Source organism: Xiphias gladius, chromosome 20, assembly GCF_016859285.1.
Source record: "Xiphias gladius isolate SHS-SW01 ecotype Sanya breed wild chromosome 20, ASM1685928v1, whole genome shotgun sequence".
In the NCBI taxonomy this organism is placed as follows: domain Eukaryota; kingdom Metazoa; phylum Chordata; class Actinopteri; order Istiophoriformes; family Xiphiidae; genus Xiphias; species Xiphias gladius.
This window is the reverse complement of record NC_053419.1, coordinates 12,494,030-12,595,205: the sequence shown is the minus strand read 5'-3', so window position 1 is coordinate 12,595,205 and position 101,176 is coordinate 12,494,030. Positions and strand designations below refer to the sequence as shown.

Here is a 101,176-nt window from a genome sequence, read left to right as displayed (position 1 = left end):
TTCGAAGGGCCCCGTACAAAGCCCGGCTCACCCCCAGGCACATTGACCCGTATCTCCGTACGATGACTGACAGTGTTCAAGTGAAAATACAGCTCCACGCGTCCTGTGTGTGTGTGTGTGTGTGTGTGTGTGTGTGTGTGTGTGTGTGTGTGTGTGTGCGCGCGCACTGGCCCCGCGCCAACACTGAAGCCAGCAATTGTTTCACAACACCGTAACAACATTTCTGCCCCCCCCCCCTCAATCTTCGCCCGAGAAACAGAAACAGGACCAACGGTCCAGGCTGCTTTGGAGCAGTCCCGTCAGCTTTTGCCGTAGCAGCAAATAGCCAGACAATACATCTAAGGCATTCTCACCCCGACGTTCAACATGTAGGGGTGAGAATGTTCATACCTGAGGATTTCAACCTTTTTTTTTTCTGCAAAAGCAGGGTTGTTTTTTTAAAATTATTATTAATTACACCCTCAGACTTGACCCTCTTTTTGGACAAGGTCACGGTACTCTCCATATTCACTGCCTTCCTGCCCCTTTCACACGGCAGGCCGCTGTTGGTTTCCTGTGTGAAACTGATGGTCATTGCTGCTTGTTTTATCCGCGACCATTTCCTCTACCTCACCTGCATGTTTATTATTGTTACCATAACGAAGACGGTCCTCTAACCTTAAGGAAGTACCTGCTGAAACCTGGAACACAACCTTTCCTAAGCCCAACCACATTGTCTTTGTGACTAAGCCTGACCGAACCGTGACCTTCTTTATACTGTCATTTCAGACTGGACCAAAAAATCTGGATATCAACTACATACATTCATGGTCCCGAGGGGATGTGTTCTCCCTACTTTGGCGAGCACCTGATTTTTCTTGCTGCCAATCGGCTGTGGCCTTTGGCTGTGTTGGGAGTTCTCGTGACTTGCACTGCTTAATTCTTTGCCCTTGTTCAGCCTGAGAAACTGCTCTGACATTTCTAGTTGCCTCTCCCGGCATGAGATGTCTTTCCCCACATGTAGATTCCTTTTTTTTTTTTTTTTTTTTGCAGTTACCAAACATTACCTTGTTCCGTGTAGACTTGCCTCTGTCATGAGCAGGGCCTCTGATCATAGACCTCTCATGAAATGCTAAGACAAATGCGGTTTGTGTCTTGTGGGCTTTTTCTCTCTGTTAATCCTTTTTTTTTTTTTTTTTTTTTTTTTTAATTATAGGAGTCAGTTTCTAAGTTGAAATTGCAAAGATGCCCGATTAATAATTCATACAGAACTTTGCTTTGCTGTTGAACTTTTCTTTTGAACCCCTGAAATAAAACACACTTGCCAAATCCTCCCATAATGAATGCCCAGCATTGTTTTGGTGTATGCTCACATTTGTTATATTTCAAATCAACTGCCTAAAACAGATTTACATGATCCCATATAAACAGACTTTAATCAGATTTTTTTTAATGTCAGAAATTAGCACAACAGTTAAACTGATGATTTAAATACAGAGGCTCAATGAGAAAATTTGATGATGAAAAGAAAAATTACAAGACATGAGTCTCAATAGGAAAAGCTGTAAAAATGAGAACGTCCTTAAGCAGAAAACCATGACAATAGTTACTATTCTGGCCTTCAATGTGTTTATGTTATGAACAATGACTGTTGATTTACAGCAGTCACACAGATTGATGTACTTGCACACGCACCTTTACATTGTCAGTAATAGACAGTCGTTCAGAGGAATTCACCTTAAACATCACGTCAGACCTTCTCCAGCACATTATTCGCAGCAGTCTGCAGAGGAGCAGGACGTTGAATAGAGATTAAAGTGAGCGTGCGTATCTTCCACTCAGCAGTGCCGTCCATGTCTGTTTTTGTTCATGTGGACATGTGTTCCTTTCCCCGCATGAGTGTGACTCATCTCAGTCCTCCACAGTGTTGATAATGAATTGGCAGAGGGTACGTGTGCAGCGCCTGATTGGCAGACATATAAACAGCAGAGGGAGTTAAGCAGTGTGTTCACTCTAGGGCCTTTTCACAGATTATTTTGTTCTTTTTAAATGTTTCCATCCACGTAGTACTTAACTGACATTTTCATACAGTATTTCATGTTATATTCTTATTTATTTATTTATTTTTTAATTTTGTATGTTCTGCTTTATTTTTGATGACAGATTTGATCATCCTGGGCACGGATGACGCTAGTCTTTCACAGATCTGTGGAAAGATGTTCTTCTATTCTTCACAGATGATTAATTTCTGCTGGAGGGGTTTTGTCGCTCTAGCTTCTTCCTTAAAAATCCAAAGTTGTTCTCCTGGACTCATGTCAGAGGACATGCTTGGCCAGGTCATAGTTTTCACATTTTTCTTCTTTAAAGTTCCTTGTGGGATTTCTGCAGTGTGTTTGGGATCATTGTCATGTTGGAAAATTCCTCTCCTTGCCAAGCTTCTTGAGACTGGGACTTGTCTTCTCAGTATTTGGGCAGACAAACTTGCATCCAGAGTGCCATCTATAAATGTCATCTCCGCTCCATCTTTTGCAACCCACGCAGCTGGCCTAAACTGAGGAAGCTGTGGTGTTCAAAGCTTAGTTTAAAACCTTGTTCATTCGTTCAGGCTTGATTGGAAATCACAGGTTAACTGACTTTTGTTGCATAGAGTATTCGTGGGAAGGTGTGATTATAATGAATAACTGGGATTTTTTGCTAATTAATGTAATTTTTCAATGCTTTTCAGCTGATTTGAACTTTTATTACCTAATGTTTTAATAACATAATATATGCTAGACTACAGGGAACAAAGGATAAACTGATGTGTTTATGAATACATAACAAATTAGTGTTTATAACAGGTGTCATGTCAGACACCTTTTGTTGTTGCATCTTTCTACTTTGCCTTGTGAAGCACCTTGTTATGAAAACTTTGATTTACTTGTCATAACCAAAGAGTTGGTTAAACTCTCACTTTTTCATTCACAGCTACCAAATCTGAACCCATAGTTTTGAGGACAAGGTAAACTGTGAAATGCCGTAATGATTTGTCACTCAAAGTTTTTAATTAAGGTGTTAGAAATCTGACATTTTCTTCTTCCTTTTGTTCTTGGGCAGATGTGACTCTCTGTGTGTGATGTCACAAGCACATGTCATAGCATAACTCAGTTTCAGTTTGACTTATTAATATAGTAAATACGTAGTATAAATAAGATTATCAGAGAGCAAATAGTAATCCTCGGGAATGTTTAGTTGACTTTTGCACACACCTGCAGGTTTGTGCGGGAAAGCCGGTCGACCAGGAGTTTAAATATTTGGTTGCATTCCTGGCAGATCGCTCCCGTCTGGGCGGCCTATAAAGTCACAAACTGAATCAAAATCAACACCTGAAATTTGTTTTATGATTTACACATACTTTCGTTTATGGCTGCGTCAGTGTTACTAAAATCAAAGTGGAAACATTAGAAACAAAACCAAAACGCAAGTCGCTGATGTGTGTCACTTTAAATTTCAGTGGCGAAAAGGAACTAAGTACATTAACTCAAGTACTGCACTTATGTACAGTTTTGAGGTAATTGTACTTTATTTGAGTATTTTACATCCCCATCTCTGCCTCTCTTTCAAAGAGGATGGTAATATTTATTGTTTACAAAGTGTCATAATCATAATCAATTCTTCTCTCTCAACGTAGAAATACTTCACATTGTTTATTTTATGTGTTTTAATTCTCATTAGTCCACAAGGACCCATTCCACTCACAAGTAAATATCACATCTGGAGTATTTTTGTTGTGTACTATATTAACCAGGACACCAACACCAGCTCCCAGACAATTGTATCTCAAGACAATGAGTGAATTAGGCTTGTGATACTTCCTAAATACTCCTAAGTTACTTACTGTATACCCACACTGAAGGTACCTTCTACCATTCTAACATAAATGATGTGTCGAAGACATCTTTCTACAACAACAGTACTTCAACCATAAACAAAGCATGTCACTGTTTATAATGTGTAGATATCCAAACGATCGTACCTCCTGTCTTGAAGTGCAACACGGAACATAGATTAGTGTGTATTAGGTTTTCTTTTTTTTTTTTTTTTTCCTAAATGAGAACATAAGCTGCTGTAAATATTTGTCCAAATTGACTTGTTACAGCCGTAAAACGACCAGCTTAATAAATCAGATAATCAGTTATAGCTGCTGCAGGTACAAAGATAAACTGGCCCATGGTTGAATCCAAATGCTGACCCCTTCTGTACTGCATCTGCAAATAGTCCTAGTAGGAAAAAGCTTCATCATATGACTTTTCTTTTCACGCACTCCTAACGTCCTTAATCTGAGCCTTATGCTTTCATTGCTGTTTTTATTTAGCTTTGTGTTTCATTTAACATCTTTGATTCTGTGGAAAACAAAAGTGCCGCACTAGTCAAAAGGCATCGGAATCAAACAAAACCATGTGCTTTCACCACATGGGCCAGGCAGGGTTTTACACTGTGAAACATTTTGCTCCTGACAGTCTATCAAAGACTTTTCATTTTTTTGTAAGTTGAAAGTTATGGTATTTTTCCATATTTAACTTTGTGCTTGACTGTGTAATGCTTTTGGCTGTGTTAGGAGTACATGTCCTGACCTAAGTCATCATACAGCTCAGATAGATTCCTATACTTTCAACTCTCTTTTCTTGTCCACCCTTCAGTTCCTTTGAAGCTGCGTTTTTCAGGTGTTTACCTCCTTACTTAAAATTTTCTTTCTTTGCCATCCTTCATGTCAAACTTAATTCTTTTTGCTTGATCCGCCTCAGGCACTGCTTTGGCATTTTCCAGCCTCTCCCTGTTCGTGATGACTTTGTTCCATCTGTCGCTTCCTTTTTTCGCGTTACCACACATTACTTTGTTCAGTGTAGTTATGCAGCTGTCATGAGCTGGGCCTCCACAACCCTGCTGCACGTTACTGTGCTGAAGACACTGGTATTGCCTGTTATGTCATAGAACCGTGATGGCTTCTGTTTTCTAAACATATCCTATTTGACAACTTCTCCTCTTTATGTTGAGTTACTAATAGCTCACATTAAGAACACTGAGGTCATCTCCTCTGTATTTTGGGAAATGTGGAATTCTTGTAACCTGGTAGTATGAATGATGTTCGGGAACTGCCCCCAGCCACTGGTTTAGGTATGTGGATGACACCTGGGGCAAAATCAAAACCCACGAAATTGAATCGTTCACTGAACACATCAATGCAGTAGACAGCAACATCAAGTACTCTCGTGAGAATGTCAGTGGAAATAGCCTAGCCTTCTTGGATTGTGCGTTGCACATTGAGAATGACAGAAGCCTCAACACTGAAGTGTGCCAGAAATCTGCACACACAGATCAGTACCTACTGTATGACTCTCACCACCTACTGGAGCACAAACTGGGGATCATCAGAACCCTACACCATCGGGCTCAGAATGTTCCCACAAGGTCAGAGGGGACAGAGAAGGAGCACATCAAGGAAGCACTTAGAATTTGTGGCTATCCCAACTGGGTCTTCGTCAAAACCACAAAAAGAGGCAGAACAGACAGAGAAGAAAACTGCAATAAACGGAACAACATCGTCATTCCCTACGTTGCTGGGTTGTCCGAAAAACTCAGGAGGATCTTCCACAAACATAACACCCTTGTGCATTTCAAGCCCAGTAACACTGGGGCAAAAACTTGTCCACCCTAAGGACAAAATACCCATGCACAAGAAGATCAATGTAGTTTACACAGTCCAAAGCAGCAAGGAATGCACAGACCTGTACACTGGGCCAACTAAACAACCGCTACATAACTTCCTCAGGTCAGGACTGATGCAGTCCACCTTCATCTTGAGGACAAAGGACACTCTCTTCAGGACAGTGACACAGACATTTTGGCCACAGAAGACCAATGGTTTGAAAGAGGAGTGAAAGAAGCCATTTTTGTCAATCTGGATCAACTGTCACTAAACGGAGGAGGTGGTCTGAGACACCACCTGTCAGCCACCTACAATGCAGTTTTAAGTTCACTCCCCAGACAGCTGAGCACCCATCCACACCAGGACTCATGTCACCACACACTTGATGGCAGGGTCAGCTAATGTTACGGAAATTCTCTGCTGGTGGTGACGAATGAAATAAAGACTTCTGCTGGCCGACAAGGTTTTTTATTTTTTTATTTTTTATTATTTCACTATTATGCAAGTTTTGTTTTTTTTATTTTCTTTTGTTCAGTAACTTTGGACATTTTATTAAAATATTTTGATTATACAAAATTGGTTAATTTGCTTTTATTTCTGATAATATGCTAAATTCTGTACTTGCCAATAATTTTAAACCAGGACTGTATATTTTTCTGATATGTAACAACATGGATCCTTTCTCTGATGTCACTCGAGTTAAGCCTTACATTTATTGCTGCCTCCATTTTTCATTCATGCAGCGGTATTTCTGTGCACAATGAGCAGTGCAGCCCCAGAGGATCTGAGAGTTATGATATATCTGCTTTCTAAATATTTTTCCGAGAACGCCGGCTGAAAAAGCAACCGATTTGACTGTTATCAGGCTATTGAATAGGCATTATCATCACGAACGTGTCCCAGATATGTACGCTACATTTAAAAAAAAAAAAAAACAGACTCAGTCTGACTTCCTGAATAATGCTGGCAACTGTGTATTGCATTATTGCCCAAATATAACTCTTATCTTTATGACTAGTAGATTATGGTAAAGTAAGTGTGTCATTCCAGTAATTCTCAGCACTAAACACTCAGCATTGTATTTTCTTTTGAACATATAGTGCGGTGAATAGCCTCTAGGACACTATAAGGGGAAATAAAAACAGACTCAAGAAGTGCTGACAGAGACTAATAATAGAAATCATTAGCACTGTATCTGAGTGCTGTTGGGTGATCCAAATACCTGGTGTAACAATAGTCAGAGGGAATAGGTGAGATTCCATGACATGTTGCAAAATGTTCTTCCATTCTCAATTTCCTCCTTCTCATTTTTCAAGTTTATACTTTTTCTTTCCAATAGCCTATCATCTGAACTCACTTTGGCATTCTGCACATAGCTGCTTACTCCAGACTCAGAATTTGCGACTCAATTTGCAAGTTTAAGAACAGGCTCAAGCAGAATTATGGGCTTTTCTTTGCCAAATGTAATTCCACCTGCAACAAGGAGATGCAGAAGCCCTTTTGTCTGTGCACTGTCTGTTCTGTGTGTCTGTGATGTTTGAATGCATGTTGGAGAGCGGGAGTCCAGATGTTAAAAGGGTCAGGGGTAAAATTCAACCTCACTGAAACCAGTAGCACATAAAGTTTAGTCTGAGTTGTAGAAAACGTGGCCATGCTTACTGGAGTATTTTTCATAATTCCTGGCAATATTTAATTGTTAAAAGGCTTCGGTAATAATTTTTCTTTCTTTTAAACATGAACAATATTTATAGAAATGATAAAAAGTATGGAAGTAGTGCATTAATACAAAAATAAGGGAAAAGCCAGCCTCACTCCCCACCGAAACAAAATCTAATGTTTTGACCCACTAATGATGCACACTTGCAGACTGATTCGCAAACATGTGTCGTATGTCCAATAATACTACTTCTCCATTAAATTCTAATAAAAAAGCTTTCTCAAATATGTACGTAAATATTGAAGCCATCTTGAAATTGCATGCAGACACTAGATACCGTGTTTTGTCATGTCCAAGTCTAATAAGTGAGATGTCCTTGAAAAATTGTCTTGATACTTCAGCAGATTTTGTGTGTAGATAGAGTAACTAAGAGCCTTTACTGTTTAAATAGCGTGTACAGTAATTTCAGTGTTTTGCTGAATTGCTATATCATCAGGAAACAAAAATACAATAATCCATTGTGTTACTCTGCTGGTCAAGGTTGAAATCTTCCTAAAACTTACTCAGTTCGAAAAGGGAAAAGAGAAGAAAATCCCAGTGACTTCACACTGGAGCTTGGCTTTGTCACACAGACAAATGCCGGGTGATGGCAAGAACATATCTGTATTTATATGTAACAACAATGGTTACCAGTCTCTCAAACCAGGGGTGTAACCAGGAACTAGGGGAACACAGTGGGGAGGTCGGACTGGAGGAAATTTAAATTGAGATGTGTTCCTCTTTGTTATTATAATTTAGTAATTTTATGACAAATTTGTAATTTAATAAGTGTAAATGCTGCCCATACAGTATGTCTCCAGATTAGGCTTCCGCTTTGAAATTAATTTTGTCTTCGTGTGAAAAAAGGAAATATACATTGAAAAAAAAACAAGATCTGACCTTGTGTTCCTCAAATTGGTTTTTAGTTTAGCAAGATGGTAAAATAGCAAGTGACACAGCTGCTTTTTTCCCTCCCTTTTTTACTGTTCAGTCTGCCTAGTTTCTTTCGTCCATTGACACCTGCTGCAGAACTGGTGTTTTTTAGTGCTAGTTTGTATTTATTAGCATTGTGCAATTTGCATCTTCGTTCATAAAGCCCTCGGTCTTGAAATGGATAGACACATAAGCTCCTGTGCTTGTTGTCTGTCTTTTTATATGCACGCATACAGTGGGGTTTAATTAAAATTATTTTGAAAACTGCATGAAACTGCTCAGTAATAGGATAAGCTAAAATTTCCTGTGTGTTGTAAACTCCTTTTATCATAATCATACTCAGGGAAGAAGCCTTGATTTATTGTCTTCCTTATCATGTTTCTTATTATGTTCACAGAAGAGGCCAAGTCTGCTTTATTCAGCTTTGCAAACTAAGTCATTGTTATTATAGCTAGCATAAATCAATCACTGATCCAAAAAAAACTCTATTTCCTGGACTTGGGGAATTACAATGCTCCATAACAGAAGTATGATTGTAAAACCAGAATTTCCCAACAGCACGCACTCGCCGAATACACAAGAAACTGGCAGCTCTCTAACCAACCCACTGGTGAAATGTGTTTTCTTGCTAAACCCTGAGGTTGACTAACAATGTTTCAGCCATTGGTGTTTATTTCTCCTTTTTGTTTTTTTGTACAACTTCCTTGAAAGAGGGAACTGGACAGATCTAGTGCAACTCTCCTGTGGATGTGGCAAAGATGTGCTGACAGAAAATTGACCTTTTACATTCACAGCAAGGGTTAGGGTTAGTCTTTCTTCTGCATGAAAACTATTGTTAATTCTAAAGATCCTTTACATGAAGGAACCAAAGAATCCCGCACACTGTCAGCTACTTGTGCTAACTTTATTGTTATTACAGAGTTTTTGACGCCACACACCTGCCCATAAGACTCAGTCCTGTGCAAGAACTTTGTTTAATTTCCATATTTTGTAAAGCTGTTGTTATTTTTGCTTAAACATAAGGATGCATCCTTTAAAGCAAGCACATAGGATGGAAATATAAATGGGACCTTTCTTAATTTCTAAGTTTCTTATTGTGTCTTCTCTTGAGAATGAAGCTGCACTAAATAACAGTTTTGTTTTAAATAATTGTTAGATTCTATCTATCCCCAGTTGGGTTCAGGTGCAGGACAAAAACAGCGTACAAATAAAAAAGAAGAGGTTGTCTGCGCGCTAAAATTTGAAATAAATTGTTTGGGATCTTGCAGGTATATTAACACCTTTCCCTTTTTCTTTCGATAATTTTCACGTCTCACTTGGTTGAAATAATGGTCAAGGAATTTTGTCAGTTGGTCAGTGGGATAATGGATCACTCTGCAGGGGGTTTAACAACAGAAACCTGAATTCAATGCTTTAGTCTATAACAATAATCTGTCTCTATGTGATGCCGGTTTTTTTCATAGACATTCAGGATTTTTAAGGTTTTCCACTGTGTTTTGGGCCTAAATAGTAAGGTGAAGTAATACTGTCTCAAACACTTTATCAGTTGAATGGGCACATTGACTTCTCCCTAACCTCTTTTCCTTGTGTTATCATTAACAATTTTGCATCACAGCTATTAAGACATCTTTGTATATAGCGCAGCCACAGGGCTCTTAACCCAAACACACACAACCAGTTTCAAGGTAACCTTTTACTAGACTGTATATTTGTCTTTTCTTTTTCCTCATTGCACAGTCATGTCTCACATGTACAACCTATTCCTTATTTACCTACCAAAAGGGAGGTTTGGGGTGATTTATCGTTTATTCAGAGGCTAAAGATAGATAAACTCATTAATTTTTGTGTTTTATAACATTTGGATTCCTTATCATTAGAAAAGAGTCTGAGTTGCTTCCTCTTTTCAAAAGAGTTTCTCAAGTTTATCAGCTTCTGTGTTGCAATTTTATAGACCTTCAGCCACAGCATGGCAACATCATTAAACTAGTAAAACGAAGAAAAACACAAAGAAACTGTCCAAGCCCTATTTATAACAATTAAATTAATGAGGCAACATTAACATCTCTCCAAAGACTATTTCTCCTTGAGAAAAGTAGGAGAACCAGTTATGTTAAATATAATGAGTCCAAAAGTTGTTTATAAAAACAAAATAAAAAAGTGCAAAAAGCCAAGGCGAAGGGGATCCCCGGTGGCCAGGGGGTTATGTTGGCTAACTTGCACCACTACGGTACCTGCGTCCAGGTGGGTGCTTTTTTTGGCCTGTCATTCCTCGTCTCTTTCTCTCCTCATTTTACTTTCATCTCTCGACAGTTGGATATCAGTAATGGAATAAAATGCCCCCCAGATGAAAAGACTAGACTAGATCTAGTTATGTCAAATTAGGTCATGAAAAGGGACAGTGTGTACGATTTACAAGAAGATAAGGCATGTAGAATAACGTAGCCAAAGCCAAATAATTTCTAAATTTTGTCTGAAATGCTTAAACACATTGATATTAAAATGATAATAATGAATAAGAAAACAGTTTAATCAAATAGTTTACTAATAAAATAATAAAAACCCAAGTACAAGTGCTCATGATGCAGAAATATATCGACCGTTCCTGTTATCATGAGATCGGTATCACCATTGCCAAAAGTAACACTTGTCATGGTGCTAATAATTCAAATTCACATCATCCGTCTTATCAGTTGACCAGAAACGGCGACCGATGAGTGTGAAGCATTTCTTTCGGCACAGACGGGAGGAAGAAGGAACTGCATTTTAGTGACAGTAGCTTCACCTTGACAACCCAGGGGCGAGGCCGTACTGAATATAAAGGACACAAGGTTAGACACAGCATTGCTCCACTGACAACTCCAGATCTCAGAGTGTCTGAAATCTTCAAAGGCATCTTCAGAGACACAGGTAATGATATTATTAGGAGGGGGGGGTTAAATATTTTTGTCTTACATGGTGCTTAAGAAACAGTTTCTTATTGTGGTTTGATTATTTGTTTTCAGAGATGCTTTTCTCTATCCTCCTTCTGATGGGCATCTGCCTGGTGCCTGCTCACTCCAAACCAGCAGGTAGGCTCCATCCTTCACTGCAGACATGTTTCTAATTCCAATGTATGAGCCTTTTCTCTTTTTTCTTCTTTTTGTTCATATTTCAAATCGTTTTGATAAATGTGTTGTGTGCTGCTGATTGTTTGCAGGAGAATATCTCGGCAGTCCTTTCCTTCGACACTCTTTTGAGGAGGCAAAGAAAATCGTGGATGATGCGTACCTGTACTCCAGAAGAGAGTGAGTCCATTTTCTGGCTTATTTCATCTCACAGAGTAAAACAGTGGATTATCTTCTAAATGAACACAGCACAAATGTACAATGAAGGGCTGTTTCTTTGGCACGCAAGCCATTCATCACTGCTTATATGAAGCTCAGTAATTGTAGGAAAAATTACAGAACCTCCAAAAAAAAGACCAGAGCTTGGACTTTACTGTTCAACTGTGTGGCTTTTTCTCCTCCAGGAGTCTGAGGCGAGTCCGCCGGGAGGTGGTGAGTCCTCACGATGCTCTTCGCCTCCTCAAGCAGCCTCGAGGTGACACACGCTCAGCTGTGAGATCTGCGGACTACATGGCACAAACCCTTCGTCTGCTGCACGATAGGGTGCATCGTGTGCACAAACGCTCGCTCAACGCAACAGGTCAGACATGCAGCTCCCACACAAAGACAACACACACAGCGCTCACAGTTTTAGTGACAGTTTTCCCTGGTTTTCCTGGTTTTTGGGTCAAAGATTTCCTGTTTCATAATGTGGGCATAGCGGAGCACTTCAAAGCTGTAATTAAGAACTAGACATATGAAGTTGACAAGACGCTTGAAATGTGTCTTTCACATTTTCCAGATTTGCTGAGTAAAGAAGACCTTCAAAGGCTTTCCCAAATAACTGGATGTGAGGCTCGAGTCCACCTTCCAAGTTGCGCCTCCACACCAAACCTTAACAGGTATCGCACAGCCACCAGCGTCTGCAACAACCTGTAAGTAACTTTAAGCAAGATTTCCTCATATTGCTTGTATTTTGACTTCTGTACCACAATCTGTTTCAGGGAATGTAAACATAAGATACACTTTTACATGCAGTTGTTTTTTTTGTTTTTTTTTTAAATATACTATGAAACCTCCAATTCAAGACCTTTTCTCAAAAAACTTGTTAAGCAAACACATTTTAACATGACACAAATTTCTGCAGCATGAACTCTGGTTACCTATTTTCACTTCTTGCTTAGAATAACAGTGTGCACTAATAACTCTAGTGCATATGTGGGGGGGGGGGGTGCATTTTCCATTTGTGTTGAATTAATGGAAACCCGGCAGGAATCAGTCGATTTTGTGACAGGGTTTTGCGAGATCAAGTGGTGCTTACACTCAGAGGGGCATGCTTGCGAAATGCCCCTAAACATCTCAGGAGGTGCACCACAGACGATGTGCACACTTCCGCTGGGTTTCTCAAGCCCTGTTTTCTGAACTTGGACGTCTCTTGTTTGCCTTCAGAAAAAACCCTCGCCTCGGAGCCTCCAACACCCCCTTCGCCCGCTGGCTGCCCGCCGAGTACGACGACTGCATCTCCCAACCAAAAGGCTGGAACAACCGAACAATCAACGCCTTCCTGCTCCCCCTGGTGCGACCCTGAGACCCCAGACAACCCCTCACCTTGATCGAGACACCTCAGTTCAGATTTCAAATGAAAAACAGCTCTCGACTAAACACAATCCCCCTCCACCCTCAGGTGCGACAGGTGTCCAACAACATCCTGAGCACAACAGATATGGGCGTGGTGGACGACAGGCAGTTCACCCACATGGTGACCTTGTTCGGCCAGTGGAACGACCACGACGTCACCTTCACGCCCTTCTCCCCCAGCATCCGGTCCTTCAGCAACGGGGTGAACTGTGACGAGAGCTGCGAGCGAACGGAGCCATGCATCCCCATCCCGGTCGGTGTCCAGGCCCAACCCCGCACACCGGCGCGCCGTTTGCACTAATCGATTCCGCCCTCATGACCTGTGGGCCTCTCTCTCTCTCTCTCTCTGCCCCCCCCCCGCAAACAGATTCCTCCCGGCGACCCTCGCCTGCCCTCCCGCCCGGACAGCTGCATCCCCGCCTTCAGGTCCGCCCCCGCCTGCGGAACGGGATACTCGGCCTACAATTTCGGCGGCGTGCCCAACAAGAGAGAGCAGATCAACTCCCTGACCGCCTTCCTGGACCTCGGCCAGGTGTACGGCTCCGAGGAGAAGCTCGCCCTCTCCCTCCGCGACCTCACCAACGACGGCGGCCTGATGCGCGTGAACGCGCGGTTCAGGGACAACGGGCGCGAGCTGCTGCCCTTCAGCACCCAGGAGGTCAACATGTGTGCCACCCGCAGGAGAGTCACCAACGACGCGAACGCCACGGAGGTGCCCTGTTTCGTTGCAGGTCAGCCGTGTTGCAGTGTAGCTTATAGGCTGGGAACATCGGCTCCATGGCTGGTTATTCGATGATGTGTCAGCCGGTAGGTCGGTAACAAGCCAGGGAGGAAGTCGCACTACGAATTTTGGGTCGCCAGGTTGTGAAAAGCGGTTTTCTAGCCTCTCACCTGCCGTCCCTCTGTCCGTCTAAATCACCTGGTAACGCTTTATTTTAAAACCTCCCCATTTAGCGTTCGTATACAGTGTGCAAGCACTTAACACATGGCTCACATCCCACCATAATGTAGCTGTAAGCAGTTGGGAGGTCTTAATCATGTATCTGTCAAGAACCATAACTCCCTTTCAGCATCCATAACTGGATTCTGGTGTATAAACAGATGATGATTGCACTATAATAAAACACAGTTATGATAATGTAAAATACGTCTTCAAAGCGTTAGTTATAGATGTTGATAAATACTGATACTCTTAGAAATGTATTCGTACAAACATATTTTGTGAGCACATCCATCCCTAAGACTGTGGCCCAACATCCCACTCTGCCTCACTGCTACGGGAAGATGTAAACATGAGTCATTATGAGCATTCAAACAAATGGACCACTGTTTGGGGGGTTTGCTTTGGTGAAAATAGTCAGGACATGAAAAGGGAAGAAACTAAGCCGGTTATCCAGCATTAATAAATGGTTTACTAGCTTTTACTGAAGCCATCGTTTTCATCTCCTGAACTCGTGACAGAGAGCCGTACCACGCGTATGACTCTGGAGATGAAATGAACGCCTGTACATTTGCTGCGGTTCTGTCTTGAAGGTGACGTCCGTGTGGACGAGAACGTAGCTCTGACGACCATTCACACGCTGTTTGTGCGCGAGCACAACCGCCTAGCCCGTGCGCTGAGAAGACTGAACCCGCAATGGGACGGTGAGACCCTCTACCAAGAGGCCCGCAAGATCATGGGCGCCTACACGCAGGTAGTCAGCCAGCATCTCAGCATTTCGACATTCCCATCTCCGCAGCGTGTGCCGTGCACTCAAAAATCCATCTCTCTGTCCCTTCTCAGGTGATTGTGTTCAGGGACTATCTGCCACACATCGTGGGTGACGTTGCGATGCGTCGACAGCTCGGCCGCTACCCCGGCTACAATCCCAACGTCGACCCCTCGATCGCCAACGTCTTTGCGACAGCAGCTTACCGTTTCGCCCACTTGGCCATCCAGCCAGTCCTGTCCCGTCTGAATGCAGACTACAGGGAGCATGCTCAGTTCCGCAGTGTGCCCTTGTTCAAGGCCTTCTTCACCCCTTGGAGAATCATCTTTGAGGGTGAGAAGCACAGAGAAAACTGTAGCCACCTTTCTATGATTGTGCCTCAAACCATCACCCTAATTTTGATTTCTATCTCTCCAGGTGGTATTGAACCTCTGCTGCGTGGTTTGATCGCCCGTCCCGCTAAACTGAACACTCAGGATCACATGATGGTGGATGCTTTGAGGGAGAGGTTGTTCCAGTTTGTGCAGCATCTGGCTTTGGACCTGGGCTCTCTCAACATGGTGAGGGGACGTGACCATGGCTTGCCTGGTACGTTGCCCACTCTGATTTTCCTCACATTTGAACTTTCTTCCTAACGCTTCATCTCTTTCTGAGTGGCCCTTCTTTACTTACTTGTTGTTTACTCCTATAGGCTACAATGCCTGGCGCAAGTTCTGTGGCCTGTCTCAGCCCAGGAACGAGGCAGAGCTCGGTCGGTGTCTGAACAACACCAGTCTGGCCCGAAGGCTGCTGCAGCTCTACGGTACACCCAGCAACATCGACGTCTGGATGGGAGGTGTGGCAGAACCGTTCGTCCGGGGCGGCCGTGTAGGGCCGCTGTTCGCCTGCCTCATCGCAAACCAGTTCAAGAAGGTCCGCCAGGGTGACAGGTCAGTATGTTAGTGGATACGTGCAGTACTGTATGTGGGACTTTGATGACAAAAGTTTATTACAGAAATGAGACAATCCCACCCAAAAAAGGTGCAGTCTGTGTGCCTTTCAGACCAGTCAAATGTTGAGCATTACATTAAAACATGTTTTGCATAAATAAACGAATGCATGTAATTTATGCTCTTCATCTAAATTCAATTTTATTCAAGTCAGATTTAGACTCTTAAAACACAAAAAGGCGGCGTGGAGACTTTAATTGTAGATTTCTTCACTTATCCAACCAGAAAACCAGAAAAATGTTCAAAAAGAGTGAATTTGCACTTAGTTGTACCACTTGCTCTAGTGAGTATTACACATGATAACATCCTACACTATTTCAGCCAAATATCTAAATATTTGCTGCAAGCAGCAGCAACTCTGGTGCTCCACAAAAAACTCTGAAATGCTTTTGTCTTTGATTTTTAGAACTGCTTTGAAATTGTACTGCCCGTCTGCGTGGCAATGAAAGATGTATTTATTCATCTCTGCAACCTAGTGCAAATAATTGCATATTTAAGAAGTCTTTAAATATTAGCTGGGTTGTGGTCCTCAGTAACCAGAGATTTTCATACTAGTTTTGCAGCATTGATTTACACCTGCAACATGAGGTGATTGCATTCGACCACAGATGATTGCCGCCCTCCAGTCCTGACATATTTTAGGTTATGATTTATATCAAATGTCAGCCGCAGACTGAGGACACTATCACAAAACTAAATGCATTTCAAATAAAGTCTCTGCTGACACTCTTCTTCTCTCCTCTTATTTGAAATTCTCAGGCTGTGGTACGAGAAACCAGGCGTCTTCACCGTGAGACAGAGAAATGCTCTGTCCAAAATCAGCTTGTCCAAGATCCTCTGTGACAACACCGGCATCCAAACTATCCCCAGTAACGTTTTCCTCATCCCCTCAAGGAGAAACGCGTTTGTCCGCTGCAGAGACGTCCGAGGCTTGGACCTGTCAGCCTGGAGGGATAGATCCTGCTCCGAGAACTCAGGTGAAACAGCACGGGGTCAAACTTTTTGACCGTGGGGAAGACTCTCAAATTCACAGTCGTTTGTCACTCGCTGTATTTTTCATTCTGAGTTTAATCTGCTGTATTTATTTCTTCTCTAATCACTTAAATAAAATACGTTCTTCATATGTGGTGTTTGATGTTGCAGGTCCGGGTGATAGCTGCAACGAAGTCGATGAAACAGAGGTCGGTTTTAAACACTAACAAGTGGTAGTCACATTTAAAGAGCACAACTAAGCCACACCTCCCTAAAAAGTGCACATTCAAACCACACAACACTCGTTCTTAACTTTGTCATCTTGGTGAAGGTGGTCCTTTCTCCAAAAGAAACAATTTGCTGGAGACTGATAAAAGCACATTTTGAAAAATTCCTTAAATTATGAGGCTGAATATGTTTAATTTCTACATCTTCTTGATGTACAGGATGCGAGCCAGCCAGACCCCCTGGACAGCCAGAGCCTCCAGGACAACGAGGTAATCTATATAGTTATCCTATGCACCGTCTGTTCATCCTTTTCTGCATTGTGTATAGTGCTGAACATCTTTTAAGTAACTCAGAATGTTTAATTAATATCAAATGCAAGCACATACTGACAAACTATTTATCAAGTGGTTTTACAAAGAATGTGATAATGGTGCTAAATTGTAATAATACTTCATTCTGAATGCATTATTTAGAAGGGTAACACAGCACTTTACATTCAGCACAAAAACAGCCAGACTTTACGAACCTATTTAGCCTAATCAGCTCAGATTTGTAGATGGTTTTACAGCTGGGCCCAAGACACATGAGCTTTAACAAATGTTTTCAAATATTAGAAATACAAAAGTAGTTGGCAACCAGCTGAACTATGGGTACAATGTTCCAGAGGTGTTTACAGACGTGGAGTTTTTTTAGCAAGAATGTGGCAGCATGATTCGGGATCAGTGCAAAACTCTCGTACATGTTGTTATGCCAACAGCATTAAGGAAAGCAAAGCAAGGCAAGGGTATTTGTATAGCATGTTTCAGCAGCAAGGCAATTCAAAGTGTGTAAAAAGGCATTTTGGCAAGATATAAAAAGAAACACAAGGTAATAAGAAAGACACATAAATAGGATTTTAAAAGCAAATATATTGCATATAAGTTTCAGTTTTTACCCTGAAGACACTAAGCAAACTTGTCCCAGGTGATCTGTAAGGTTCATATTTAGCAGCAGATCAGAAATGTATTCTGATCTGATCTTGGAGATTCAAAGCTGAAAATGTGGACAATTACACACCGGTGATATACTGTACGTTTGGAGAGCATTTTGAAGTAATCTGTTCTTTTTTTTTCTCTGCAGGTCCAGTAGGACCTCCAGGCCCAAGAGGCCTTCCTGGACCACCAGCATTAAAAATCAATGCCACACAGCCACATTCTGCCTTCTCCGTCATCCTGGGCGAGTGCAACCCATCTTCAGAGAAAATCATTCGTTTCCGTCAGGTCGTCTACAACGAGCAGAACAACTATAGCGTGCAGACGGGCCTGATCACACGCGTCATCAGTTCAGCTTTCTGTGGACGTCCTTCGTTGGTGCAGGAAGCGGGGACCTGTGGCATAACAATGGGCTGGTGCTGCAGAGTTTCAAAGTTTATCAGGGAGGTCAGCATTTTTCTTCAGGGGACACGGTGCTCCCCTGAAATGGGAGACAAAGTGTGGTTGGAAGCAAGCGACGGGACCACCGGCCGAAGCACCGAAAACTTCTTCTCAGGACACCCACTCCTCACTGTGTGACACAAACACTTCTTCTCCAGGCTGAAATGCCACGCTTTAATACACCAGTGGTCTGTCTGCTTTAGGATCTGTTGTCAATACTCAGCTTCTCTGCACTGAACTTTTCTTTCCATTAATCAGGTCATACCAGCTGTCTGTTACTACTACTCAACTGTTTTTTTCGTTTTTCTTTCTCGTCTTCTCCGCCATTTGACCGGGCTGGGGCACATCATACAACTGTACACGTTTTATATTTTACTGAAAAATGAACAAATGCTCGATAGTTTTAGCGAGTTGCTTAATGAACGTGAGATGTGATTGTAGCAAATCTGTTTAATTCTATTAGAGCATGCAAGTCTATTGGAAGTCTATTGAATCAGTAGCAAGCTTTTGAAGGTGGGATTTACCAGTATAATGATGAATATTTTATCCACTGATAAGATTCAAGTGTGCCCTGACAATGTTGTGTGTTGTACTTTGTCTTTGAGGCTTGTTTTATTGTAGCTCTCATCTGTTGAATTTTGTATTCAATAAAAACTAAAGAAGCGGAACTGCAGCAAATATTGTGTTTGTGTGTTCTTAATTACGAGACATCAGGCATTTTTTCGTGGACGTACTATGTGAATCACAAACAGAGAGAAGATTATCCAAAAATGAATTTCAATGCCATGAAATTGGGCTTATTTAGTATCTGAAGGTGGTATGAAAGTAAAGAATGAAAGTACAGGACAAACGTACACAGCCTCGTAGCCTGAGCTCCATTAGTGCAAAAAAGACACTAATGGAGCTTAGGTCTTAAAATTGGAAATATTTCAAAATATAAAAATTGTATGTTTGTCTAAAAGACCCTGCAGGATGTGTGAAAATGACATGACTGATCCAGTAAAACAGAACATAGTTTCCTGCAACTGCAGGAAAACTTTCTCATGTGAGCCTGCAAAGTGTGCCTTTGTGTTTCTACTGCTGCTCCTTATGTGTTTTCTATTATCATTATTATTGTTATTATTATTAGTTAGTGCTTAATTAAATTAATTATTTTTTTCTTTGAAGCACTTATATTAAACTACAGTTCATCTTGAGAAAACAGCTCAGATAGTTTCACTTCAACACTTGGTTTCAAGAATCTAAAGGGAACAATAAAGATCAAAGTGCAATCATCTTTAAAAATCATTTTTAAAGTACTGTATGTCTCCTGTAGATGGGGCCATTGCTCTTTTATTAAACATAACGGGTTCATTTTGACAACAACGCCTTGAAAGCACTGCATCTGAAGAGACAGCTTTTTCATGAAAATCACAGTTGTAGGAAATCACTGCGCTGATTTTACATTTTCGCTGAAATCCTCCTTTGAGCTTGACTCATTGTGTGGACTAAAAGTCCATTTGCTGCAATTTATTTTGACCATTCTGTCCTTAATCTGTCTCTGCAAGTCCCCCAACTTCATGCAATTGTAAGTTTCAAACTACATCAAGAAACAACATTTGTTTTTTTTGTTTTTGTTTTCTGTGTCTATCTCTGTTGCAGGGTTGAAAAACTTACCTATTGTACATCTTTAGAATGTTAAATTTTATACATAGGATGTGGGGGGAAAGCGGCCCACTTTACTTTCCAACAAACATTCACTCCTTCATTTATTGTCCTTATCATTATAATCATGTCGAAGTTATTGGGAGGTTGGAACCTACCCACCATGAACTGGATGAAAGTGGGAAGGACAGACAAACTAACACACTAACATTTACAGCTGTGGTTAACTTGGTGTCTATTCTCCAGCCCACCTGGGCTGCATGTATCCGCACTGCAGAAGGAGAATAGTGTCCAGAGGAAACGGAGGTGAACGTGGGAGGAAACTTGCTAACTTTATAAAGCGGTGAGATTCAAAATGAGTTCTTTCTTGCGGAGAGCTGAACGTGTTAAGCACTGAACCCGTGTCTATAAAATTCTACAGTACATTTTGTAGGGATTTGAAGGGTTAGATTTCTCATTTATCTGATGCTTTAACTTTAATGCTTTACTTTAATTCAAACATAAAGTATTAGGCAACCTGCACACCTTTAAGGTTTTCCAAAACTCCTTGAAAGCTCAATAAATCCGTCCATGAACCAAGCTTATTCTTTTCATTCAGATATGTAGAGGCTCAAAGCTACACTCAAGATAATTCTCCAGAAAAACAGTATGTGGTGTGATAGGACACTGATGTACCGCAGTCAACAGCTGGTTGGCCAATTTTGAACTTAAAGCAGCTGTAGTCAATATGTTTGTATTAACAGTGGATCATATGACTTCTTGTGTATGAAAGGTGTCACTCATAGTGATGAACCAACACTGAAGTTTCCCTCAGCTCTGCAGAGCTTTATGGTCTTTTGGCACATTGTTTTGGTTTTCCGCCCCACAGCTTTACTGTTTCTTTGTTTCCCGCTCACTGCTCTCATAGTGTGGATTTCAGCTGCACCAGGCAGCTCTTTTTAGCAAAAACCCTGAAAACTCACTGTGCACTACCTGCTCAGCGCCAAACAGCAGACAGACAAGTTAGCGACTAGCTAGTGAAACACAGAGGAGCATTTAGCAGCTAACAAGTCAGATATTTCCCTCAGGAGTTTTTAGAGACCAAAAACAGAGCTCAAAGCAAAGGGGAATACTGGACTGGCATTTGCCACGTGGCCAGAAACACAACTCCAAAAGAATGATAATGTTGTACAGTAACTGCTGGATGTGTAAATAAGCAACTGTTTGCTAACAAGTTTGTCATAGCAACTTACAAGGTGATGATTTGTTAGTGTTTTGTTAACAGCTTGTTTCCACTGACCCCGAGTGACCCAAAAATCATTGCAGGTTTAAACTTAACAGAAAATACAAAATGTAACTTATACATTTCTTCCATAAGCACAGTGTCAACGTTCCAGTTCAAGTCAGAACATGGGAATTACCAAAAGTGGAGTTTCAAGGCTTTCAATAAACACCACTGACTTGTAGTGTGATTTATGCCTTTGGTCACCCGCACAGTTTATTCTGTTATTGTCATGATAAATAGATGGATACATAGGCTAAATAGCCAATAGACTAAACACCACTCCAATAACATAAGTCAGAGAAGAGTAAATAAATCTCTTTATCACTGGATTTACTGCACTCTCTCCCTGCAAGAGATGCTGGGAGTGAAAAACAAAAAGTATATCTGCATGAGTCACCACACAATGTAAAGGTTTCTGGATTGTGTCTAGATAAAGCGCTCCACCTCCTGGTTGCAGAGGCTACAGTGCATGTGCAGAGTGCCACGTAGTCCACCAGACTGTGTGTGCGTGTAATGAGTGAAAGTGTGTGTGTGTGTGTGTGTGTGTGTGTGTGTGTGTGTGGTGCAAGCCCCAACTTGGTGCTCCAAGAGTAATGGAAACCCAGTATTTATGAAAGAGGAGAAAATATTTGAATTGTCTGTTTCTGTCGTCGAATTTTGAGCTGAGCTGAATTTGGGATTATTTGTAGCCAGAGTTCTGCAGAAGGGTGGAGTGAAAATCTACTACCAGAGGGAAATGTAAGAGTGTAAATCTAAGCGTGCAAAAAGCTGAAAAGGAGATTAACAGAGGCTGAGATGTTATGGGACAGAACTTTTGGGGTTTAAGTAGAAGGATGTGATATGAGAGTGCTGGGTGTAGATTAGAGAAAATAGCCCCTTACTATGGGTGTTTTGAGAGATGTGTGTGGTCCTGCTTCACTGAGATGAGCTCATAATGATGACATGAAAATGAATAATTAAATGCAAATGGGAACAGAAATCAGAACTGGAGAAAATAATACTTATTTTCGAACTGATACTTCTGCAGCTGGATTTTTAAAAGGTTTTCATGGACTCATTTGAGAAAACGAAGCTGCCAAAGTTGCAGCAAAGTGGATTTTGGATCAGTGATTGATTTAATGCTTATAAAAGTATATTTGATCAATTATCTATATTGCCTTAAATCTAAACATTGGCTGCCTGAATATAGGCCTCATGTCTCAAGCGAAGTGGCAAGTGTCTGCCGAATGTTGACTCAGTGATGGCACAGAAAAATCGGTGTTGGTTTTATGGTAAATTTAGCATCATGAAAGGATTGAGATCTTCCCCCCCTTTTACACAATGACGTGTCTTATGCAGGAGACCTTGTCACTATTTTCCCTCCTTATTCTGCAGCTCAGACGTGGATTTATTCAAATTCTTTTAGCTCAATCGAGCGCCCAAAACTCAGGAATGGGGGTGAATTCCAGCAACGTGGACAAAAGAACTTGGCTAATGCCTTGCAGATGTGTCTCTGAGCTGTGCGAGGGAACACTGTGCTGCCCTCACTGGAGAGAAATAGGGCTCTGCATGGAGAAAGTTCAGCGAATTATGAGTGAAAAACACTGGTGACCAAGTACAGCTGGTTCTGGCTGTCTGTGTGGTGTTCCAGGGAAGAGAAAGGAGACAACACAGGAACACATGCACACAGTTTTCCCCCTCTGGAGGAACTGTTGGTATGCAGAATCACAGACGTGTACATTAGTCACCCTCTTAGCAAAAACACAGTCACATAAATTCCAAAAGAAGTGGATCCATAGCTGTTTTATACTGGAAAAAAAAATCTTACATAGTTTAAAGAAAATAGTGCTCTAGGCATCTCTGAAGACAAAACAAGAAACATTTACAAAGGAGCCAGTCATATTCATTCCTGTTATTCAATTTAGAAGGATCTTTGTATGAGTCCAAAAACTTTTACTCATTGGTTTTCAGCTTTTAAGCCTCGCGAACTGATCACTGTGAAACCAAGTCTGGGTTTCACAAGTCCATCTTGTAGTTCATCTAGAACAGTGAGCCACTGGCACCCTCACCCAATGTCTGTATTAAACATTTTTTCTGTACTCCTTGAACAACTCAAATAAGTCTGCAGGGAGGACACATTTTCAGGAGCTCATGTAACTCCACTTGGCGCTTATTCGCCTCCACAGCTTACACAAGCCGAAATGTAGCCTCACGTGACTGAGAGATGATGTGTGCCCTCTATTATCCAAGAACAATACTTCTAAAGCTTAACTGTAATTTACAGCATGATTTAATCAGTTTACTCTATCATTAAAACACAATTAGAACCCATTCTCAGATGATAAAGGTTTGGGGTTTTTTTTTTTTTTGTCTGCCTTTCTTTGTCGTTACGTCTTTCTCAGCTACTGTTTAGGCAGAATACATTTTCACTGGAATCACAGATCCATGTTAATTCACAAAAAAAACCCATACTATGTTTTTAAAGCTCCTAAATTCATTTCATCTGAAGTATTTCTCTTTAACATTTTTTCATAACAAATTTTCATAAGAAGATATGCAACGATCAAAGTTAAAGGTGCCCTGTGGAGTTTTTGACCATTAGTAGCGCTATGCAGCACCTGAGTATAAAGACTGACGCAATACAGTCCTGTCAGTGATTTCACAGTATACCAGTGATCAACAGGTGGAGATACAGTGCCAATAAACTCAGCAATGCACCAGTGAAGGGAGGGAAGACAAAGATTGTTAGCACGTTAATATGGATGTTAAAAAAAAAATGCAGGTTTTGAAAGTTTTAAAAAAAATGATTTTGCAAATGTTTTACAAGGATGCTCAATACATTGGTTTGGCCTCAAGGATACACACAATCCATTTTATGTGCACCTGTAAATGTCGGGGGGGGGGGGCATCCTCGCTTAATATTTATTAAGAAACTTCATTATCTGCATCATCAGGACTGTGTGGGCATTGTTGACCGATATGTCCCGGAAACATAAAGTAAACAGTGCAACAGTTGTCATCGTGGTTTGAGAGAGGTTTGCCCACTTCAAACCAGAGAGAGGAGCAATGAAAAAACAGCACAAACAGAAAATCCCCCATGTGAAACAACCAAAACTATTCCAACTTTGGCAGAATATTCTGTGTTCGTGTAAAACCTCATCAGTGGTAGTAAAAAGCTGATTGAGAAAACATATTTTTGAGCTTTTAAATGGGGCAGTGGTGGCCTAAAGTCAAGGGTATGCCAAGATAAGCCAGGCTAGTTGGCTGTAGCCTTACAGTGTAATTAACAGGCAGAAGTGAGGGTGTCAAGTCTTCTCATCCAACTCTCTGCCAAAAAGCGAATTAGCACATTTCCCAAAATGTCAAACTATTCTTTTAAAGGTTAGAGAAGCTGCCTTGTGAAATGACCGTCGCCAGCTCAGTCATAGAACTGGTGTGACTGGATCAATCTGAGCAGTGAAAGGGAAGGAGCAACGCTTGCCCCTCCCTCATTGCAACCTCTCAGGTGCCCTTGAGCTAAGCCCTCAACCCCCACCTGCTCATGTGGAGCTGCTCAGTGGCAAACAGGTCGGATTGTGTGTCATGCACTGGGCAGCTTCCAGGTGTGAATGCGGGCAACTCTGTGATTGAACAAAGCATTCCTGGAAAAGAAAGCATTACTCTCGACAGTGTTACTCTGGATAAATAAAGGTTAGAAAAACTGATGAGAGCTCCATATGATTTGTACTGTGTCTCTGAGGCGCAACCAGCAACTATTTTTGGTTTTAACACTATTTGTGCTTTTCCAGTATTTGGTTCTAAACATTACTTGATCACAGACAAAAAAAAAAAAAAAAAAAAGAAGAAATAACCAAGAGTGGAGTTTGTTTAAGACCATAACCACTCATTCCCTAAATGACTCCTTCAGGTACTGATAAGAAAATGGCAAGCAGCAGTCCAATATTACTTGCAGTCATCTGCCCCCTAGTGTCAGGATACAGGACACTGTAACTGATCTGTTAATAGGTCACACAGTATCTTCACTTTACTTGGTGCTACATCTACTGCCATGCATCTGTGCCATGAAGTTGGGGTCTTGTAGGGAGTCAGTAGCTCTCATAAATCTTTGTGATTTGAGGAACTGTAAAATCCTTTCGACCGTTTGCTGTGGTTTAGCAGCAGCCATCCTGCTGTCCATTGTGTAGACGCTAGAGAGAATTCCCTGCTTTGCTAGACAGCGCAAAATGAATACCTTGGATGAAGTTTCCTAAGCTATGCATCTTACCTCTGGCGTTAATAGCAGGGCAGTGATTTGAGTGGGCTGCAGCAAATGACTTAGATTTATCAAGGGAGGAGCGTGGGGTCACCAGTCTGCCACCAGATGCAGTAATAGAGATATCAAGTATCACCGCGGCCTCATTTTGTTTATTGCACGGAACAGACTAATTATGACCTTATAGAAAATTACCGTGAGATGCATGTGATGAGTCTTTCACGTTTTCAGCAAAGCTCCAGCAGACTGGACTGAGGCGTGGCTGTGTGTGTGTGTGTGTGTGTGTGTGTGTGTGTGTGTGTGTGTAGTGGGGTGGTTGAGGGAGTTTGTTCCCCAGAAAAAACTGAAAATGTTGCAAGAAGATCTAAGAGAGATGTTTAGGTTTCTGCGTTCCTCCTATGAGAAAGTGCATGAGTGCAGAGGGTTTTGCTGGAGTGTGTTGCAATTTGGTTGGGAGTTCATCCAACAGTCAGGGAAAAAAGCTATTTATCATGACATGTTGCTGGTCTGGCAGAGAAAGTAAATGACTACACTAGTTTATAGGAAATGGGTCATCATAGCCATATGCTAGCATAACTCAGCAGGATGGATTTCACACGAAAATTTGCGTCTGTTTCTGTGGCTCACTGTTTTTCATAAAACTCTATGTACATCTGTGGTGGATGGAGAAGACGTTTTTGATTGCCTGCTACGAACACACAGTGTTCAGGGTCAGACGGAACAGTTATCAAACACACTTGGCTGATCATGATCAGACATCACGTATCCAATGGTTATATGAGCAGCAGCACCAGACTTGTATAACAGATTCAGAAACTCCAAATGCTGAACTCCTCCTCCTCCTCCTCCTCACCATCATCTCACTGGGCGCATCTGCAGGCTGCAGGAGCAGAGCGATATGAGTTCATACGGATACACTGAAACTTAGCTTTGCTTCTCTGCTCACTGGATATCCCTCAAATGGAGATGAAGGATATTTAAGTGAAAGACGAGTGGCAACCCCGGCTCATTTGAAATATTTGCTTTGTCAAATAGAATCTCCTTTACTTGCGGTCATAATGGGATTACGCATGTTTGGCACGCCGTTTTACGCATATGCGTGCGTCTATTTATTTGTTTTCGTCCCGCAAGGTGCCCAGTGTCAGAGAAATCCGGGGACACATCAAGGAAATAACCAAAGAGCGGCTCTGCGGAATACACTACAGTGGTCACACAACGGCAAGATTTTTAGCATTTTAAGCCAGGGCTCGGAGTATCAGCCACCGAGGCGCAGGGGCGCACCTCAGGAGCAAGTGCAGGCGCGACCTGTCACCATCATCCGAGATGCGGGCGTGAGACATCCGGACACCCAGAGCCAGCCGGCGGCCCAACAGCAGCAGCAGCCTCCAAGGCCGGCGTCTAACCCGCACGGCCCCCGTGGCCTGGTGCCTCCGCTCCAGAGGCTCGTGAGAGGGCACGAGCACCGCCAGCATCACCACGAGCGGCCCGGTGAGCGCCCGGGGACGCAGAGGAGCAACAAAGCCAATGAGACCCAGGAGAAGGTCACCGTCAGTCCACCTCTGCCCAGGAGGGAAGATATGATGGTCGCCGACGACCCCTACGACCCCTACAAGTCCATTGATAGCGATAATCCATATTACAATTATTATGACGTTTACGAGAGACCGAGGCCGAGATCGAGACCCGGATATGGCACAAGGTATCATCAGTACGGTAAGAGTGGGGGAAGTGCTCTCAAAACAGCATTCAAGTCATTAATGGGATCGATATTGCCTCTTAAGGTGATGTTTCTGATGCTAAAATGCTTCAAAACAATCAATCAATCAATCAGTCAGACAATCAATCAATCAATCAACCAATCAATCAATCAATCAGTTAATCAAGTAATCAGTTCGCGTGTCTATCTGGTGTCTCTTTGTCTTCAAGTTTCTGTATTTAATATCTATTTGCCATCTGTTAAAGTGTTTGTTGATTGGTTATTGGTTGACTCATGTTTACTACACCCCTTCTATTTGCTTGTCTTGTGCAGCTATTATCATGTTGTTGTTGTCGTTACGTTGCTGTAGGTCTTCCTGATCTTGTACCTGATCCGTACTACATTCAAGCCTCTGCTTATGCCCAGAGAGTCCCGATGTATAACCTGAGATGTGCAGCCGAGGAAAACTGTTTGTCAAGGTATAGACTTCTGTCAGGACTAATCCCCAAGGAGAGAGAGAGAGAGAGAAAAAAAAAAAAAACTGGGTTTGCAGCCTAGTCTGGTGTGATTCAGACAGCTTTGAGCCATAACAACCACCTGAAGTGTTTTGTGGGTGAGGGCTGCTCGGTGTAAGCGTGAGATGAAGTAAAATTAACCGAAGCCTGCCACTGATGGTGGAGAGGGGTGGAGTGGTGGATTTCTGTAAAAGCTTAATCATAGTTTGCTTTAGAAGGGAAAGCCTGAATGGTAAACACATTATCAAAAACTAACCCTAACAACCACGTGCCCCAAAACCTTTTTTTTTTCCAACCATTTATTTACACAGACTGCGTTCACTCAGACGCCGAAAGTCGGCTCCACTCAGGGGAGGGGATGTAGCATGAAAAACAATCTTTGTGATGTCATGGTTTCCATATATGACCGGTGCTTTTTGCTTTTTTTCTGCACACATATCCGCTTTCTCTGGTCTGATTCTGCAGCTCAGCCTACAGGGCCAGTGTTAGAGACTACGACACCCGTATGCTGCTGAGGTTCCCTCAGAGAGTCAAGAACCAGGGGACAGCGGACTTCCTCCCCAGCAGGCCACGCTACTCCTGGGAGTGGCACAGCTGTCACCAGTGAGTGTACTGTCGTGTCAGTGCTGTGTCCACCTCACAGTCACACATGGAAGCATCATTTTTTTGTTCTCACTGGCCAATGTGCTGGTCTTAAACCTTTTGAGTCCAGGTGGAATTTGGTTGACTTTTGCCAACTCTCCCAATTCTTTTTTTTTTGTTGTGGTCTTTAACACCTTTTAAACTGTCCTTGCTCCACATGCACGGTATCCTTTTTCAGCACAGGCTCAGCTATAACTCTGACTTCAATTTAACAAGGTATAAAGCTGCCAGGAAACCAAATACAGGAGAATTACACAGGTGCCTATAAAATTGTATAAATGCAGTTGTTTTGTTCCTCAAAACAACTACAAACCAGTGGTTTTCAAGAGATACCATCGTCCCGATTTGTCCCTCTCAGTCTGTAGTTGTGGTATGGCACCCCCTGTTGAACCACAGTTGTGCTACTTTTGGCAGCTTTATAGTTTTTGTTGGCTGTTCTATCATTTTGTAGAGATTTTGATATCAGAGCTGACATGTTAATACAAGTATTATTTTAGATTTTTAAAGATGTGATTTTCTATTTTTACAATCGCTGCATAAAGACAGTAAACCTGCTTTTGGCTTTCACAAAATGACGTGACTGAACTTCACATGACCTTTCAATTCAGTTAATTTACAACTGCAAAGACATACATTGTAATATAAAGCTGTGTGATGAGGAGAATGAGCCAAAAAGGAAAACTGCTGCTATTTTTATCCTGTTCTTGAGCTTATGGGAAAGTGCCTAGTTTTTTCTAGATCCCATAGAAACTACTTTAGTCCATAGTTATGTTTTGAAACAAGCAGGCCACTGTGCCATTCCCCGACGTGGATCACATTTGGCAGCATTTCAATAAAATGTTGATTTAAAATGTATAGCATTATTTTGTCAGTGTTTTGAAAGTCAACCGAAGTTAAAATCTAGACTGTTTTTGTCTCATTAAACAAACCGTCTTTTAGATTACGGAGTGAAACCAGATACAGATTCATTTTAGGTCTGCATAACCGGATAAATGATAAATCAAATTAACACCAGTGATTTTTTCAGTCTATTTGAATGAACACCAGGAAATGTTCAACGAGATGTATTTAAATGTTAATCAGGAATTTTATAAATGTGGCTCGGTAATAAAAACAATCCTTGGTGGGTCTCTAAACATGACAAACAGTTCCTGATTGTTTTAGTTTTCAGTTTTGTTTGAATATGTCTGGAGTTGTTGAACACTGTGCTGCTGATCCACAGGCACTTCCACAGCATGGATGAGTTCAGCCATTACGACCTGCTGGATGCCCACACTCAACAGTCGGTGGCTGAGGGCCACAAGGCCAGCTTCTGCTTGGAGGACACTTCCTGTGACTACGGATACTACAGGCGGTATGCCTGCACCTCACATACCCAGGTGTCAAAGATAACAAATGTTATCTGCAAATGTTATTCTGACTTTAAAGCTGCTCTTATCAACATTTCTTTTTCAAAAAAGGATAACATGTATACTTGTATATGAAAGGGGTCGCTCGTAGTGACAAAACCAAAGAGAATTATTATCTGACTCTGCGGTGCCCCCCAGCTCTATTCAGGGTTTTTGTTTCTTTCAGCTCATTGTTTTGGTTTTTACGGCCCACAACTTTACTGTTTTGGTTCACTCTAACCGCTCTCATCAGTGTCGTTTTCAGCTGCAGCAGTAGGCACAATAGCTCTAAAAACCAACTGTATGCTATCTGCCCGGCAAGACAGACAAAGTTAGCAACTGGCTGTTGAACACAGTGAAGCATTTAGCGACTCAAGGGGCAGATGTTTCCTTCAGGAGAAGGGACCAAAACAGAGCGAATATTGGACGTATATTTGCCAGGTGGCCAGAAAGATAGATCTAAATTAATTATAATTTTTTGCCGTGTCTACTGGATGTGTTTGTAAGCAAATGTTTGCTAACAAGTTCGCCATATCAACTTTATGAGGTTATAATATGTCATTGTTGTGTTTACAGCTTATTTCTGCTGCCCCCACGTGGCCAGAAAATCAGACCAGCTACAAAATTTAGCCAGTTAGCTCCTGTTAACTACAACGGCAACAATGTCAAATAATTCTGGATCAAGCAGCTAGCTTCTGCTGTAAATAAACACAAGATTAAGAAAAAGGAACTAACACCTAACTATCCAAAAACAAATAAATAAAAAATTTGAAGTCAAACCTTAAATATCCACACTCTCTAGAGACACCGTATTTTTACAGTTACATTTGTATACTCTTCTCTGCATTGTACCTGGACTATTTTCACAACAGGGCATTTGTTTTGAAAATGACCACAATGACCAAAACGACAAGAGTCTAATCTACACATCGTACACGCCTTCATATTCAAGTCATCTTTCATAGTACTAACTGTTCATGACAATTGTACATTGTACTAGCACCCTGTGGGCAGAACAATAGTCCTTTTTCACAGCAGGCCTTTTGACTTTGTTACTAATAACGTTAATGAGGTCTCTATTCTGCGCGCGGTGAGCCATGACAGTGTGGCAGTGAGCCAGCATGCACCACACCAGCACCCTGAAACCAAAGCAGCCGAATGGAATTCAGCCATCATTCATTTTATCAGTTACACCTGTGATTTTCCTACCATCAACAAATCTTCTATTAAAAAAAAAGGCCTATTTAAACTGTAATTTTTCCAAAATAAAAGCCAGTTCACGTCAAGAAATACAACTATAAAGATAGCCATAAACCTAGTTTCATTTGGCCACACATGCGGTCTCACCTAAATGAGGATAATGGCTTCACTGATTTGCTTTTCACTAAATGACCTGGTTGTAGGATTTGTGGTTCATAAATTTCTAAAAAAAAAAAAAAGGAGAGTGGAGCTAAGTGCTCTGCTCTTTTACTGAGGCAGCTGTCTTTTAGTGAACAGCTTTAGTATTTCCTTTTTTGCATGAGCCAGTGGTGATGGTGATTCACCGATTTCCTGTTTCTCCTGTAAAATGACCCCACCTACCTGAATATCTGTGATCAGTTGGTTTTTTCTTTTTCCATCCTGCTCTTTTTTTCTTTTATTTTGACTGGCTGATTTTTTCCTTTACTTTTTTCTTCTCTTTTTTGTTGACATTGCATCCAAAAACACTTTTAGACTAATTATTGTTCATTTTATTATAAGCTTTTTATTCCTATCATTAGACCATAGATTATAATAACATTACACAAAAAAACGTTCTTAAAGCTACAGTTACTGTTCAATATGTAAAGTAGCCTTGTATTGTTTAAACAAGAGGTTTGTTTGTTTAGACGATGTTTTATGTTGATGCTGTCCAATGTGCAGGGCCTGAGCCCAGGATGTTATGATACCTATAACGCAGACATCGACTGCCAGTGGATTGACATCACAGATGTGAAACCTGGAAACTATATCCTCAAGGTTTGTTAGAAATACCAGATGACACTTGGCCTCCTCCTGTGACACTAAAAAAACAAAAACAAACTTTAAAAGACTTACACTTCTGTGGAACCACATTGCATTCATGAACATTTGATAAAAGTCTGTGCTGTTGATACAGTTATCTTTGCTGCTGTGTTATTGATTCCCTTTGTTTTTACGTTTGTTGTGGTTGTTTTCCACAGATCAGTGTAAATCCGTACTATCAGGTCCCAGAATCGGACTACAGCAACAACAATGTGCGCTGTGATGTTCGCTACAGTGGCAACTACGCCTCTGTGTCAGGTTGTCATATGTCATCGTAAGTATCACGTCAGAGGGGACAAATATTTCTTTGATATTTTTTTGTGTTCTCTGTTAATCCGTATTGTGTTTTTATTCTTTTGTATATATTTTTCAGGTATTAAGAGATGACAGTCATTCACAGCAACTCAGCTGAGACGTTCTGTAAGTGACAATGAAGAGGACTGCATTTGAAAACATTAAAAAAAAAAAAACATAGAATAAAATTTGTAAGACTTGCATTCATTTTATAATTTAAAATACTCCCAATTCAGAAAAAGAGTAGAAATCATCTGACATTATAGTGCCAGATATTGTCAAATTCCTCTTTGCTTGTGTGGGAATGTAGTTTTTTTTCTCCTTACTGAAAAGTATATTCTTTTTTCAACTTTTCTTTGAGATTTTTACATTTTCCTTATGTATGCTTGCATTTCATACTTCTAAGATAGTTTAAGAATAAAATCCTTTCAATTTAGAAGCCTAAAATAGCTAAATACACACATAAACCAGCTTGCCCTCATTGTTAAGTCAATATCAATTATATCACAATTTTAAAATGAACCACTTGTTTAAAAATGTATTTGTTATATTTATATCCAACGGAAGAAATGTTCTTTACTCCAAAGCTTTTGATGAAACTTGAATAAAACTTTGTGATATTGTATCACTTTTTTAGACATATCAGTTTGAAGTGACCTTTTCTCTCCCTGTCTTACCTTTTTATACTCTGTTTTATTTTCTTTGCTGAAAACACACACACACACACACACGCACACACAACATGCAAAAAAAGGGGAATACAAAAGGTTATAGATGGGGCTGTAAACCGGTGATTATTTTCATTACCTTTTAATCATTTTTTTAGTCAGTAAAATGTCACAAAGAAAAGCAGAATATCCTCACAATTAAGAGGCTGGAAACAGATTTATTTATTTTTTATAATTATTTTTTTTAATCCAGTGATTGAGCAGTTCACTTTTAATAAAAAATGGGGGACTTGTGAGAGACAAGTTATAAAAACAATGGTCAAAACTGAGGCGGCAGAGTCCATTATATGGCTGGCTTTTGGATTATTACTCTTATTACTTTGCTTACAGGCAGCCTCAGTACCATTAATAAACTGATCTTGATGTGTAAAATTGATGGAATGCACCTTTAATAAATAACTTAAAAAAATAAGTTGAAATTCTTGGTAACACCTTAAGTCATTTATAAGCAGCATATAAACAATTCATTAATGACATTTAACACATTATAATTTAAATATGAGCAGATTTAACTGTTTATTAATGTATATAACAACAACTATAACTCTCTGCTGTGGGCACCCACAAGTGGAGGCTGGTATATAATCAGATAATGAATGACAATATAGTAAAACACAGATGTGGTAATATAAAATATGAATTCTTTGAAGAAGTTGTAATAGATGCCAAATACTCTTCATTAATAAAATCATTAAAATGTCCTTTTACATGCTTATAACTACATTATATTGTATTATAAACCATTTATTAATTGCTTATATACTGTTTTTAAATCTTAAACAGGGGGACTTAAAGCATTACCAGTTTTCTGTTGATTGAGTAATTAATCAAATAATGGTTTTAGCAGTAGTTAGAAGCTACTCGCACTCATTTTAGCTCAAACCAATGTAGGAAAACCATCAACGTAGCCTACTAAAACCAGCCATTGATACTCCAATGGTTAAATAAGAAAGGATCTCTGCGTGAACTCCATAAAGTTGAAAATATGTTAAAAAAAAGAAAGAAAGAAAAAAAGCCCTCCTTCGCAACATGAGCAATATCTGGACCGTTAACGTTTTGACTCTCGGCAGACAACGGGAGAATTTCCTGTGTTGCACACCACGATTGCGCAAGGCGAGAGTACGCCATCAAATCTCTCCCCGGCGCTGTCGATTGCTCCATCCTCCGCTCCGCCAGGGCGCACCACCGAGACTTCGCCCTCTCGTTTGAATTCAGGGATTTTTATCGGGCTGCCAGAGACACCGGAGTCAAACCACCAGCAGTGAGTGTGTCTTTGCGCGCGCGCGCGTGTGTGTGTGACTGAGTGAGTGAGTGAGTGAGTGAGTGTGTATATATATATCTATATGTGTGTGTGTGTGTGTGTACGCGCGCGCCCTAGGATCTAACATTTCTTACCAAATTCTACGTGTTTTTTTTTTTTTTTTTTAAATTTCCTCCAAGCCGAAATGCATCCAGTGAGAGTGGTGATTCCGTCGTTTCGCTCAGAGAACAACTCGATCGAGAGAGGATACACGGTGAGCTTGCCCACAAATGACCTCTGTCTGTCCGCACTGCTGCTGTCATCGGTTTTTAACGTCGAGTCCGATGCTGTTTCTTTACCCTCGAAATAGCAATAGCTGCGGTTCAAGCGGCGTAAATGTCGCCGTTTAATTCCAGGTCGTGGTCTGCCTGGTTACCGACTGTTCGGCTGCAGCAAATCAGCTCTGAATTCACCTTGTTGTTGTTGTTGTTGTTGTTGTTGTTGTTGGGCTACGTTGCAAACATGAAACTGTTCCGATCTGTTGATCGAAGAATCTATACAGGGAAAAAAAAAAAATAAATAAATAAATAACCCCTCCCAAAAAAAACCGACCTGGAATTTAACGTCGCGTTCACACTGACTTTTGAATTTACATGGGATTAAAGAGCCGCTGGGCATGTAGACCAACCTGCCCCGGTCACCAGATCAGAGGACCCCCAAGCTGCCAGCAATTCGCTGTGAAGGAGACCTCATATTGAAGAGGAGGTTCACAGTTTTCCAAGTCCATTTTTCAAAAAGTAGTCAGATGTCCATATATGAGCACTGAAACTAGATCATCGTGCTCCAACCAATTTTTTTTTTTTTTCCTGTCCATGGTGGCCATTGAAAGATCCCCATCCCAATGGGCTTTTAAAGTCAGCAATGGTGGACAGAAATCCTCCAGCAGTGCAAAAAAAAAAAAAAAATTACATATATTAAAAAGTTTATCTGAAGTTAACGTGGGGCTTCAGCCATCTGAGTCAGACAAACCAAGTGAGTATGTTCCAGAGTCGCAGTCCTGCAGCTCGACAGGGAAACACAAAGAGGGAATTTTATACCAAAGAGCCCGTTATTTTGTATGATATCCGCTTGATTTGACTAACCTAGACGGCTGAAACCTCTGATTAGTTTCACGCAAACTTTTCAGTATATTTTTGCACAAAGCAAGAAATGTGGATTTGGATCACTTACTTTAAAAACGCACCAGGAAGAGATCTTCTAACGGCCCAACATGAACGGGAGGAATGAAGAAAAGCCTGTTTCAGTGTTCATTGTGCACGACTGACGACTGATGTAAGACAGAAGAGAAAAATTGTGGACCTCTCTTTTTAAATGTCATTAAACCTTTTCAAATTAAGTTTAACCCCTAAAAGTTGCTGCTTAAAGAGTCAAACCAACAATTTAGGTATGAACTTCTGTAAAGCTGTTAAAGACCTATCAGAAGAAGAAATGGTCAAAATCAGAAGAAACAGAGGTGGAGATATCCTGTTTTCAATTGTGAGAAAAACATTAGCTCCTACATTTGCCATAATGCATTGAACAGCATGTTCAATGCATTAGAGCCTCCATGTCTAGTAAACCTCCACCTCCGTCGAACTCCATCCCTCCAGTTTGTACCGTAGGCTTTCTGTCACGAAGTAGTCCCAATTCTGACACCTCAGCTCAGGATGTCCGCTGACGCTGAGTACCGACTCGATCCCTGTGCCCTAATTTACCCAAAGTTAAAGGGACAGTTTGAATTTGAGCCAGGCTAGCAGCTTCCCCTAGCTAAGCTAACCGGCTGCTTGTCTCAGCTTCACATTCGAAAGCCAATAAGCATGTTTCCCTAAATGTCGAACACTTCCTTTAACCTCTTAATTCTTCACTGTATACCAAAAAATGGATTCGACAGCCTGCTGGGACTGAATGAATGCAACCAATAGTGGAAACACTGAACTGAGAAAATGTATTGTGTGTGGATTGATCATGGTCATGGCCGGCACCTGATCTGCAGAATGATGAGGTGATACCATTCTTGTGTATTGTATTAAGAGGCCCTAAAGGTGAAATTGTCCAACATATCCATCAACAACAAAGCCTGAGAAGAAAAAGCAGAAGAAGTGAACAGATTTAGACATTAGTGTGCCTCAAATTTGGTGCCAGTAGTCTGGAGTGGCCACTTTCCAAAATCATGTGGTTTCCCAAAAGAGTACTAAGCTTTTCAGTGCCTGTGATTTAGAGGGAGGTGTTCAGCAGTCACAGGTGTCCAAGTACTCCACTTTAAAGAAGTAGATTTTTTTTTTTTTTTTTTTACAAAGAACAACCACTAACTTTTTTTTATTACAAGAAGCAAAGGCTATGAACAAATGGAACAATTTCATCACTCTTGGACGTTTTTCACATTCTTTTGCCGTTTCTTTTTCCACAGTGGAGATGCCATTTTTTAGGTGTGTTGTCTCACTTAAAGCTCTTTGAGTTGTAACAGGATTTTGTTAGTAATCATTACTTGTTGGCCATCCTTCTTGGGAGATATAGTCATATGCATTTATGAAACGAGTCCAGAATTGCATTAACAACGCTGCCGTAATTTAAGGGTGTATTTCCTCCTTGACATAATGCTGGCAAGAACAGGGACGTGCAGGCAGTGAAACTAAGACTTTTAAATACGCATGCAGCAGAGTGAGGGAAGTAGAGAAGAATCGGATTAGGGATGTTAACAGTAACTCTGACAGATCGGTATTTTTGTACTCCGGCAGCCAGAGGTTTCCTCTTGCTAAGTAGCTGACATCAACAGTAACTGACAGCTCCTCAGTCAGCTGGTCAGTCAGTCACACACTGTGTGAACTGGGAGGGGACGTTTTTGCCTGATGGACTCTGGTGATAAATCGTGATTCCTTCAACTGACTCTCAAAAAGTAGCACTAACGTTTTTTTTTTCTTTCTTTCAGGTCTTTAAAATTGACGTGCTGATGAATGGCAGACAGCACACAGTTGAGAAACGCTACAGCGAATTCCACGCTTTGCATAAAATGGTGAGATTTAGTGCATCCCCAGAGTTTATGATCATTTATAGGTGCTGAGTATTTCCAAAGTCCTCCTTTCTCATGAGTTTAAGGTCAGTGTTCAAGTCTTTAAGCTTAGCCTTTGACTACAGATGAACCGACAGCCATTTTAACAATCGATTGTCATTTTAAGTAATTTATCAAATGAAAATGTCCAGCACTTGTAGGTTCCAGCTTCTTTGACGTGAGGAACCGCAGCTTTTCTCATACAAACATTATCTGAATCCATTTGATCTTTTTGTTTGTTGTTCTGTCAGATATAGTGGTTGGAAGATAACGCCTCGGGCTCTTCGGTCCTCCATCCACAATGTCTGATATTTTAGAGAATAAACAATTAATTGTTTAATCAAAAAAATATATACATGTGGATCAATTAGTAATTAAAACAGTCACTGGTTAAAATAAACAAAAAATGTCTTTATTTCTTTAGGACATTTCATACAAGAATATGTGATATAGTGTGCTTCACAAAAAAAAAAACATTAAAACACATATTCATGAAACAGGAACATGAAAAACCTTTTTTTTTTTTTTTAACCTATTTATTAGAAGGACAAAAGGTTATGGGCATGCACAGGAAATGACATCAGCTAATAAATAATAGATGGCAGACATTTAGACACGTCACAGTAGGAGAAGCACAGCTGTAAATATAAAATGAATGACAGCTGAACTCCATTTAGCTGCTTTCCTTTCACGTTCTTGGGATTGACTATTTTAAAGGCCTATTATGAAAACAAAAAGTTAGCATGTTTACATGCCACAGTAAGATCTCTTAGCATTTAGCTCAAAGCACCTCTGTGCCCTATTTTTTTTTTTTTTTTTTACAAATGCTCCATTTTAAACCATGTGGTTTGTTTATACTGTGTCCCTGCCGTTGCCAGGACCACGTACTAAACATTGTCTTGTTTCGTACGTTGTCCTGTAGTTGGCTCTAGACTCTTACTCTTGTTTTTCCTCTTACCTGATCTGCCATGTACAGTTTTTTGTTTTTTTTCTTTTAACGATGTTTTAAAATCCCTACAGCTAAAGAAGAGCATAAAGCCACCTGAGATCCCTTCAAAACATGTTAGAAACTGGGTTCCAAAAGTCCTGGAGCAGAGGAGGCAAGGCCTGGAGCTCTACCTGCAGGTACTCTGATACACCTTCACTCCACCTGCTGGGAGTGTCTCTCCTAAAGATGAACTAAAAACTATAATGCATGCCATCTTTCTGCTTTTTACCGAATACAAATTTTGTCCAACCCAAAGTAAATATATAAACTGCAGTACAAATGTAGAAAAGTTCAACAAATTCAAACTAACAAAAAAAAGTCATGCAGGTCACTTCAGTTCTGTGCTGCTGCTTCATGCGCACACTGCAATTTGCTTTTGTTTTGTCTGTTTTGTCAGACTATAATTATGGAAAATGAGGTTCTTCCAAAGATATTCCTGGATTTCCTGAATATCCGCCACTTTCCTTCAGTGCCAAAAACAGAAAGCTGTGGGTGAGTTGAAACCGCGGGTTTTCATAAAGTAAAAGAGCAATTTGTTAGTTTTTTTTTTTTTTTTTACCTGTGGGAAAGTTTGTTTCCAGGCTGCTGGAAAGCTATATGTCTTAACCTTTATTTTTCTATTTTAAGGTCATTCGATACAGAATCAGAAGAATCAAGGTGAGTCATTTTGTTTTCTGTTTCAGTTAATATCTTAAAAACTTTTGTATGAAACAGCAGGGCCGTTACTCATTTTGCACTTTAACCAGCAAAAACTTCAGTCCTTATTTGCTCTGCACTCGGACTTCACTCAGCATGTCAGTGACACCACCCGTGTCTTCATACTCTTAATTTATATGCCGCACGAAGCCGCCCACAAACCCCCTTGACTTCTCCTTTTCTGACTCTTTTCAGTAAACTTTCACACCAGCCCGTCATGCTGTTTCTGAGAGACCCCTACCTGCTGCCATCTGCACATGGTGAGTTCAGGTTTCTTATGCATGATATGACAAACTTCCAATTTGTCATTTACTTTAAAAAAAACCTAATCATTCTAACAGCATAGTTGAAAATATTAATTATTTTATGGTAAATTAACTATAAAACTAATGCACAAATTAGCAAAAAGCAGGCATGAACTTCTTATTCATCTTACCTTTTTTAAATTTAAAAACTTTCTTTTCTTCTTCACTTTCAGATGCATGTTCTAATGTTGTGATTGAAGGTGTGATACATGGAGTTTTCTACCCAGATCTTCAACCAAGGTAGAGCTGCAGAGCCGAAACTGAGCAAATACCTCTACAAAAACGGATGCTTCATATTTTCACGCCATTTTAGGTGTGCATCAGCAAGGACATAACATGTAAAGATACACTGAGCCTGATTTATATTTCTCAAAGCATATAACAAAAATCCAGGCATTTAAAAAAAGGTTGCCTAATCTTTCAATAAATCGCTGGCACCACATTTTAAAGCATAAAAAACATAAACTATTGACCTTAAACCCAGTAACTTTTACAAATTACCATCAGTTGTTATTAAGAGGCACAGTATTGAACCGTGTTTCAGTGAATTTGCCTGATTCTCCTTAGAAAATATTTTAAGTTAACAATTTTCTTCAGCTGCATAATTAACCTATATGTGAACCAGTTAGGCAGGTTAACTTAGATGTTTTGAGACATTACATTCAAAATAGTTAGGAAAAGATAGCATAATCTGGAATCTTATTTTCAGGAATTATAGAGTTTAAAGCATTGTAATAAATGAACTTATATTTTCCTTCTTTCTTAAGGAAGCAATGAGTGAAAAAAACATTTAGGATAAAAACTGGGACTATATGATGATTAAAGTAGAGGAGACCTGGAGTGTCTTTTTTTTTTTTTGAGAGTTTAGTTAGTAAATAGCATAGCTTTTTTTAATGGCACTGCAGGGCTGGGGAACCAGAAGGCATTGCTAATGTCTGTCAGGTTTGCCAGAGACAGAGAAGAGTTTTTGGTCTGTAAGGACAAAGCACAGGGCTGGAGAGTGGAGCTGGAACGTGGCCGGCGAACAGGGAGGTGCCACCACATCGCTACCATTGATTTAGTTTTTGAATCCGTTTTGAGCTGCCACATGGAGCCAGCTGAGGGAGTGTAGCGGGACAACGTGGATGAATTTTTAAAGTTGGTGGAGTTGACATCCATGTGCCACATGGTAGGGTGGAAATGACTTGAGCTTTTTGTAGAGGTTAGGGCCAGCTAGGAACCCCTCTCTTGAGCATGAGATGCCTGTGAATGGGTATTGTAGTGTTGACAGTGGTGTTAGTGAGCTCTGCGGGGCTACTGGGCGAGCAGCTCAGTTTGATCTGGTGATGAGCTCGAGGTTTTGGGCACAGAGGCAAATGCGGCGAAACCTGTGAGTGAGAAAAGACACATTTTGCTTGAGATCAGTGTCACTACAGTTGTTGACAGAGCAGTTATAAGAGGATTAGGGTGATTAAAACCAGCTTCAAACTCTGCACAAAACTCCCATGGTAGCTTTAGGTACAGGTAGATTTTCACATCAAGGTTTCAGTTTGTGTAATGGAAATGAGGATCATGTTGATTTGTGTGCAGGAGTAGGAAAAATACTTTTGATAACTAAAGGCCAGTATCTAACACTAATACCAGTCATATTGCATTAAGTTTTATATTTTTTGAATAATGTATAGAAAAACCATTTTTCACTTGCGGTGATTAAAGGCATAGTCACCCTTTGTGTCAAGGGATGCGTGAGGGAGGTGGTGATTTAAAACAAAACCAGTAAAATACTGTGCAATATAAAATAAAATACACAGTCTTTATGTAATTCCCTGTAAATTATTGTATGTGAAACTACAAATCATCTCCTGTTGTGAACACTGTAAATGACTTGTAGTGAATCCTTGTGTTGCATGTCACTTCATGGACAGTACTTGATGACAGAACACTTGTCTGACCTGCCTTTAGTGTTTTCTTGTGTGACTGGACCTCCACCACGGCACAGTGATAACCACACAATTAAGTTAAAAGCCTCTTGAACAATTAACCGCAACTAAACAGATCATGATTTCACGATTTAACAAAGTAAATAATTTCCTAGACATCCATCTTGTAGACTTGTATGTATTTATATTGTGTAACATTGTACTCTTCATGCTCTGATTATGTGAAAAGTATCATTAATGTGCCATAATGTCAACCTACAGTGAACACTGGAATTCTACTGTAGCACTTTAAAATGGGCGACGTAAAAATACTGACACCAATAAAATTCATTATTTCCACAAACTACCTTTGTCAAAATGAAAGTTCAAGTTGATTTTTAATTAAAAGTAACACCAGGTTAATTGACAGCATAAGCTCTTTATTAGAAAAGTGACTTTAAAAAAGGCTGTCAACTGACAAGCTAACAATTGTTTTCATTCTGTTTTGCTCACATTGTAGGGTTAGCATAAAAAGGTCAGAAGAATGGTAACAGAGTAAAACCTCCACATGTAGTTTGTATTTGTAAATCTGCAAATTGTAAATTATTTGGCAAGAATTTTCTAAATTAGAGTTGAGCAATAAAATGAAAACGTACCTACAGGGGTCGAACAACCTGATCCTGTTCCTATCCTGTCAGTATGTTCATTAAAATCTGTCCCTTTAGAGTGTACCACCATTATTCAGTCACGTTTCCACCTCTGTTCTACAACTTCATTTTCCAAACAAAGCAGCATTAATGGTTTAGTGTAGTTAAAATATGATCGTCCAGCTGATCATATAATGCAAACTTCTAGCTGTCATAGAACGCTCATTTTACAATAATGCTAAATATATTGTAAGTGTCTTGATATTTCGTTTTGGTCATATCACACTGCCACAATGCAATTCCTAAAAAAAATTAAACAAACACAAAATGTGATCTTGTATGGCAAAGCAGTGCATATCTGTTAAGCACACAGCATTCTGTTTTTTTTTTTTTTTGGAGTTGTAACAAACGTGTTCTCAGCAAAAATTCAGGTTCATAAACAAATGCTATAACAAAATACTGGGAATAATTCTGAAATGCCAAATATTTCAGAATTATAGAAATTCGGAAAATTCTTTGATTTCTGGGCAGCCATGTCCCAGTGTAGTAACAGTCCAGTAGTAATAAACCCACACATTTCTTAGGAATGTGTGATCCAGCACCTGCAGGCAATGCAGCAGAGTATCTTTGGTCCCAGCGGCGGCTTTAAAGTTCCCCGTGGCCAACTTCATCTTTGAGTCGTTCGTCCTGGTTGGCTTCAGCCTGGGGTTCTTTCATGTTTGCAAAGGCAACTTCTCTTTGCAGCTGTTCCAGAGGAGGCAGGCCCACCGCCAGGTTCCTCATAGCAATGGCTGTCATCAAGAATCTTAAAAACACGGGGACAAAGTAAATGAGATACAGTACATTCATGGATGAATTTAGTGGTTGGTTGGACATACATACAACAAAAACCTGGCGTGTTGACAACGCTCACCCCCTCCGTATCGTGTAGTACTTTTTCACAGCAAACCGATCCAGTCGCTCCAGAAGGCCGGCTTCCCTGCGTTTCTTCACCTCCTTCATGCGGCGCTGCCTTTTCAGGAACAGCCGCACAATCGGGTCGGTGGCGTTGACCTCCGCCCCTTCGTGATCGTCTGCAGCAACAAGAGGCTGAAGCTCGGGAGGAATAGTCTCGGTTTCTGTGGGATAAAAATCCAGTCAGCGTCTTGATGATTTTTGAACTCTTGAGCAAAACTTCCTTTGCATTTGGATAAAAAAAGAGGAGGAAGTCGACACACTAGGTGGGAGCTGAACGTGATTTTTATCACAGTATTCCACTATTAATTGCTAACCGTCATGGTGTTAACTGCCTACTGACATGAACATGTTTTCACCTGTCCCATTGCGAATGCGCTCCTGGAGCTCAAACAGTTTGGTGAAGTTCACTTGTAGTGCTGCCTCTGTAGTGTTGACATAGATGTACATGTAGCAAGAGGGGACTTCGGACACTGTGTACACCTTATGATAAGCGCCAGCAGGTACCTACACACACACACACACACACACACACACACACACACACACACACACACACACACACACACATACATTTAATGACATTACTGTAAAAACTTAAAGTGTGTTCAGGTTACAGTTACAGTATAATATTAATGGTAATGATGGTGTTCGGCTGTACCTTCATCTGCTCACCAGGCTCCACAGTGTAGTTCTTTTTCTCCTCTACTATCTCAATGTTCACCTTGCCCTGCAACACATGGATGCTGGTGTTGCCCAGATCTTCACTCACAAAGTTTTCTAAGTGGAGACCTAAAAGGTAGAAGAATGAGTAAGGGTACACAAAAAAAACTGCAATCATAATTATACTTTTCCATCCTAATGAAGGATAGGACAAGGGGGACAGTCCTAACCTGGGAAATCAGCGATAAAGACAATCTCAGTCTGATTGTCCAAACTGCCCTCAATATCTTGGAACTTGGTCCTCCAAGGTGAGAGATCCACCAGCAGAGGCATAAGCCATGCGTTTGGTTGGAAAGGTGACCATTCAGCCTTCACGATGTCCACACGTGGATCAAAAATCCTTGGAGAAGAGTCCAGAGCAAATTTCTAACATATCATTTCAACATGATTTATTTATTTATTTTTAAAAACATCTGAAGCAATTATTTCTCATTAATATCTTTTACTCAAACTAAAAGCACCTTTACCTTTGCTGGAAGCGTTCATTGATGGACACCCAGATGTCAAAGTATATTTCTGGATCAGTGATATTATAGCGAGGCAGAAACTGACCGAGGCACGTGGCATACTGCTTCAGCATGTCTCCGTGATCTTTCCACCGACGGCTTTGGGTGAACACCTACAGTACACAGATAATATGATTAACATTACTTATTTTTTGATCTCATATGTGTGATGTGAATGACCGATATGTTGTTAAGTCAAGCTGAATTAAAAGGTAATATAATGCTCACATCTTTGTCTGCCAGTGTTTTCCCTGAAACTCACCCCTGGGTTCAGATATCCGATTTCTCCAGTTTTTCCATCTTTGTAGGTGATCTTAACATGCTGGTGGCTGCGGGAGTGAACCATCATGTCCCACGAGTAGCCATACAAGCCATTGGTCCAGTTGTTGTAACCCTGGACAATAACAAAATATTAGGATAATTTCATGCTAATAAAAATGAATCACATCGATAAAGATTTTTAACCCTTTCACCAGTTTTTATTAAACCTGTATATAAACCAGGAATTAAGTAAATAATAAAGAGAAAAAAGACAAAGTGTTCATATCTGTCTCTTTACCAGCTTTCATCGTTCTGCTGAGAACATCAGCCTGAGCTGTTGTTTGCTGTGGACCAATGACTGTTGACTCTGATTGAGCAACGGTCAATCTGGTGACTCAGAGCGTTTAGAGGCTTTTGTTGACTTTAAAGTAGAATACTTTTAAACAGAAGCTCTCAGTGTAGAAAAGTACTGGAAAGAAATTTATTCACCAATATACTAATTGGTTTTTAAATCAAATGTAGCTGTTTTAGGCTAAAAAAAACCCAAAAAACACAAGCGGCAGATATACCTGTGTGATGAAGTGGGAGTAAGGCAGGAAGAACTGTTCAATTATATAGATAATCGTAAAAATGGCTCCCAGCTTGTGCTTAAGTCTCAGTTTGGAAGGTTTGGCAACAGGCGGTGTCTCCTGGCGTTTGGCGCTGGTGCTCTGGAGCTCACGGTAAACACAAGAGGGGCTGGACTGGGGATCCGGTGAGGTGAGTGGCAGGACCACTCTGAGGATTGCTGGGAAATGGGCAAAGAATCTTCTTGGCCAGTCAGGATAGCAGAACAGAGGACTGGTGGCCAGCATTGTGTAGGAAAACATACCTGAGGAGGATTAACATTCTCAACAAGATGAAGGTAAAATTACGCACCACAAATTAAAAGGCAGAATTTAAAGTATTCAAGGGAACAAGAAACAGGTTTTCAGTGAAGCGAGGCCACAGACTTACCAATGCTGAAGAGCTGAGAGTTCATACAGTGGAAGTAGGAGACAAAGAAAAAGGCATAAGGTCGTGTGGTGTCAAAAAACAGCAAGTAGCCGGCGGTCAGATCCAGAAAAAGACCACCTCCATGCACCACCAGCAGACTCACTAACTCCACCGGAAGAATCACTCTGAAAAATAACGTGTGGTACAGCAAGATCAGAGTGGGCGTACTGAGATACAACCGTAAGTGATTCAAAGCTAACATAACTTTGGACTGAGCTGCTTCATAATACCCACTTGAAAGGATCAAAAAGCCAGTGGTGTGCCAAGTATGACATGGAGTATCCCTCCACCCAGTCAGCATCCAACTTTTTGATTCCAGCGATGAAGTAAACTATAAATATCTTTAAGGAACAAGAAACAGACAATTGTGACTACTTCTACCCAAGCCGTGTTCGCGGACAATTCAAGTTGAAAAATATCTGTTTTTAACTGAAAACTTAAAAGTCAGTGACGTACACACCTGTGTCCTCAACAAAGTGTAATTCCATAGAGGCACATGAGCGTTTCTTATCGAAGGTCTTCGCAATCCATCGACTGACCTACAAATAGTCACAGGCTTTAAATGTCTCGCACTGTTAAGCTCATGCATATATAGACAGAACAGGAATACACAAGCACACACAAAGACAGCATGAGAAAAAAAGATCATCTCACCAGTATCTGTTGCCATCCATGAGTGTGAGCTGAAATCCAATGAGGCCATAGAGGTACGAGTGATTGTTCCAGGCCGTTTTGTCCAGAAAGAAGATGTACCAGTAGGTTGAGATAAACATAAGGCAGGAGAGACGGTAGAAACAGCCAAGCATGATGCCAAAGGCACCTTCAGTAAGAAACATAAACATACAACTAAAGTTAGGATGATAATAACAGTTGTTGATACAATGAATTAGTCTATTTATCACTACAAATTAGTTTGTCAGACAATAAAGTATCAGAAAGAATAATTTACATTGTAACATATGCAGATATATGCATTGCATATGAATATGCAATTTTTGTCTGTTTGTCTGAGATGATTATGGCCACTTCTTGTATAGATTTAGCATATTATAACATACGCAGCTAAGTTGTAAGTTGTATATGACAAATGTCATATACTAATGGAGTAAACTTGTAGAGTGATTATGTTTATGTTTTGATAATCGAAGAATTCACTGCATTTCTTGGTCTTAAATCATAGTATAATTGTATTTTTGGGGGTTTTCACCTGTTGCTCAGAAAAAACAAGGCATTTAATGACATCAGCTTTGGCTCTAGGATATTTTGATTGGTATTTTTTTTTACTGTTTTCTGATGTTTTGTAAACAAATAATGATCAATAGATAATATAAAAAATCTGTTAAATAAATCATTAACTTTAGCCCTATACTAATGTACAAATACAATGTTTTATTGATGGTTTTAGTGTTAGAAATGTCAGTAATGTAAAAAATTCATCAAAAAAAGGTAAGGACTTCTGATATCTTCCCTGTTGTGATATCAACGTGAAGCTGCTACCATTCTACCACATAAGTGTTTTTTCTAGGAGAGATAAATGTTGGCTCATTACTGCAAGTATTCAAATAGGAATAGAACATGAATTTGTACACAAACTAGTGTGTCCAACTTGTAAAGTATTTGTTTTGTGGCCTTAGTGTTTTGTTAAAATCATTATTGATTTACTTTGTCAATGTATTCTGCTTTTATGTTCACTTTTTTGCTTAAGATACAGCATTTTTGTCAAAATCTTGCGTAAGTTACTTGGCCTGGGGGAAAAATAAAACTGGAAAATTGCAGGTCTGGTATGCTGGTGTGCTTTTATCTTTACCATAGACAGCCACCCCACAGAGACTGTCTCCTGTAAAACGACTGCATCAGCCTACACAAGTGAAAAAAAGAAAAAATCTGTTGCACATAAGCTTTCAGTACAAAACAAGGAGTGTGACCCACCGAGGAACATCACCACATACACCAGGTACATCCAATCCAGCGGCAGGGGCTGTAAAAAATTGAAGAGGGGAAAGCGGCACACAGGGGCTCCATCCAGGTACTTGTAGTCCAGGTGACTGAGGCCGCGTTCCTGTGTGATGTCAATGGTCATCAGCAAACCTGCATGAGAGACACATGATGAAGAGGACACTGTTTTGAAAGTTGTGCAATCCTGCTTTGTCCACCTGAGATATTTAACCAAGATTGAGTCATTCCTTTCATCTGCAGATCAAGAAAAGGTCGTCCATGCTTTTATCTCCTCCAGACTGGACTACTGCAACCCCCTTTATTCTGGTATCAGCATCCAAAGACTACAACTGATACAAAATGTGGGTGCCAGGCTTTTAAAACGTTCTGAGAGAAGAGACCACACCACCCCAATCCTCACCGGTTACCTGTGAGTTTCAGAATTGATTTTAAGATTTTACTGCTTGTTTTTAAAGCCCTGAAAGGTCAGGCTCCTGCCTATATCTGTGATCAACTAACTCCCTATGAGCCTGATCGCTGCTCCTACTAACTGTTCCAAAATTTTGACCTGTCACTAAAGGTGACCAGGGCCTTTGCTGTCCAGGCCCCTCAACTGTGCAGCTCAGTGCCCGAGGATCTACAAAAGGCAAATTCTGTATCCTCTTTAAATCTCATCTTAAAACTCACTTTTATCTTATGGCTTTTTCTTAACTGATGGAATTTGCTGTAATTGTTTTAATTATTTATCTTGTTTTAGATTCATTTTTTGGATTTATTACATTTATTCCTTGTTTTATTTATTTATATTTTTTTTACCATAAAGCACTTTGCTACTACCTGTTGCAAAGTCCGACCCAGTGAGTAGAATGAGCAAATGGCTGCTAGCTTAACTCACCAAACAAGCAGCGGAAGATGCCGAGGGATGCAGGGTCAGTGGGACGGTTCAGGAGGGCAACCAGGCTGTGCCAGGAGGTCAAGTCCTCCTTCTTGAACCCAAAGATCTGCTCCATCATGCTTTTGGTCTGGGGTTTGTCTTTTTTAGGAGCTGCATCCTTCTTTGCAGTTTGTTCTTCTCTATCACTGCTCACAAGAGCACCTAGAAGATGAACAAGACCAGAACATGTTACAATGGAGTATGTGTTTTTTTTTTTTTTGCTAAGAGCAATATATTGTTTGCTAAACACGATGTGAACTAATTTATTGGGCTTTATGTGAAAAACCCCTCCCCAGAAAATCCGTTTATGATTTACGAAATATTCCGCCATATTTATACAGTAAACACGGCTACGGTTTAAATAGCAGCTTATCCCTGGTTAAATGCCGATCTAACTGGTTATTACACTGGCTAGACAACAACACAACCCCAGACTGGCTGTCACTGCCAACAACAACCTCACCTGCTACTGCGTCCCTCGCCTCCATGCTGCCAAATGCACTGAATGAAACGGATTTTGACTCGGGACAGGGGGGGCTCGCTGCTCTCCCTGTCCAGGGTGGAGGTGTCCTGCCTGGTCACGTCAACGAAACGGACAAAGTTACGTGTCACAGTCCACCCAGTCTCACACACACACACACACACACACGGGTTGATAAGGGTGGAAGAAGAAGAGGAGGAGGAGGAGGAGGAGGAAGGTGGGTTGGGAGGGATTGGAATGTTGTGAAAGAGGTGCTCGTGGTTTATTGGCTGATTCCTCCGATGACCACGCCCACCAGAGGGAGCACCTCTTGCGTCACATCCTGGCGCCCGTAGATACCTTGTTTTATTTATTTACTTTAACATTTAAACAAAAACGTAGGGTCATTGCATCCGTATGGGGGGTTGGAAGTTGGAAGTTGGTCACCTCTGTTGAATCCTGATTATCTGTAGAAACTGGCGGTATGTTTCTGCCATTGCAGATGTTTGTGGTCTAAACACTTTATCCAACTCGGTGGTTCTTTGCCTCCATGCAGTGAGGTCTGGGCCTTCCTAGGTGGGTAATTCAAGGTTGTGTGTGGGGGGTTTGAGGTGGTCCGATCTGGAGAAACATGAGAACTGGTTGCCTTGGCTGCAGTGACACTGTCCCACACAGACAGTGGGGGGTTATACTCCAAAGCTTTTCAATGTTTGATGTTTGGAGCACATCAGTAGTGCTTACAGTGTGTGTCTACTCTATTTACCTGTAACAGCGGGTTTACACATTTTTCATATGATATTGGGCATGCTTAGATGTTATATTTTTTGGTTACACAGGAAAAAAAGGCCATGTTTAGAAGTTCAAGTATCAAGTAAATAGATTTTTTTTTAAAAAAGCAGCCTTTAACATACAGTAAATACATTTTGAATGATTCTTCAGGGCATAAATGATTGAATGATCGCTTTCATATTTAAAATTTGAATGCAGGCATGATAAAAGTCTATATTGAGCTAAGGCTCCAGAGTTCATTTATATATATGGCTAAGGCTGTTGATTTGGCCTTTGGACTTAGGAGGAGCCAGACAAAACAGTCCAGCAGGGCTCAGCTACTGTTGCTTGGAGCCTAATGTAGGATTGTTCATCAAGTTTTCATATATATCTCACGGGATGATTAATATCTGTTTTAAAAGCTTTGAAGGTATTAAATTAGACAAAACAAAACATACAAACAGGTGGTGATAGATTTGACGGACGTTTCCCAGACGTGTAATTCGTCTGTATCACAGTAGGTGACGCCGTTGAGCGGGGCAGCCGCCTGTGACTTAGACATGTTATTGGTAACCACCGAGAGAAGAAGAACAACAAAAGCAGCCACAGACTTTAAGGGCAGTTACACATCATCTCCTACCTCTGTGTTTTCATTAGCTCCAATTTAGAAAAAATGTAACTGGAACCAAAGGGGGTTTTGCCGTCTGGAGGCTTGTGTGGAGGAGCAGCTTGTCAAAAGTAACGCTGTTCCTTTTTTCAGACGTGTATTTGTTTGTGAATTCGGCAGCTAAGCTAACTTGGACGTTAGCTCCTCCTCAGCTGGCTCGTTAACGTCTGATAGACTGTCTGACCGGGGATAATCAGCCGGTGTTCACCCTCCAAATTAACCTTACACCTTACCCTCAGCCTGCCCGGTGCTGATAATCAGGTGAGTTATCTCAGTCGTTTTTTTTTTGTATAACATGCTGTACATACGGTTTGCAGATCATGAAGGAAGGAGCCCTTGCATTAGACTCTTGTTCTGGACAAGTGTAGCTAATGAAACTTCCTTCAGTTTGTGTTTTGTTGCGTCCACAGAATCATACATACAAGTACGTTCAAGTCTCGAGTCCTCTGGGGCCACATTTGACCTTTCTTTCAGTCAGGTAGGCAGATGATACCAGCACCACAGTAACCTACAAATTTACTCTTCTGTCATCTGCTTTTTACTTTAATATTTAACTAGATAATGCCTTTCCAGTCTTTGATGAAGACTGGAAAGGCAGTATCGACAAAATGAAATATCAGTGTTTTTACCAAATACCTATATACTGTATATAAAATGATGCTCAAGCATTCTGTTCATTTCATAACAGTCAAAGAAGTTTATAAAATTACATCAAAAATTGTGATGCAGTTTTAAAAAATAAATGTACTGAAATGAATTCTCAGTTAGTCTATCAACAGATAATCATCAGCTATTCTGGTAATCAATCATTTAAGTGATATATCAAACAAAATGCGAAACGTGCTGGTTCCAGCTTCACAAATGTGTGTGTTTGCATCTTTTTTAAATATTTTTATAAACTAAACATCTTTGGATTTTGGTGCGTGAACAAAACATATAATTTAAGATGTCAACTTGGGTCTGCAAAATTGCAATGTGCACTTTTCATTATTTTTGAGATTTTATAGCCTAAGTCAGTTAATTGAAAAACAAATCAACAGATTAATCAGGAAATAAACATATTGTTGGTGGGAGCAACAGAAAATTCCAACACAAGCTATATCACAATACTGCAAAAGCCAAAGTCCTTAACAGTATATGCTCTCATGATATTGATATATTAATTTACACAGCCCTGTTGCAATGTGAAGATACAGCACAGCTGACCTGTTATTTCTGATAATTGTTTTGTTTGTTTCGTGTCTCATTGAAAAGGTAGAGATGGGAAGTCTGGGCAGCAGGTTCCAGTCCCCCTCTCAGGGGCCAGAGGATGCTGCAGAAGGCACAAGTACCAGCCGCAAACACAGTTGTGAGTGTAAGAAGAGGAAAAGAAATGCCCAGTGTGACTGTGACAGTGAACAAGAGGATGATGATGATGGTATACTAGACACACCTCGCAGGTGAGTCAAGTCAAAGAACCTGTGATCAATCCAGTGTGCAATGCAGTTAAGTCCATAAATATCTGGACAGTGACATCATTTTCCTTTGCCTCTGTACACCACCATAATGGATTTAAAACAAAGCCATCAGGATGTGATTGAAGTTTAGACTTTCAGCTTTAATTCAAGGGGTTCAACAAAAATATCCCATTAACGTTTAGGAATTGCAGCCATTTTCATACATAGTCCCTCATTTTCAGAGGCTCAAAAGTAATTGGACAATACAACATAATTATGGATTAAAGACCTTTTTTTTTTTTTTTTTTTTTTAAATTCTTTGCCAGGCCTTTACTGTAGCCACCTTCAGTTGCTGTTTGTTTGCGGGTCTATCTGCCATCAGTTTTGTCTTCAGTAAGTGAAAAGTATGCTCAGTTGGGATGAGGTCAGGTAACTGACTTGTCCATTGAAGAATATTCCATTTCTTTTCCTTGAGAAGCTCTTGGGTTGCTTTCGCAGTATGTTTTGGGTCATTATGCATCTGTTTCATGAGCACCATCCTATCAGTTTCACAGCATTTGGCTGAATCTGAGCAGGTAGTTTAGCCCTTTACACTTCAGAAGTTATCCTGCTACTTCTATCAACAGTCACATCATCAACAAACACCAGTGACCCAGTTCCATTGGCAGCGTCTTTTGATTGTAGACTTTGACATTGATACACCTACCTCATCCATAGTGTTCTTGACCTGGCTAGATGTTGTGAAGGGTTTTTGTTTTTCACCAAGGGCGGAAATCTGCAATCATGCGCTTTAGTTGTCTTCTGTGGTCTTCTAGGCCTTTTGGTGTTAGTGAGCTCACCAGTACATTCATTCTTTTTAAGAATGTACCAAATCGTTGATTTGGCCACTCTTAAAGTTTCTGCCATCTGTCAAATAGGTTCGTTTTGTTTTCAGCGTAATGATGGCCTCCTTCGTTTGCATCAACACCTCTTTGGACCGCATATTGAGATATCCCATGAACAGCTACCATATGCAAATTCAACACTTGTATTCAACTCCAGACCTTTAATCTGGTTCATATGTCATGAAATAATGAGGGAACAAGCCACACCTGGTCATGAAACTGATCAATTGTCAATTTTCCAATCAATTTTGAGCCTCTGAAAATGAGGGACTATGTATAAAATGGCAGTAATTCCTAAACGGTTAATGCAATATTTTTGTTGAACCCGTTGAATAAAAGATGAAAGTCTACACTTCAATCACATCGTTGTGCTTTTTTTCAAATCCATCGTGGTGGTGTACTGAGGCAAAATTACAAAAATTCTGTCCAAGTACTTATGGAGCTAAGTGTATCTCTCATTCATCAGTAATATGTCTTACCCTGGCTTTGGTCTCCCATCTGTTGATTGTGTTTTCCAAACTTGAGCAGGAAGAAACTGAAAAGCACATCAAGATACATTTATCAAACCCTGTTCCTGAATGGTGAAAACAGCGACATTCGTATCTGTGCTCTGGGAGAGGAGTGGAACCTCCACAAAGTGTACCTGTGCCAGGTAAAATATGACACACAAAAAACTCCAAAGACAGTCAGTGATATATTCTTTCACATGGATTATCCTTAACATGTAATACTTGTTATTCCTCTCTCTTGCATTTTGCAGTCAGGATATTTCTCCAGTATGTTCAGCGGCTCTTGGAAGGAGTCCAGCATGATGGAAATCAACTTAGAGATCCCGGACCAGAACATCGACACTGAAGGTGAGAGCACTGCAGTCAAAGAAACCAGCGGTCGACTGTGTGTGTTGATTCGTTCGTTTATATGTTTTACTGATAGCACTTTACTTTTTTATGCTTGCAGCTCTGCAGGTCGTGTTTGGATCCCTGTACCGGGACGATGTTCTTATCAAGCCCAGCAGAGTTGTCAGTATTCTTGCCGCTGCTTGTATGCTGCAACTGGTCAGTAAATTGAAAGAAGTAAGTTATTGTCTCTCAGTCATATGACGCACAACCTAATCAAGTCTCGTGGTTTGTTGTTGTCTGCAGGATGGTTTGATCCAACAGTGTGGAGAGACCATGAAGGAAAACATCGGTGCGAAGACCGTTTGTGGCTACTACGCTTGTGCCAGTATCTATGGCTTGGATTCTGTCATGAAAAAGTCAGTTTTTAATTAATCTAACTTATTTAAGATCACCATAATTAATAGGTAAATTTGTAATTTATGCTGTTTATTTGTTTGTGGATCTCTTGCTACAGGTGCCTTGAGTGGCTTCTGAACAACCTGATGACCCACCAAAATGTCGACCTGATGAAAGAACTTGGGTATGTGTACTCAGCTCGCAGTTCTTTAGTTTTTTCTAGCCTATGTCCTTTCTTGAGTTGTTATCGTAACTTTTTCTGAATGATGAATGAAACGAAAGGATCAAATCTAATTTTATGGCGCTATGAACCTCATGATTAAAATAATCTTGATTAGGTTTAGAGCTGTGACTTTTTAATGAGGACAGTGAAATGAAATGGTTTCTTTGTTTTGAATAATTATATTTGAGACCAGTGTAAAATAATTTTCCGTGACAATAGTAAAGTTTGTTTCTGCACTGCGTTTACAGGGCAGAGGTGATGGAGCAGCTCATTCAGTCCTCGGACCTTTTTGTCATGCAGGTGGAGATGGATGTATACACTGCTCTGAAAAAGGTAGAAGGAAAAGTTACCTCCTTTATAACTCCCAGAGACACTCACTGTACTATCAGACTTGTTTTAATAGCTCTCATATTTTTCTCTCTCTGTAGTGGATGTTTCTGCAGCTCAATCCATCGTGGGACGGCCCCATCAAGCAGCTTTTGGCTGACGCCGATGCCTGGCTATGCAAACGCAGGACTGGTACTGTTGAGCCACATCTTGAATGAAAAGTTTTTTTTGTTGGTAGCCACAGACAGATGTTTGACTCTGTTTTCATTTAACCTTGGTCTACAGACCTGTGTGAGAGAGAGCCCTTCTTGAACACAGATGAAGGTGCACCCTTTCGTTCAGTGTTCAAATACGTTCGTCTCCAGTACATAATCAACGATCTTGCATCTGCACGCATCCTGGAGAGAGATAACATTTTGCCCCCTGGTAAGATTTGGTCCTGCCATACATAATTTCATCATGAATGTGCTTCCTCTATGCTCTGGAAATAGAGTTCTTAAATTTCATTAGCCAATATCAAAGCAGTCAAGTGGTTTTGAATACAGCGGACGATTTAATTGAAGCGTTTTAGTGCTTAAATTTAGTTTACATGGACTTTCACATCACTTGGTTGCTAATTCTGGTACAATTATGTTGCCAGTATTCTGTGTCAATGTTTGTGTTTGTTTCAGGTGATTGAGTTTGCTCATTTCAGTGTGAGCAGCATTAAGAATAAGACAGACCTGCTTAAATTTATCTTAAATTCAACTGAAACTAGCAGACAAAGTGTAAAGCAGTGAACGATGTCAATACATTTTTAGGAACAGCGTCCTCCATGTGTTTAAGCAGTGTGAACATGTTTCTGTTCATACTTTATATTCCAGATTGGCTAACGTCCGTGTACAAAAACCAGTGGTTTGCCATGCTCCGGACAGAGTTTGACAATGACAATGGGTGAGTACCAGAGACTTAGAGTGTTGTAATGAGTCAATGGACTTACAGTAATTTTAACTACTGTGGCATCTTGATATAACCACAAAAACAGTATGTATAGAATATGATTTTAAAGTTATGTGATGACAAAGCCACATGTCCGTCATTAGTCCCCAGGAAGCTAACAAAGAGGAGTTTGAGCTGAGCAGTATGAGGTGTGGAAGGAAGCTGACAAAAGATGGAGATGTGAGTCAGGATATCTCGCTGTTACAGTAACCTTTGCTCCCATACAGTTAATGTATTTAGTTTAATCTCTAGAGAAGAAAACAATGATGCTTTCCTCTCCTCAGTACTGCTGGCGGTGGACAGGCTTTAACTTTGGTTTTGACCTGTTGGTTACCTACACAAACCGCTTCATAGTCTTCAAAAGGAATACTCTGAGTCAGCCATGTGGGGGTGCTGTGAGTCTACAACCTCGGAGGCATTTGGCATACAGGTCAGTGGTACAGTCAACCTTTGAACATTTACTGTATCTACAGCCTGCATATTAAAGGAAAACCCTGAATAAATGGGTGTAGAAACATAACAAATGGCGATGCTTCCACACTGGTGCTTTGCACGATACAAGTAAGCAATTAACAGCAGGCCCAGTTTTGTATCAAGATGAAAAGGTCCAGGTGACTTTGAAAGAGGGTTCATTGTTGGGGAAAGGATGTTGTCAGCAAGAATAGTTTGTCGATAAAATACATACAGAGGGATATTATAGTAGGGTTGCAGTGCATAGACCCCTCATTACAAATTTGAGAGCTGTGATACAAAAGTGAAAAGTGATACGGTCAGATGAGTCCTCCTTCGACAAGTGGGCGAGTGCATGTGCAGCGTACACCGTTAGAATCTTACAGGCCAACTGAACACCAATGGGAGATATTGGACTGACTTGTTAGACAGCCCTCTCCACCACCATCATCAAAACACCACATGAGGGAACATCTTTTGGATGAATGGTGTTCATCCCTCCAGCAGAGTTCCAGAGACTTGGAGAATCAATTTCAAGGCACATTGAACCTGTTACCGGTCGTCATCATATCTCATCTATATTCAATTAAAACAAAACATGTCAGAAGTGTTATCTGCAAATATTGTAAATTAGACAATAACAATTACAGATATAAACTGAAAAAGAAATTGTAACTCATCTGTAAGAAGAGTCTTGAATAAAACATGCTTCAGTGATATAGCTTTTGTTAAAGTTGCTTACATTGACAGTAGTTCAATCAAAGAACTATTATTACTGTTTTGCTGGGTACAGATTTCATCTGAATTAAAAATGACGAGTGGCTGTTATATTTCTCTAATAACTAAGTAAACGGACTCTGATTAGTATCCTAAAAATGTACCTACTATACTACTCTAATCTTAATCTTTGTACCTGAGTTAGATGTTACCCTTGGACAGAGCCAGACTAGCTGTTTCCAGTCTTTATGCCTAGCTAAGTTAGCCAGCTGCAGGTGATAGCTTCCTAATGACCTTATAGGTGTATGAGTGGTATCAGTCTTGGGCAAGAAAGTGATTCTACTAAAATGTCAAACTATTTAATTAAAAGCAGTGTGTTTTTATCAGAAGCTTTGGTCTTGGGAAAACCTTAAACTTAATATTTTCAATTTCTATTTGTCAAGGTTACGTCTTGCCTCCTTTGATAGCCGTGGAAAGCTGGTCTGCAGTCGCTCAACAGGTTACCAGCTTCTCACCCTTGAGAAAGACCAGGTCAGTGAGCACTGTTAAAATACAGATGGCTGCCGATGTAAATGCCTCAAGCGTCACACCACTATCGTGTAGACTTGCTTAATATTCCTCCTTTCCCTTCAATCACTCAGGAGTATGTGGTGATGAACCTGGACAGCCGCCTGTTATCATTCCCCCTCTACGTGTGCTGCAACTTTCTGTATACGTCGCCCCAGTCGGACAACCGTCCAGATTCCTCAGAACAAGAAAGCACTTCTCCCAGTCTGTCTTGATGCCTGTCCAACTGCTACCATTCCTCTGGCGACGCCGAGACACTGACACAAGCTTGTATGTACAAGCCGCCATTTTTAACACCATTTCCACATTGGAGATATTCTCTGCATGCTTTGTAATTTAGTGAGGTGTGATGGGAAAATGGTTTGTTTCTATGTATTCAGTGTTTTGGCACATTCTGAATTAGCTGTACATAGAGTTTACAGTATGACAGAGACACATCACAGTGGCCAGGAAGGATTAGGCCACCCTTTGCTTTCAGATCAGCTTCACTTCTCCTTGGATCTCTGTCATGAACTGTCTACACTGAGTTGTTGGGCCGTTCATCAAGATGGAAAACCTCCATTGTGTTTTTGAGACAGTGGAAATCCACTTTAGACTCTGCACTTCAGAACTTCAAATAACGGCCACATGATGTTTAGATCTGGTGTTTGTGAAGACCATGGAAGGGTTTCACCAAACACTTGTGTTAATGAAACCACTCTGAAATGAAACTAAACCTTTGAAAAGCCTCATCACCCTTCAGAGCAAACCTCAGACCTGGTGACTTCCATGAGATTAACTGGAATACAGTTATCCCTGGCAAACAGAAAGTGTTGGTCCATCGCTCAGAAGTCAGCGGAATGTTTCAGAAAACCTGAAAACTGCATCAGTAACTTTGAACTTAAAAGGTGAAGAAACTTATAATTGTCAATGTTAGAAGAGCAGTTGTTGCACTGACTGACCATATGTACATTTGCTGTGGGGTGTGGACAGAGGTGTGGGCCTTCGCTCTACTGATGGGTGCATTGGAAAACTCAACCGGCACAGTGCCGTTTTAGCCAAGTGGGCATGTTTTTCACTCCATTTCTAATTGGCCCTCAAGACGGCACCTGCCATTTCTACTGACTCCGTGTGGTAGGCAAACAAAATACCACATATACCAACAGTATCATAAGAATCTAATAAATACTAATAAATACATATCCCACTTGGCTCATTGTGGCAGAACCCAAATGGAAAAGGTACCGTACAATCGCTGCCAACACTTAAAAGCTGTAAGGAGAGTAATTTAAAGTTCTTTTTCTCTGTCACCTGTGGCTGTTTGATAAACAGCTGATAGACATTCAGTATAACTACCGTCTCATATTTTGCCTACACTTCACTTAAGCATCTTTCCCTGCCTTTGCTGCTATGTAAAAAGTTGCATGCCAGCAGAGTCGAATGGAGCGCAGCTGATGCCTACACTCAACAGGTGTCTAACTGGTAGGTACGGTAAAAGCAGGATTTTCGGCCTGTTTTCGCTTTTCAACTCTACTGTGGCCAGGGGTTAATCTCACTTTGCTAGCTCAGTCTTAAGGTGGGCTTGTCTGCATGCTATTCTACACCAGAGCAACTTCTGCCAGTGCTTTCAGATTGGAAAAATCACCACCTCTTCAGTAAATGGGAGAAAACGGCATCACCCCTTCCAGAGGACCTGGTGGACTTTTTGAAATATTAACTGCAAAATTTATATTTATAAAACTTTATATAAACAGAAAATAGCTTTCAAATGATATAAGTAAACTAGCAACGCTCAAGTAAACACGTTGATGTTACATAGCGTACCTCTAAGTGAACCAGCATCATGAGGTCAAAAAACCAGGATTAACCCAATAATTTTTCTTCATGAGACATGAGGCTCCACAAGTCTTAATGTGTTTGCCTCATTTACACAGTTCACACTTGGAATACCTGTTACTGACACAGCTCTCTGGTGTCAAACGGAGTCTCTTGCTCTTCTTACGCAGTGCAGTCGGTTCTTTTCATAATATCAACTTTGTATTGTGTTGTATAGGCTCATGTGAGCAGAATTTTTTAGACTGCTCCCCTCACCAGATTAATTACCTTTGCAGTTATGTGGTTATACTTTTTTAATTAGGTCACTATTTGTGTGGCAATTTTGGAAAATTTGTTACCTCATGTTGTTTAGAAAACTAATAAATGTGGGGATTTTCAGACTTGTAAAGAAAACACGTTCTAATTGTCAGTGTGACTCCCCTGTATAGCTGCAACTGTAAATGTCATCAAGTTAAACGTTAAAGGTGTTTTTAATTTGGCATTTATTTATTTTTTACTTAATTTGTATTTGTATGGATTTATTTTTGCAAAGGAAAATATGTACAAAATTCTCAACTGCCAATAAAACTGCCCATTCACATGGGCTGTGGTGCTATCACACAATCCTATTTTTCCAAAGTAGGTCTTTACTACATCTGCTCAGTTAATTCTGGATTTATGCTTTTGTAGGTTATGAACTTGATGAGTATTGCCCCTTTTCATCTGCTACGATTCTCTAGAAATTTTAGTGATAATGTCCTAATCCTTTATCGCATTACTCAGAGCACTCGAACTACTCCCACTGTTCATAATTATCATTTTTGTATGATGACTAATCGTGTAATGATTACTCCTTTATTGCAAACATGTATCCTCTTCTTTTATCAAATGATCCCTGAAAAACCAACAGCCCCTCCTACACAACATATTCTCTGGAGTCAGTTTGATGATCTCTGCGTCAGGAGTTTTCATTCCTAGCACATGCTAGTGTTTGTTAGGAATGAAAGGGGTTTGATGAAAACTTGCAGTACAATTTTCTTCTGCAGTCACTCAGGCTGGCCACCTCAGTGTTGCCTTTTCTCGGACAATTATTTGTATATAATTGAAAATATTCTTTTGCAGTCATTAAAATACATATAACAAAAGTATTACTGCAGTTTATGGTTACCAGAGATCATGTTGTTGATATTGTGGAAGTAATGCAGTCCAAAACCAGTTACAGCTACAGTACTTTTAATTGAGTTATATAAACACATCTGAGTGTGGGAGGTAAGACAATCACAGAACAACTCACAATAAAATGAGGGGGCTCATGGTGGCAAGGAACTTCAGAGATTAATTATGGCTGAGAAGAGCACATTCAGAACTATGCATAAAATACATGTATATCTGAATCATTGTGATTACAGGGTGTGCTGTATATTTTGAAATGATACACAGATTTGTATTGAGTGAGTTTACCAGTTTTTAAAAATGCACACTTGAAGCATTTTTGAGCTGCTACCTTATTCACAGACATCGGTGCGACACCAGATGCTTCACCGGATTTATTTCTTGTTCCACATGAACCAACATCTAACAAGCCAAAAACTTCCAGCTTCCATTTCCCAGGAAGTCGCTGTTCATAGATTACACATAGTACATAGTACAATAATAAACCTCTGAGCAGTTTTAAATCTCCACAACACCAAAATTCAGAGTCAAAGCCTTTAAAACTGGTCAAAACTCGACCCTTTGCCTCAAAGGATTTTAAACTCCACTCCCCCTGCCTTTTCATGATGTTCAGTTGTTACTGGTCAAACTGGCTGAGTCGACTGGCAGCTGGATGGACCACAGCCATCCATCCCGCTCATCACTGCTCTATAGAGTCCAAATTCTCTTTGAGTCTTCGGGTCATGCTGGGGATCAGGTTAATGTGATCGTCCACACAGCTGCCCACACAGCGTTCCATCAGCGATCGAACGGCGGGCTCCTTGGCGCCGGAGTCAAAAAGATCCTTCGCCTTATCGTTGCAGTGCATCGTGCATCTGGTCAGACGGTCCTGAGGGGGCCAAAGAAAAGACAGAAAACATGGTTTAGACTTAAAGACAGACAGAGAGAGAGAGAGAGCTCCCAATGGGAGTGTGTGAGAAAGTTGTAGGTGTAAAGCCGACTACGTATTTAGGCTAAAACTAGGCTAGAAAGTCAGACTTTTTTTATTCTGTCCTATCCCTTATACTTTAAGGCACAGTGATGTTCTGTCCTTTTTTCTGCAGTCATTTAAGGACAGGACCCAGAATTTCTCAGGAACTGGAAGATGTCTCACTTTCAGGTCCCGGTGACAGAGTTTGGAAAAGTCGCAGCCTATGAATGAATTTCATATAGGATGTGTGACAGGATGGAAAATTATTTCTCCAACTGGAGCTTGTATATTGCTTTTGGTAAATGTATAAGCAAAAGGGTGAGGCGATGATATTAATTTCCATGTGGGAGTTATGCATTTGTTCCATGTCTCAGAACTGTGTTGTTTCTTTTCTTTTCCTCTTTATATCTATGAAAACCTGTCTGTATTTCAATCAACTCCTCTTGTTTCTGTGTTTGTTACATTTCAAAATAATTGCAAGACATAAAGAATTAATACTTGAGTGCAAGTAAGAGGGAAAAGACAGGTTCCAAGTCAGAGGAATAAATTGGAAAATTATAGAATATGGAGAGAACAGTAGAATAGTACTCTTCTCTTGTTCATTGGCTGTTGATAATGAAAGGCCCTGTTTTTGTCCAGTTTCTGATGCTTATGAGGAGCTGACAACGTGTGAACTTTAGACATGATCTCATGTGTGTGTTGTTAATGCAGTTGTAACTAACTTAATGTGTGTGATATCAACCGATATCAAAATCTCAACCGTCAAAGAATAGTTTTAATACCTTCATTATTTGATCTTAAATGTGCCCCCATGATGCATATTCTGTTTTACTGCATCAATCTGTTTTGTTGGTGTACTTGAAGGTAGCAGTATATATGGATACAGAGAAATATATAGAGAAGTGGCCCGTTTTGGGTTAATGTGGCCACGATAACAGTGGTCATACCACCTCTGTTAAAAATGCCACTCTGAAATATAACATTGTCATTGAAAGGATCGCGTTACATGTGGCCTGACTGAGCAAAGACCGTAAAAAAAAAAAGACGGTTCATTTTGAAGATAGCACACACTCACATGTCGAGAGGTATGCAGTGTTTGCTCAGCGGTGACAGCGGACAGAGATCATCTCTCACCTGAAACTTCTCCAGCTCTGAAGTGACCAGTCCCTGGGCTTTGGCCAGCGGAGTGTGACACCTCTCGATGCACTGATGCACCTGGGCCATGGAGTCCGTGGAGCGATCGCAGCAGTCTGCGCTGCACTTGAACATGCGACCCTGCGGCAGGAGCGCACAGATGGGACATATGATGGATACGGAGGCTGCAGAGGGCAGGCTGGTAGAGGCGAGGCGCTGCGTGCATATGTTGTCATCTTTCCACAGTTCAGACACATACCTGCATTTTGCGGATGTGGTCTCTCTCCAGGCTTTGGACCATTTCTTCCACCACATGCTGCACGCGTGCCTGATGCGCCTCTGCCATCTCTGCTCGTCCTCCTCACTCGCAAAGTCTTCAGAAATACTTAAGCCAAGTGTAGTAGCATCTAAACTGTATGGGACTGGCGCGATGTACCCGCTGCGTCCACGGCAAAGGTGTTCGCTACGTTCCTTTACAATTTGACAATAACTAAGGTCACCTCCATTCAAGCATGGTTCAAGATGAGAGGTTATTGCGCCACTTCCGCTTTACTTCCGCACCCAGGGGAAAAAAAGAAGAAAAAAAAGCCCTCTTCCGTTTTGTGTGGTCAGACTTCAAAATGAACTTTCACGAGATTTCCGGTTTTATCCAGTAAGGATTGAAGAGTGTTCACACTCTAAATGATAAAATACAATGTCGCATACCTGCTGTCTCTCTTTTGAACTCTTCTCAATATTTATTTACTCTTTATGAGAAATGACAAAATAGAATGAACCACTTCCGCTCAGCTTCTAACTGCACAGATCAATTGTCCTTTCAAAATAAAGGATCATTTGAAAAAGTATCCTAAGTGTATTTTGCTTCTACATTTTCATCGTCTATTTAATTTCTTGACAACGGTAATTTCAACTTTTATCTTTTATAAGGTTAATTATTGTAAGATCTGCGATGGGACTCAAATCAACCTCCATCATAAAAAGTAAGATACAAGAATGTACTGTGCTCGTCCTTTATTTACAGCAAAAATTAATATTATTACGCCAACGCAGACTTATGATATACAGCTCTCTGCAAACGTTTGGGCATCCTTGGGCAAATTACATAAAGTAAATACAACTCCTGCTGCAAACAGACACTAAAAATGACAAATGTTATTGCACTGTTACATTTTATTACATAGACTTAAAAACCGAGAAAACAAAACACACAAACAAAACAGTATTTGTAGCATATGTAAAAGCTTGGGCACACAAACAAGTCAGTGCTTAGTAATACCCTCTCTTGAAGACATCACAGCTTGAAAACATTTTTTTGTGGCCAGCTAAGAGTCTTTTATATTCTTGATTTAGGAATTTTCAGTCACTCTTCCTACAGATCACCATAAATTCTGAGATATTTTTAGGCTGTCTTGCACACACAGCATGTTTAAGATCTACCCACAGATTTTCAATATAGTTCCATTCAGCGGACTGTGAGGGCTGTTCCAAAAGCTTCAGCCTGTGTTTTTTTGAAGTAGTTCATGGTAGATTTTGACACCTACTTTGGATCATTGTTGTGTTGTAAAAGAAAGCCTCTTCTCAGTTTCAGTTTTCTTGACTGACTGCAGGACATTTTCATCCAGAAGTTGCTGATATTTGATGGAATCCATTCTTCCCCCAATCCTTCAGTGTTTTCTTTGTCTGCCACTCAACCGCAAAGCAGAATATTTCCAGCTCCATGCTTGAGAGTTGGGTGGGTGGGGTTTATTAATACTGTTGTACTTATTTCATCTGCTGTTCTCAGGTCAGATCTTGATTTCAGTGAGATTACTTGATTAAGTAAAAGTAGGCTATAGGCTATAAACAGTGCTGGGAGAAGTATTCAAATCCTTTACTTAAGTAAAAGTGGAAATGCCATTGTCTAAAAATACTTAGTAAAAGTCCTTAATTCAAATATGTTACTTATGTAAAAGTACAAAAGTATAACAACAAAATGTACTTAAAGTATCAAAAGTAAAGGTATTCATTATGCAGAAACACTACTGTTATATTATTAATTATATTTTGCATTACTGGACAGCATTATTTAATGTTGTATGTAGCCAATTTTAGGTACTTAATACACTACTAGTTGGAGTAGTAGCAAAGCACTGCATCATATTTTGTAAGCTCCTCATAAAATTCTGCTTTCAACATCTCAAGCTGTAAAGTAATTGAAACTGAAGCTGAAGATAAGATTTAAAAAAAAAACCGAGGACCGCTTACCTCAGTTGGCCCTCAATTGGACTTTTTGCGGCTTTTATTGCGACACAGGAACGCGAGCGTGACCGGAAGTGTGTCTCAACACGCGGCGACGTTCATGGCGCCGCGACACGCTTCCACGGGGACACGAGTTCAGTGGGTTCAGTCCACTCCAGGTCCTGTTAGCGGCGCTTGCCAACAGCTCAGGTTTCTACTCAGGGCCACCCTGCGGGAGTTTCCGTGAGCTTTACGGTTGTAGCGACGTGTAACGGCGAAGGTAACTCCGAGAAGGCTGCTTCTGGATCAACGGCAGCCCCTCTCGCGGTGACTGCTAAAATAGTGAGTGCACGCTGGAAGCCCGAACACTTCCCTCGGTGTAAAGTCAAAAACATTAGACGCGAATGATACCGCCGGCCTCACCTGTACAAGTCGCGTACGTTACCACTTCCCTTGTTGTTCCTCGCGCGAGCCTGAAATCTTCAGTGTGTGACCTTTGACCAGGACTGACAGAAAACCTACTGACTGAGCTGACCGCGGCCGGTGTTGATTTTCTCCCGCACAGATGCGCCTTAGTGCAGAGCTCTAGGTGCCTACAATGAATCCGCAAACCCTGTCACTGAGAGCACTGTTGTTCCTGGGGCTTTGGCACGCTGGGAGGAGAGGTCTAGCCTCGGCCCCCGAGCTGCGGGACCAGCCCAAAAAGATAGGTAAGCTTAGTCTCCAGGCTGCACCCGCTTAACCGTCTGTAACTACCTCCCTCATTCACGCTGACGCTTCCATCTTCTAAAGTTGGTTTTCTCTGGAGGATAGACGAGCGTTATCCTCCCCAGGATGCTCGAGGTAGAGGGTTGATTTCATACTATATCTTTGGTGGGGGAGACCTCATTCCGACTTCACCCAGAATGCAACTGCTCTGACCAAAGTGGGCAAGTAAAATAAACAAACAAACAAATAAATAACACAATTTAAGTACATAAAACGTACCAAAGAGATTATCAGAGCGCATCATTTGCATACATTTCATTAGAGCTGCAACGATTAGTTGATTCATTGAGTAGTTGATAGCCAGAAAAATAATCTGCAGGCAGTTTTGATAATCAATTCATCGTTGAAGTAATTTTTCTTACAAAAATGGCAAAAACAAAATGCGTTTTTCAGTCTCAGATATAAAGATTTCCTGGTTTTCTCTGTTTTATATCACATTAAACTGAATATCTTTTTTTTGGGACAGTTGGTCAGACAAAACAAGACATTTAAAGATGTCACCTTGGACTTAAAGAAACTGGGATGGACATTTAACTATTTTCTGACATTTTATGGACTAAATCATTAACCAATTAATTGAGCAAATAATCGTCAGTTTAATTGATGACGAAAATAATCATCAGTTGCAGCCCTAAACAGCATATTCTTATATTTGTGCAAATTAGATCGAATATATGCGTTAGAGCTGCAACGATCAGTTGATTAATCAATCAGTCAATTGACAGAAAATTAATCAGTGAGTTATTTTGACTGTCAACTAATAGTTTAAGTCATTTTTCAAGCAAAAATGCCAAAAAATCTTTACAGTTCCCAGGTTAAATAAAATGTGGGAATTTTTTTCGACTTTCTTGGTCTTACATTTATAGTAAATTTAAAATCTTTGGGCTTTAAACTGTTGCCTCGACAAAATAAAACATTTGATGAAGTCACCTTGTTCTCGAAGAGTGTGATGGAGTTCACTTGTGTTTTATAGACTAAACCTTTAATCGAGAAAGTAATGGACAGATTAATTGTTAACAGAAACAATCGCTGCAGCCCTAATGTGAGTTCAACAGCGAGTTATCCGTTGCTATAAAATACCCCTTCAACTTGTGATTAGTTTTGCTGTAGTGTCTCCCAGAGGGACGCTTGTCAAATTCATTAATCTATTACTCAATATGAAAGATGACCAATAGTTTGATGCATTGTCTTCTCGGTTTGATCCATAATGTATCAGACAGTAGCCTGATATTTTGCCTATTATTTAACTGAGTCAGGATTTCACACTTTTAATCAACTACAGAAAATGACAAACAATTCCGATAACAGAATAATCATTTCATTAATCATTAACCATTAATCAAGTCATTTATCAAGCACAAATGCCAAACATTTAATAATCAGTTATGATGGAGCCACTTTTTCCACTCTAGATGTCCAGAAGTTTGATAATAGAAGTCCCTTCCTTCAGCCATTCCTCCTCCTTGACCCTTCTGCTCCTGGTAGGAAAGGAGGAGGGATAAAGGTTTGGCATACAGCCTCAAAGCTGCCATCCTCAAGAGATCAATTCCAGCTGAGCCTGTTGCAAAGTTGGTTTACCCTGTTGTCACTGCTCCTTTTTAAAGCTGTGGTCGGAGCGGGCATTGGAGGCACAGCAGCAGCCTATTTCCTGAGGCAGGAGTTTGGAGCCGGGGTGAAGATCGACGTGTTTGAATCTGGGACCGTTGGTGGGCGACTAGCGACAGTGAAGATCGGGGATTATGAGTATGAGACGGGAGGCTCAATGATCCATCCTCTGAACCTACACATGAAGCACTTCATTGAAAAATTAGGTGATGTCAACACGTCCGAAATTAAACAGACTCAGCACGAACACATGAATAGTTGAAACCATAATTAGCATGTGGTCCAGTGCATTTCAATATGTTTCCTATGTTTTTCAGGTATTCCTCCAAGGAAAGAAGTCTCCTCTAAAATGGCAATCTTTGATGGAAAGGAGCTCATGTTTGAAGAGAGTGACTGGTTTATAGTCAATGTCTTTCGCATGCTCTGGCGATACGGGTTCAACTTTCTTCGAATGCAGATGTGGGTGGAGAGTGTTCTCGACAAATTTATGAGGTAGGGAGGAAAAGCACTTGTCATGGCTCCTAAATCTCATTCTTTTAGCATTAGATCTAGGAACATTGCCACAGAATTGTTGTTCCTTGTTCTGTTCGGTGTCTTAATGAGCATGGAAATCCCACCATTCACAGGATCTACCAGTATCAGCAGTATGGCTACTCGTTCTCCAGTGTGAAGACGCTCTTGCACGCAATGGGCGGCGACGGTTTTCTTGCCCTGATGAATCAGACTCTGGAGGAAACCATGATAGGCGAAGGATTTTCACAGATCTTCCTCAACGATATTGTCGCACCCATCACTCGTGCCAACTATGGTCAGAGTGTCCGCATCCATGGCTTTGTGGGTATGTTTTAGAGTGTAAGAGCTTGTATTGGTCTGTCACATATGTAAAAATACAGGGCTTTTGTTGGAAGGTGTGAGCTTGTAAAATAGAGTTGACACTCATGTCTTGTCTTCTAGGGGCCGTGTCATTAGCAGGAGCAGATTCGGGCCTGTGGGCAGTGGATGGAGGCAATAAGAGAGTTTGCTCAGGACTGCTATACAACAGTAAAAGTGAGCTCATCCCTGCCAGAGTGACTTCCATTGCAGTCAGGGTTCGACCTTCCAAGAAAGGTAACATTCACATCTTTTGGTGCAGAACCTGTCGTCTTCTCTGGTCGGGGGGATTTATCATTAGTATGTTCACATTTTATTTTTATTTTTTTAAATTTTAAACATTTCCTCTCCCTCCGCCTCTCATTTTCAGGCACCACAGCCAGTTTCTACGAGGTCAGTTACGTTGGGGAATCAGGTTCAGCGCACTCTCTCTATGACATAGTGGTAATAGCAACGCCACTTCACCAGGGAAAATATGACATCACCTTCTCAGGCTTCTCCCCTCCGATCCCGTCTCACTACCCTGGCCACTACCACCAGACGGTGTCAACCGTGGTCCACGGCTTGCTTAATACGTCCTACCTCGGGACCGCGGAGCCGGCCTCAGAGTTCACCGTGTCTGATGTCCTCACCACTGACTCGAAGGGCTCCGTCATCAGCAGCCTGATCTCTCTCAACCCCGTGCACATCCCTGCGGGTTACACACAGCCCCCCGCCAGCCAAGCGAAAGTCTGGAAGGTTTCCTCCTCACAGCCGCTGTCTCAAGAGCAGCTGCAGAACATGTTCCTCTCCTGGGATTCGGTCTCTGAGACTCGGTGGCTGGCTTATCCTGCGTACCGCTCACCGCATCGTAAGACCCCTCCCTTCATCCTGCACAACCGACTTTACTACCTCAATGCTGTGGAGTGGGCAGCTAGCGCCATGGAGATGAGCGCCATTTCTGCCAGGAACGTGGCCCTGCTGGCCCACCATCGCTGGCACGGCCAGGTCGGCAAGATCGACCAGGAGGACCTGCACACCCGACTAAGAGGGGAACTCTGAAAAAAGAGAACTACTTGAGATGCGAGCCAAAAGCAATAAAATACTATCAATCAAGTACAGTATATACTTATACAGATGGTGTTGGGCATGCCTGCCGCACTGTAATAACTCTCCAGTCAGGGTAAAACCTAACTCTCTTTCAGGTACCTGCGATGCTCTGGGCTCTTTAAACTCTTTAAACTGGGTCTTATTTTTGCAGTTTTGGCCATCATTTCTATCGGTCAGGTAACAGTGTACTCCCCAAAGTAACTGCTGAAACCTGGGAACACCGTGCCATTAGAGCTGATACGTTAGTTGATTAAACGATTGGTCCATCAAAAGAAAATGAATCTGCAACTATTCTGATAATTGATTAATCATTTCAGTCAGGCTTCAAACAAAGATGCCATATATTCAATGGTTTCAGCTTCTTAAATGGTAGATTTTCCTACTTATCATTGTCTTACTTTATAGTAAAGTGAAAAGCTTTGGGTTATAGACTGTTCTTTGGACAAAGCAAGACTGTTTTTCTTCTCTCTTGTAGACCAATCAATAAATTGAGAATACTATCTGAAGATCAATCAAAAACCAATATAAGCGTTAGTGGCAGGCCTAAGGGACATTGCTGCATAGTCTGACAGGGCAACGAACACGAGCAGTCAAACAATCAGATTGTTTTAAACACATCCAACAGTTTAACCGGATTTTCTGGATAAAACCACACAAAACTTGAAATATGGCATGTTAAACCTGAACCAGGAAGTCATGTAAACCGACAGTTTGCGTCATAATTTTACTCATCCAAATAAGTCTGGCTAACCCAGGTCTGGTTTATCTACTCATGTTTCTTGCCTCTATCTGAATTCTTTTTCTTTAGCACTGTCCCACCTTTCCAAGTCTCAGCAGTTAACTTGTTGAGTACAATGTTAATATTACAATGTTGGCCAAAACTAAGAAGAAAAAGACCAACGTTGTAATAAACGGGAAATGATCCTTTAATCACTCTAACAGTGGCTGCAGTTCATCGCTATCAGTGTTGAAACCTGAAGGCATCACCAGCAGCAGCAGCACAAATCACACTAAATGGTGGAACTACATTGAACTGTGCTGAATTTTGTAATCACTGTGAACCATGCTGCACTGCAGGGTAGACATATTGTCTAGAAGAGTGTCTTGAACAAATTTTTATATTTTATTTTATTTTTTATTTAATGTGCATCCCCGCTGTTATACGGTACAGCTAACATTTAAGAAATCAGCCTGTTGGTGCCACGCAAACCTACCATTGATACCCTTTAGCCAAATTCTTGCATAGTGTTCATTAATGCAATGATGTCCCTTTAATGGGGGATTTGTGTGTCTTTTTAATGATTTCCTCAGTCTCTCTACCTCCTCAGCAAATTATTGCATATTTTGTTAGCACAGGCAGCTGTCAGCAAGAGAGTTGTGCCACCAAGAAGTTTTTTTTGTTTGTTTTTTTTTTTTTTGTAAATTGGATGATATGGATGTTATAAAAAGTATTAACAAATTAATCTATTTTCTTACTATTTAAATAGACTGATAATATGTAATAATGTTGCAGAGAGTCTAATCAGATTGAACATTTAAAACTATTTAGGTGCCTTAAAGCTCTCAAAATAATTGGCTTATGTGTTTATCTCCCAGTAATTTTAGAAATCATTTGGGTTTTCCAACATCATTTTTAATGGAGTGAAAATTGCCACCAGTCTTACCACCAGGACCAAACTGCATTGAGGCTGATGCAGTCCTGTATTTCGTTGTAACAAATTAAGGCATATTCTGTCACTGAAAGACACTGGACCTACCTGGACCACTTTCAAGTTCTTTAGCTACTTTGGGAAGACCACCACGGTTTGCAGATTGTTTCTTAAGCACTTTTAGAGGTGTATTTTTCTAGATTTTTGAAAAAGGTTCTGCGGTTTTGAGTATGTGTCGACACATACTATGCCTAGAATATTAATCGTGCACTTTAATTGATAGAAAAGCTTCAGTTTTACACTGAAGTCCATTTGCAAATGCCACAACAACAACAACGATGTTCAGTATCTACACTGGATTCTTCTGCACAAATAAAATGAAACCTTTACTTAAAAATTGTTTTTATTTCAAACAATACTGAATACCTCCCAGACCATACTGTATGTTTTGAAAGTGTTTAAATCACAATAAAGTGATGAGACCCTGTCTGCTTTGTACTCTTATTTGACATTTTGCTCCAGAGCCTGTTTAGCCTTACTTAAATTAAGGTTTGAATCACTCCTCGTCACACATTGCACTCATATAGATCACACTTTTGCACACTTGCTTTATAGATGAAGTGTGTGTTTATATTATTAGTCTTGTCTTTATAGTAGATTTTGTATCCAACTTGTTCGCTGGTTTCTATTTCTTTCTGTCCCATTTTGCATTTAAAATTCAATTTAATTTCATACCATCATCATCAAAAAGTCAGATTTTTTTCTGAATATATGCCTTGTTACAGATTCAGGGCTGAGATGTCAGGATCTCTTTGATCTGCATGATTAATTGAGGAATTGTTTTACTGAGCCACATTGTGACCCATCATTCATAAGCCGAGGGTGTGCGGTGAAATCACCATTTCCAGTCTCAAAAGGAAATCAACATTGTTTTCAGCTCAGATGCAAGGACTCCCTTTTTTTTTTTTAATCAAACAGACACAGTAACATCCCGAATAAAGGCCCATGTGACTGAGGCTCCAACAATGGATGGCATTTATGGCCTGAATAAGGATATGTCTGTGTGGTGATGTTCCACCCAGCTGTCCTCTCAGGTAGGGAGGGACAATGGTACCAGAGCCGCCTGTCCATGCAAAGCATGTGATGTGACTGAAGATATAAGAGGCTGCGAACTGACAACAACACAACACAGAGTTTGGAGTGACACCCAAAATCTTCCACGACCAATAGACCAGCAGTCAAGATGAGATTTATAGTTCCAGCGTGTGTTTTCCTTGCTGTGGCAGCATTTCACACCGGTAAGAAGAATAAATAGTTTTGTTGATGATGTTCAAGGGAATCAGAAAATTACTATAATTTGAAATGTGCTGAATTCCACTGATGGAGGCTTTTGCTTGTTTTTATAAATGTTCGCTTGATAACGTGTGTCACTCCGGAAAACCAATTTATGCTTATTAGCGGAGAAACCGCGTTAGATTTTCAGTAATGTATGTATCTGAAGGCTGACTGATGTACTCGTGCTGACTTTTAGCTCTCTCAGCATCTCTGGAATCGGCGGAGAAAGAAGAAAAAGTTGCTCAGCACGGTGAGAATCAACGATAATCCTGACTATGTAAGGCTGATGATACTTGCATTGTTCCGGCTGATGTAATTGAACCCAAATGTTCTGTTTTTCTATGCAGATGGGCTAACTGAACTGCAGAAAATAGGTACGGTGCATTGGTCCAATTGAGATTCCAGCTGACTCTGAAACAGATTTTCAATAAATGATTGATGTATTTCATTATTTTGTATGTATTTTACGTTCAAGTCTGTGTGTGTTCATTCACCTGGCTGCAAGAGTGGCAGCCTTTTGCTTTATAAAGACACAAGACTGATTCACCGGTTTGTTAAAGCCTGCTCCGAGACACTTTTTAAAAAAAAAATTAATTTAACTTCACATTCATTTATTTGGTTGTATGTTTCAATCTGTAGCAATCCATTTCTTCACTTTCATTATCACACAGACTGCCAGTGTTGCTTTGTGTAAGTTTGCCTCATTGTCTTTTCAGATCAGATGGAGTTTGAGGCTGCACAAAAGGATCAGGCCGCTGAGATGAACGGTAAGTTTGCAACACAGAGACCAAAGGCCAGGGCGATGACCGTGAACCAAAATGAGATTACTTTTGATCCACCGTGTTAAATACGGTACGAAAATAGTTTTCTGTTTGACCAATTACCATTTTTCACCTCTTCCTGTGAAGTTACAGAGGAACAAAATGAGGACGTCCACTACCTCGGTGAGAAGGACTATATGACCTTTTTACGTCATCAGTACCAATAAAGGCTGATCTAGGTTCAGTTGGTAATGAAATCTTTCACATCTTGCACTTTACAGAAGCCGTCCAGGATGAATCTGGTGAGTTATACTTAATCGTATGACGAATACCTGAACACCCATTGATTGTGTGTTGAAAGTCAGAATGACCCGTTAAAATGTTTCCAACAGAGGAGGAGCATGTCGAAGCTGTGGACGACAACACAGGTGTGTAAAAACATCTGGCTGGCTTTAGCAGACAACACCCGATTCTTTCTGTACCTGAGATTTCAACATTGCGTAACTGTGAAATCCTCCTGCAGCAGAGGGAGGCGGCAACTCCGACGCTGCAGCTGCCGAGGGTAAGAGAGGTTTTACTGTTCTCATATCAGCCTGTAGATGGCAGTAAAGGACAGTTTAGAAAAGCTCTGAAAAGAGCTGGACCTCAAAGTACACTGGCATGTAGAATATCAGTTTGTTTGTTTGTTTGTTTGTTTGTTTGTTTTTCTGATTTCCCTCCCCTGTTAACCACAGAATCAGAGTGTAAGTCCTCAGAGGAAGCAGATGGTGAGATTGTGACATTAACCTATTTTCAGCACATTAAAGCTTTCATTTCAGCGCCTGCCATTCTATCAATGATCATTTCTGTCTATTATTTTTGACAGGGAGGCAGAGGAGGGGTAAGTAATGTAAATCTACACCGGCGGTTAGTAATAAAACAAACACATGTGAAACACTACGTTATGGTCTTGGAATTATACGCTAACCTATATGTAACAGAGACTGTGAGCAGTTTGGGTAAGATCAAGTAAAATGGCCACTGAAAACTCCGTATACTTATGAATCGCCACACTATGACTACCTGCTGTAATTCCCCATTTTCTCATTTCTCTCCTCAGCAGATGAAGTCAGTCAGGATTCAACCAAGGAACAAGGTGAAAACCTGTAAATGTTACATAAATACATCAGTAGAGGTTTATCATAAAGAAAACACACACAAGGCTGAATATATCCTTATCTGTGTCCTAGTATCATCCAGACGGGGATTAACATTTTTAACATTTTTCGAGAATGACCGAAAGTACCTGCTGAGGCAAGATGTGGTGAACTGTTTTGAACAACCCACTGAAAGTTAAATTATAGGTTATGCAATCGACCGGATAGTGAAAAACAGAGCCAGTCTCAGCTGGATTTAAATAGTGTCCTTTATAGACTGGCTTCTAAATCCAGTAAACAGTAAAATGTCTCAGGAGCAATTACAAATTTACAACCCGGCAGCTTGTAAAAACTCTAGAACTTATATTTTTTTCAAGTTTGATTGATACAGTCAAAAAAAAAAAAAAAAAAAAAAAAAGGAAAAAGAAAATAAAGTAGCTCTGGAGACATTCAAGTCACCACAGTGATGACAGATTCAGTTTAGTGCTTGACCTCAAAAGTGAGATGCTATGGTTGTTTATTTGAACACAGTCCTCCTTGTATGTCAGTAAATCTAGGACAAGAATCCAGGGCACTCTGAAATGTGTGTCCCCAGGTGCTTATTGTGCTTGATTTATACTGTATCATCGGCTTCTGGTTATTTTAGGACCAAGGATGCACTGTCCCCGTCCTAAAAGATGCTGAAAGGAATGTTTAAAAATTGATCAAATTCTTTTGATCCAAGGTTGTGGATGTGGTGATAAAGGTCATTTTTTTTAATCATTCTATATGTTAGAGAAGACACAGTCCTGAGAAGGAAAAAACCTTCATGCACTGGTGCAAAGAGAAATTCGACCTCTAGTAATAAATCCTAATTCTTTGGGGGTAGAGTAGGCCTCGCTTTGTGCTTTATAGCAGTAAAAATCACACACTGGTACAGTCATCATTCATCAGTACAAGCGCAGGAAGAAGTGAGTCATAGCAGAAAAACCTAGGAGAGATGGGAGTCATATACATGCTTTGAGAGCCCTGGAAAATTACTGAATTGTTATGTGTTTTCAATGTAAAGCTAGCGTAAAGGAATCCTCTGTCTGTCCCTGCGTCACAGATGTACTGGAGTGAGAAAGTGCAGCAACATGCGGATCCCAACGCTCACTCATCACCAGGTGCCTGAGCTGCACTGAATTTACTGTCAATAAAACAGGAACTATCCTACCTATCTGTATGGCTTGTTTGTCTACTTTTATGTATCGACACTATGACAAAATACTTATGTTGTACAAGATTACAGTATTTCAGGACTGCTTTGGGGTGTTTTACCAAGATCATGTAACATTTTACCATAGGAAACAGTTCTAATACTTTAACATGGTAGTATTCTATATAGAAAATTTCCTCTATTTCATAATCAGTATTGAATAAAAGTTCAACACCAGTATTTTCCCATTTTTATTTTTCCATTTGTTTTTTATCCACAAATGTGGACCAAAGTATGTTGATGTGTATTTTAAAAACAAAACAAAAAAAAACCCCAAAACTCTTCTTTGGTGCCTAATGGAAAATAAAACAATTAAGGCAACTACAGCATCTTTAGGTCTGAAATGCATTTAGTACTGCGGCCAAATGACCACACACTGGTGGCATGCAACGTATGTCCGCCTTCATTCAAACAGAGAGACCAGTTCAGCTCAACACCAAACCACCCAGTTAGATAACTTCCAGTTTTTAGGTTCCTGCTCCTCCACACCTTTTTCATTTAATTCAGCTCTTCAGGCTGATGGAGAAAAGAGGAAAGCTAGAGCAACCCAGTCGTCTAGGGCAGGTGCAAATTCCACAGAAAAGCCAAACTGGGAAGTAGCCGATAAAAAAAAAAAAAAAAAAGGTGAACTAGGAGAACAAGGCTGAAGCGGGCCTAAAGCATTTAACCATCAAGGATGATGCAATCAAGTTTTAACAGGAGACTTAAGGTCTTGACTAAGAGCACGTTTTTGCATTAGTCGACATTCTGCTGTTACATTTCTCAAATTCAAGTAACCAACATATTTCACTCAGTTGTTTCTGCACTGATCAAGAATGTAGATTCCCCAAGCAGTAAATTCTAATTATGGAACTGGTTAGCAGACAATCCATCACTTTAACGGTCAGGGCTTTGTCATTTCCTGCCAGAGTAGCGCTGACTTTTTAATGCTAACAATACAGCATTTCTCGTATCATTCTGCAGGTGGTCATTCAGTGTTAACGGTTAGTGCTTCTACCACGGTAAATTATTCAGATAATTGTCTCATAAAGACAACCTGCAGTGCTGTGAACATGACTGAATAATTCTTAAGTATGGTATGGTCACCAGCCCCTCTGAAATTTACAGTTTGTTGAAAGTCAATTTTGTTGTAACAGAGAAAAAAAAACAATGTCCAAATTACAGGATACAAGAAAGCCAGATACAAAATATGAATTCATTAATAACAAATAATTGGAATTGGGGAAAACACACACACACACACACACACACACAAATAACCTCGTTTTTCACCTAAAAATACTGCTTTTGCATCTACATTACTTTGAGCAAGTGTTATGACTGGAGAGTTACATCTGCAAAAAGCTAATACTGCATTTTAATTGTTCATATCTTTCTAATGTGTAAAACAAAATTAAAACATCATGGTGGTATATACATAATTGCAAAGTAAAAAAAATTGAAAGTATTTGAAGAAAAAAAATGCTTTTTGATGCTTTTAGATGAACTCTTTACAGAATGATGATATGAAAAAGCAATTTAGAACAAAGAAATACAAGCTTCCCACTGGAAGTAATGTGGCCATAATGGAACGAAGCAAACTCTAGGCTGAAAATGATGCAGCCAAAAACCACAGGCCCATATCGCAAGTCCTTTCAACATTTCTTTTTTTTTTTTCTTCTTTTCTTCCAAAGTTGTTGGCTTGAGGTAAGCAATATATTTTGGCCTTCCAACATTACTCCTTTTCTCCTGGTGCGCACTGGAGCGGTTTCTTTCTTCTCCCCTGCTTGGGGTGCAGCTGAATGTTCACAGAATGCCGTAGATGAAGATGGCCATAATGGCAGCGCTGATCAGGCCAGAGATGGGCACAGTCACAAACCATGCCATGAAGATGTTTCTGAACAGACGCCAGTCTACTGCCTTCCTTGAACGCAGCCATCCTACTGCAACCACTGAGCCCACCTGGAAACACCGTTATTGTCAGATTAATTCCAACATCTGCTGTAATTTTACAACTTCAAATCATCTGTCTTATACTTAAAATGTAATGAAGAGAAAGTTGTTCCTCATTTGGACTGTCTACCAGAGGGTTTACTGTAGCCTCGCTCACACCAAATAGTCTGTTCCCCCGTGTCTCAGTCTACCTACCAGACCACAATGTTGGACCAGCTTACCTTGCAGTGGGTGGTGGAGACAGGCAAGCCAATGTTCGAGGCTACCACGACAGTCAGGGCTGAGGCTAGTTCAATGCTGAAACCACTGCAGGGGAATAAAAACAACACTTATGTCTCAGAGCTTGCCTGCTAAATTCAAAGACTGGTAATGTCTGTGGAGGATGTGGTTTTATGACTAAGGAGAAACAGGATCGTCTGTGGCGTTTGTACCTTGAGGGGGTGATGGGGGTGAGGTCCCTGCCCATGGTCTGGATCACTCGGCGACCCCATACCCAGAGTCCAGCACAGATACCCACGCCACCATACAGCAGGAGCCAAATGGGTGTAGGTTCATTTGAAGTCACGCTGCTGGTTGTGTAAACCAGCCACAGAGCTACCAGCGGTCCAATGGCATTGCTGCAGAGGAAAGAATGAGGTCATTCCAGCAGTGGCCAAAGATTCTGACTTTGAGTGTTACTTTGATAGTTAAAAATGTCACCAACAACATGCCAGAGAAACAAAAGTGTCATCTATCAGCCTGATGACTGATAAAAAGACCTTCAAAAGGAGATTTCTTACCTAACGTCATTTCCTCCATGGGCGAAGGATCCGAAGCAGGCAGTTAGAATTTGCAGGAACTGGAAGAGAGTTGAGACTTCTGGCTTGTCTGCCTCAAGTCTATCATCATCCAGAGAACTTTGGCTGCTACCTGCATCCTCCTTCCCCATTTCTAGTGTCACCTCACCCTCTCCCAGCCCCTCAGGAGTCGTGTGCTCTGCCACAGCATTGCAGTAGCTGGTGTAACTGTCCATACGCACACGCTTCCTGTCCTGACCGCCTGACCCTGGGCCCTTGTCGCCATCCTCGCTGGCACGGAAGTCGCCTTCTTTATGCTTGAAGTCTCCATGCATGCCGATGATGGCCATGGTGTAGGAGGTGTAGCTGTTGTTGCGCCGGATAGGTCGGTCACCCCCCTCGCCCATGCAGTCACCGACCTTGGCCAGGTGGAGTTTGTGCAGTAGGTCCTTGTAGAGGCCAGAATCCTTGTGGACTGTGTGGTACTGGCTGTAACCGTTACTTGGCATCTGTGCTGGCCTATTGTTGAACTGGACCTGATTATTGAACTGGACCTGATTGGGAGTATTTGCGGAGCCACTGCTGTGCTGAGCTTGCTGGTTGTGGACTTGGACCTGACTGTTTGATTGTGGCTGTTTAGGGGCTACAGAAAGGCATAAATAAAATAAAATAAAAATTAAAAAAAAAAAGTATTAAACCTCATTAAGTCTTCAGTTAAGTAATAATTTCATGTGTGTCATTTCATCTGAGGAATTACATTACATACCATTAAGATACATAATTTTAATTACACATAAAAGTAATGTTGTTTCTTGGCATACTTACCCCCATTTGCATTGCTGTAGTCGCCGTCATCAGAATCTCCAATATCAAATGCCACCTTGCGTTCCTTATTAATCTCGACATCTTCAGAATCTCCAATGTCAAACGCCACCCTGCGCTCCTCAGAAGTAGCCTGGGGCTGAGCAGAGAGATTCTGATTGACTGCTGGGGTGGTGGGCATAGATGTCTCCCTGGCAGTCTGTTTCAGGATTGGAAAGTGGGCCTCTCTAGGCTCCATCTTCTCCATCAGGGGACTCTCAGAGGGGCTGGAAGATTTGATTTCTCCTGGTAAGGGAGGAGATGGGATTGAGATATTGCTTGGGTCATGTCCAAACATATACACATTACAGCAGAGAAATACTAGCCCAGAACATGTGTTTCCTTTCAACCTAAGCTGTGGGGAGCTTTAAGAATTGCATAACCACAGAGACAGAAAAACCTTTGTCCTATAAATGCAATGTTACCAGAGTTCAAAAGCCAGCACCTGTGTTCACAGGATCAGATAAATGGATTATGACCTTACAAAGAACATATTTACACTACCGCTGGCAGCTAAAAATATGAAAGACAATAAGACTCAACACACCCTGGGGCTCACATGACATTTACTTGTGGTTATAAAGTGAATCGGATACTCAGTGCCAGTATTTTCTGTGTGATAATCATAGGAGTCTGCCTCGGCTAGTCACATTGCATCATGATAGGTATCAATGGTCAAGAAGCTGAGGCAGTTGTCACCCTCAGCCTTTTCCACATATGTGCACTGCAAATGCCATGTCGACACCTTAAGTCAACCCAGGCTTATTTTAGTCAAGGAGGTAAAGACCAATTAGTGGATCACTATTACCCAATTAGGCTGCTTGTCTACTGGATATAGGCTGATCTAGACAGATCATGCTCTGACAGATACACCTGCTGTTTCTCTGTTATTATAAGAGGCGACAAATCAAAGTCAATATCACTCAAAGAATATCTTAAGTATTGATAATCCAGGCAGAGTCAGATCTGTCTCTCTGACAATGAACAGGTTTATCAAGATGGATACAAGTAGAGAAAAATGAATGTTTTAAATGTTTATCTTTTGTAAAAGGTTCTATTGAAAACAGATGGCAAACTACATTTGTGGGCCTATGTCCTGTGTAATGTCGGATACAGCTATTCTGTAATTATTCTCTTTATTAATACAATAACAAAGAAAACCAGACCAAAGCTTTTATGAGAGACGACTGAATATAAAAGGTAGTAAAAGAATCATTAACAATGGAGGGTACTACAATACTTTCATCAAGGTTCATAACGAATGGTGTTCCCCTTCAACACCAGGACCACACTATTGGTGTTTAAATGCAGATGGCTTTTGGCTTTTTACTTTAATCCAGGATTATAGGACAAAAACTGGTGACAATATATTGAGCTGGTTTTCATTAGAGCGACTCCATTATGACAAAATATCCCTGAGCTCCATTTGCTGGATTAATATGAGCCCTCACTGTGAATACGTTTAGGTTACATGCGCATTGCTAAATCCCTCACTTGTCCACTGGTTTAGGAAGGGAAAGTCATCATTTCAGTGGTCAGCAGAAACTGGTGACCGCTGGGATTTGAAAACTGAGTTACCACGTTGCCAAAAATTACAAAAAGGTAAGCGTGACTTACGTTCAATCTTCTTCTTGAGGCGAGGGCAGACAATAAACCAGACCACAATGGCAGTCAGCAGAGAGCAAGCCAAGGAGATTAACAGAAGGCCCCACCAAGGGACCTTGTCAAATCCCAGGACTGAAGAACCAGCAGGTGCCACGGGAAGAATCAGACACACACACAAAGGCAAACAGAAAGGCAGTTTAAAAAAAAAAACAAGGCAGCAGGTGCTACCTTTCTTTGTGGACAACAAACAATATTATATATATATATATATACACACACACACACACACATACACAATATACATTGTATTAAGACCAACATACCGAAACTGAGCAATTTTATAAAACTGTAAAAATGTAAAGCAAGACATTATTTATAAGTCCACATGATGTCATATCAGGATAATAAATTTTCAGGAGGGACTTGTATTGTCATTTAAAACAAATGGCACCAGTGAATGAAAATTAACTAGAAGGCCATAACTCCAATGACATCGGACCCTGTGTGCCATCTTTTGGCATTACATGATGGGCTGACAGCATTGCCCCATTCTGCCATGTCTAAGTTAAATATGGAAAGCATGTGTACCTCTAGAGGTGAACAGTTATGTAACAACTAAAAAGGTGAAGGAGCAAAAATGTCACCATGACCCCCAAGTGCACATGGACAATGATTTCCTTAAAAGGCAACATTACTCAGGGAGAAAAAGAAAAAGAAAGGGGGAGTCATTCACTGGAGTTGTTTGCTGTAGCAATAAAGGCACCCTCTTGCCAATACTGCAGCAAAGCTGGGGCAGAATAGGTAGATGTAATGCAGAACGTGCTGGCAGAATGCAACCCTTTATATTTCCCCAGGGAAGCATTCGCTTTTGTCATACAGAGGGTACAATTCAGCAGTGTGGTTAGGAGAGATAAAAGCATGAGCTGCTGAAAATTCCTGCAACACCTCTGGTGAGGTGACCTTGGCCATGCATTATTTTAAAAAACCCACACTTCCACTAGCTCAGGACTGTTTGGGAAGTTTAAGATAAACAAAAAGGAAATGAGCGCCAAGGCTAAGTGATAAGTGTCGCGGCCGCCGTGTTCATTTGAGGGCAGAGTCCACAGTGCACTCTCTCCACTGAGTCACACTGCAGCATGAGACTGCAGAGCACCTAACTGATGTTTATTTAGCTATACAATGGAAGCTCAGTCCCGCCAGGACGGGAGAGGCATAAAAGGAAAAACCAGAAGCTGGTTCTGTAACAGCTGAGCCTCCTGTTTCACTGGAGTGCATCAGCTCACATGTAGTGAGACATCCAGAGACAGGTGTGGTTCAGTTGGACACTAGCTGTCGTTAGAGTACACTCCGGGAAACTCAATATAAAAGGACACAGAACAACCCTCAAAATGACAAGGGGGCCTGACAGCATTCATGTGGAAACTCACTGTGACTTGTTTGTACCAAACTTCTTACAAAATATAAAAGAAAGGATTTAGAAACTAGCCTAGGTCTAGCAGTCTGATAAACACTCCCACACAAAGGGGTGGGTTTATACCACAGCCATGCAGTGGGATGAATGGGACTGCACAGGAAATGGAATTTAACCACGTCTGCACTTCAAACCCCTCCCTGAAACCTCTGTATCCCATGGCCTACATTACACAATAACATGTTTTTTCCCCCTAGTACTATATGTGAAGCTCGCCAGCAACCTCAATTACATTGACAGTTCAAGCGGTAGTTTATGACTCACTTGGCAAGGAACCTCTGGTTATTTGTCCTCACTTTTGTTTAGAACCCAGTGTAGCACTTACCAAGAGTATTAGGACTAAATGACAGCTGCACTAGGTATCAGCACTGAAGGGATCTGCAAGCTCAACAGTAAGTATCTATCCATGACACCGCAGCTGACAATAGCAGCCTCTGAAGGGACCTGAGATTTTGTTTTAGGACAATGGCTCAGGTTAATTTAAGGACATGTATACTGTGATGTGAGTATCAGTTATGTTGCTGATTGTTTTGTGTCCCCAGAGCAACCAATGCTCTGAAGTGGTTTTTTTTCTCCCCCATCTGTAAAAAGGATTGACAGCTGACCCTCAAATACTTTGGCCAAAACTTTTGCACATGCTGACTTGAGGTCTCTGGCAATGGTCTATATATTGAGTATTGGAATGTGCTGTGGCATGCCTGGTGTCCAATAGCACCACAATGATAGGGTGTAGATCAGTGGAACAATGAGTCCTATCACAGGAAACCAGACATACTGTACTCAGTTGGCTGTAGATACCGCTACTGCATTAGAGTCCACATATCAGTAATAGGCAACAGCAACGTGCTGCTGTTGTCCTGAGTATTATACTTTCCAAAGTTTGGCCACGAAATAACATGGGATGTCTGACTTTGAGGAACAATACTATTTTAAAACTTTTAAATCAAACAATTAATAAACTGTGTTGCTTTGTGTTAAGTCATGACATATTCATGTAGGAACTGTTAAACTGGCTTCATTGCAGTCTTGAGACTAACAATGAGCCTGTGTGTGGCGACAATTTTTCTATATCTATCTGACGTCAGTGTGGAAAATAATTAATTAAAAAAATTAAATAAATAATATATATATACACCAAACTTGATAGAAGATGCAGCATGTTTGTTAAGGTGTCAAAAATGCAATCTCACACCTTTTTTTTCTGTGAGGTACCCAAGTACAGGTCCTCATGTACAGTGTGTTGAGGTGTGAGGGACTTCACACAGCTGTACAGAATGTGCCTGGCTAAGCACGGTTATGGGCTATGCTGGAACTGCAAGTGATCTCCTCTCTGTGAGTGTGCTGATGTGCATGCACACATCTGCGCACCATATCTGGTCAAACTCTGGCCTGTAGCAGCCATTTAATGGCTCAGGCCCGCTAACATCTTGAACTGTTAGGCCCTGTAGAGAGAAAAAAAACAAAAGGAGCAAAAGTTGCTCATTTAATAAAGAGTTTCCGGAGAACAATAAGTATTCAGAGCAATATTATACTAATTCTGAGCAGCAGTACAACTAATGGCAGCAGCCAACTATGACCATTTCAAACACCGTCTTTACTTCTCTTTTCCTCCTCCATGTCTGAAGGGCACAGACAGTGATGTCAAGAGTTAAGTGAAATCTTATTTCCATCTCCCTGTTGTGCTCCGCTCTAAAACCTTATTCCAGCTATGACCCACATAGAACCACAAGCAAGTGAGCTCCAAAAAACATGTTAAAATAAACACTTCTTCTGTGAAAATGGTAAACAGCCTGGTTCAGTCTGGAAAATGCGTGGGCCTCCGGCTGTCTGAGGGAGCAGTTTATTTTAAACTGTGGCTGCGAGCAGGCATGCAGAGCAAAATGACTGAAAACAATGATACTCACTCGGAGCTCCAGTGAACATGATGGAGAACAGGTTGATTCCCATGGTCACGGCATAGAAGACAGGCAGGGCCTTCAGTCCATTAGGTACAGGGTCTTTCTACAGGGACAAGACAGAGCACCAAGTCAGAAATAAATATCCCACTGTGAACAAAACTGCCCCATTTGGCTGTGACGTTACAGTTGATGGCATAACAAGGGCATGGTCGTAATTTGAACCTCGTTGTATAATGGGGATAATGAAACGCATCAGAACAGGAGCATCATTATTTCCGTATAACAAACATTTCCTCAATTTCATTTTGAGCGTGGACTAGTACAATGTTGAAACTGACCTAAGCACAACGCCCTTGGAGGTTCTCATTTTACTCACAAATACATATACCATCTACAAGTTGATAACAGCAAGCTTACCTTGTGTAAGATGAACATCCGCACAAAGTAAAAAACAACAGCTGACATGATCCCAGACAAAAGGGGGCTCAGGAACCAGGAACCAACTGCAAAATTAAGGAAATAAGAGCATTGCAATTTAGTGGACATGTAATACCCAACAACTGTGTCATGAAAATGAAACAAAAAAACCCAGGTGGGACCTTTAACTCTTGAAATTATTGATAACACTCAAACAAATACAATCCCTGTTGTACTACTAGTATTCTAACTCAAAACTAAAATGTGATATACTTAAATAAAACTACTGAAACAGTTTCTTCTACTCTTTCTTGAAAATTTTATATTTTAGTTTAATAGATTCTTTTCCTTTATGAAATGCAATACCTGTTACGAAGCAATCCTGTCAGCTGTGGTCTAAACAGGAAATCTTCACTCAGCTCATGTCTCCGGCTATTTTAGTTGCCAGTTTTAACTATAAAGTAGCTATAATCCTCTCTCTTGTAAAGTGGACATTCTATTTTGGCAACATAGCTACTTGTCTCGTGGACACTTTATTCAACCGCTTAATCATTACAGGTTCTTCCTGAGATCTCAATGTAAAATTTCAAATCCTTTCCATAACTAAATGGTTGTTAACATTTAACATTTTATCATTTTGTGATCCATTATTGCTGTACAAAAAGTCTGGTTTACATCAGTTTCGGGCTTTCTGTAGAGGAACACTGAGCTGAAAAACCACCATCTAATGCAACAAATGCAGAAACAAGAAAAATTTTGTGAAATAAGATCTGCTTCTGTATACTGCTACTCACAAAGCTTTAAGTAAAATTGCCACATGTTCTCTGACAAATGTCTTTCCTTCCCCATCTGGACATCCCAATATTTTTCTTTTATATAAAAACAAGGAACTACTGAAAGCTGATTTATATTTCAGATACTTTTTTATATATTTCTATGTGTTGTGGATATAGCTCTGAACCTCCAGCCTTCATTCATAACCTCACTGAATTGTTGACCTAGATATTAAAAAGGTCTTCAACAAAGACAAAAAACCATTATAAAACACTGCATTGCCTGTCACACACTGCCATTAATGTAATACAAGCTGTGAGCCAATGCGAACAAACCATGAGGACATTTCTAGCTTAGCTAATTAGAGTGCAGACCTACCAATACGGAGGAGTTCCAACCACCTGACTCCCTGCTGGCCTTTGGCAACCAGTGAGAAGCCAATAGTAGCACCAACAATGCAGTGTGTTCCAGAGATGGGGAGCTTAAGGAAGGAGGCGAACAGCTGCCACACAGCAGAACCTAATGAGAATAAATAAATTGATCCCATTACTCAACAGGTTGACCTGATCTCAGTTTTTCCACATAACTTTTTGCCAAAAATTACATTAATACATTAGAAGGCTCACAACAGTCTAAGGGTACCCTCCTCTGAGGCAAAGTAAAAACTAGTAAAAATGTTAAAACCTGTTTAAAAATTTGCTTTAATAGCTGTTTCATATGAATTGTTTGTTTGTTAGTTTTTTGACAGTTGGAATCTGAACTTTTCCCAAAGTATTTTGGGAATTTACAGCTAGTTACAGCCCTATTCCCAGGAGTTCGTTTGACATCTACATTTTCTAGTTGGAAGAGCCATACAGTGCCAAGCCCTATGTGCCACCAAGATCTGTTCACAGGATTCACTGACTAAGTTTAATTACATGCTAGATAAGCTGCAGATACTCACCAAACATGGCACTGACAGATCCAGCCATTAACACGTGCTCAGAGCCATTGTACATGCCCACGTCGATGATACCCTTACGGATGGTTTCACTCACTTTGGCCCCAAGCAGCACAGAGCCCAGAGTCTCAAACACTGTGGCTAGAATGCATGCCTGTTGCAAGGTGACCACTCGAGAGCCGACAGCTGTGCCAAATGAGTTGGCAACATCATTGGCACCCACAGAAAAGGCTAAGATGAAGGCGATGATGAAGCCGATAATCAGCAGCCACATGTAATCTGTCAGAGCAGTCTGGCTCGCCAGAATTATTGCAGTTGCAGTTGTTGAAACCATGATTGTAGACTATTTAGGACTTGCTTCACAATCTTAAAGGGAATGAATGCCTGTCAAAATATTTATTTATATAATGCTATTTTTAGACAGCAGCTAGTAAAATAAAGAGGTACAAGGTAAAATAAATAATTAGCTTCTCTTCAGGCCCACCTGTCTTAACAGGATCGCTGAGATTTAACAGTGCAAACTCTTAGTAGGTTTATCTGGAACTGACCAGAAAACAATTATGGTAAACAGAGGTATATTGAGGGCTTATTGCTATCCTGTAATTATACTAGATCTGTTGCTGATCTTTGGGTGCTGAGCTATCAAGCAGAGTGAAAAGACAGCCATTGTGCAACTGTAATTGTAGATGAGCAGGGGTACATCCTGAAAAAAGACAAAAGACAGAAAAGACTTCCTTTAATAATAAGCATGCATATGTAATTCCATCTACATGAAAATGAAATGCACGGAAAAAAATAGAAACTAAAAAAAACAAAAAAACAAAGTAAGAAGCTTGGAAACGCCAGCGGTAAACGCTTGGACCGGAAGGAGGACATATAGTAGCTTCCTTCTCTGAAAACCCAATGGGATGCCATTTTTGGTATGTGTCGCAGGAAAGAACCGGCGATTATATGACACCAACGTCCTCTTATTAAACCCAAACACTTAACTTTTTTTTTTTTTCATTTTCTTGAGAATCTGTGACCACAAAGAGGGTTACGAGATAAGGAGTGCCTTATCTATAAGAGACAGTTTTCTTACGTTCGCACGTGTCTCCGTCCATTCATAGAACATTCCCCGAACACGAGCGCCGTCTTTTAGTACGGTTTCAGGCGCTTGTAGAACAGAAACATTCAGCCGGTTTAGACTGGACATCAAGACCCCAATTTGTCGTTATAGTGATGATAATAATGATGATCACTGCGCCTATTATCTGCGATTTCAATTATGTTTTAGCATGGTTTTCGTCAAGATGGGACGCGACCGGATGTGACTTCATTTGGGAGCACAAGCCACCGTCGTGTGTTTAGTGCTAATTTCACTGGCCTGCCAAGCGTGTGCTGGACAGATGGCCAATACTGCTAACGTTAGGTTAACATTAAAGGACGTGTTTCCTTGTGCCATAACCCTTTCTCCGAGCCAAATGTTACTCAGACCTAATGTTAACGGTAACTCACCATCAGCAACCGTTACCTAACATCGAACAAACAGGATATTTACTCTTTAATACGTGTTCGTCTTCGCTTAAATATAACGTTATTACCTAGCAAACAAATCTATCTAGTCGTTATTGTTAAAGACGTAACACAATGGCTTGTTAATAAGCTATCGTTAGCATTAGCTTACGTTAACATCGGATGGTGATGTTAATCTTAGTGTTCAGAGAATAAACCACAAGGAGCTCTGTATTCAGATAGAAGGGCTTCGTAATAAAACTCACCACACGTTGCAGTTGTCAGTCCCGTGAAGAATAGTCTTTGCTAGACTGTAAGCTAATTAGCGCGCGCACAGACAGTAAACGTGCGATAGCGCGCGCGGGATAATGAAAAATTAAACTGATGAAATGTCCCCCTCAAAAAAAAAAGCTGCCTTAGGTTAAAAATTAAAAAAAAAAAGCTATTGACGACTGTCAGATTCAGTGTGAAATAAATTACTCTTTTTCAAATTAAGAAACGTCTCGGTTTGAATGAGAGGTTGACTGCCGCATGTGAAGAACTTGCTTGGTACCGGTAGGGAAAAGGAGGGTTTCTTTTTTTTATTGGATACACCCTTCAGGACGCCCCGCCCCCACCCAGGATGACTCTTCCTTCTGTCTGTCTGTCTCTCTCTCTCTGTCTTTCTTTTTTTTTTTTTAAAAAAAAAACACTTATCATGTGTTGAGTGCACGAGAGTCTTCTTTCACAGCATTATTTTTACTCGATATTCCTTCATTTATACTTAGCCACAGACACAGGTTCCCATACACTGCCACTAGTACAGAATAATTTCTATTAGTAGTATTGGGCCACTTCATTCACATACTTGTAAATAAAATACCTTTTGCCTACATACGTAACTGTATATTACTTACCTGTATATTTGTGCATACCTGTGTACATACTTGTGTACAGTGGTGGGATGTAACTAAGTACATTTACTCAAGTACTGTACATAAGGACAATTTTGAGGTAGTCGTTCATAACTTGAGTTTTTCCATTTTATCCTGCTCCAAACTTATACTCAGAGGTAGAAGAAGTTCCTTTACTTAAGTAAAAGTAGCAATAATACATTAAAAAAATACTCCATTACAAGTAAAGCCTTTCATTCAAAAATTGTACTTAAGTACTAGTAAGTATTAACAATATTTAGTTAAACTGTCAAAAGTACTTGTTATGCAAAATGTCCCCTCTCAGTTTATATGATCAAAGTATTGGATCATTATTATTAATGCACTGACATGTAGGTAGTATTTTAATGTCATAGTTGGTTGGGATGGAGTGAAATTTAACTGCTTCATAACACTGTTGGTTACTGTATACTAATCTGTAATGATGCATCATATTTAAGAAAGGGATTATATGTATTGTGTTTTGAATCGTAAATTGAAAAGTAACTAGTAACTATACCTGTTAAGTAAATGTAGTTGACTAAAAACCACAATATTTCCCTTTGAAATATTGTGGGATAGAAATATAAAGTAGCATAAAATGGAAATACTCAAGCAAAGTACAAGTACCTCATAACTGTACTTAAGTACAGTACTTGAGAAAATGTACTTAGTTACTTTCCACCACTACTGCTGCCACTCCACTACATTTCAAAGGAAAATATTGCACTTTGTACTGCTCTACGTTTATTCAATAGCTGTAGTTACCGGTTACTGGTAGATTTAAATTATTATGGGCCTATACAAAACCTACGATGAGCTTATTAAACACAAGGCTTTGTTGTAGGTAAATATTCAACACTATAAGTTAAAAATCAACCACACTGTAACATAAAATGCTGCATATACATGAATAGATGAATAATAATAATAATAATAATAATAACAATAATAATAATAATAAAGTAGATAATTATATAAAACTGACAAGAGCCGTTTTTTGCAAAACGAGGACTCTTGATTTTACACTGTGGTATTGTGACTTTAACTTGAGCATAGGATCTGGATACTTCTTCCACATTGCCATACCAGTATATGACAATAAACCGGATCTATCTATCTATCAAGGCTCATGTTTTTATCATCACACACCACCTCAATTGTCACGCAGCCACATTTCAAAAATAGCTTCGTTGGCAAATAGACATACAGATAGACACAAATCACAATTCACCCTAGTAACCACTGCTTCAAGTGCATTCGCCCGGAAATGATAGCAACAGTCATCCTCCAACAAAAGTCGTTTTTCTTTGGTGATTTTTCTTTTGTTACGTTCCTCGAGAGAGACGCGATGTGCTGAATGGAAGGAGTGCTCAGCAAGCGTAGTAGAATACGTTCGGCTGATTAACAGTTTAGCCAAAAACGTGCTTTGTATTAGCCCGAGGGCAACGTGGGGGGAAAACACTGACAATTCCCCAGACACACTGCCGTTATCTGTTGACATGGGATTATGCTGTAATAACAGCACGCATACGTATAATTATTTTTTAATAACGAGTTCGCCCCCTTCCATTATTCCCTCCCCACGTGACGTCACTTCTTTTGAGGCTCGTGGAAATGTCTCACTCAAATCAGGCAGCTAACCACCCGAGTTCCCAGAAGTCCACTCTCAACGCCGGACCCATTTAATAGGCGTCGCCTCTGACTCCCACCCAGCGTTTACTCACACTCCCGCGGCGAGACTCTACGTGCACGCCGGTGGCTGTAAGCAAAGGTCTATATGAAGTCATGGGTTCACTCCCTTGCCAGGAACCCGAAGCCAGTTTAAAGAAAAAGCGACCTCAATTTAATCGCAGATTAGATTATTGTGGAACCGTCAATGTCAAAGGGGGACTCGGAATCCGTGTTTACTGATGTTTGCATTGATAGTTTCCACTCCAATAGGACTGAATAGGCCACAACACAGACCTAATTCAAAAGTACTCGAAATGACAGTGTGCGGCTGCTTCATTTGTAACTCTACGTTCAATGTGATAAACCCATTCCCTTTATGTAATATTAGTCTACATCCTGCTGCGAATATCACTGTACCTCTCTGGCGCAGTCAGAGGACCAGTGTTTGTGTGGATTTGTTTGCTTTAGAGATAAGTAAACCGAGAGACACATGCTGTGTTTTCACGAGGTTCTCCAAAAACATCTGGTCTCACGGTCTTATGATACTGAAATCGTTCATAGCTTTGATGAGCAACACACACATGACTTCAAAGAATACTGGATGAGCTACGGGCCTGCAGGGTTAGATGATATCTGTCATTATACCTTATTGTTAAAAAAAGAAAAAGGAGAAGATCAACGTACATTGTGTCATTATTTATTTTATTTCATTACCTCTGTCCTACTTTGTTTATGTTAAGCTGCAGAAAAAAACGGAATGACTGGCCGAATAAATGACTGACTGACCAGGTTAGACAAAGGGAAATGCAATACATCTGTGGGCCGTTGCTTCCATTGATTCCTTGGGAGCCTAATGACACCACAGAGCCTTTTCGATGTTGAGCGCAGTGCATACAGTGCCTCTGCTGATCTAAATCACGGAGCCCAATTCTCTCATGTACCTGTTTGGGTTTTTTTTAAAGCGTCATTTATGTAATTTTTTTAACTTAGTTCACATAACTCATCTTGTATCACACATGCAGGCTTCCAGATTGACCTATGGCAACGTTTCTTCTTCTCTGCACAGTTGAGCGGCGCCATCTGGCGAATATTACACTAATAACATTTTGACGGTTAATATTACTTTCTCTGCCTGTATCTTTTTGTATGTCGATTCCAATTTCAAGGTCAGTCTTTTCTTAAAGATTTTTAACTAATTTCCTCAAAATGCTTCGACTCACGGCTGTGAAATAACACAATTAACATCTACTCCTTTCCAAATGACAACAAATACACAATGATTCATAAAGAACTTTTTGTCACAAGAGCTTCCTAAGAAAATGGGTCAAGCTCATCAGAACATCTTTTTACTCAATAGCACACATAAACATAATTACAGCCAATAAAAATAGGATCGTTGTAACACAAATGCGAGAGTGGTGTATTGTGAAACAGAACCTCTACACACGTGTTCGGTCATGCTTTTATACTGAAGACGCTGGTTTTGAACTGCAACGCCGGACGACGACTCTCACTTCCTCTCTCCGGTGTGCGTGTTCAGCTCGCCGCAGGCCCCGACCCCCTTCAGGGTTTGAAACTCTTATCCTAAACTAAAGCAGCTAACCTGAGCAATTGGGACGCGAACTGTGAACCCGGATCGTCGAAGAAAAACGGCAAGAGGAGCTCTTGTATAGGCTGAACAAACGCACATGCTGGTCCCCGAGCTGCTAAATTTTGAGACAGACTCCCGCTAGGACCAATCAAAATTCTGTAAAAAACAACAAACGTCCAATGAACGCCCGCTTCCGAGTTTGTAAGGCGGGTTTTCCCGAGTGGGTGTGTGAGAGGCAGCAGAAAGAAGAGGTCAAATGGATTGCAAGAGTTTGAGAAACGTGAGCCTGTCTCCACGAGAGATACACAGGTAGACCGTTGTATCGGAGTAACAGTAGACGATATCGTTTACAAAGCAGCTATCATACATTTGGTTCAGAATTAAGTACAGCGGAGTGAATGTGTTGTTTGTTCGTGTCGCGCCATAAGGCAGTTCGAAGAGATAACGTTAGCATTAGCTAGTGTTACATGTCGCGTGTTCGCAGACAGTGAGATAACTAACGTCAGAACCAGAGTAAAATTGTGACTTTTGCTCGCCAAAAGTCCGTATTAGCATCTTTTTAAAAAGCAATGCATGGCGCATCTCCACAGTGCATTAGCTTATTAGCAACTAAGTACGTTAGCTAGCTGCTACACTTTGCAGCCTCTTGTCATTTATCTTGTCGTTGAGAACTTGTGGCACGGCCAAAGCTGTCATGTTTCACTCCATACCCCGTCGTCCGATCTGCGAGATCGGTGTAAACACAATGAGGCTTCAGAGCAGCAGGACATTCAGGCGGACTGTCGAGGAGAGCAGAGAAAAGCTCGGTCGTGTTCCGTCGCTGGGCAGGAGCATTGGCCTGCTGCTGTCCTGGCTCCAGAGGGCAGGTGCCAGTGAGGCCGCGGGATCTGGCCAAAAGAGGAAGGGGTTGCTGTCCATATTTGCGGACCACTGTGGCTTTGTGACCGGACAGAGGCTCCGACGTGCTTGTCAGATCGGCGAGCTTTACTCAAACCTGTACTCCGAGCGCACAAGGTGGAACCTGGTTGGGAACATATGGCGCAGATTTCAGAGCAAGCATGCCCCTACTGGGAAACTTTTCGCGGCCCTGGCTGGTGTCTTCATGTGGGAGAATGAGAAGATTCAAGATGAGGAAATTCGCAGGTTGGAAATCTTTCTTTTCACCTACGCTCAGACATACAATAGGGTGCCAGATGCAGGGCAAGAGGTGGTTACTGAATGGTTTGAGTATGAAATTTCTATGACCTTCACTTCACCAGATCTCATCCCAGCTTAACACCTACAGCAGATTTTGGACCAACATGTTACACAAGACTCTCACCCTTATCATCAAAACATTAAATCAGGGACTAACTTTTGGAAGAAGGGTGTTAGCGTTAGAGAGACTTGCAGCATGTATGCAAAGGACCACTGAAGCTGTTCTGTGACTCAACACCTTACTAAAACACTTTATATAGTTTTTCCCTGCAATTTGTCACTCATCTGTATGTGCAGTGCTGCATTTAATATTGATCTGACTATGATCTCTAATGTCAACTTTGCTGTTTACTAAAAACCCTGTCCTCATGTTTGCTTCCCTTTTGAAGGTGTGGACTTGAGCTACAAGAGCTGGAGGCTGTAAAACGTCTAAGCACATCCCTGGGGGCTGTGGCTGGGCAACAGGATCGGGGCTGGGAAGTTGTGATTGAGAAGAAAGACTTTAGAGTGTGGAAGCGGCCTATTCCCAACAGTCACCTCTATGAATACAGAGGTCAGCCAATGCACAATCTCACTATGTGTCACCAGGTGTCTGAAACGTAGATAATGCACACATTCAGATCTCTCTCTTGTGCTTGGGATTTTTCTTTTGGTTGTGATGATATGGGCATGATGTATCTGAAGAGTCAGCGTCCTTTTATTTATGTTTTAATTGCAGTGTTGGGCTCCTACAACGATGTCACACCAAGACAGTTCTTCAACGTACAGGTACAAACTTTTCAGATTTCAGTATGTGCTATTAGGTATATGTCAGTCTCAAATAATGAAGTGAAACCAATAACTTATTCTATTTAGGTACTGGTTTTCAATAAGAAAACATTAGGAAGTAGGCGAGAGCTGCACTTGTGGTTTTGAGTGTGCAGCAGTTTTTCTTTCCTGAAGTCTCAACTTATGTATTACAAACATTCAATTTGTATTACTTAAATAAAATTACAAGTATGTATTTATATCCAACTGGTAATGAAAGCAGTTTGGTTGAAGATTAAATGTTTATAGCAGTGGGACTTTGATGTGATTATTTTATTCATGGATTGTCTATATGGTACAGTATTTTTATGGTAGCTTGTTTTGCATTTCCATTTCCCCAGCTGCTCTTGCGCAACCTGCATGTTTGTGCTCTACATGTGCAGCACAAGGCATCTGTAACACTCCATGCGCTATATTAAGCACCTTACCCTTGACTTATGCTTTCCCCTTTCCCCCAGTTGGATACAGAATACAGGAAGAAGTGGGATTCTCTGGTTATCAAGCTCGAAGTAGTGGACAGAGATGTCTGTACAGGCTCTGAAATTGTTCACTGGGCTACGCACTTTCCTGTGAGTTTCTGTTGATCGCTTTTATGCATAAAGGAATGAGGCTATTTGTTCTACCTAATGTGTGTTCACCGAGCACTTACGTCTTTTGTTTTACAAGCCAAATGTGAATGTTTGTATTGTAGACTGTCAGCTTTTACATAACCTTGTTTAATCTCCCCTCACAGTATCCCATGTACTCACGGGACTATGTGTATGTGCGTCGCTATGATGTTGATGTCAACAACAACCTGATGATCTTGGTATCCAGGTGGGACTTTAAAAATGATGGATTTCTGGAGTTTTTTGATACATTATTAAATTAAAAACTTTATTTTTTTCTGTGCCATTTTTATTTTGTATATTTGTATTTCTTATGGTATAGAGCAGTGCAGCACCCCAGAGTCCCAGAGACTCAGGAATATGTGAGAGTCCATTCATACCAGTCAAAGATGGTCATTCGCCCTCACAAGTCCTTTGATGAGGTTTGTAGTGAATGCGTACAAGAATTAATTTTACTTGCATCCGGCGTCCTTTGTTTTGTAGCCACTGATACTGACTTCGTATTTTTCTTCTCAGAATGGGTTTGACTACCTGCTGACCTACAGTGACGACCCTCAGACTGTCTTTCCCCGTTACTGTGTGAGCTGGATGGTGTCAAGTGGTGAGCTCCTTTCTTTGGTTGAAACCTGCAAATGTTGGGAACTTTGCTTGCTGTTACATTCAGATTTTATTTGCATTTTTATACTTAGTGAATGTATTTCTTTCCTTGCATACATTTCATGTTTGCGTTTTCTCCCTGATAATGAGGTTTTCCCGTTGCACCCGGCAGGTATGCCTGATTTTCTGGAGAAGCTGCATACTGCTGCCTTGAGGGCCAAGAACTTGGAGGTGGGGATCCACGACTACGCAGGTATCATTAAATCCAGCGACACCAACCGTCAGCCAAGCCAGGAGCGCCTCAGTGGAGAAAACACACACACAGGTGGTCCTGGACAGATCTACGCTTGAGATGGATATTTTGTAGATCAGGGGTTGTGTAAGAGTGTTTTCATTTACACTTGAACCCAAATCGAACCCTCCAACACCAACTTTGGGTACATTGCGTGAACTGCAAATGGAAGTTTCAACATACAGTAAAGACAAATATACTGAAAGTCCATCCATAGATGTGGTTATATTGGTTGTAGATGAATTGTCACAAGAACAATGCACTGTATTGGTGACAGCATTACAGTTCTTTCGAGCAAATGTTGCTATTGAAATTGTCATCCAGACTGCTGGCCTCGGTACAAATTTTACTTGGCCAACCAATGTCATGTGGCATTATTTTGCCCCCTTAGGTAGTGATGTGGTACCTGCAACCATTGCTAAGATCGAGCCAAAATTCCTAATTGTATAGATGGTTTTGCCAAAGTGCTGTTTCTCTCAATTCTCTCTTTTTGTTGTCCATTGTTTGACAAGGCTTGACTTTAAAGGCTGTTCAGACCGCCAACCAGCCACGTCACTCTTAGTGTCTGTGGTGTGGTTTCAGCAAGATGACATGTAAATGGTTGTGCAGTATTTTACATAGCACAGTAACTACACTTGGGTTCTGGTCAACATTATCACGGTAACAAAACTATGGCCAAGATTTGTGCATTGACAGATGAAGGCCTGCACTGGGGCCTCTGTGGGAAACACTTTCTGACATGTTTCTTCATTTCATGGACTTAAAGCCACTGGTTTCCTGACTGAATGGGATGGATTAAAAACAAAACTTTAACAAAATGATGCTGTTGTACACAGAACTGAAAATGTAAAATCTAGTGTGGTGGTTTTTTTTTTTTTTTTTTTTAAGTGGATGGCATTGGTTTGCTGTCAGCACAGCGGAGGTTTCACACTGTCCGCCTCACTGTGTCTGTGACTTTTCAAAACTGCCAGCGTTGACAAAACAGCCTTCTGAAGATAAACCAGTCCTTCAGCACTAGGGGCATAGTGTCTTATAACAACCACACAAATCCTCAGATACAATGGAACCAATGCACTTATAGCTTGGCAACCTTACAGAGACACGTTTTAATAAACTTGTGCTCTTTTTAGAGAAACATGGAGCACTTGTGCCACATAACAATCCATTTACATTTCATATGATTTTAACAAAAAACAAAAAAAGTTGTCCTATTTCACGTTGGAAATTATTTAGATATCCCTGTGTTAACAACAGCCGTCATTTTAGTTAGCACTCTTAGAAAACACAAAAAAACCATAACTCTTATGTGTCACTGTAGCCCTTGTGCATTCATAAAACCATAGCCTGTGTACTGGAAGTTCCTGTTCTTACTAGTATAACAAGCTCTGTAACATTTTTCTCCTGCATTGTGATTCTACAGTTTTTGTTATTAAAGTGGGTCCTACTAAAACGCCATACAATTCATCCTTCCAAATCATTAACTGTTTGCAGGGGGTGTTTTTGAATGTACAAAGAGCACCACATGCTGTGGAATAAGACATCGCCTAATAAAGTACACTGTTTACAGCCTAAAAAAACTGGTGCAACTAACTTGAAATCCTTAAAAAAAAATAAAAATAAAAAATCTCATCTTGTACTAAAATGTAATGTCCCTTGTTGTAGGTGGTACATCAAAGTGAATCACCTGAAGTAATTGTTTCGAGATAAAGGAGTACAGTGGGTTCCACTCTGTGAAGGAAATCCCACATCTAGTAGCAATATATCCCTAATGTGTCAAAAATATGTATAATTCTGTTCTGCTTGATTTAAAATAAAAAATGGTAGTGTAAGTTATGATGCACGCTTGATATGTCGAACGTGTGAAGGGGGAAATGAAATGTTTTTGATATTTATCTCTTGTGTGCTCAAACAAAACTGAGGCTTTAATAAGATCATAATGACCCAATTCAACATTATGCAATATCTGTTTATGTTCAGCTTGAGAACATTGAGTAACATTTCAATGCTCTGTCATATGTAGACACCTGCTTGCCACCTGCAGTAGTCTAAAAGTTGTCACATACTATTTTTGTTTTTTCGGCAAGCAGTATAACATTTGTTGTGATTTGTTGCCACACGTGAATTACTTTAGGAACCGTATGGATAATTCTATGAGCTGATGCACTTGTAACCCTGTGAATTCAAGAGTTATTGAGATGGAAGAGCAACTAATCAGATCAAATAAACAGATGTTCATGTGTGTCTTTCTGTGTTCAGCTGTTGAATGTAGAGCACTCTTGGTTTTGACCCTGTCTTGGTAGAGAAAAAGGTGATTAGCCTTTTGTTTGTGCAAAGTAGCCACCGTAGTCCAGTCTAAAGGGGAAATCTGTAAACTCTATATTACTGGTCTGGCCATGAGGTTAATGACAGACTGCATAGAGAGGCTGCACAGTTTATTGGAAGCACTTTCTGCTCAACTGATCAGCTTGAAACAAGACCAATTATTGACATAAATCTGTACCTGTGTCCCAAACCATTCTCCACACTTATTATATACAGTGTGTACTTCCTACAAATCATGTTACTATTTAACAGTTAGTATACAAAAATACCAGTTTATACAAAGGAAATGATATGTGTAGAGGATAATATGCGTGAGACTGGTTGTCAATTAAACTTTTCTAAAGATTTTATACTTATTTTTTTTTTAGCTGTATCAGCACCTACATCTAAATCTTTGCATTCTGTATACTTTGAGTAAAATTTTCTAGTATGAACACAGTACTGCTTAGAATCTACTGTATATATAGTATGGATTGGAGATGTGGGACTAAATTGCTAGAATCCAGTATTTTTGCTTAAGATGTGTTTGCATTGGAATAACATGATTATACTTTTTAAATATAAATCTATGCAACAACTTTAATTTGCAGATAAGCAAATGTCTGCTCTGATCCACTGAGTCAGCTTAAGAGTATTGTTATGTCAGTGTTGATTAAATGCTGTACTAGATTTTCTTTTGACAATATGACGCCTCTAATTCTGGTTGCTGTGGTCTTTTTTGAATTCTGGTTTAAACTGCCTCTTAGTCTCATAGGAGAATCTCCAATAGGCTTTTTCATGGAATATATTTTAATGTTCGACCATAAGAAAGTCACGGATGCAAATAATAAAATGAATGAAGGTTGAATTCCATTTAACTACATCAGTTTCAGAGTCCTGAAGAGTCCCTGTCACACTACAATGCATGCATTGTATTTAAAATAATAAATATAATAATGATGACATGCATTAAGATGGTAGCTAAAGTTGAGGAATAGCACACCACCTCATCCACGGTCACAGTGCAGTTTGATAAAATAAAGGGGAAACCAACAATCATAATATCTATCATTGTAACTCTGGCACAGAATACAGGTAAGATTGAATTTCCCAAACAAAGGAGGGCGTATTTTTCTGGAAATATGTAGGATGTGGGGAAGTCATGAATAAATATTTCTCCAGGATAGAGCATATGGACTCAGTAAAACATAATAAAACAAGGCTCTTTGTGTACATCACTGCTGTAATGGTCATTATGACAGTAAATCAAATGGGGGAAAAATTACAGCAATATTTTATAGTGTATGTTATCATCTGAAGTAAAGACTGAATTCATTAAAATAAGAGTCATAAAGCAATGAGGAGTTTGGATTAATCATTTAAAATTTATTGGTTAAATGCACCAGTTGTGATTTAACTTATGAGACATCGCAGACTGAATTCAAAATAAGTAGCCAAGCGCTGTATGGAAACAAGAGTAATATAATTTTATCACCATTTCAAGAACTCACTGTCTAAACCACATGTGCTTGTATGTCTCAGGCATTGCGCAATGTCTCATTGTTTGATTTATACAACTGTGATGTGTCTGCAGTCCTAACTTAGTGCATATTGTTTTAACATATGACCTCTACCGGCTGAAATTATTGGCCATAGTTAAAAGCCACTGAGCACTTACTGTAATTGATCGTTTCCACAAATCTGCCATTTTGGAACCAACCAGCTTGTAGAGAATGACAGCTTTATCTATATGAATGCTATAAAACCTGCCAGATCCACACTAACTCTCACTTTTGTTAATCAATTCATTCAAGATGAAAAAACAAAAAAAAACAAAAAATGTTGGTGCCAGTACAACACACAGGATGTTTAGATATTTATTGGTCATAGTCCAAAGTCTTAGTCCATCGTGAGATGAAGAGAATAAAAGAATATTAGAGCATGGAAGTGATACAACTGCATATCATCGAAATTAATAGCACCTTGTAGTTATTGGTCCTTGTTGTATCTTTTGCTTTTGCATGGTTGTTTCTTATGTGCTCTACAGTCCTAATTTTCTCCAAATATTTAAGTTTTATTGCACTGTTTTAGTTTTTATTTCCTTCATATTTTTAAATGTAAAAAAAAAGCACAACCACATCAGTGACTTGAAAAAGGATATCTGAGTTTTATAAATTGCTTAGAAGTTCTCAAAAGAAGGCAGATAGTGCTCCGAAGCCTCCAAGGTGCTTGGCACAACCATGGACAGAAGATGGACTGCATGGTTAGATCAAGCACAATGGGGTCCTGGGCAAAGACAAAAAAAAAACCAACACAGGATCCAGCTCAGTATGAGGCATCCGGGGGGACTTGAAAGCTTTGTTGAATATGTAAGGTAATGGGAGAAAACCAGTAAAACATAATATATCTTTATGCTTTTTTCAAACATAGCTAAGTCATTCTCGGTAAATGTGGTTAAGTATCAAAACTCCTGAAAGAAATACAATATTGTCAAAGTATTTTCTGGGTTCTTGCAGTTGAAAGACAGTCCCACGGTTTGGTGGCATCTGGAGTCCAAGAGATGAAAAAGTCCAAAGGTGTGAGGGAGGGGATCCGAGCTCATGGACTGATTATCCAAAAAATGGCACCACTGGTTTACACAGTGATTTAAAAAAAAATGTTAACACAGTTGCAGTTAAGAACATCTGCAGAATAAAAACAACAGTTAGTCATAGGTCACGTTCACTGCGGGAAAAAAAGGGCAACACCCTTCCTGCGCACAAACTGCGTCAAACCCCTCCCTCCTGTCCTTGGCGCACAACTACCAGGAAAAAAAAAAATCTAAAAATTCTGTTCTTTGATACAAACATTGAAATTTTCAACATTTTCAAGAAAAGATATGCAGCAGGCCTGAGGAATGGTGGCTTAATCAAATTAGGTCTCCATCAGTCTACTGGGCGTTCTTCAACTGATCAATGGAAACAGAGTTTTGGTAATATCGTCAGTGATCTTGTTAAGAACTGCAGCAACTCACAGAGTCCAGTCGTTAAAATTTTACTGACAACTGACTGAAACAGAGTCTTCGCGGCCAGTGACACAATGAACTCAAAAATGATAGATATAGCTTCATCGCTGTTGTCCATCTGAGGACATGTACCGTCTCCTAAGAGTAAAGACACAACCACTCGTGACATTTAAGTCCTAACTGTGTTAACGGTCACTAAGTGCAATGTCAAGAACCATGATACCATCAAGCTCAGAGAGCTGTGTCTCCAAAACATTTGAAAATCTTGTTACCTTTTCTTGTGTTTCTTTTAGCTCCCCAGGGACGTCTTACTAAAATGAGAGGGCATGGTGCGATAATCAACTTAGAGCTCAGGCAACTGAGCCACTTTGTATGATGAAATTACACCGTAATGCATATTAATGCATCATAGAGAAAACCCTGCGTTTGTAGTGACCAAATGGCATGAAAATGGGAATACTTTGGGTGAAAATGGAGGGCGGTGGCGTTGAACAGAACTGTTTTTCAGAACAATGAGGATGTTTCAAAGTGATGCTGTATGGTTGATGGGATGGGTTTTTATGCATGGATGATTGTGATACATTATGATGCTCTCTTACCTTGTTTTTGGTGGGGTTTTTTTCTTTCTTCAAAAAATTGGCATGGATGACCTCAAGCAGGATCTTGCTGGAGTTTCAAACTTGTCTATAAATCTCAGGATCTGATTCTAAATTTGACTGAAGAATTTTTAAATGTTCTCAAATTTATTAGGAAAAATATGTTTTAAAGCATAAAATTACATAAAATATTTCTTCAGACTAAAGATCACAGTGACCAACCCAACACATTTTCAATACATTACAAATATGAGACTTATTCATAACTTACTCTCTATTCTACTGACTACCTCCAGCTGCAGTCTTTGGAAAGTCACTTCTACAAATCTGGTCTTTCCAAGAAACCCACCTTTCCATCCGCTGGCCCCAGAGTCGGCGCTAAGTTCAGCTGGTTGAGTGGCGATGAAGGCGGTAGGGAGCTCTGAGCTGTGGCTTGGGGTCCTTCAGCTTGCTCTACTTGAGACAGACTGTCCTGACTGCGTCCTCAGCACCCTTCAAGTCCCCATCTCCTGCCCCTCCTTCAAGCTAGGAGGGGTTGATGATGTTCTCTTGGGATAGGTGCACTGGCAAGGAGGACCTGGTCAGGCTGGGATTGGACGTGCGTTGGGGAGTTTGGGGGGGCCACTGGTTCCGCATTTCATAAATATTAATACAGAGTCCTCCCTCTCCAAATGGTTAGATTCTTTAATTTTGTTAGAGGGGGAAGTGCTTTATTCACTTAATGGCTTTTATTAGTGCCCGGTCTTCAACTCTTTCATTAGCTAAAGTGCTGCTATAATTTACAGGGTAAAAGGGGGTTGGGAAGAAGCGGTGTCTGAGGAGGGTTGATCCTGCTGCTGCTGGACAAGCAGGCATTACCTTCAACCACTGCAGCTTTTCCTAAAAAGTGACTATTCTCTCAGCAAGAACTGTAGTCTATAACATCCAATACAACCTTGATAGCACCCCTTTTAAACCAAATCATTAAAGCTGTGTTGTAAGTATTGTGAGCATTTTGTCTCTCTTGCATATTGGCTTTTTATAT

General features: G+C 40.5%; 9 protein-coding genes across 18 annotated transcripts; 6 read left to right on the top strand and 3 right to left on the bottom strand.

The window, feature by feature from the left end:
* The first annotated feature begins 11,055 nt into the window (after positions 1 to 11,055).
* mpx (myeloid-specific peroxidase) lies at positions 11,056 to 18,144 on the top strand. Its single transcript, XM_040158439.1, has 16 exons — positions 11,056 to 11,201; positions 11,297 to 11,362; positions 11,491 to 11,578; positions 11,803 to 11,978; positions 12,180 to 12,312; positions 12,827 to 12,953; positions 13,062 to 13,268; positions 13,383 to 13,746; positions 14,549 to 14,709; positions 14,799 to 15,057; positions 15,142 to 15,312; positions 15,416 to 15,653; positions 16,473 to 16,690; positions 16,857 to 16,894; positions 17,132 to 17,182; positions 18,033 to 18,144. Exons 2-16 carry the CDS (start codon positions 11,299 to 11,301, stop codon positions 18,039 to 18,041), a joined length of 2,304 nt encoding a protein of 767 aa, XP_040014373.1. The 5' UTR covers positions 11,056 to 11,201; positions 11,297 to 11,298; the 3' UTR covers positions 18,042 to 18,144.
* An 8,119-nt stretch (positions 18,145 to 26,263) lies between these two features.
* Positions 26,264 to 33,121, top strand: loxa (lysyl oxidase a). Its single transcript, XM_040156860.1, has 7 exons — positions 26,264 to 27,177; positions 27,531 to 27,639; positions 28,141 to 28,278; positions 29,540 to 29,696; positions 31,608 to 31,703; positions 31,907 to 32,022; positions 32,122 to 33,121. The coding sequence occupies exons 1-7, from the start codon at positions 26,523 to 26,525 to the stop codon at positions 32,126 to 32,128; spliced, it is 1,278 nt and encodes a 425-aa protein (XP_040012794.1). The 5' UTR covers positions 26,264 to 26,522; the 3' UTR covers positions 32,129 to 33,121.
* A 710-nt stretch (positions 33,122 to 33,831) lies between these two features.
* On the top strand, positions 33,832 to 41,872 carry snx24 (sorting nexin 24). Its single transcript, XM_040156861.1, has 8 exons — positions 33,832 to 34,031; positions 34,211 to 34,284; positions 36,976 to 37,059; positions 38,116 to 38,220; positions 38,481 to 38,575; positions 38,711 to 38,740; positions 38,975 to 39,039; positions 39,258 to 41,872. Exons 2-8 carry the CDS (start codon positions 34,216 to 34,218, stop codon positions 39,326 to 39,328), a joined length of 519 nt encoding a protein of 172 aa, XP_040012795.1. The 5' UTR covers positions 33,832 to 34,031; positions 34,211 to 34,215; the 3' UTR covers positions 39,329 to 41,872.
* Positions 41,873 to 42,009: 137 nt separating this feature from the next.
* Positions 42,010 to 48,645, bottom strand: ggcx (gamma-glutamyl carboxylase). The gene is made up of 15 exons (XM_040156859.1): positions 48,441 to 48,645; positions 47,939 to 48,139; positions 47,038 to 47,196; positions 45,763 to 45,928; positions 45,569 to 45,647; positions 45,343 to 45,449; positions 45,070 to 45,233; positions 44,643 to 44,944; positions 44,075 to 44,206; positions 43,774 to 43,925; positions 43,477 to 43,646; positions 43,245 to 43,375; positions 42,943 to 43,090; positions 42,543 to 42,747; positions 42,010 to 42,434 (listed from the first exon to the last, which is right to left on the bottom strand). Exons 1-15 carry the CDS (start codon positions 48,463 to 48,465, stop codon positions 42,275 to 42,277), a joined length of 2,301 nt encoding a protein of 766 aa, XP_040012793.1. The 5' UTR covers positions 48,466 to 48,645; the 3' UTR covers positions 42,010 to 42,274.
* A 118-nt stretch (positions 48,646 to 48,763) lies between these two features.
* gmcl1 (germ cell-less, spermatogenesis associated) lies at positions 48,764 to 59,107 on the top strand. 4 transcript variants are annotated; one of them, XM_040158166.1, is made up of 17 exons: positions 48,764 to 49,013; positions 49,993 to 50,133; positions 50,283 to 50,350; positions 51,127 to 51,311; positions 52,721 to 52,844; positions 52,953 to 53,049; positions 53,150 to 53,247; positions 53,335 to 53,447; positions 53,546 to 53,611; positions 53,899 to 53,983; positions 54,079 to 54,169; positions 54,263 to 54,403; positions 54,841 to 54,910; positions 55,060 to 55,135; positions 55,240 to 55,385; positions 56,566 to 56,653; positions 56,764 to 59,107. In XM_040158166.1, exons 4-17 carry the CDS (start codon positions 51,133 to 51,135, stop codon positions 56,902 to 56,904), a joined length of 1,515 nt encoding a protein of 504 aa, XP_040014100.1. In that variant the 5' UTR covers positions 48,764 to 49,013; positions 49,993 to 50,133; positions 50,283 to 50,350; positions 51,127 to 51,132; the 3' UTR covers positions 56,905 to 59,107. The 4 variants fall into 4 exon arrangements, with proteins under 4 accessions (XP_040014100.1, XP_040014101.1, XP_040014102.1 ...); XM_040158167.1 differs by lacking the exon at positions 48,764 to 49,013 and having other exon boundaries at positions 49,718 to 50,133; positions 51,131 to 51,311; XM_040158165.1 differs by lacking the exon at positions 48,764 to 49,013 and having other exon boundaries at positions 49,719 to 50,133.
* Positions 59,108 to 59,987: 880 nt separating this feature from the next.
* Positions 59,988 to 62,322, bottom strand: fam136a (family with sequence similarity 136 member A). Its single transcript, XM_040156662.1, has 3 exons — positions 61,999 to 62,322; positions 61,740 to 61,880; positions 59,988 to 60,524 (listed from the first exon to the last, which is right to left on the bottom strand). The coding sequence occupies exons 1-3, from the start codon at positions 62,083 to 62,085 to the stop codon at positions 60,336 to 60,338; spliced, it is 417 nt and encodes a 138-aa protein (XP_040012596.1). The 5' UTR covers positions 62,086 to 62,322; the 3' UTR covers positions 59,988 to 60,335.
* Positions 62,323 to 64,183: 1,861 nt separating this feature from the next.
* Positions 64,184 to 70,424, top strand: pcyox1 (prenylcysteine oxidase 1). 4 transcript variants are annotated; one of them, XM_040157233.1, is made up of 7 exons: positions 64,184 to 64,298; positions 64,522 to 64,666; positions 66,329 to 66,535; positions 66,647 to 66,821; positions 66,956 to 67,167; positions 67,284 to 67,436; positions 67,570 to 70,424. In XM_040157233.1, the coding sequence occupies exons 2-7, from the start codon at positions 64,555 to 64,557 to the stop codon at positions 68,238 to 68,240; spliced, it is 1,530 nt and encodes a 509-aa protein (XP_040013167.1). In that variant the 5' UTR covers positions 64,184 to 64,298; positions 64,522 to 64,554; the 3' UTR covers positions 68,241 to 70,424. The 4 variants fall into 4 exon arrangements, with proteins under 4 accessions (XP_040013167.1, XP_040013168.1, XP_040013166.1 ...); XM_040157232.1 differs by having other exon boundaries at positions 64,289 to 64,392; XM_040157234.1 differs by lacking the exon at positions 64,522 to 64,666 and having other exon boundaries at positions 64,190 to 64,298.
* Positions 70,425 to 75,793: 5,369 nt separating this feature from the next.
* On the bottom strand, positions 75,794 to 90,742 carry slc20a1b (solute carrier family 20 member 1b). Of its 4 annotated transcripts, none has more exons than XM_040157230.1 (11): positions 90,597 to 90,742; positions 85,084 to 85,783; positions 84,519 to 84,659; positions 83,367 to 83,452; positions 82,956 to 83,052; positions 79,593 to 79,712; positions 77,940 to 78,221; positions 77,118 to 77,757; positions 76,770 to 76,955; positions 76,560 to 76,644; positions 75,794 to 76,347 (listed from the first exon to the last, which is right to left on the bottom strand). In XM_040157230.1, the coding sequence occupies exons 2-11, from the start codon at positions 85,412 to 85,414 to the stop codon at positions 76,192 to 76,194; spliced, it is 2,124 nt and encodes a 707-aa protein (XP_040013164.1). In that variant the 5' UTR covers positions 85,415 to 85,783; positions 90,597 to 90,742; the 3' UTR covers positions 75,794 to 76,191. The 4 variants fall into 4 exon arrangements, with proteins under 4 accessions (XP_040013164.1, XP_040013165.1, XP_040013162.1 ...); XM_040157231.1 differs by having other exon boundaries at positions 90,607 to 90,742; XM_040157228.1 differs by lacking the exon at positions 90,597 to 90,742 and adding an exon at positions 86,841 to 87,120.
* A 134-nt stretch (positions 90,743 to 90,876) lies between these two features.
* On the top strand, positions 90,877 to 96,494 carry stard7 (StAR-related lipid transfer (START) domain containing 7). Its single transcript, XM_040157236.1, has 8 exons — positions 90,877 to 91,893; positions 92,337 to 92,500; positions 92,666 to 92,715; positions 93,213 to 93,323; positions 93,488 to 93,570; positions 93,685 to 93,784; positions 93,879 to 93,963; positions 94,132 to 96,494. Exons 1-8 carry the CDS (start codon positions 91,445 to 91,447, stop codon positions 94,308 to 94,310), a joined length of 1,221 nt encoding a protein of 406 aa, XP_040013170.1. The 5' UTR covers positions 90,877 to 91,444; the 3' UTR covers positions 94,311 to 96,494.
* The last annotated feature ends 4,682 nt before the right edge of the window (positions 96,495 to 101,176 follow it).

Coding starts and splice junctions, on each gene's coding strand:
- mpx (XM_040158439.1), top strand. CDS start 11,299: ATGCTTTTCTCTATCCTCCTTCTGATGGGCATCTGCCTGGTGCCTGCT. Junction 13,269..13,382: donor AGCCATGCATCCCCATCCCG/GTCGGTGTCCAG, acceptor CCCCGCAAACAG/ATTCCTCCCGGCGACCCTCG. Junction 16,895..17,131: donor ACGAAGTCGATGAAACAGAG/GTCGGTTTTAAA, acceptor CTTGATGTACAG/GATGCGAGCCAGCCAGACCC.
- loxa (XM_040156860.1), top strand. CDS start 26,523: ATGGGATTACGCATGTTTGGCACGCCGTTTTACGCATATGCGTGCGTC. Junction 29,697..31,607: donor CCTGCACCTCACATACCCAG/GTGTCAAAGATA, acceptor TCCAATGTGCAG/GGCCTGAGCCCAGGATGTTA. Junction 31,704..31,906: donor CTGGAAACTATATCCTCAAG/GTTTGTTAGAAA, acceptor TGTTTTCCACAG/ATCAGTGTAAATCCGTACTA.
- snx24 (XM_040156861.1), top strand. CDS start 34,216: ATGCATCCAGTGAGAGTGGTGATTCCGTCGTTTCGCTCAGAGAACAAC. Junction 38,576..38,710: donor CCAAAAACAGAAAGCTGTGG/GTGAGTTGAAAC, acceptor TTCTATTTTAAG/GTCATTCGATACAGAATCAG. Junction 38,741..38,974: donor ACAGAATCAGAAGAATCAAG/GTGAGTCATTTT, acceptor GACTCTTTTCAG/TAAACTTTCACACCAGCCCG.
- ggcx (XM_040156859.1), bottom strand. CDS start 48,465: ATGGAGGCGAGGGACGCAGTAGCAG. Junction 45,929..47,037: donor GTATGTGGTGATGTTCCTCG/GTGGGTCACACT, acceptor TTCTTACTGAAG/GTGCCTTTGGCATCATGCTT. Junction 43,926..44,074: donor TCGGATATCTGAACCCAGGG/GTGAGTTTCAGG, acceptor TGTGTACTGTAG/GTGTTCACCCAAAGCCGTCG.
- gmcl1 (XM_040158166.1), top strand. CDS start 51,133: ATGGGAAGTCTGGGCAGCAGGTTCCAGTCCCCCTCTCAGGGGCCAGAG. Junction 53,984..54,078: donor TATACACTGCTCTGAAAAAG/GTAGAAGGAAAA, acceptor CTCTCTCTGTAG/TGGATGTTTCTGCAGCTCAA. Junction 54,170..54,262: donor GCTATGCAAACGCAGGACTG/GTACTGTTGAGC, acceptor CTTGGTCTACAG/ACCTGTGTGAGAGAGAGCCC.
- fam136a (XM_040156662.1), bottom strand. CDS start 62,085: ATGGCAGAGGCGCATCAGGCACGCGTGCAGCATGTGGTGGAAGAAATG. Junction 61,881..61,998: donor ACCACATCCGCAAAATGCAG/GTATGTGTCTGA, acceptor CTCCTGCCGCAG/GGTCGCATGTTCAAGTGCAG. Junction 60,525..61,739: donor CAGAGCTGGAGAAGTTTCAG/GTGAGAGATGAT, acceptor TGGCCCCCTCAG/GACCGTCTGACCAGATGCAC.
- pcyox1 (XM_040157233.1), top strand. CDS start 64,555: ATGAATCCGCAAACCCTGTCACTGAGAGCACTGTTGTTCCTGGGGCTT. Junction 66,822..66,955: donor GTTCTCGACAAATTTATGAG/GTAGGGAGGAAA, acceptor CACCATTCACAG/GATCTACCAGTATCAGCAGT. Junction 67,168..67,283: donor CCGCATCCATGGCTTTGTGG/GTATGTTTTAGA, acceptor CTTGTCTTCTAG/GGGCCGTGTCATTAGCAGGA.
- slc20a1b (XM_040157230.1), bottom strand. CDS start 85,414: ATGGTTTCAACAACTGCAACTGCAATAATTCTGGCGAGCCAGACTGCT. Junction 83,453..84,518: donor GTTGGAACTCCTCCGTATTG/GTAGGTCTGCAC, acceptor TTAATTTTGCAG/TTGGTTCCTGGTTCCTGAGC. Junction 77,758..77,939: donor CTACAGCAATGCAAATGGGG/GTAAGTATGCCA, acceptor GCCTTTCTGTAG/CCCCTAAACAGCCACAATCA.
- stard7 (XM_040157236.1), top strand. CDS start 91,445: ATGTTTCACTCCATACCCCGTCGTCCGATCTGCGAGATCGGTGTAAAC. Junction 92,501..92,665: donor TCACCTCTATGAATACAGAG/GTCAGCCAATGC, acceptor TTTTAATTGCAG/TGTTGGGCTCCTACAACGAT. Junction 93,324..93,487: donor ACTGGGCTACGCACTTTCCT/GTGAGTTTCTGT, acceptor CTCCCCTCACAG/TATCCCATGTACTCACGGGA.